At 34.9% G+C, this 125,763-nt stretch overlaps 5 protein-coding genes across 8 annotated transcripts; 2 read left to right on the forward strand and 3 right to left on the reverse strand.

The window, feature by feature from the left end:
• Positions 1-5,275: 5,275 nt before the first annotated feature.
• On the reverse strand, positions 5,276-61,205 carry LOC144437138 (dual specificity protein phosphatase 22-B-like). Its single transcript, XM_078126000.1, has 7 exons — positions 61,150-61,205; positions 58,999-59,032; positions 54,434-54,516; positions 52,218-52,267; positions 51,393-51,467; positions 16,764-16,935; positions 5,276-6,247 (listed from the first exon to the last, which is right to left on the reverse strand). The coding sequence occupies exons 1-7, from the start codon at positions 61,168-61,170 to the stop codon at positions 6,062-6,064; spliced, it is 621 nt and encodes a 206-aa protein (XP_077982126.1). The 5' UTR covers positions 61,171-61,205; the 3' UTR covers positions 5,276-6,061.
• A 388-nt stretch (positions 61,206-61,593) lies between these two features.
• LOC144437137 (putative tubulin polyglutamylase TTLL9) lies at positions 61,594-80,288 on the forward strand. 4 transcript variants are annotated; one of them, XM_078125996.1, is made up of 13 exons: positions 61,594-61,710; positions 62,502-62,542; positions 62,903-62,986; positions 64,363-64,474; positions 65,957-66,076; positions 66,528-66,671; positions 69,835-69,975; positions 72,958-73,045; positions 73,870-73,991; positions 76,254-76,387; positions 76,775-76,888; positions 77,943-78,067; positions 78,342-80,288. In XM_078125996.1, the coding sequence occupies exons 1-13, from the start codon at positions 61,690-61,692 to the stop codon at positions 78,410-78,412; spliced, it is 1,317 nt and encodes a 438-aa protein (XP_077982122.1). In that variant the 5' UTR covers positions 61,594-61,689; the 3' UTR covers positions 78,413-80,288. The 4 variants fall into 4 exon arrangements, with proteins under 4 accessions (XP_077982122.1, XP_077982123.1, XP_077982124.1 ...); XM_078125997.1 differs by having other exon boundaries at positions 66,528-66,662; XM_078125998.1 differs by lacking the exon at positions 66,528-66,671.
• A 548-nt stretch (positions 80,289-80,836) lies between these two features.
• On the reverse strand, positions 80,837-84,366 carry LOC144438227 (p53 and DNA damage-regulated protein 1-like). Its single transcript, XM_078127269.1, has 5 exons — positions 84,215-84,366; positions 83,664-83,745; positions 82,910-82,987; positions 82,222-82,302; positions 80,837-81,730 (listed from the first exon to the last, which is right to left on the reverse strand). The coding sequence occupies exons 1-5, from the start codon at positions 84,311-84,313 to the stop codon at positions 81,660-81,662; spliced, it is 411 nt and encodes a 136-aa protein (XP_077983395.1). The 5' UTR covers positions 84,314-84,366; the 3' UTR covers positions 80,837-81,659.
• A 75-nt stretch (positions 84,367-84,441) lies between these two features.
• On the forward strand, positions 84,442-105,862 carry LOC144438342 (FACT complex subunit SPT16-like). Its single transcript, XM_078127415.1, has 24 exons — positions 84,442-84,535; positions 86,127-86,222; positions 86,672-86,896; positions 87,652-87,744; positions 88,871-89,017; positions 90,163-90,314; positions 90,892-91,064; positions 91,703-91,793; positions 92,131-92,317; positions 93,001-93,066; positions 94,219-94,311; positions 94,868-94,983; positions 95,575-95,728; positions 96,404-96,528; positions 96,915-97,050; positions 97,830-97,956; positions 98,485-98,603; positions 99,171-99,296; positions 101,518-101,706; positions 102,083-102,252; positions 103,068-103,197; positions 103,484-103,616; positions 104,310-104,378; positions 105,291-105,862. The coding sequence occupies exons 1-24, from the start codon at positions 84,467-84,469 to the stop codon at positions 105,407-105,409; spliced, it is 3,105 nt and encodes a 1,034-aa protein (XP_077983541.1). The 5' UTR covers positions 84,442-84,466; the 3' UTR covers positions 105,410-105,862.
• A 4,701-nt stretch (positions 105,863-110,563) lies between these two features.
• LOC144437862 (uncharacterized) lies at positions 110,564-118,794 on the reverse strand. The gene is made up of 8 exons (XM_078126893.1): positions 118,630-118,794; positions 116,007-116,227; positions 115,271-115,502; positions 114,529-114,590; positions 114,161-114,261; positions 113,504-113,587; positions 112,949-113,063; positions 110,564-111,921 (listed from the first exon to the last, which is right to left on the reverse strand). The coding sequence occupies exons 1-8, from the start codon at positions 118,694-118,696 to the stop codon at positions 111,349-111,351; spliced, it is 1,455 nt and encodes a 484-aa protein (XP_077983019.1). The 5' UTR covers positions 118,697-118,794; the 3' UTR covers positions 110,564-111,348.
• Positions 118,795-125,763: the final 6,969 nt, after the last annotated feature.

Here is a 125,763-nt window from a genome sequence, read left to right on the forward strand (position 1 = left end):
TTTTGACAGAGGGTATGTGACACAAACATGTACATGGCCAATTCAACTTGACAGTTACATCACTGATAGGATCAAAAGGGAAGACTAATATGCATTTTCTGTCAAGTTTCGTGGCAACCTAATACTTGACATAGTCGTAACATGTCATATTTGACATGGTCAAATAGTGGGGTCAAGGGAAGTAGACACCATTCTCAATGAAACATTACTACATATACTGTCAATATTAGTAATATAAATGTTCCCACAACAGTAATTTGCAGAAAGGAGAAAACTTGACATGCTCTTAGGACAATGTGATAGGAATGATGTTTAATTTTGTCATTGGAAATTTTGAATTTCTATTTCTGTCTATCAGGTTGTAAAAAGAAATTTACAGTTGTAATATTATAACAAGTGGTCAGTTATTCTGATTTTTCAAAATTTAGGATTACCGATTACAATCTAGCCTTGAAATCTCAGAAAGTACTATTAATAGAACCTCCAGAGACGTACGTCATATTATACATCGTACTTCTCACTCCGATAATAACCAACTTTCCATTCCCAAAACACAAAATCAGGTGCTTCACAACTCTCCTGAAGAAATGGCAAGAAAACCCCAAAATTGCTTTGAATAAGACTGGCCATAGACACTAAAAGAAGGAAGAAGAACTCCATTCTATTGTCGATGGTTACATTTACTATCATTACCACCCACACTTTCTGGCTATGAATGCTCTCCAAAGCTTTTCCTCGCTGAGCTTCACTAAATTTCAATACTATTCTAACTTTTAACATTTTCAGAAAAATGTATGGAAAATGTACAGTAGCTTTTTAAAATCAAACATGTAATCTCTTCCCATAGTGAATGATACTACTTGAAATCCATGCCTAGTATAAATCTGGACCTTTATCAAAAGTTAAGATGAACTGTTTCCAGTGAAATATATACATACTGGTGCACAATCAGATATATCTTACCTATTGTAATAGATAAAGTTCAAAGTAGGCATTGGAAAGGTAAACTTTGACCTTTTGCAAATAGTGATATATATATTTTTTTTACATTACTCAAGTTATGTTTATCTTAAAAAGACACAGAAAAAGGCATATCAGTGAAGGCATCATAATGAAGTTCATAAAATTACAACTATATATACAGATACATGCATTATACATTGTGTAATTACTTCACAGAAAAAGAGTTTGTGAAAACTTGGCCAGTATGTAGAAAAACCCATATACATTAGCTGTGCAGACAGGCATAACCTGCGTGTGAGTCAGTACTGCTGTAATCATCAAGTGGCCTATATCATTAAGGAACGTTCATTATATACAAAAACACTACACAAAAATTTTGAAGAACACCCCCCCCCCCCCCCCCCCACGATCACAAGTACATGGTAATATTTCAAAATACACCATTGAGTTGCTAGTGTCTGTCAAAAGATGAAAAACATGAAAATAATTACAGTGTGCTGATTATGTTTATGAATGTTGGATTTGAAATCATAAAATCAAAATGAATTTTCATAACTAATATTTTGACTTGTAGTCCCTGGTATGAGCAATTTCACAGAACTACACACAGAAAAGGCAAATTAGAAAATAAACTTTAAACTTCAAACATGACAATTGTACACAATAAAATAAAAATACAATGCAGAAAAAACAAAATTCTCATCATACACACATTTCTGTACTATAGGAGTAATGTTGAAATATGTAAATATATATATCTAATGTATGCACACATACATAACCAATCATTGGGAAAGGAATGAATGCACTGATTTGTATTACTGAAAAATTAGGTCAAGGATAAACACAAACAAACAAACAAACAAACAAACAAACAAACAAACAAACAAAACAGACACTAGTAAACAGTAGTCCATATATATTGTATGGATGTACATAACCAAGCATAGGGAAGGAAGAAAATGAAGGGATTTGCAATACTGCTAAACCAGACCAAGGATAAGCTCAAACAAACAAAACTAAACAAATATTGACAACAGCATGAGTCAATATTCAAATTAAAATAATGGATTTTAGCTATTTCAATAACTCTACTTGGACAGTGTCTGCGTGTGAAAATACACGATCCCTTCTATGTTAGAACTCAAATCTGTTTCGTCTCTCATATTTCATATTTCTGTGTCCTGGACCCATAAAATATTGCTGAAATATCATTCACATAATTATAACACTTTTGGACATTTAAAAAACTTTTTCAGGAAAGGAACATTTTTGTCTTTACTAAAAATTCCAAAATACTGCTAGAGTCATGACAATTCAGTAACAATTGGTTGTGTGGTACTAACTTGCTTTGTTCAAATATTCAAAATACAAAATAACAGCATGAAGGTGACCGAACTATTGAAAAGAGACCGCCCTAATTTTGTGAATGAGTTGTACGTGCCATACAGATGACAACAATACACCTTCTTCTTGGAAATCTACACATTCTTGAGAATTAAACTTTGTTCGAGGTCAGAGGCGTGTTCGAGGAATGCCCTACTGGTGTCAGCTACGAAGCAGTATGTTTTGCTTTCTGTCTGTGGATTAGTTGACACCTGGTTCATAATATTATGCAGCTGTCTGTGGCTATATAGAGGCATGTATCAAGAAAGACATTTGGAGTGACAACATACGCATTTAGAGTGATAACACTTTGATAGTGATACACACTGTATATAGCTTGCAACAGTGAACAACAATATAATGTAATGTTGAATTACAGCTCTATTTTCTAACAAGACAGTTTAAAATTTGCTATTTCAACACTAATTCCATATTTTAAACTTTGCCCCTAAATATCCTAACAGATTAGAAAAGGTCATGAAAAGGCTAACTGAAAATATTCAAAAGTTGAAGGTTTGTTTGAATTTCTTTCTGTCTTTCTGCATTCTTGAATTAATTTTAAACCACTTGACTGATCAGTCATTTTAACAGGAATGAGTAAGATAATTATTAGAAAGTCAACAAACAAAAAATTAAACAAAAAAAGCGACTTGCATGTAAACCACACTAGAACCAAATTTTTAACGAGAGATTTGTCAAAACTATTTTATGGAGACATAAAACCTAAGATGGTGATTCAAAATAGAACACACTGACCAGATTGTGATGTTAAACCAGTTGTAATTATAGTGGGTGTACTTGTACTTTCTAAGAATTAACTTCCCCATATAAGCTTACAAAGTTATGAACCTGCTTAGAAGAAATATGCACATCACCCTAAATCTGAAGTCTCAAATAAGAGCGGTAGAGGGTCAAAGAACAGAACGGCAGTTAAGATGTTGGAAGAACAAATACATGGGGCAACAATGTGATATGTTGTTCGCTGAATATATATAAAGTACACGCACTTATATTTTTCTTTCAAGCAGACTTCCCCTAGTTGCCCTAGCTAAGATACAAACAACAACTGCTTTGTTATTGGAATTTTGATTGTGAATAACACAGTATTCAAACTTCCCTTTTTTTGTCAATAGTCCCTGAAGTAACCTGTGGAATTATAGTATAACTGTATATATCATGACCTTCCATGTACAAAAGTTTGGATGCAAAATTTCAATTTAAAATCGTATTAAGACGAAGACTTGATTGAAAGATTTTCATTTCATGATAAAAAAAGTAAAGCTTGTTATCTGAATGAAAAAACCCTTTAAGAATTCCTTGCACAGACATTCTCTTTTTCTTTGACTGATGGTAAACAATTTGAAGTGTGTCTAGAGTAAATGACCCTCGTTAGGGTGGCTCTCGTTAAATATTCAAGTATGGTATAACATTAACCACACTGATTGAAGAATTTAAAAAATCGAGGTCTCAGTGGTTAAAAAATAAAAATAGCTAAAATAAAGGAATTCCCCAGTAGCCTTAAAACCTAGTGCATTAGGACTGCATGAGATTCCTAGCTGGTACATTTGTGCACCAGTGTTAACTGACTGATATACTGACTTGACCTTTGAACTTCGACCTATGACATCTCGACATAGGAAAATTACAGAACTTTAAATAATTCAAAAGAACTAAGACCATTGCATCAAAATTGTACTGTTGGGTAGCAACAAGTGAATTCTTGCATTTTGTATTTTTTACCCCTCGCATTTTTATTCTACTATAGCTGATTATTAAAAGAAAATGACAATATGGACAAAATACCTTGTTTTGTTTGGGCATCAATAAATGCAAATAGTACCCTGTTGCAGATGAAAATAAAATGTTTGCGTATTCTTAAATTTAAAACTTGCAAATATATAAATGGAAAAAAACAGTAACTTCATATAAAATAGTTTACCTCTCATAAATCTAGCTATACATGTAAGGTTTGTAGAAATGATGATATTATCAAAAATTTAAAAAAAATGTTTGTTTCCGATAACATGACTTCAGAAAATAGGGTAGGTAGGTCAGGATTTTATTTCATTTTACATTTCATTTTTTTTAAAAATTACGTCGACCCAAAGACAAGATACTCGTTGGTCACAATACTTCCATAACAGTTGATGAGGTGTAGAAGTAAATGAAGACAATTATGTGATTCAGAAGTAGACAAACACAATATGGAGACTGTGCTGTTATAGGCTGAAATGACATCATTTCTCTCTGGAATGTGATTTTACAAAAAGTAACCAACGATACTTTGACAAGAAAATTTACAGGGAAATAGAAGTAAATTGTCATAATTTTACCTTTTTGCATGTAAAAAATGTTTAAGGTTGTTTAATTAAACTAGAGTTCGTCTGGTTATCGGAAACACACTATTTTTTTTTTATTTGGCCTAACTGATCGCAGTTTTGTGATTCAGTTTATCATTTCTACAGGCCTAAATTGCAAACAGCTAGGTTTGTTCTAGGTATACCCAACAACGTACTATACACCATGCAGGGAGTAAGCTAGCCAATATTCTGTTTCAAAATAAATAATTCAGTGGGCAAAAAAAGCTGAGAAATGTATTATTTTTTCAATTTTCATCTTTTCATAATTTCAATAATTAGTAAGCATTACTGAAATATGACAAAAATTCTATATTTATATATAAGCATCTTGGGTTTAACATTTTAAAAGAAATTTCAACGTGATTTTAAAAAGAATTATATTTAATTTATAATTATGTACAAGGAATTTGAAATCAATAAATCCAAACAATAAATTCATATAGTGATCAATATTCATCACATGATGAATTATCATGTTTTAGTGTCTAGAAAGACAAATTTAATTTAGATTTGAAACAAATGCACAATTTTCATTCATTTATGCCCAATGCTTGTTCGTAAAAAAAAAAAGTCTATTAAAGGTGCCTAAATGTATCATATACGACTACGGAAAGCAAGCTGTCAGCAAACTAAGATAGACACAAACTAAAACTTTTGTTATTGTATGTGGTAGATTACACAAATGGGTGATAGTATGATGCCGCTGTCTGGGTTATGTGTTTATAATCACCCTGTAATCAAGAAAGAGTTAATACTGAATGAGGTTGAATGTGCGACCACTTGAGAAAAACTTGCGATCAGTACCGCTGCCCTATTCAATTTGAGACTGTAATTACATCATTCAATGTCTATTGTCAACTTATATCAACATGTTCTTTCATAGTTTTTGTTTGTGTCTGTGTTTAATAGCCAGCTACTAGTGATAGTTTCATCATTTGTGTCTGTGTTAGTTAGCTACGAGCTCATAATTTCATAGTTTTAGTTTGTGTCTGATTTAGCTAGCTACTAGCTGATAGTTGACTTGTTGTCATCATGTGCATATAAATTACAATGTGATATTTCCTTGAATCAGACAATTTCCTTGTTCTCAGATTACCAAAATGACAATGCTATCACTTAAAAGTTTCAGGATAGATTATGAGTGTCAACTTAAGGACACCCCTATTCAATGTCCTCATCCTAGCTGTCATCTTCGCATATCTAATAACATCATCTGTATAAACAACACACATAAATAAAATACGATGACAGAAAATAGTCACAAAAAACCCCAAAAAAACTTACAGAATGTTATATTTCCCTCCTGAATGTGAAGATGCTTGACATGTGTAATGTTGGTTGATAACAGGACGCTATTGTTGTGACTCATCAGTTTTTGGTTGACTTTTTTGAAGTCTATCTCTGTAAGCATTGTGAGGCAGTGGATACAAATCTTTTTCAATGCCAGTTTTAGTTTGGTATATCTCAAGTAGTTCTTTTACCAATGCTACATCATCATAAGGACTGTTTGGATATTTCTCCCTCAGACGCTTCCTTTCCTGAAGTGAAAAAAAAACAAAACCCAACAACTGAGTTATGGCTGCAAGTTTATGAAAATTGCCAATTCAGACCATTTCATATTCATTCAACAATGAAGAAATACAGGCAAGGTATATTTATTAGCTAATTACATAGTTACAAATACTAACAATACATAGCTAGGAATCCACAGGTAAATTACAGGACATGCCTGTAACAGCTATGCCCGGGCCGTATAGATCTGTAATAGCATATGAGCAATAACTTATGTAAAGGGTCTGTAAATTTGGTAAGATTTCACAGCGGTATTCACAGACATGTAACAGGGCTGTTAGCACAGGCACATGTACAGATGTGTAATTTCTGACTGTATACATTGCTGAGATCACGACTGGGACATGCACACATGGATCATTGTATTCACAGATGTGTGTACAAGCTCTGTTACAGGGTTTGAATATTTGGTCAGATTACATTGTGATGAAATCAGACCTGTGAACATACCTGTGTATACATCCATACACATGTATACAGTAATGTATACAGTCAATGTACCTACATGTATTGTCACATGTAGAAAAGAAAGACAATGACATGCCTGTATACACATCACTGTATCAGCAGTGTACCTACAGCAATAATGTTGTATACAGTCAATGCATATACATGTATTGTCATATGTATGAAGACACCCTGTGACATGCCTGTACACACATCACTGTATCAGCAGTGTGTCTACAGCAATAATGTTGTATACAGTCAATGCATATATATGTATTGTCACATGTAGAAAAGACAGACACTGTGACATGCCTGTACACACATCACTGTATCAGCAGTGTGCCTACAGCAATAATGTTGTATACAGTCAATGCATATATATGTATTGTCACATGTAGAAAAGACAGACACTGTGACATGCCTGTACACACATCACTGTATCAGCAGTGTGCCTACAGCAATGTATACAGTCAATGTACATACAGGTACTGTCACATGTGCAAAAGACAGACACTGTGACATGCCTGTTATGTATACACATCACTGTATCAGCAGTGTGCCTAGCAATGTAAACAGAAATGAAGTCACATCGCTGTTGACTGGCCTGTGGCTACAAATCTGTTATGACCCTGTGCCACCTTTGCTATTACAGACCTGTACTACAGGAATGACACAGCGTGACAGCACAGGACCTGTTACAGGGGTGAATTTTATGTGGTATGTACCAACTGTGGTCAGGGTTGGAATCCTGGCCAGGGTGTAATTAAATTTCCCATGCTGTAGGCAAGAGGAGTATCATTCAGTTTGACTCTACTGTGTATTCCAGTTTCCTCTTGCATTAACACCTGAACCCATGAGGGTTGGTCCTCGCTGTCTTCTTGGGAGACAAGTTTCTAAAAACTTAAAGAACTATCCTATACATATAAAAGATAATTAACCAAGCAGCCACATCTGATATCTTGAGATATGTACATCAATTTTTCTTGTCAAGAAACTATGCATGATGAGGACTAGTTGAGTATTTGACAAACAATATATTATATATGCTACTCTTTGCAATTGAAATATGAGAACAAAGAACCCTACTTTCACTTTTAATTTTTAGAATCAGGTAACCTTCACTACAACATGCATTAGATGATAGTGTGTCCCCTATTTGATTTGCCAACCTTGGTCTACTTATTTGATGTGACTTCAGTCATAAAAGATGCTGTTTGAGTTTTGTTTGAATCAGTGCTGGTTCAATTGTGCCTACACACTGAGGTGATCAATATTTTCCAACAATACAGACAACGAAATGGGCACACCTCATTTCACTTCAGTGATTTTCAATTGATTTTTCAAAAAGGACAATGCTGACCAACAACTTTCATTCCATGATATAAAGGAGACACAAATAATGCAGAAATAATAATGATGATGAAGAAAAGATTTGGTGTTGCAATAATGATTAACTTTCGATCAATCCCGATCAGGTGTTTGAAAGCCAGTCTTAAAACTTGTAAACTTTAAACTTTATAACTTACAGTATAGTCTTTGTCTGTGGGGTACAGGTAGAGATTTATTGTGGGACAACAGTCATAGCTGCAGGTTGCCATGAATGGTATTTGTATGAGTAATACAAGGTATATCAGCATTCATATGTTCCCACTTATACTACTTAGAACTGTTAGATGCCAGCTAAGACATTTTTTCAATGAATTCTTGGTACCTGAAATAGAACTACCTGTAGGCATGTCATGGTATTTGATGTCTTCCCTTGGTACACCTACTGACTTTTGTTCTACACACTACACATAAATTATTTTAGACAGACGTGAGAATAAGTCAACCTTCCTATTTTGGCTCTCTAGCATGAGGTAAAATACTATTGCAGGTGAGCTAAAGAGTCTAAAATGGGGTCTACTCTACAGTAGTTTTGATTCTACTTGGTCTAAAATCCTATAGCAAATCATACCATTGCCATTTTAATTAATTGTTCCTAAAATGTTATCCCCGAAGGAAAAATACGGGTCTACAAAGTGCAAGATACATTTTGCAATCCTCTACATGTATTTCCTTAATATAGAATTACTGGAAATGTATTTTGGTCTGTAATGTGAGACCTGTACGGTATAAAATGGGTATTGACTTTTGGTCAAAACTGGTCTAAAAATGGTGCCTGGAGTTGGTAGTATTTCATGGCCACAGGTACCCCAGACGTCACTCACATTTTCCTCAACTGAATAAAGCAATATATTGGGTAATAATTAATATGTATATACTTTTTCAATTCATTCAAAAAGATCATAAAAAGTTGTAAATTCTACCCAACACGTGTCCTCTATTTTTATCATCAAACAGCAGACTGACTTGGAGGGGTGTCATAAATCTGTATTTTTTTACTTCGTCTCTGCCATATGAGATTGTACTTTCATTATCATCCTTACAGCTGTCGCCATAATATTAATAAGTGAGAAACCAAGCCAGAAGTATTGCACACAATACTGTGCAGAAACACCAATCTTGAACTCAAGTTTGCTAGGTAATTTGCTGATCAAATAATTTTGGTCTCCTATTGCCAAAATAGCGAGATACTCAGCTATCAGTACAGCGAGGCGGTATAACACTTGTTGCACTGTAAACTACTTTACATGGAGTTGTGTATGTCCTAGTAATGCAAACTTTATGCTACTTCATGGCAAAACTTTGAAAACAATTTAAAAGATCTGATGTGCATCTCTCAGTATGTAATGTACAATAACTACAATTGATGGTTTCAGATTGTCTGAAAGAAATTGTCCAAGTCTGTTTCTTAGGGATTACCACATCCTATCATATCATATGTACCTCTGTTGAACTCTCAAACATTTGATAAACATGGACACAGAGTGTGCCTAGACTTTGCTAGTCTGTGTCTAGACTCTGCTAGTCTGTCTCTAGACTCTGCTAGTCTGTGTCTAGACTCTGCTAGTCTGTGTCTAGACTTTGCTAGTCTGTCTCTAGACTTTGCTAGTCTGTGTCTAGACTTTGCTAGTCTCTCTCTAGACTTTGCTAGTCTGTGTCTAGACTTTGCTAGTCTGTCTGGACTTTGCTAGTCTGTCTAGACTGTGTCTAGACTTTGGTAGTCTGTGTATGGACTTTGCTAGTCTGTGTCTAGACTCTGCTAACTAGCTTGATAATGTCATTTACAGGCAAGTCTCTGCGTAAGTCAAAACGCAATCACTTGTCAAAACAGTCAGTCAAAACAGAATTTCAAAAATTCATTTGAATGAAACCACATACTTCAGATTCTTATAGTCATAAATCAACCACTTAATCAAAGAATAATTATGTTGCTATAAGTAGGAATGAAAATATGTAACAGTTAAAACAATATTATAGAAAGTCAACTCATTTTCATACATATCATCTCTTTAACAGTTTTATCTATACTTAATGGTTTTTATTTGGTGACAAATATACTTATGGGAGATGAAGGTCTCCTATATACAGCATCTGGTAAATGTATCATTATTAGCAATCAGGAAATCTTCATGGGAGTTACAGAGTTCTCTTTTAACAATTAACACATAAAAAGTATAAAAAAAGAAGAAGGACTTCTGTAATTTTTAAAGATACACACATGTGTGATTTTTAACTCTCATATCTAATTTGTATGACATATGCCTGGTAAAGATATTACTATTATTCTTTTCAAAGAAATCTTACCTTTGCAAGTAGGAATTTATTCAGTATTCATCCGAGTATGGATATCATAAATCATAGCCTTTTGCATTTCAGACACTTAACTTGTGGTCAAGATTCTTTGTTTTATACTGATAAGTTCATGTGACACACACACACGTGCCTCTATCATAATTATCGTAAATAACGTTCTGAGAAATGTTAGCTATCCACACTGAAATCTCTTTAGTTTTGACATATAAAAATGACAAATATGACAGACTTCTGCATTTCTTAAGATTTGTGATTAGAAATTTACTTGGGAAAGATTAAAGTGTGTCACATCTCTGACACGTGATATCTGACAATTCTCTTCTAAGAACTGTCCACGCAGACTGTTTTTTTACTTGTAGTGGCAATCAACATATAGAACACAACTCAAAGAATTGTCATTTTCTACACATTTCTGTTGATCACTGTAACAAGACCAGCCACAATGTGTCCTGGAATAACACCAAGGTTCTACCCAGAGAACGTGACGAGTTAAAATGTCACGTAAAGGAAGCCATCTACACCAGACAAAGGAAGTCATGAACAGGGACCTGAAGGACACCAACTATCATCAATTTACAGACATATCATTCCATCAGTTTCAGAGAAACATTAATCATAATTAAATCATTGTGTGATCAAGGTTCGAAGTAGACTGATCAAAACGTCGCATTCCAATTTTCCATTTCAAAATAACTATATTGTACTGTCCTATTGATTCTTGGAATCATGAACAACAACATATCCTCCACTGGGAAAAAACGTATACTTGGATGATTATTGAGTCTGATTTTGAAAGGCAAAATATTTGTATTACCGGAGGTATGTCATTATCACCAATGTTCCTTGTCACATCAATATACTCAAATCTTTTTTAGTTATGATTAATATATAAAAAGTGTAAAAAGCATAGTACATTCTTTAAAGCCTTAAGTTTGAATCCCACATTTCAGTATTAGCACAACCTTAAGTATGGAATTGAACTTTTGAATACCTCCATTAATGAGTTTTGTACTAATGCAAGTTCTTTCATGTCATGTAAACCATAGAATATTATGTGGTTTGAAAAGAGTCGATAAGGGTTCACTGGTCGATATATATACCTGGAAGGTGAAATTTGCATATATGTCATGAAAATAATGGGTAAGCGTGAGCGAGGTCATTATTTACAGCACATGTACAAATTACGGCAGAATGTTGCAGAGGTTTGCACATTAACCCATATTACAGGCCAGTGTGAGGGGATATGTTGTAAAAATATAGCATACTTTTTTAGCCGATCAAAACACATGTCTCATGTTACGCATATTATACAGAAATCTTCTTAGTAATCAAAAAAGTGCAAGATGTACGCACTTCTTAAATTTTAAGGATTTGCAATGAAAAAATCACTTTTGAAAGATAACTCTCAGATCTGTTTCTTTATGGTTCTACCACATGTGCCTGTTTTTAGAGGTATCACCGTAAATGTTTTCTACGAAATCTGAAACCCAAACTCTTTCACATACAACTCCCTTGGCAATCATGGCATAAAAAGTATCATAAATTATTATAACTACAATTTGGAACGTTTTCGTGATATCTATCAGGATGTCTCCACTTGGGACGATACCTATTTCTGCTTTTTTCAAAGTTTCTGTGTATCAAATACCAGCTACAATCCAAGTATCGTTCCTTGAAAATTTTCAGAAAATATGTACAGCTCAGACTGAAGTCTCTTTAGTATTCTTAGTACATAAAAAGTTCCAACGCATGTTATGTATATATGCATAGACTTCTGCATTTTTTCAGAAAATGAAAGTTGTCAAACTTTGGTCATGTTGAGTTAAATTCACTCTTAACTCAGGTCAATGGCTAAATATCTACATATGGTGCTTGTGCAGAAATAAAGCCTCGAAAGTGACAATTTATCACAGAGTTGTTGGTGAGGTGACAGTCTTAAGTGTGTTTATCTCTGTACTAAAACAGAAAGCATGCGGAAAGTAAACTTGAGTTTTATGTTTGTACTTAGAATTAAACTCAGACATTGCAGCTGTTTAAAGTAAGGTTAAATATATATATTATATACCAAATCACTGAAAAACTTACAGAACCGATACTTTCATTAAAATTTTACAACTCTAAAATTAATTGCGTTTCTGTGAAATTTGGACATGTCAGTGAATGAAAGGAAACAGAAGGATAGAAGAAATTCATAAAATCTACAGATAGTGTGCTTTACTGTTCTCTTAATTTTCTTTCCTTCCTGCTTTTCCCTATTACTCTCCACCTTCACCAGCGTATGTTTCTGTGATGGACGTTCAAGATAAATATCCCTACCAGTCTGTGTGTATAAATGTTTCATTTGATGATTACAATACATATGTAGTTAATATATATATATATGACTAAATAGCTGGAAACTTGTAGATTTGAGATTTTACTAAACTATAATACATGCAAAGTACTTATAAAAAAATGTACTTTTTTACTCAAAAGAAAATGTCATAGTTACGCAGGATATGAAAGCATATTCATAAACTTGGGGTTCTGGAGAGTCATTTCATGATTTTTAAATCATATATATTATATGTGACTGCCAAGATATATCACGATGTGGGACATATGCCTTATTCATTCATGTGTTCCTCATCCATGTTCAGTGGAGGTTCTTGCTATGGACATGAAATTGTCTAATGAAGTCACTTGTATGTGAAAATGCAACAAAAAACAAACAAAACGTACATACACAACACATACAGAGACATAGACACAGACATAGACACAAACTCAGACACACACCACACAGACAGACAGACAGACAGACAGACAGACACACAGACAGACAGACAGACAGACAGAAAGAGACAGACAGACAGACAGACATACAGACAGACAGACAGGCACACACACACACACACGTACCATCCTTGTTGATGTTGATGTTTGGTTAGTTGTAAATTAATCAGGCACATGATTCCTACATGCAAGCTCAGTTTTAAACGTAAGTGAAAAATCAAGATTTCAAAATCCTACATTAGGCCTGAAAAAAATAGTTTAGTTCGAGTTACCCGACCCCCACCTAGTTTTTCACTGCGTAAACTTTTTTTTATGTATTCCAGAAAAAAATAATAAATCGCAAAAACTGTATGAAGTCTCACTAGAAATAGTGGATGCAGAAACTGACATCAACTTAAAAAGACAATATAAAACTATTCTTCCAATCTGTAATGGCTGTACATCTGATAGGAAGAAATAAATAACAGAGACCATTTGGAAACAATGGAAAACCTGAACTAGACACTCACACATAAAAAAAAAAAATTACAAAATAAAATAAAAATCTACCTACCCCATCTATTTTAAAATTGAGCGTAATCAGAACCACACAATTTTTTTTTGTATTAGGCTTTATTAATGCATTTACTATTTTTAACATCAAACTTGTGAATGTTTACACAGTTTTAAGACTGACAAAGCAGCAAATTATTAAAACAGAATGTAAAAGTGATTTTGTTTCTGCCTTGAGTTTTTTCTAGTCTTTTAACCTAGACATTTATAATGTGCATTCACTTTCACTACAAATTTATAGTCTGAATTGTGCAATAAAACTTATTATTTACAGACGGGCTCAAACCTTTTTTTATTGGCATGGAAGGCTGGGACCACAAATCATGTTGTTTGTTTACCATTACTGTAAGTTATTACTGAACAGGAAACTTCAACAAGCAAATCATAAATTCATAAAAAAACACTGAAGATTCTGGCTGCAATTATGTGATAAGGAACCTATATTGAGGTAGAGCTACACTGTGAGAAACAGATAAATCACAAAGCTTTTTCTCAATTTTTTTTTTTGATTGATAACTAAATGAGATTATTTTAAGCGCAATAACATTTGGTGCATAATGAAAGTAATAAAATCATGGAAAAGGGGGTCAAAGTGCAACTTGCAGCACCTGAAACTTTATCGTTTAGAATTCGAAATAAAGTATTGTTCCATTCATTAATCAGTTAAGCCCCTATTTTTGTACTTTATTACTGTAACTTTAACTTTCTTGATGGTAATTTTCATCTGCGCTTTGCTGTCCTTTGTTTCAAGGGGAGTGCCACTCCAGGAAGTAAATAAAGGTATTTTTGTAAACTTTGGGTTCTGGAGAGCCATGATTTCATGATTTAACACCACATTAAATTTTACCTGATTGTCAAGAAACATCAAATTCAAACCTTTTCACCTTCACTGTTCAAACAGTTGTTCTATGTTGCCCCATGGGTGTCTCGCCAGACATGCATATGTATTAGATGAACATTGAATATTCATTACTCTTGAGTGCTTATTACCTTCAGATAAATAGCTATGAATATTTACATCTTATACATATGCCTGTATGTCTGCTAACTCCCATGAGGCAACACTGGATCACTGCTAGGACAATGAAGATGAAACAAGTTTTGATTTGGTTTTTCTTGGCAATCGTGTGAAATTTTTATGATATTATAAAATCGTGAAATGACTCTCCAGAATCTAGCATTTATGAAAATAGTTCTATTGCCTGGAGTCGTGTTCCCCTTTAATTCAATAGCTCAAATAATCCAATTTAGATAAAATATTACTCTTTGATAAGTTTTAACTGTTAAACTCATTGTCAAAAAGTTAAGTTAAAGCTGCCCCTCCCAACAATGAAAATGTGTACTCTCATCAATCTACAGTTTATGTAGATCAAAACTAAAACAAAGATAAATGCTAGGATTGGTTGGTAGGGGTTAGCGGCATGACATGGGACACACTTCTTACATCAATAGTTATCAAATGAAATCTGCAATGAGGAGGGTTAAATCCTGGTTGCAGCAGTATAAGGTATATGTGTGTGTCAACTACTCAGCCACCTATCGTTAAATTTCATGGCAATTTTATTTTCAACACATGTAACTTCATAAAATGATAAGGCTCAAATCCCCTCATTTGACAATCGTAATGATGTTCACCTACAACTTTATTGCAGTGTACAGCATGCACCCAAACTTGTCAGTGCCCCTTTGTGGCATAATATCTAATATCACCTCCTCATACACTAGAACCACTACAATGAGTAACACTGAAGTAAAGCACTTTCTCTATGTGCTACACTCATTTATAGCATTCATATCAAATGTAAAAGTATACTGTTTCAATTGGTTTAATTACAAGCCTAGCATGTGGCCTTTTCTAATGTGGTCAATTAGCAAATGAAACAGTACACGCTTACACTTGATATGGATGCTATAAACGATTGTGGTACATACAGAAAAATGCTTTACTTTGATGTTATGGGTTGTAAATTCCATTCTACAGAGTTCCACTACATGAAAGGGCTATACTGCATGGTTGTTATCACAATACTGTTGTACTACTGTCAGGACTTTCCAAGAATCATTCCAAGTCTATCCCAGTCATCCAGGAACGGCAGTGCAGAGCACCTGCAGGCTCTGTATAAATAATTGCTTGGGTTATTGCTTTAGGACTATCCCTAAAATCTGCACTTGTCTTGTGTGTCAGTACACTAGCAAAGACCACCTCCTTGCCTTCCATTCTTATAGCAATTATGAAGTCTATGCTAAACCTACTGTCAAGCTATTATTATGCCTATATTCAGAAATATTGGAAAACACTTCTTACTGGATTATGACATTAAAAGTACATTTCTAGGGAAATATATTACATCAGGTGAGGGGGATGAAAATGAAAACAAAAGTGTCAAGTGTGCCATAACATAACTGACAACTGGCATTACAAACATATCATTACTATGGAAATCAAGGTAAAGGCAAACTAAGACAGCTCACAAACTTAAACTACTGTGACAACATGTTGATATAAGCTATCAATAAACACTGATGTAATTACACTCACAGTAGGGTGGTGTCTCTGATAACACACTGCTGTCAAGTGGCTGCACATTTTAACCTCATTAAGTGTTTACACTATCTTGATTACAGGATGATTATATCTACATATAATATTATAAACCAAGCCACCACCACTACCATCAACTTGTGTATATACCATACGCAACAATAGTTCAACTTTTAGTTTGTGTTCATCTTAGTTTGCCTTTTATAGTTTGATTTCTGTAGTAGTATCACATATACCAGATACTACGGTCATTGTAATAATTAGTGGGCATTCTAGTAATACTCTCTGAATATTTATCTTCTAAACCATGTATAACCCCACCCCCCACCCACCCGTAAAACAGCAAAACTCATTTCTACAGCCAAAATAATAATTATGGAATATTCAATCTGTTGGACTATAAATTCAAAATTGAATTCTATAGTCAAAGTATGGTAGTCTTACAACCATGCAGTGTAAATACCTACCGCTTTCAGTATGGTGTGTTCATATTCTTGTAACTGCTTCTGAAACCCATAATTTGGTAAGGCCACTTGTCTTGCACATTTCACCGCTCTCAGGCCATCCTGCCAACATACATCACTGACAGTAATGATATATGCTACTGTTAATGTCACACTTCTTGACATTCCGGCCAGACTGGAAGAAAAAGAAAGCCAAAGAAAACCTTTGTGTTAAATTTCATTTTAAAAACTCTTTTGCAACTAACAAAAGCTGTAATTGGCCAGGGTTTCAAACCCAGTTTCTCTTAATGTTACACTTCTTGACATTCCGGCCAGACTGGAAGAAAGAAAGACAGAGGAAACCTTTGTGTTAAATTTCATTTTAAAAACTCTTTTGCAACAATAAACAAAAGTTGCAATTGACTTTAAAGGCCAGGGTTTCAAACCCAGGTTCTCACATTAGTGTTATCGTATCAATGTAACCATAAGGCTCGTTCGTTTGTTCTGAACCAAATTTTTCTGTAGCTCTGCTAAACAAGTGTTTTTCATACCCAGATTTTAATCCTACATGGATTTGGGCCTTTAAGTGGATGTCTGCATACATATCCTATATCCTTGCTGCTATAATTACATTATAGTCACTATATATGTTTAGTAGTATCTGTGACCACGAAAATAGAAGCTGATATTAAATGTTACTTCAAAATCTCTTTCACAACAGAAATTGTAGTGAACGCGAAATGTATGTTTACACGTATACATGCATTAATCATGTCCTGGTTGCTATAAGTTACAGTCACGGAAATTTTTTTTTTCCATAATGTTTGTGACCAGGACAATAAAAGTTGACTCGCTTGTTCATTAGCTGCGACATAAAATGTTACGAGATTGCTAATGGTTTAAATAAGTTGAAATTAGATACAGGACTGGAAGGTTCTAATATACACTGTACAGTCCAGATGTCAGTTGTAGACCGGCAACAGTACAGCTGTACATGTACAACAAACAGGAGGACACTCACTTCAACATTAATATGATAACGACCTATATACACACAGGCTAAACTAGTTTTATTACATCTTAAACAGACTCATTTTTAGATGGACTGCATTTGTATACATGATAGATCTTGGCACTTCCATCAAGGTCTATGTATCACATTGTTTCACTGTTTTTACACTTGATGTTTCAGGACTGAAGTGTAATACATATATTTATGAAATGAAAGAAGTGTTGACAATTGCTAGCCCAGACACTTTGTTTATTTTTAGTGTTTTTAGTTTTTGTTTGTTTGTTTGTTTGTTTGTTTGTTATTAACTTAGTAATGTTTTTTGGTTTTTTTTTTACATAATGATTGTTGTTTTTGTATGTTTCACATTGTAGTTTCTTCCTGTTCTTAAATTGAACGTGTATGAAATGGCACAAATATTAAAATAAAGGTTTTTTGATCATTCTCAGTGTCTCATATTATGACATTGTTTGACTGTTGTTACATTTAATATTTCAAGTGGAATGCAGTTCTATACATGATGTATGAAATGGCACAAACATTGAAATAACAGTTTTTTGATGATTCTCAGTGTCTCATGTGTGTATTGTTAAACTGTTTTTTAAATTGAACATTTCAGATGAACTCCACTCATAGATATACACATACGATATGCTGGAATATGCTGATGATTCTCAGTTTTTGATATTACATGTTTTTTTTTTTTACATTTGATATTATTTGATGTGAGACATAGTCATTTAAACATAGTAAATGGTAGACATACTGAAATACAGGTTTTTATGATTGATAAAGATAATTAAGGACAATGTTGGTTTTTATATAGCGCTTTCCCACTTTGTGTTTGAAGCGCTTTACAATTATTACCCCTGGTACAGACCAATAGCGACACAACAGCCCTTTATACTTCCTCAACTCCCTGGGGAGCATACAATTCATGGCGGCCTCTACAAATGCATATGATTAAAGCATTCACATTGCAACCTCTATCCTACCAGGTCCCCAGTTATACAGCTGGGTTGACTGAGGCACAATCATGGTTCAAATCTTGCCGAAGGACTTTAGCCATTCAGAAACAAATGGCAGCGATGGGGCCAAGTTGGCCACCCTAACCATTCACCCATCATGACTCCATGATTTTCTATCGGCCATTTGTAACATTATCTAACTGTATTCGGAGAATGTTGTAACAGTTGGACCAACTCTGTCACTGGATTGGATAATGTTTATTAGTTTTCCAAGTAGTATTCCAATGAGCATGTTATTCATTTTTTTTTTTTGAAAGCATATTATTAGCTATCCAGGACACCACACAATGTAAGTATCTCAAACTTGAAATAATCAACAAAGTGATTATAAAATCATGTGCACAATATACAGGGTATCACATTGAACTACTTTTAAAGTTTTGGCAAACCAACTCCACTTAGCTGTCCCCAATTTGTCCCAGGTCTTTTGATATTTGATCATTGTCTTGTTTGTTGACAGATTATTTCAAACATCATAAAATGATCAAAAATGACTTTTATGATTTTGTTATTTCAGCACCCACAGCCATACTGTACTGTAAGAAATGACGTCATGTGACAATCATGGGGTAATATATTGTCATGTGATTGCTAGTGACAAATCAGCACCAAGTACTGCCACATGGTTGCTAACAACAAATCAGCACCAAGTACTGCCACATGGTTGCTAACAACAAATCAGCACCAAGCAATATATTACACAAACTTTGTGATTAAGTAAATATTTGTTTTGCATGCTTTCAAGCTAACTCCAGGAAATAAGCTGACAACTGAGTCGAGGGTGACATTTTACATGCATCAAATTTTTGACCCAATATCCCGGAATTGAATCCACTTCCAAAAATACCACTTATAAAGTAAAATGAAGAAACAGTAGCATCCATACACACATTACCAAAGAAAAGTACCATCTAGAGTGAGAGTGAAATAAAGTTTGCATGAAATGTTTTTGAAAACTAATTAATGAGAACACTAGTATGAAATATTCCGGGTTTTTCTAGAGGATTTATTGTAGTTAGATGCGTGGGTTTACAACAACCCCAGTCTAGTACATTCATTGTATATCATAAAGTGAACATACTGGCATACAGTGTTTAATATTGGCAAAGTTCCAACAGGTCACCAAATATGGTGTCCAAAATATTGATTTCCAGAAAACACTTTTATGTCATCTTTATGGAACTATATACAACCTACTAATCTGGGGTGAAATGCAAACATGTCAAATTGTGTCCGTGTTCATTCTAGTCTAGTTCCTACATGGTATCGTTACGATTTACACATTGTGGATTAGTTAAAGACCGAGTTGGCATCCAGACTAAATTTGTTCATACAAATGCAAACTATATATTATAGTCATGTACCTATGCAGTCAGACAAACTTTAAAACTATTTTATATACCTTTGCAACACTACATGTGGGTGGTATCGATATTAATAATCTTTCTTCTTTTTTTTTCAATTTTGGAAATTGGAGTCACATCATTTCAATTTACGAATTTTTTTCTTAAAAAAGAAATTTCTGATTTTCAGTACACATTTTTTAGATTTCTCTTTTTCCGTATTTTTAAAATTTATTTGGTGGGGTGGGGGGTTCCCGGTTTAGGTGTGTGTATGTGTGTGTGTGTGTGGGGGGGGGGGTTCCCAGTTTAAATACATGTACTTATTCTGATTTCTGTGAATTTCAAATGTCAATCCTTAGAACATGAGAACATGACCACAGAATTATATACATGTAATTTTTGTGATCAAATTTGTGTGATTCTTTTCAATTATCTATCCTAAATTTTGGAACTGAACTAAGAGATGTCTCTATTCACAGTGTTTTTGAATATGGGAATGCTGGTACGGGGTGGGGGTGGGGGATTTGGAGGGGTGAGGGTATGGAGTGATCAGATAAAATTGTATATATTTCCATACAATGCACATGTATAATAATTCTAATTCTACTAAACTTTGATAGGGATTTCAATGAAATACCAGACGAGCTTAGGCATACTTCACCTACTTAGTTTGGAAAGAATTATATTACAAATAGTTTTCAAAATGTCAATATGCTACATTCTTGTCCACAATAAGACATTTCACTGAGTTTGGGAAAGAATTAAACTATTAATATTTTACAATTTTGTCTAAAATAAACACATTTCTCTGAATTTGTGTACAAATTATGCTATAAATAGTTTTCAAAAGTCTCTCTCTTAAGTCTGAGTACTTATGATAAGTACAGCATTCTTATAACACATGGAAGAGATTATAATTTCAATAGTTTTCAAATATTTTACATTTATTTTGGTGTGTATTCTGCTGGTTCATAGAATTTGGAAGGCTATGACAATGTGATGACGTGATAGGTTTTTACTTGTCAATAAAGATGGTTGCCTTTTATGGTTTTCTTTCTAAGAAAATTCTCTTGATCTCTCACATGTGAGATACACATAAATATTTGCACAAGTTATTTTTTCTAACTAGATGGTATGGAGCTTGTACGAATGGGATGGTGTCCAATATAAATTGATTGTTTTTTTTGTTGCTTTGGTGCTATACTATATTGAATAGGTATTTTTGCTAACACAGACAATATACATACACACAATCACACACAGACATAAATATATACAAACAAATACATATGTATGTACGTACGTACGTACACACATATGTACAAACACATGTATACACATGCATACACATACATATTTATATACATTCATCTATATTTCAATGTGTTTAATGTATGAAATCATGTCACAGTAATTTCTCTTACAATAGATAATAAAGTTTTATTGTATCTTGTATCTTGTAAATGCACCACAGACAAACTAAGACAAGACAGGTACACCTCAACACAACCTCCAACACAAAAAAACACACACCTCCACCTTCTTCCTCTCCCAACACACCCCCACACACATATACCCCCCTACACACACACACACAACGTGAGCAGATGATATGTAATTTTTAAAAGTACACATTATAGTCCTGATGAATTTTTTCTGCTTAGAAAAAGAGCAATGATAATTGATTGGCAGAAATCATAGTAAACTTTATATTTGCAGATTCCGTTATTACAAGTTTGACACACTTTTTTACGTTCACAGTACGAGTCTTCTCAGTGGTGAGTAATATTTGAACTCTATTATTGTTTATTATGGGATAAAGTTTGGGGTTTCCCTCAATATTACCATTTTGTTTGGAATGTGTCTCAACATGTGCAGTATATGCTAATTTCATTTATTTGTTTTAACAAACGTTAATAAATTAAACATATTTGAGATATTTTCTGAGTATTGTTTTCAAAATAAAGTGTTGTTTATTGTGTAATTTATCTTGGAACCAATATATCAGCTACTCATTAATGGAACGATGTTGTTTTAAGTATATGATTCATTACGATGGAACAATACACGCACATGGACTGATCAAGAGGGCAACATCATACATCTGTTTCCTCAAGGGACTGCAGGTCACCCCAACACAGCCGGTTTCCCCGAGGGCAAGGCCCAAGGGAAAAAGTCTGAGTTGGGGTGACACACACGCCAGAGGGAAACTGATATATAATGTTGCACGAGTACGATCAGTCAACATGTGTTTTGGAACACACCACATCATTTACGGCATTCTATGTCATGTCTAAAGAGTACATACAAGGTACATGTACATCGTAGTTTCCATATGACAACAGTGAATGTAGATCGAAAAGAAACGCAGTAATCTGAAAAAGTTTACTTCTTTAATAATTGCTAACTTTATTCATTCCAAATCTTTTCTGACAGTAAGATTGTCTTTAAAAAAACTGTAAAATCTGTGAAGTTTCTACTCTAGCATCTACGTCACCAGCAGGTGGTAACATAATCGCCTGCTGTGAAAACATGTACATGTGCAAATGATGCATCAGTCATCAGTTTTTAGTGATGTCGCCCATACAGGCATCATCACAAAAATTGTTGACTGGTAAACATTATTTGTGTTGAACAATACAAAAAGTCTACATACCACGTGATAAAGATTATAAATTAAACTTTTCTTCAAAGCTCTAATTATCAAAGATTATAAAAACAAACTTTGCTTCAAAGCTACCATTAAAATTTACATTCACATTTAATGACAGCAGTTTTAAAATCAAATTTCAATGTATTTTACATTCAAATTACAACAAATTCAAATTACATTTAGACAATTCCAAATTAAAATGTTTTGTTTTGATAATGATAACTATTTACTCATTTTTTTCTTTTCATCTTGGAAATATATGGAAAATTTAGTGATAGAAATCCACACTGTATCTGCCCTTTTATTAATTCATTCTCGCAAACCAGTGCTTTTATTTCTTCTACAACACTGCACGTTTTGGATGGTGCTGTAAAAGAGACTGTGGTTTACGCCGATTCTATTAATTCAACTGCTCTGCTACTGTAACCACCTGTTAGTTTGTTGCTCTTTCTTTGTAATAATATGTACTTGTACCCCGACCAAGAGTTCTTCTTAAGTAATGTTTCACCTGTTCAGGTCAACAGGCTTTGTCAAACTGTACATTTCCTGGCTTTACTACTAGGTGGCATAGTGGCAATGATGTGATCATAGTGGTAAAGTCACCAAACTGACAGTTTGACAAAGTCTGTCGACCTGACTTGGTGAAACGTTACTTGTAAGTAATCAGAACCATTGGTTGTGGTACAAGAGCGTATTATTAGTATGTTTACCAACCTGATGAACATGTTTAAGGATTTCTTACTTCATTTATGCAATTTCAATATAAAATGTATATTGTTGCAGACCTCAAGTTACTATGTTGTGTTTTGTATTAAGTTACGTTGTTATTGCTAAAACTTTATAAGGTGGACCAGTATGCAACTGAGCTTTTTTCCTCTGGCTAGGTCTGTGTAAAAGTATACATATGTGTTTACTTGAAATACATACTACTTGAAATACATATCCAGAAGCAAATCTGAGTAAACGTCCGTTGTAGAGTGGAGTTGAACGTGCATGAAGAGGTTTAGATTATTGAGACTGTTGTGTTCTTAAATGACTTGTATTGATGATTATTACATATGTACCAGAGATTACTTGCACTGGTGTATGCCCATACTACTAGTGGTATTTCCACTGCAGTGCAATACTGAAAACATTATTGCATACCTGCATGCAAATGATATGCAAATGAGGATGCAATCATTCGCTACACACGAAATCGCGTGATAGTGCTGTATGATTTTTATGACTTTTTAAAATGGAAATTTGCCATTTTAGATAAACACATGTAATAATAACAGAACCCCATGCCATGTGACTTGCGCTCACATGTCATGGGGTTCTGTCATATTAAAATTGGGTCATATTAAAATTGGGTCATGTAATCATTTTATATCATCTAGTGTTTTTTTTAAGGCATGCAAATGATATGCAAATGAGGATGCAATCATTCGCTACACACGAAATCGCGTGATAGTGCTGTATGATTTTTATGACTTTTTAAAATGGAAATTTGCCATTTTAGATAAACACATGTAATAATAACAGAACCCCATGCCATGTGACTTGCGCTCACATGTCATGGGGTTCTGTCATATTAAAATTGGGTCATGTAATCATTTTATATCATCTAGTGTTTTTTTTAAGGCTGATGAACTATGGTAACAAGATTTTGAGGGGGGGGGGGGGGAGGTTTGCTGGGGTGGTCCAAAGTATTGTATGTATGTATGTGTGTATGTATGTATGTATGTGTGTGTGTGTGTATGTGTGTATGTATGTATGTATGTATGTATGTATGTATGTGTGTATGTGTGTATGTATGTATGTATGTATGTATGTATGTGTGTATGTATGTATGTATGTATGTATGTATGTATGTATGTATGTATGTGTGTATGTGTATGTGTGTGTGTGTGTTTGTTTGTTTATATTAAATTCGTGTATGAAATGACCAAGTAATGATCAGAACACTTGCAATGAAACTGAAATATTGGTTATATTTGGTTTTGAGATGAAACAGATCATTGTAAATGGTGCACACTTTTGAATAAATCTTAACTATTAAAGCTCTTTTATCAAAGATGTAGTATTTCCAGTTATTGCAGTCGAATCAAGATAAATAGCCTTCAGTTATACAAAACATGGCACAATATATTCAGCTTTATACCGCCCTTAAAAAAACATTGTCATCTTAGAATTCCTAGCAAGTATGCTTCCATTTGCAAAAAAACACAATTAACATGTGTTTAACATACAAAAATGTAGTAGTTGGAACAAAGTATATATGATTCAGTATGAAACAAAAAGTAACCCCCTCCCACCATCGATAAAAACAAAAGAAATGGTGTCTTTTATATAGTTCTTTGGTATTATTTCATTTATTATATCCACTTTCAGGTGATAAAAAAATTCACTTGGTTTAGTATTTTCAGCCCCTCACTTACATGTACATGATTGTCCTTTTTACTCTGCTTATTCAGTTCTGTTATTCTTTAATACATCCACTGTATCCATGGGTATTTAAAACTATCAGTATCACACCATACAAGTATAGACAAATAGCTTCACAATAGTATACAATACTATATATCCCTTATCGGTCCCAACACATTGATTGTTATCATTGTGCATACAAAAACACACAAAAAATTTCCTTTACTTCAATGAACAATTATTTCCTACTTCCAATCAAGGACTGCTTCCTGACAAGTTCTGACAGCTTCTAATGTTCCTGCAAACTTGTGATAGCTTACAATATTCTGGCTAAATAGGAAGTTGTATGTGTTTTTAATTAAAGAAAAACTCCGGCCACACTTATTTCTGCCTTTAGTATTAGTACACTTGTATTGATTACTGCTATCAACTTACATACAAGTGTGGGTGATAAAATAGCATCTTTGTAACTTTATACTCAACTTTTGAAATCTTGGAATGAAGCCATAGTGCACTTGATATATTTTTGGCAACTTTGGACATTTCCAATCTGATGTTGTGAAATCGGCTAGATGTCTTTATTTACCTCTATTTCCATCATTTTGTGTTGTTTGTTTTTTTCTATGTGATTGCCACCTTCCCATATCTGACCCTGTGTAATGGGAAATCTCATTTGAATCTCAAGGATCTTGAAAGGTTTCTCCAACCAATCAGCATGCTTCTTTCAAAATCGCCACCACCAACGGGTCGTGTTGTCAACGCAATATTCTGTGTGTATGTTTTTTGTTGTTGTTTTTTTCAATTCCTCCAGTATGCACAGCTGCCAACCTAACTCAAAAGCGTGAGATTCAAACATGATTTTCTATTACACATGGTCAGATGTAGGAAGAATAGGAAGATCACCCGGAACAAAACAAACAACACAAAATGATGGAAATAGAGGTAAACAAGCCATTGAGAATGACATAGTCCCCGCTATGATTGGGTTTTAAGGAATTAGCACTACTCTGATCACGCAACAACACTTGTGAACCTAAATCAAACAGACTTAGATATGTTGTGTCTGCTTGTCGGACATGGAACATGCCTACAACAATAAAGGATTGGTCGGGTATGGGGGATCATATCAATATGAAAATGGATATGCAAATGTATGTCATAGAACACTGTCCTAATACCAACTCTGAATGAGATCTGTTCAAGCATGTCTGAGTTATGGCTTTGGACATGGAAAATTCACAAACAAAATGGCTGCCAGGCAGCCATATTGGATCGTATCATGACGAAAATGGATATGCACATGTATGTCATAGAACACTGTCCTAATACCAACTTTGAATGAGATCTGTTCAAGCATGTCTGAGTTATGGCTTTGGACATGGAAAATTTGCAAACAAAATGGCTGCCAGGCAGCCATATTGGATCGTATCACAATGAAAATGGATATGCACATGTATGTCATAGAACACTGTCCTAAAACCAACTTTGAATGAGATCTGTTCAAGCATGTCTGAGTTATGGCTTTGGACATGGAAAATTTGCAAACAAAATGGCTGCCAGGCAGCCATATTGGATCGTATCACAATGAAAATGGATATGCACATGTATGTCATAGAACACTGTCCTAAAACCAACTTTGAATGAGATCTGTTCAAGCATGTCTAAGTTATGGCTTTGGACATGAAAATTCACAAACAAAATGGCTACCAGGCGGCCATATTGGATCGTATCATGACAACAATGAATATGCACATATATGCCATAGAACACTGTCCTAATACCAACTCTGAATGAGATCTGTGTGAGCATGTCTGAGTTATGGCTTTAGACAGGGAAAATTCGCAAACAAAATGGCTGCTAGGCGGCCATATTGGATCGTATCATAAAACAAATTGACGTGCATATGTATGCCATAGCATGTTGCTCCTGTACCAAGTTTGAAAAAAATCGGTACAGGCATCTCCAAGAAACGGCTGCGGACGGACGGACGGACGGATGCACGGACGCACGGACGCACGGACGGACAGACGGAACCCAATCCATAAGTCCCCGTTCCGGACTTCGTCCGCGGGGACTAACAAAGACATCTAGCCACTTTCACCACATCAGATTTTAATCAGATTGGGGGCATTTCCTACAAAGGTTTATGGGAAAACTGCTGGTTATAACAACATTTTCCATAACACCAGCAGTTTTCCCATAAACCATTGTAGGAAATGCCCAAAATGGTAAAGATGCTATTTCAGAATAATATTTCATCCCCCAAAATTGTATGTTAATTGATAGCAGTATTCAATACAAGTGTGTTACAGGCAGAAATAAACATTATCGAACTTTTTCTTTCGTTTATTTTTAAATTTTATTAAATAGACTGAAACAACTTCCAATTTGTATAAAGGAACATTATTTTTGAAATGAAATCAAACTGTACATGATTTCATTTTATATTTGTAACTTTAACTGAAATGTCAACTCTGCTTTGCTTTGTTCTTGCATCATGATTGATAATAATAATGACTTCTGACAGATATCCAACTGTGGACATTGTATATGTACAAACAGGGTGGGATCTCTGTGTTGACATGATTTATCTCCACTATTTTTGAGTGAAATGACATTAATGTTCTTTAAGCACTTAATATGTGTCAGAACAAACTTGTGCTAACTACCATAATCTGTTTGGCCCTTAATCTGAATCAACCAGCACTCACATAATGGAAGCGTCAATAGGGCTGGAAAACACAATGTATCTTACAGTATGGCACTATGCAATCAACACATCAACCTGTGCTCGTCGGACTGGCAGATCAAAATATATACATATATATATATTTAGCAATAATCAGATATTGATTTCCTAAACTGAAATGCTTGATTTTATGGACAGACATGTTTTTGGTGGGGTAGGGTGTAAGGCTGGAATCGTGATAATCAAACAGTTAGAGTGGCCAGCTTGGAATCTGTATGGTGCTAATTTGCATCTCATGTTTATTTCTGACATCCTTTGGCGCAATTTTAATCATGATCGTGCCTCAGTCAACCAAGCTGTATAATGTTGGACCAGATAGGATAGAGGTGGTGAGTGAATGCACATACAATGGCTGCAATGGATTGTATTGCAGGCTGTTGTGTCACTATAGGTCCATGCCAGGAGTAATATTTGTAAAGTGTTTCAGTTGAGCAATGTGTGGGGATACCCTATTTAAAAGTATCATTTTTGCCATTACTGGCTACTCTCCTGTATCTTAATGGCTAGAGAGTTCTGAATTGGCCTGTTAACAATCCCATCACATATGCATATGCAAAAAAAGGGTAATTCACTCTTAGCCGTCTTTCATCTCAGACATTTTTGTACCCTCCTTGCATAGCATTACCATATTTAACCTTGCATAAATATCACTAAAAATAGTGCCATTGGCATTGTAACACAACTATACAGTTCTGATAAATTTTCAGTGATATCTATTACCATATAGCATAAAGGGGAGACAATGGTAAAATGTATATGACAAACTCAGGTGGGTAGATATCACCTACATGCACTATATGACAACTTGCCAAAGAAAATTATCAGTTTACACTATAAGTTATAACATTATGATTATTTCAATGCATTTTTTTGGATTGAGAACTCAGGTGGGTAGACCTATAAATACCTACATTACTTTTGTACATGTAACAAAACGGTAGCTTGCAAATGCTAACATTTAAAGGTTACGCTATGTTTCACAACACTTTGTTCAAATTCAAAACTCTGATAGGAAACTTTCCATATGACATCATTTGAAAACTTACATCAAGTTTGTACACAGCAACAGTATTCTAAATTTAGGAAAAAAAAAAGAGAGGAGAATTTTTGCAGAGGTGGATTAATACTAAGGTACTATGTACACAACAACTGAAATCACAGATCATAGATCATTCAGTGTTGTAAAATTTTGAGATAAAGTCACAAAGAAATACCTGGAAAATGAATTTGAAATTTAGATAACCTTTCTTCATATGATGAGTCACCATTTGGAACAGTTTCCTCAAAATTCCCCAAATTTGACATTTCTATGAATGGAGCTGTTGCTATCACAAGAATTATCCGAACTCAACCACAACTGACGACATTACTTGTAGATGCAGTTCTTTACATGTCAATAAATGATGATCAAATAAGTCAAACTTATACACCCCGAAAGCTTAAATTTAAAAAAATTCAAGGGAAATGGTACAGTTAAAGAGGGTCGTGAATTATCTATTACAAGTTGACAACAAAACATTGCACGATATCTTGGGTAAATATTAGTTAAAACTTAATAAAAACCACAACAGCAACAAAAACCATGTTAAGTATATATACTTCAAATGATTTTATCCGCCTACACAGTGTTTAATGTCAGCTATTTGTATAAAGGTTCACCACAAGTGTTAGGAGTTTAATTCTTGTCACCATTGATTGTTTAATGAGAATATCAAATCTTCCTACGCAACACATCCACCTTTTCTCTTAACTACTCTTCTTAAATACCAAACTCATTGACCCCAGTCTCCAGTTACACTCCCCTATCACTATAGTGACATTCCCCTAGGCCCTCTCTCTATTGTATAAAACTCATTCATCATACCCCTCTCATCTAGTTGCATTCCTCTAAGTTGAGTTGTACCATTCACATATTCCCCATTGCATTCCCCTATGTCGAGTTGTACCATTCACATATTCCCCAATCTCCAGTTACACTCCCCTATGATCACTTATATAGTTACATTCCCCTCTCTCCAATTGTATCAAGCCAATTCACACATACCCCTCTCATCTAGTTGCATTCCCCTAAGTCGAGTTGTACCATTCACATATTCCCTGTTGCATTCCCCTAAGTCGAGTTGTACCATTTACAATATATTCCCCAACCTCCAGTTACACAGCCCTATCACTTATTGTATGTAGTTACATGCCCCTCTCTCAAATTGTATCAAGCTCTTTCACACATTCCCCTCTCATCTAGTTGCATCCCCCATGTCCAGTTCTACCATTTACAATATATTCCCCAACCTCCAGTTACACAGCCCTATCACTTATCGTATGTAGTTACATGCCCCTTTCTCCAATTGTATTAAGCTCATTCACACATTCCCCTCTCATCTAGTTGCATTCCCCTATGTCGAGTTATACCACTCACACATTCCCTATCTCCAGTTACACTCCAGCCTTATATTTCCAGTTGTACCAAGCTTATCCATATATTCCCCAATTTCCACTTGCCTCTATCTCTGACAAACTCAAGTGGGTAGATATTATCTACATGCCCTGTATGACAACTTGCCAAAAACAAATGATCAATTTATGATTATTTCACCACATTTTGTCAAAATGGATTGAGAACTCGGTGGTGGGTAGATGGCCAAAAATGGCCAACACAGCATACTACATATAGACCTCAAGAATACCGCTTTCCTAAACCAAGGGGGGAGATGTCGAAGAAGTTGAAATAGATATGGCTTACAGTTCATGAACTTTAATTACCTTGTACAAGCTGTAATATAATATTTCCAGTATTCAATTTTAGGGGCCGATAATGGTCCATAGCATATGGACTACATTAGCCACTGTCAATGTAAGGTTTATTTTATATCACCATTTCCTCTCTATCAATTTTTTCTCTGAAGATAAATATCACTACTCAAATCATCATGATGATCATTGTCATTTTAAGGTCACATCCCCCCCCTCCCCCCAAGTCAACTTGAAACTATTGTGAGCTTTCCATCATTATATCACAGACAAAGATACAAGACAACACTTCCAATAAATGGGCTCTCTATTATAGTAACCAATGTTTTGACTATATGTAGACAGTCTTCATCAAGGTTAGGTAAAAAATGTAGTGATGCTAGCCGACGGGATCATCAAAACCAATACATACCACAGACCTTGAACACTTTTAATTCTGAACCATGAATCTACATTACCCATCAATAAAGTCACTGACCCACTGGTTAGTTTTAATATTGCTATTCCACCATTACTAATTTATTTACCCAGCAAAGTATTATCCAAATATATTTTACAAGAAAACGAGGCAAATTCTATCTATCAGGTTCTTGATAATGATGTAATACTACATCTAGTCTGGGACTTACGATATTTCATTTCTGACTTTGGTGTCTTCTAGCCGTTATGCTACATTCAGTCAGTATCATTATTTTATAGTACCAATACATATATTTCTGACAAGAATGTTAAATATTTGTAATTCCTCCCACATATAAAGTACCCATGTCAAACATTTTTACAACACTTTTCTGATTTGTTGGAACTTAAAGTCGTCAGGTCAGTAAACAGTAATAATTATTTTGTGTATCACAAGCAAGGGTTCTAATACGAGAAATGAGTTACTGTTTGGCAATATGAAGCCTTGTAGAATCCTCTCACTCATTTCATTCTCTCCCTTTTTTTGGTATATTTGTTTTTAATTTCCCAATATTAAATATCGCCGGAAAAAATCAAAGAAAATGTCTTTGGCTTTTGGGCAAATTTGTCAATGTTTTCCCTGAACTAAGTAACAACAGTGGCAGACCCTCTTGTAATTTCTGTGTGTCATTTTATGCAAATTCATCAAAATAAGGTAATTAAGAAGGGTGAATATATGAAATGTACATATGCTTTTATGTAAATATATTATCAGTATTCTCTGTGAACTGACAAGGTGCCACAATATCTTGTAAATTTTGAGCAACCTGTCTTGATACAATGGAAATCATATTCTGACAACGTATCCTCTTTCTACTTGGAGGGTATTTGTTTGTACATAAGTTAGAATAATTAGGATTAATGGTATCACAACAGACAATATAATAGCCAGTTAATGTTTTAAGTGCATTATAATGTAGAAGAATCCAGCAGGGAAAAGGTTATCGTATATTTATATATTTATCTTAACAGACACATGACCCCTCATACCTGTAACCTGTCTTGTATCCAAACAGTATACATGAGGGGGCAGTTGTTCCTCGTGTGAAAAATTCCAAGGAGAAAGTATTTAGCTCAAGCGGAATTTCACAAATAAGGGTGGAGTACATGCATGTAGGTGGACTAGGTACTTCAAACTTTGATGAGTGGGTTGGATTCAAGTTTAGCTTGCATTCCTCAGTCTCATACAGGTTTCTGTGGTCTTCACAATTTTTATGGTAAAACCAGTTAAGTTTTGAAAAGGATAGATACCTGTGTACTGATTACACAGAAACTGAGAAAAAACCCTATCTTTTGAGATTTTGGAATGCTTGTAGCTTTTTATTGAACTGCCAATATCAGAGTTTCATGAATCATTTCTCTATACTCACAACATCTTTCACATCCTTGGAAATTTTCCTTCATCATCATCATTATCATTATCATCATCAGCATTGATGTGAATGAGAGAATTGATACCTGCACCTGAGAAAATATTTGTGTCATGGGAATTTTTGTAGCTTGACGTCACATGGTATTTACCTGGATTGGAATGCAATAACTGGAAATACTACAGAAATTCTCAGTACCTGCAATAGCATTTTACCTCCTGCTAGAGGGTCAAAATAGAACAAGAAGGTCGACTTATTCTCACACATGCCTATAGTAATACATGTGAAGTGTGCAGAAATTATGGTGTTGACCAAGAAATTGAATGTTCATTATTTTTATGATGTGCCTAGACAGTAATATTCTATTTCAGGTACCAAGAATTGATTAAAATTGACTCGATTTGTACCATGACATAATATGACAGAACCCCAAGACTCAGGATGTATACTCAGTATATTTGCATGTATGCTTGCAGTGTTCTCCGCAGCCGTACTTTGATCGCTACACTCATGAATATGCAGCAGAAAACACTGCAAGCACAAGTACAAATATCCCTGAGTACCAACAACACTGGAACTCACATATATATTGTTTCCATGTGATTCTAACCAGAAAATGTCACAACTTTGGAATAATAACATCATCGCTAGTGTACTAACACACTTAAGTATGTTAATGTAAGGTTATAACGACAATATACTATTAGAGGTCATCTTAGGTAGACGATACCTCTTATTTATTAAAATGAAGTTCAGGAGTTATAGTTAAAACAAAGTGGGCAAATTCTTGCAGAATTCATGCAGTCTCCCATATGTTGAATGTTGAATCATAGCTTTTGAGGACAACCAAGTGATGTGACTACAGAACATAATAAGTAGGTTTAACTAATTTACCATCCTAAACTAAACCACTAGATTATCATAAACAGATTGAATAGATCAAATTCAGTTTTGCATTATATATACATGGTTATCTGACTCATATATTTGAGTGTACATCTATAAACAATAAATAGAGACTATATCTATCTCACAAGTCAAATACAACATGTAGAGTGATTGGCCCATCCTTACACAATGGGTGTTACCATAGCCCTATATGCTTTGTGGTCAGATCAAACTGTTTACATGAACAATTTGGATTTTAGTAATCTAATATTATTGCTCAGACACTTAACTGTTAACATGTGAATTTATATAAATATACGATAACCTTTTCCCTGCTGGATTCTTCTACATTTCTACATAATGCACTTAAAACATTAACTGGCTATTATATTGTGCTATCAGTATTTTATAACAATGTTATTGTTAGTTATTATTCAGCACTTTCCAACACTGTGCTCAGACCACTCTAAATAGTTTATAATTACTATCCTGGCATGGACCTAGAGTGGCACAATGTCAGTTACAATTGTATTCCTCAACTCCCAGAGGAGCATACAATACATCATAGCCTCTGTAAGGCACATAGGACTAAATCATTCACATCTATAACCTCAATCTTTTCCACGGTCCACAATTATACAACTGGGTTGACTGGGGGAAAAATGGAAATGCTGATCTTGTACAAGGACTTTAGCCACTCAGAAACAATGTCAGCCACAAGGTTACAGATTCAAAGATGGGTACTCCAACCCTTTGACCGTCACGACTCCACAACTATAAATGCGGAAGGGTTGGAAATTTTGGCAGTGAGTAGGTAATATCTAATCGAGTTCTCCCAATATTGGAATTTTGTACAGGGTTTCCCATCAAACTGATAGTATGACAATTCAGCATCTCATGAGTAGCCTCTTCAAATAAAAACTCATCGAATGTATGAGTACTGAAACTCAATTACCTTTACAATTAAACTGTATCTGATGGAAACCCCTGACTTTCTATTGGACTTTTTATTGAATTTTCTTGAACTTTTGAAAGAGAGAGATCACGACTGAAGTGTGTGGTCCATTCATACACTGTACCTTGTACTATCATTTGCTGATAATTACCTACTTTGTACAAACACTACATGAATCATTCAAAACTCCTCAACTCACTTCATAGATAACTGTTCATATATCAATTATGGGTATAACAAAATTCCAACATGTTACGATGGGAGAGTTATACATTGAAGCAAATAGTTGTAACAGTTATAGTATAGATTACTAGAATCGAATAACTGGCTTTTGAATGCTTTTGAATCTGGCAATCAGTCTTACGACTAGGAAAATCTGATTTTTAGCACGACTTTTTATGTTGAATTTTAAAGTAGGTCAAATAAAAAACCTGTCTGTTTATGATAACCTGACCACCCTAGTTTAAACCCCCCCTCCCCCCCCCCCCCCCCCCCAATCACCCCTAAACATTTTTTTAGCAGCAAAATGCTAAAAGTTACTTTTATTTCCATGTACACCTTCACATCATCTATGGTCACTTAAAAAAAAAATTGGATTCCAGAGAGAAACCAGGTCTTTTTAGACTATAACAGTACAGTCTGTATAACATGTTCGTCTACTTAACTTATAATTATCTTCATTTACTTCATCACACCTCATCAAACTCTCATGGAAGAGAGAGATTACGACTGAAGTGTGTGACCAACGAGTATCTTATCTTGGGGTCGAAGTAATTTTAAACAACTTAAAGTAAAATCAAATCAAATCCTGACCTACTATTTTCTGAAGTCATGTTCACAGAAACAAACATTTTATTTTTATTTTGGCTTACCACCAATAGCTGTATTTAAATGTATTTCATGCAATTCAAGCATTAATATATTGTACATGTAAACCTAGATATTTTCAATATGACACAAAATTTTTACAATTTTACAGTCTTCAGCTCGGTCTCAAACACTAATTTTCAGTAATTACCAGACTAGTACATTGTGTTCATGTACAAGAAGGCATTTTAGTCACGACTTACTTTTGTGTTTTTGTTTCCAGTGAAATAAGCGGAAATAAGTCTTTAGCGAAAATTTCCATGTTTACAGTACACATATGACATTATTGTACCCACACTTGGAAGATTTAGGTAGGACATAAACATAAATAGTGAGTGAATTATAAGCACTTATCAATGTCTGATGGATTACTATTGACATGTGCTGTTGTTAACTTCTCCGCATTATGTCTACCTACATTTGTATCTAAAAAAAAATTGGATTTCCCCGAGTAGTTGGAATGATTGCCAGATTTGAAAGCCCATGACTAGTTCTATAGTCCACAGCATCAATGATTATCAAAGTAGATTTTAATAGGGGAAAAAAAAAAAAAAAAAAAAAAAATTGTTTCTGGTCAGGACATGTTTATGGGAAGCCGTTCAGGCCAAAAGTATTTTTTTTATTTTTGCTATAGTATTTTATATTTTTCGTACTTACAAACTAATTTTAACAGTTTATGTACTTTTATTCCATGTTCACATTATTTTAATTGAAATAAGTTTGCATTTATTTGAGAATATTGTTTTATTTTTCGTCAAACCAGAATTATTTTAAGGATTATATATAATTGAAAGTCAAATTATATTTTTTGTTAAAGTTTTTTATTTTATTTTTTAATTTAAAAAAAAAATTTTCAACTTTTTTTTTTTTTCTTCCCAACTTTTTTTTTTGGCCGAGTCTGATGACCAGCGCCTGTCACGAGTACGTCGTGCTCGTGACAGGCATGTCCTTCGACATCCATTACGACGTGTTTCGGCGTCAAATACACCTTCTCATTACCTTCGAAATTGGTCGCTCAAACATTATATTAGATCTCAAAACTGTTAATTTACGTGTGATAGTATCTGTTTTTTCCAACAACCGCGACTTCAGCCGCGTACATACATGTGTACACCGTCACGTTAAGGTTATGACCGCATGTATGATGTATTACATGATGTAGTACGTAGGACACGACACGATCCATGTGCAAAGGGTAATGGTAGTTAATCTAAAACAACTAAAGTTTGTTGCATCAATAACAATTACATTCATTATTGTGAAACTGACCAGAATTGAAATAAGATGGTACACTATAATGTGAGCGTGAGCAAAACAGCTTTAGGAACAAAAACGCGAGGAAAACGAACGCGTATTTCCAATGGGTCAGTCAGGTACTACTTCTTGTGCGAGCTCGTGTGCACATGTTGACGTCGACCTACTGTATTACATATCAACCTAAACCAGCTTTTATCGCCTTGTTATCATCATCATCATCGTCGTCGTCGTCGTCGTCGTCGTCGTCGTCGTTGTCGTTGTTGTTGTTGTTGTTGTTGTTGTTGTTGTTGTAAAGATTCAGTTTACTTCATCGTACATTGTAGTATACATTCTCTCTGAGTACACATGCATATATCATGAAAAGTTGAGAACAACACGTCTACTACTAGACTGTCGACAGTCGCTCGCGCCTTTTTTCCCTCCGTTTTATCTAAACTCCGGTCCGGCGCAACACTAGTATAATTGCAAATTGATTTCGAGGGCCGAATTGCTCGATCACTCGGGCCTTCGGCCCTCGATATCAGTTTGCGATTAGACTAGTGTTGCGCCGGATCGGAGTTTAGATAAAACGTAGGGGGAAAAAAGCGCGAGCGACTGTCGACAGTCTACACGTCTACGTATGTAATACAGCAGGTCGACGTCAACATGTGCGCTCGTACTAGAAGTACCTGACTGACCGTTTGGAAATACCTTTACCCGTTGCACATGGATCGTACGCGGCTGAAGTCGCGGTTGTTGGAAAAAACAGATACTATCACACGTAAATTAAGAGTTTTGAGATCTGATATAATGTTTGAGCGATCAATTTCGAAGGTAATAAGAACGTGTACGTAATGCCATGGATGTCAAAGGTCACGCCTCGTACTCGTGACAGGCGCCGGGTACAAGCACGACGTGTTCTGCACCGGCGCCTGTCAGCAGACTCGGCCAAAAAAAAAAAAGTTGAGAGAAAAAAAAAAAGTTGAAATTTTTTTTTTTTAAATTAAAAGAATAAAATAAAATAACTTAACAAAAAATATATTTTGACTTTCAATTATATATAATCCTTTAAAAAATTCTGGTTTGACGAAAAATAAAACAACATTCTCAAATAAATGAAAACTTATTTCAATTAAAATAATGTAACCATGGAATAAAAGTACATAAACGGTTAAAATTAGTTTGTAAGTACGAAAAATATAAAATATTATAGCTAAAATAAAATAATACTTTTGGCCTGAACGGCTTCCCATACATGTTGCCTGAGGTGATGATGTTTTTTTTTTTTTTTTTTTCAACAAACCTGTCACTCAATCTACAATTTATGGCAGTTACCGTTCTTTCTATTTAATACCTTAGAGTAAGTGTGTATGTGGGCAGATTGTTCATAATTGGCTCTGTAGTTGTGTTCACTGAAGTAGGGAGCACGGAGGGTTATTTTTGTGTTTGCCCCCAGATCTGCAGACTACATGGGCTGGACAAACATGAAAAAAACCCAGACTGATGTGAGGATATTTAAGTGATGTCCACGCTGACCAGAAACAATCCTTTTTCTTCTTTTTTTCTGGCCATTTGTGACATTAAATTATGATAATGTAATTTCCTTAAAACAATTTGAAACCTGTTGAATGAAAAAAAAATACCAATTTTTTTTGTAGGCTGAGATTGATATATTAAATATTGAAGATGTGTTATAACATAAGTTGATTCTAATGTGACAATATAGGATTATGATTAATAGTCAGGAATTAAACACATCATCAGGCGACTGGTCACTGGTCGGGTTGCCCTACTGGATTTATACATTGAACATTGAACCAAACAGTCGTATCACCAGTTAAATATTATTATATTTTGTATACAGAGTGGGTTCAAACTTTGACATATGATAATTAAATACTTTGACATAAATATCACACGTGGTCTATTTAAAACCTGAAGTATAAATTATTGAAATGTTTTCCATTATTTCTGAAATCAGAGCGTAAATAATTTACTGAGTATCTTTTCCTCAGCCTTTGTTCAGAACTAACACAAAATATGATGAGAGTTAAAGGAAGCAATGTTTTTGGTTGCATATTTGTCAATGTTATCTGTTTCTGAGTGTGGGATTTACACATCAAGCAAACAGCGTCATTGACGGTTTTATAATGTTAAAATACTTTTATAGGGTTATCATTGTGTCAGTATTTTGACAAATTATCGGGTAACTTCAAAACCGGAAGTGTGTATTTATTATGGACAGTAGCCTACCTGTTGTCTTAACATTAACTACTATTTCAGTTTTCCTAAATGCCATTTTGATTTTGTAAATTTTTGCTTAGCCTACTTGTTGTCTTGAAGGACTATCACTACTACATATTTCAGCTATCCTAAGTGCCCCATTTTGATTTTGTGAATTTTTACTTAGCCTACCTGTAGTATTAAACCAACACCACTACACTATTTCAGCTATCCTAACTGACATTTTGATTTTGTGAATTTGTGAATTTTCGCTTAGCCTACCTGTAATCTTAAACTAATGATACTGCACTATTTCAGCTATCCCAACTGACTCATTCTACCAAGGCTTGGGGATGAGTGAGAAATTAAAAAAAATCAAACTGGGGCAGTTAGGATAGCTGAAATATGTAGTAGTGATAGTCCTTCAAGACTACAGCTAAGGGCTAAGCAAAAATTCACAAAATAAAAATGGCAGTTACCAATATATACTGATAACAAATTAATATTATGCATGTATAATTTGTATTTAGACAAATGTGACACCGAATTACAATAATGTCACATGTTTGAAAAATTATCTGGCCAATAACATATTAATGTAAGTTACAAGGTACAGATTTTCAAAATTTAAATTTCAAAAAAAAAAAAACATGTTTAGGGTCAGAACTGGACCTTAACATATATGGTGGTAACTATATCATCTTGTATTTATATTCAGAGTAGGGGCTCAAATCTAAAAAAATTTTATGTCATAATTTTGACAAATCATCCTTCAACTTTTCGAATACATAAAACTTGAGTGAAATCTATAACTTGTTATGTTTGTGATGTCAAGGGTTGATGGCAGACTTGGTCATTTCAATGAATTATTAACTTTTATCAGTTCAAAGTATAATTTAGGACAGGGAACCCCATTGAAAAGATTGGGGTCTCTAATAATAACTTATATTTGCGATGATACAGCATTTTTTCAGCATCAAATAAAGAGAACCCCATTCTAATTATTACAATTTCTAATTAACATCTTTTGTAAAATCTATGTAAAAACCCAAAAGGATTTAAAAGTCAGATTTACATTCATTGTTTATTGAGGCTGTTCACAAATTCTTAGTTAAAGCTAGGAATGGTGTACTGTGATGAGATACGGTACATGTACATGATGACAGAAATGTTCTACTCTAAAATCATATCAGAAGAAATAATGTTTTAAGAATATCGAGGCAAAAAAAATACCCTTTCCAGAGACACATCGAGACATACTGTTAACATTAACTATTATAAGCCATACCCCTGCTATATAAAGCATATATCTATTTCTTGGTCATTGTACAAGAACTTATTATTACTATGTTTTACCGACTTGATGAAAGTGTTTAAGGACATATTTCTATATAAATTTATCTTTCTAAATTAATTTCTATATGAAGCATATTTCCCTCCACAAACATATGCACACATACATGCATACACACACACCCTCCCTCCCCCACACACGTTCACATACATACCCTCCCCCACCCACCCACACCACACACACACACACACACACACACACACACACACACACACACACACACACACACACACAAAAAAAATATCAAACAGGTTGAACAAAAATGGCTTGATAATTCGACCCTTAAAATAACTGTTTTCTATGATCAACATATTAAATGGACTGGCCTACCACAAATCATTGCTGTTAACTGCTTATTGCATACATACTAGTTATCTGAAGTGGCTAGACTTGATTGGTTTATATATATTTTCTAGCATTTCTCCTACTCCATGTATTTTGAAATGTACATACTTGTCCAAAGCGAATTGGACATATGATTTGTTGTTCGGTAATCTGTAGGTATTGAATAAAGATTCATTCATTCATTCATTCATTCATTCATTCATTCATTCATTCATTCATTCATTTGTTATGATTGGTATCACTTTGGGTTTATTTAAGTGTGCCTGCTGGATGTAAAGAATGAAAATATTCTGAAATGTGGAAGCTACCTGTAGCTAACATTTTACGGACATTGTATCTGTTGGCTCTGTTGGCTGACACCACCTGCAAAGTATATCACATTGTCTATACATACTTGATAAGATAGTAGTTGCCATGGATTTAACATAATTCACTGATATACCAAGCAATTTGTTCCTTATTTATTGTCTATTAGATTTCAGAAATATGATTATAAATATATATTTGCAAGTACAAATGTGAGAAACGACAGGAGGGAAATTTAACTGTTGGATGAACATCATACTTTAGAACACTTGGGGCTTATACTCAAACAAAACAGCGGAGTGCCTGCATTCAAAAGTGGGTCAGATTTTATAGAGGGCATGGGGCTGTATTCTATCCATGTACTCCCACTTAGTAAGGAATCTACCCTAAAGGAATACATTTGGTGAAAGTACCACATGTCACACAATTCATGCACAGACATATATTTACAATATGTATGACTATATGTATGTATGACTGTATGTATGTATGTATGTATGTATGTATGTATGTATGTATGTACATGTATGTATGTATGTATGTATGTACATGTATGTATGTATGTATGTATGTATGTATGTATGTATGTATGTATGTATGTATGTATGTATGTATGTATGTATGTATGTATATATGCATGCATGCATGCATGTATGTATGCATGCGTATGTATTATGTATGTATGTATGTATGTATGTATGTATGTGTGCGTATGTATTATGTGTGTGTTGACACATATAGTGAGAGAGAGAGCAAGCAAAAGAGAGAGAAAGCACTCTTGCAGTTTCCTAAAATGTTAGATGCAGACACGTAAGGTAATATGTATGTTACAGAATGGATTTATTGAAATCATTTGAAAGTGAGTAGGAAATATAAAGTTCAATTTTAACTCGAAAAGGCTGAACAAAACTTGTACATGGCTGGTAGGAAGATCAAGTACCAATTTCCTCCTTTATGCTGCAATGTACTGTTTTGTATCACTCACAGTTACCACTCGCACCACAACCAAAGTTTAACAAGCATCTGCAATGACCTTTGACCTCAGGGAGGGGGATCTAAACAGTAGATGGGACTTTGAAAAGGTAGTAAATTGATGCGACATGGATGATATTTTGAAGCGCCCCCAGTGGTAGGGGTAATGGCAGCGGTTCAATAATCCCCGTTCCTGAGTTCTCATAGGGGTATACTGTCAGTAACTTGAATTCTACGTGTACAGGCAGACGCACAAATTCATTTAATTGGACTCCCTAACTGAATTGAACATTTCAATTCTCTTGATAGCAGACTGAATAATATTTGGTTTAACACCCTATTATCATAACTTACAAGTGAACACCCTCATCTATGTGCTGTTGCACAATTTTGAAAAACTTCATGAATCGTGATGTTCCAGTAGGCTTATCAAAGACAAAATTGTTCTTCCCATAGACTGTTAGGTGTGAAATTTATCATATGCAAGAAGATTTTTTTTAAAAATTGGCGATATATAGCAAAAATCAATATTAGGAGTATTTTTCAATCAAAATATATTAAGAATTAGTTACCTAAAGTTATATACTTGGAGCCTAACTATCAATATAGTTTTCATCCCAAATATTTATTATTTGAATGAATGAATGAATGAATGAATGAATGAATGAATGAATGAATGAATGAATGAATGAAAGGATAAATGAATGAAAGTTATTTCACCAGATAACTAAAATAAGCTACACTTTCAAAAAGCACAGACATGATTTTAAAAATATACAAAATGAATATAAAAGAAAATACACAATTGTTATCTGATGTGGACCATGGAAATAGTTCAGTGGAACTAGTCTTATCTTTATGTCTGTACAAGTTCATGTGCTTTCACACCCACTCCTATTCATGTGAAGAAAGTATGAAGTATATTGTTTAAACTTCTGCACAAGTTACAGTTGATAAGACTACAGTTTCCTTCAAGGCCTTAAAAAACCTGATGATTCTAGAAAAAAAACTTTCATATCTCCAAAAACAGTTAATTCCTGTTTTTTTTTTACTGAGTTTTCCTTTCATCTTGAAAACAAAACACTGACCTCGATTTATAAAACAAGATCCTAGTTAGTAAAAACTCAGAGAAAATGAAAGTTCTTTTGTTTTCCCAGAAAAATGAAGGAATAAGCATCCACTGCTCAAAGAAAGAACATGGTCCCAGTGCAGTAAAAAAAAAACCCTGACATATTCATGCAAGTAACTTCCCATTTTGTGATCTGCCAAACAAATTACATCTATCTCCTTCCTGGAAGTTTGTATATGACATGCATGTATTCAAGTGGTTAGGTGATGATGGATCGCGTGTAAGTTATACTTTAATTTACTGACTATGAAAACTTTGGTGAGATATTCTTTCACCAAAACTACTGACCATGTGGTGAGCTGGAACAATGTAGATTGGTGTAGAATTACAGTGCACACAGCAGGGCAAATAATCTGAGCCCAGGAATATAATAACTGGGGTATAGTATTATCAAATATGATGGATATGGAGTGTGTAGTCTACTCAAGGTTAATCAGCAATTTGTTGTTTAGATGCTATGTTTTCAAAACATACTCTAATTTGGAGTGTGTTAATTTTTTTCTAATCGTAGATAATTGAAGAAATTGGCTCTGTGTCAGACCTCGAGGCATTTCGTTGATTCGATACAGGACAACTATACATGCATCATATTTGTAATCAAGTTTGACGTCAAGTTGTTACAAAGTGGTGTTTTCGCAAAGGTTTTGAACCTGTAAATCGAGAGGGGGTACATTAGACAGATTATGGTCTGTATCTGTATTCACAGGTGGCATTGATCATGATCTCAAACACAAAATGTATGTTGACCCCAATGCCATTGAAAAGAATGCTTTACTAAACAATTCTCTCAAATTTCAGAAAAAATGACATAAAAAAAATAAAAGACTTTACTTCACACATTCACCATTTCTGAACCATCCACCTTTTTCTTTCTTTTTTGACATCAATTCACAGTAAATTTTTTCATTCATTCATTCATTCATCTATCTATGCATCGCAGACAGAATAAATTTGGAAACCCCAACCTAAGCAAAAATTTAAAAACATATAAAATTGCAGAAAATAAATCTCCTAGTCATCATTTCAGACAAATAGCTTTACCATCTGTTATATGATATTATGTATCTACTTCATCGTCTGTCCCGCACTACTATAAATGACCACCATGGAGTCTGAAGGATCCCAGATGCTTCCTTCGGTTTGATTCATACATCATGCATACTGTCACAAACCACTGACAAAACACATCATATGACAAGTACATGTGCTTCTCTTTTATCTTAAACAGCACAGCTCCTGGGTATAGATTTGATAGAAATTATACAGTGGACATTGTGCATGGCGGTGTTTTATTAACATTGTAACGTGTACACGGCCATGTGCTGATGATAGAAATATATACAGCGATGTTGATGACAGACAGTTTAATTTGAAAGCAGAGGTGATGAATCATTGATGATGATGATGATGATGATGATGATGATGATAATGATGAGGTGTAGACGTTTTCTACGTTTTTATGTGGAACCATTTCAATGCACCACTGAATACCCTATACTTTCACATGTGTCTGTCAGCAAGCTACCCATGTATGTAATTTTGTTTTAGTTTTTAATTGTAACAGGGTCTGAATATGAAGAAGTAATTAATTAAAAAGATGATGATGATGATGATGATGATGATGATGATGATGATGATGATGATCAGGAGTAGGAAGAGGAGGAGGAGGACGATGATGAAGACGAAGACGATGATGAGACTGAGTCTTCACTTGAAAGCAATAGAAAGTACTACTAGCACACTTTGACAAGAACAATGCTCTTTTTAGAGTTTGGCTAATGTCATCACTTTCAAAAAGGCAAAAAATATATATACGGTAACTATGGCAATAGCTGCTAGATTTAGTATTTACAGTGACAGAACTTGATTTCTTTTGACAAAACTGTAGACCCATCGATGAAGCGGTTTACTCTCTTTTGCAATATTGGGGTTAGAAATGTAGGGTTTGCATCGATATTATTCACGGTAATAATTCAATAAAGAATGAACTATACTATATTGTGAAATGGACATTGGATTTTTCAAAATATTTTATGTACACACTTGTACTTGAACTTAAAGATTACATTTCTATCATCATCATCACTATGATGCCAAACAACTCAAACTCCAAGACACAAACACAGACCATAAACCTGATACGTACCAGATGATCACTATTACAGATGTTTATAAAGGCACTTGTTGATTAAGATAACAGTTTTTAGAGTTCTGTTTCGAAACAACCAATTATTGTACAAGGTTTTAACTGCAAGGATTATCTACTTCAAATTTTACCCACAAATATACAATTTCATGTTTATATATTAATCATGGTTTATCGTATGAACGGAAAGATCACTAACATGCAAATCCTAAATCATTTCCACAGACAACTCCTATTCCTGACTTGCAAACTTTCTTTACTTAGTTTTCCCAAATATTTTCTCCATCCTGTCATTACAACAAGGAAAACACTTGTAAATGACAAAATCCTTATTATGTCATGATTGTTTCCCATCTTTATGAAGAAAATTTTTGGATTGTAAATATGATTCTACTTGTTCACGCTTGACTTAAGAAAAAAGGAAGATGATGGAAATAATAGTACTGCTGAATGTATTAACTCAGCATCATATTTTAGACTGCAGAAACATTGACATACAACAACCAGGGTATAAATCCATTATTTGTGTTTGAATGTGTACAACTTGGCCTATGCATGGTAGAAGAGATTTTGAATATGACGACTTCTGATTTCAAATGAAAGTGCCTCTCACAAATCAAAGCAATCTATTTGTACTACTTTGAGTATCTTATATCTGTAGACAAGTACCATTTCTGACAACTAAATTTAATATTGAGAATTATTTTAAATGAAAAGTCACAACATGAGTAACTGGTTTGCACCCCTTTGTGTATCTTATCTCCAGACACCTAATGATTCTGACGATTAAATTTATGGGCTGAGAATTATTTTAAAGGAAAGCTCACAACATCAGCAACCTGTTTGCACTCCTTTACACATCTGATATTATAATCTATAGACAACTACTAACGATTCTGATGAACAGATTTTGGAATTGTGGCTGAGTATTATTTCAAAGGAAATCTCACCTGTTTGTAGCCCTTTATGCATTAAGGGATATACATTTAACACACGTACTGTATTTCTGAGCTGTTAAACCATGGAGTATGTTCCTGTGGATAGTTGGTAACTTAAATTTCAAAGGAAAGGTCAATATGTACTAGTTATAAACTAGTACATACATAACAACCATGACAATCATACAACATGCCTTTGCAGAGTTTTACTGTGCAGACATTTCGCGCCTCTATCGGTGCAATAGTAAGGATTATTTGTTGGTGCACTTACCTCCAGTGGGGAGTTGTTACACCATTTGAAGAGGGCAACGGGTATTGTCGATGCATATATAACTCCAGTAGGGAGTTGTTCATCTATGTTACCTACAACTGGGCAGCAAAAAAAATGAAATCCTCCTCACAACAATTATAACCACCTCGTATGTGAAGAAGAACTGAACAAAATATCATATTTCTATTGAATAAGTACACAATTGTGAATATGAGTTATAGAAATTGAAAATGACATCATGCCATGATGCCAGTCAGACAAAGGGAAGTAGTGGAAAAACTGAGAAATCACAGCCACCAAACCTCTATACGGTCCCTAATAAACCTGATACTAAATAGTGATACGCAAAACCTAACCGTTATAGTAGCTAAAACGTATACCACAACATTTCCTTATTCAAAAAAACTTTCACTTCTTGAAGTCAGACAGACAACCAGAAGTATTGTGATGCTAAGGACTTCCAGCTGATAAAAAACAGTGGACCAAGCTACTATGTAGCTTTGTAGTTCCACTTTTTGGAGACGGGCAAGAAACTGACTCTAAAACCATGAGAGTGGGTGGATGATGTTATAATGGAGGAGATAAGGTTACACTTCTCAGTTGACTATGATCACAATATGACTTTAAAACTTAAAAACAAGCAGATATCCTTTCAAATTAGTCAATTTTTTTCTGAAAGCGTGAACAAACACACTAATAGTATAAGTGTGAGTATTGTATAGTCTGATAATGAAATGAATTGAAACCTTGGATTTTTTTGCGACCTTTCAGTTTTTTGACCATTATGCTCTCTTTTGAAAGTGTAATATAATTATGCAGATAAAAATGCACTTTTATTTCACAACTTCTCTGCATTTTACTGTAAAGAAGTACAGTTTGTGAATTTAAAATGAGGTACATGTAGAGTTTATAAGTTGACCAACATGGCTTCTCATATACAATATGCACGTATTGTGAGAAGAAATTTAATGGACCGAAGTATTTCAAGATCAGAGAATGTGGAGTCCTGTTGTTCTCAACAACTGGTCACGGAAAGAGTTCTTTTTGCATACTTCTAAAGTTTGATGTCCAACAGCCTTGGAAATCAAGTGAATTCACATACCTAATATCATATTTTCCACAAGAACACTTCGGAGTTGGCTGGGGAAAGAGCCCACCTATTGCGCTACCTGACTGATGTCTTCGAGCCTCTGTGCAAAATCTCACGGTATATTGTGACAGCAACATATTTAGTTTACTGCTTAAATTTCTAGTTTTCTTCTATCATTTCAGTGACTCCTGATATAACAAAATACCAGATTTCCTGAAGAGCAAACAACTCCTATGGCCAAATTACAAGCTTCTGAGTCAGCCCGTCTGAGCAGAAACTGTGTACATAATAGGAAATTTGCATAGTGGAACTCAGTGTAGACACCCAAAGTAGCAATTCTGAAACTAGCCCTTCTATGTATTCTGCAGGATCCAGCTCCTGTGATTTATCTTCAAACCAACGCAGTACACTCAAGTTTGAGAATTTTTATTGCATTTTGAACTTTCCTTCGATAAATTAATGATAATTAAAATGAAATCATGGATGATCTCAATGACAGGTTGAACTTGGATATGATGTGAGCTGTCAAATTTCCCTGGACATAAAAGTAATTTGGTTTCTTTTGGCATATTTCTACTTCTACTTATGATTAAAAATTAGGGGGGGGGGAGGGGGAGGGGGCAGTTGTGGTGAAGGGAAGAGTCTTTCAAAGCATATCGCTTCTAAATCAAGGAATATCTTCTGAGGTCACAGAAATATCCCTCAAAATGTTGCTCACAAAGTCATAGAAATCTCGTCTGTCTGTTCATGGCTCTTTTAAAGTTATACAACACATTGAAACTTGCAGAGAAACTCAACTCTACCCACAACCTTTGAAAGTCTCACTCTTAAATCCACCTGAGTTCACTATTATGCACCCAATCATTACATGCATTTCTCGCGACATGTAGACCTTTCCTTCTGGCCCTAAATTCTACTAAAATGTGACTGTTGATACAGTTACCCAATTTTGATTCTGTAATTCTGTCTGCTGCTGACTTGGGGCTATCTCCTGATGTTGCCTTCCCTTGAACTTTGCCTGTCACAGACAGATCAGACATAGAACCATACATATAGTGTATGGTGGTATCCAATTGAGCGAGGTCACTGTCCCCTACCAGCCCAAAACATATCAGATGGTATCTAAAATTGGCCATTTGATACATCTGTGTCCTTCTGAACTCATATACTTAATGCTTTTCATGAGCAATTTAAAAAAAAAATTGAATTGTCTTCATGTGTTTTCTTAATTGTCATGAATCTTTCTGAATGTGCTGAGTGTTAATTTTTATGTATGTCACGTCATTTCTGTGCCCTCACATGGGATGAATAAAATATCTGAATTAAACAGACAAGTAGGGTTTCGAGCTGTGTTATTATTTATGGATATATGAGTACTTGGGCTCTGTTAGGTTCGTGGTAATTTTACTCAATGTTCGAGGTACTTGTAACAGTATTGGTCCAAGCTCGTACATGTGTGTTGCACCTTATATGGTCGTATCATATTTAATTCATTTTAATATCTTTCTGTATATGGCATAAAGGTCATTGAACCAGACTCTAAATTCTAGATTTTTTTGTTGCACTTTTCAAAAATCTGGAATGTAATACCAAGGAGTCTTGTAGATATAAACACCGTGTGAACATACAGTGTGGGTTAGAAGACTAAATTATAAATTTGCTACCCCCTTTTTCAAAAATTTATAATATCACATGTAGTCACACCCAGGAGTCTTATAAAATGTAAACACAGTGTGAAAATACCATACAGTATGGTTTAGAATTCAAATTTAGAAGACAAAATTCTAGGTTTTCCCCCTATTTTTAAATGTGCAATATCAAAATCATATTCATATTAAGGGGTACTTATAAATGTACACACAGTGTGACTTTCAAGACTATTCAAAGTATAGATTTTTCCAACTTTTCAAAAATTTGCAATATAAGAGTCACACCAGGAGTACTTGGTAATATAATTCTGTAAACGCTATGTGAACATACCATAAAGTGTTATCTGAAGACTATATCATAACATTTGTATGACACTACAACATTTGTAATCACTCACTTGTTTAGTAATGTAATCAAAGCAGCTAAGTGTCAACACTGACAAATATTTTCAGTCTTCAGAGCTGTATAATACTAGAGTGATCTAATTTGTAGGTTCATTTTCAGCATTTCGATAATGCCAGTAATTATTGAAAATCAATCCATCAATCAATCAATCAATCAATCAATCAATCAACCAACCAACCACCTATCAATCAATCAATCAATCAATCAATCAATCACTCCAATCAATCAATCAATCATTCAATCAATCAATCAATCACTCCAATCAATCAATCAATCATTCATTCAATCAATCAATCAATCAATCACTCCAATCAATCAATCATTCAATCAATCAATTAACCAACCTAGCATTACAAAAGGACTAACAACAACTGTATTTGGGTAGTGATAACAGACAGCATTCCTCTCCTGTTTCACTTTAAAGGGGCATAAACCAGGTCTGAACATTTTTGTGATTTTTGTTTCATAACAACAATTGCAAATGTTATCATACTTCTGAAAAATGTCTAATCATCACTAGTAACCCTTAGATCAGTAGTATTGTGGTTAGGCAAACCAACTGAATGATTTAATGACATAGTTTTGGGGTATACCCAAATATTAAGGTTGACAACTGAATCAGAAGGAAAGTACACATTTGTAAACTTATCAACTTTACATGTAGATTTTATACTCATTTAAACTTAAAGACAGAAATTAACATCAGTTTGATTGACTGATTATTTATTTCCCAGGGTAGATAAAAACAGTGTCTCAAGTTGGCTGATGACTAGTCTAGAGGCTATCCGTGACTTCAAATCTTGTCACTGATCTTGAGATTCACAGCTATGGATAGCCACTGCAATATACTAGCTGATGGCAATCCCTTTGAAAGTTATCATACACAATGATATCGGATGATTGAACAGTAAGGGAAGTAAGAGTAGAAGGATACACCACGTCATCATGTTGTCATTCCAAGTAAATAAGTGCTTAATAGATGCAAAGGTAGTAAACATAAAACCACACTTCATTGTCTAGTAATGAACTTTAATGAGATATCTGTTTTCAAATAGGCTTCTAATTTGGACATTGTAACTTAATTCTTATGATGAAATAAAACACGAATAAGTACCAAACAATTGGTAATGTTTACACACGATAACACGCAGATGTCATTGTGGTTTGAGGAATATATTTGGAATGACTGTACATCTAATTCAAGTTATAAGCTGTACTTTTAAGGGGTCTGGAGTTTTGCCAGTTATTCATCACGTTTTTATGGTGAAGGACGTGATTTTTTTAGTGACGAGATAAGTACTTTGCCGCCGGGAGTTAGTCTTACGTTATAGTAAATAACAAGGATACAAAATTTTGGAAGTTTGCCAGTTATACATCATGTATGTTTCATCAGGAGGCTACAGATCACTTAATTAATTTTGTCTGCAAAGCTACAACAGTGTACTTGAGTACTGTGAAAGTGCTTAGTGCATGACCTAGCTGACTGTAAGTCAGGATTGCGTGTGGCATGAGTCATTAAGACCCCAGTCGAAAACAAATCACCATCTACATGGGTACACGTGTCTAGGTCAGACGTGTGACCCCATTTGACCAAGACACGCCCGAGAACGCCAAAGAATAGAGTCTATATTTGGCTTTGTTTAGATGCAGCCTAGAGGAGAATAATTGACTCAAGGCCATGACATCATCGCTTACTTTAGATCTCTTTAAGCTGGATTTTTTTTTATGATTTTCATATGTTTGTGTTTTGTACCACCCCTGGCCAAATTTTAAAGCCAGCGATGTACAGACTAGGTTAATGTACACAGCTAATGCTGGTAAGCTGTGAGTCTTAATACCACTATCAAAATCAACAAGTTAATACTTAGTTTCTGATTCATAAGGACATTGCAGAGATTTATTTCACAAAACCTGTTTCTGTTTTTCCAACTGGCACACAAGTGTGTGTATATATACATTGCAGAGTAACATTGCAAGTCAAAATAACTGTAAAACTGAACTTTGAAAGAAAATACATTACAGCTTAAAACAAAACTTTGGAATGCAACTGAAAACTTTATGTGTGCTGTTTAACAGGAAAGCTAACAATGAGTAAGCATAAACTTACCAGTGTACAAGGACAACACCACCATCAATTCTTGCTTCGTGTATAAACTCAATGCAACGCCGAAAATGCTGTGATCTGTCAAATACAGAAATGTTTATATCAATTCATCTATGTTGATAAAATATAGATTTTATCAAAGCAAACTTTTGTTCAAAATACACAATTGTTACTTGAAATGTTCAACTGCTCACGTAAATAGTAAATATGTTATTGCATCTACTGATGATTTACCATTTCTTTAAATGTCGTCACATAAACTCCAGGGACAGAGAATTCCTGTCTCTGTCTGTCTGTCTCTTTTTTTCTTTCTTTCAAGGATAACCAAAGGGACAAGTCCTAATTACAGGTTCCACAACAAATAGTAACACACACATACACATACACATATACATACATACAGTGACAAACACCCATGCATGCACACACACACACACACACACACACACACACACACACACACACACACACACACACACACACACACACACACACAAATACAACAATGGACAGAAAGCTATACAATTAACAAATAAATAAAGAATCAAGGCTGCAAGTGAAACATTGCAATTCATCATTTTACATCTCATGTACAATTTGTTACTGCTAGGAGGGCTGAACTGTAAATCTTTCCGCAGTGTCTAACATGTTAATTTGCAGATAAGCCACATGACATCATTGATTGCACAACTTTAAAACTAAATAACCCGAGAGTGAAATTTTTTTCATTTCTTTTTTTTTTGCGAGTAGAAGAAACATTTTATTTTATATTTGCAAACTTGAAAGTATAGCTAGTTTATACATATAAATCAACAGTTTTACACTTACAAATTTTGATGTGGATTGTCTGCAGCACTTATGCATAGGTATTTCAAATCCTGCAAGAAAATAATTAAAGTAACATCATAGCAACATAATATCCTTGTGAACACCCAACCCCTGTTTTTTAGACAAGTTAGCACATGACATTTCTGGGTATTTACGGCTACTGAATTAATTTAGGATTTTATAATGATAAATGCTGATTTTATAAATGATTTTACTCTGGTGAAAATACTTGCATAAAAGCTTGCATAAACTATTCTGGAGTGATGCATGCATAATTTATAGCACTGTACATGTCTTCTGGTGTTGTTAGCATACTTGACGGCATGATATGCAACGTTTTCACCCTATACTTGGAGGAACATATATAGCAGCTTATCAATTTCACAGTGGTAGAAATTAGTTCACTATTATATATTTCTCTCATAAATAATGTTCTACTTTTGTTGTTAATTTTCCTGGAAAAGGCTGAGGGCACTTTCACAAGTATTTCTTATTCCATTGCCACTTTTTTGCCATGTCAGTACTTGTCTCTTTCCAATGCACTTTTTTCTGAGTGAAATTGAACTTTCTCACAATCACACACCAATATGTTGTCTGACAAAGCAACCCTGGATGGAGCTGAACATTGCACTCTTCCAGCATATGAGGGCGCTATACATTATGCATTTTAGAAACTACCTTTGGGGGTGCCATTGACCTTACATGTCCAATATATAGAGGTCAATATATTTATATTTTCAAGAAGCCCTCTTGGCAGTGACACCACCATGCTATGTGAGTCATTTTTGTGAACTTTCTTTCCTGAGCTAGCACACATCATCAAACCAGTAAATTTACATCAAATGGCCAACGAAAAATCAGAATTACAAATTTATGCACAAATATAAGTGAAATTATGGTATGTGCAAAGGTACCAAAAGAGAACAGTTGCAATTGGTTATGATCATGCAGTGGATGAAAGATATTTGGCTGTGGCTGAGAACATTAGCTACGGGGTAAAAATAATATAATCCAAGGTTTTTAGGGCACCAGCCTCCTCTGATGGTAGGTTTGTTGTTCATATCAGGCATGTTATCAGTCTGCATAATCCGACATATCATGTCATGCCTATCAGCCAGAGCCCACAAAACAAAGAGAGGACCAGTTAGGACTGAACAACGCAGTGTATCTTACAAGTTACAGTCTAACATGTTATATCATGCTGATACAAATATCATTTTAATCCTTGGTGAAATAACAATATTCATAAGTAAGGAAATCCAGACTTCTAACTGATTTCTAGATATCGTATTACTTGTTGACTTAATCTAGATAGGCCCCTTATATGTGGTAGTTTTTATGTAGCTGGAAAGATCTAGTAGTTTTTGTGTAGCCCGAAAGATCTAGTCGTTGTTTCTGCTTTGGTATTATGCTCACTTATGGACCTTCCAGACTACTGGACTGTCACTTCACTTTTGGGCGATAAACCAAACTGACTTCGCTACGTCTTCAGGGTTACCCTATTAACTTCTACGTTTCTTATGGTAACACTTTAACATTCATGGATTGTCGGTCGGTTAGTTTAAATTCATAATTGTGTACACTGAACATTCTGCATGCTATAGAAATGACAATTTAAAGTCAGAAGGATACTTTTGAACCTTTGTTTTGTTAAAGGTCCTAAATTTCAGTGATAATAGATAATTTTCACACTTGTGGTTTCACCATTTTACCAGCACTGACTTTAAAATTGAACTGGCCATAGAGGACATAATTTTTAAATTATTTTGTTGGATCAAACTCTCGCTTATTGGATATATGTATATGTGTTGTTCTTTGGGGTGGGGTTTTTCAACCTTTGATCTAAAATGGATACTGTATTTTTAGAGATAACTGTTTGGTCTAAAATGAGGTCTTGGAAGGAACTACACAATAAATTCTTGACTAGTTTGAAATTTCTGGGAATTTCCATCGGAATTTCCTCCAGGTAATTCGCTGATTGACATTTTCATATCGGTGATTATGTATTTTTATCTACAATGGGGTCTTCTAAAACTTTGAATGGTTAAAATGGGGTATTGGTTTTTTGGTCAAAATGGGCCTAAAATGGGGTCTGGGGTTGACAGCATTGGCAACACACCCCTACCAGACCTGGCCAGTACCCCTTCCCCCCAGGAAGATGTGTCTATGAAATATCATTTCATGCACCTTCGTCTCATTTACCATAGTATACTTACTGGTATTAGGGGTTTGGCATGGTCATGAACGGATAAAACGTGGGTTATCTTGTTAGCTTCCAGTTGTTCTTTGTCTTTACTGTCTGCAATAGAGAAGAAGACAACAATAACTGACAACATAGTTAAGTGGAGTCATGATGATGACTGAATGATGTCATGATGGTCAGTTTACTAAAATGGCTGTCTTGAAATTAGCATATGTTGCAGGTTCCATCCTCATAGTCACCATGCCAATTGTTTCTGAATGGCTAAAGTCCTTAAAAAGCAAGAATTATGATTGTACAACTCAGGCTGGCTCCATGTCCACACTGAGCTAGCAAATCTGAAAGGCATTATTTGGCTGTACAGTATGATTACAAATGATTTTGCTTAAAAAAAAAAATTGTGTCTGGTCTAAAATGGTGTGATGACACATTTTTTTTTTAATTCTCAACAAACCTGTCACCCAGTCTACTATTTATGGCAGTTACTGTTCTTTTTTATTTAATACTTTAGAGCAAGTGTGTATGTGGGGCAGATGTCATTGCTTGTTCAGAATTGGCTCTGCAGTTGTCTTCACTGAAGTAGGGAGGGTTATTTTTGTGTTTCCCAACAGATCTGCAGACTGCATGGGCTGGACAAACACAAAACAAAAGACTAACGTGGGGGTATTGAAGTGATGCACATGCTGACCAGAAACAATTATCTTTTTTTTTTGGCCAAATAACATCAATTTTCTGTGCATATCTATTCCTTAGTTGTAATAACCAATTCAATTAACAGGTGCAATTTAGTGTTAACTGGAACTCTTTGCTGGCCAAGCTGAATAATGTGAGCATGCACTTATAAAAGAGCAGGCAAGTGTTGCCTTTGGAACTTGAGTTACCTCTCATATGTACGTATTACCTTGTTATAGGAATGTTTTTAATAACTGGCTTTTCACTCGAAGCAAAAATAAGATATACATTTGTAGTCCATTATAGGATATATTTAATTAAACAAATAATTTTCTGTATACTTTATTACTTTTGTTTACTACAGACCACTTGTTTGATCTGTTCATAGAAGTAGAATGGCATGATTCTACCTCCATGACCTTTTCAAATAATTAGGTGACAGTATTGTGGGTCAACAGACAAATAATTACATACAGGACTATAAATTATGTATGTACCATTATCAAATTGTTGAACTTTAACAAACATGTCATGCTTAGGCCTAACAAAAAAATTTGTGTTGTTCCGATTATGCTCAATTTTAGAATAGGTGGGGTACGTAGATTTTTTATTTGATATATTTTTCATATGTGAGTGTCCAGTTCAGGTAGTTAAGTTTTCCATTGTTTTCCATATGGTTTCTGTGTTATTGGTTTCTTCTTATCAGATGTACAGCCATTACAGATTGAAGGAACAGTTTTTTTATGTCAGTTTCTGCATCCACTATATCTTGCAAGACTTAACACAATATTCATGATTTCATTACTTTTTTTCTTGAATACGTAAAAAAAAGCTTAGGGTCGGGGCATGAAAAACTAGGTGGGGTTGGGTAACCGGACCCAAACAATTTTTTTTTAGGCCTTAGCTATATATATGCTGGTTAATACTAATAATAGCATGTACAAGACTGACAGTTTGCAGTTGAAAGCTCTAAGCTTATCAAATATGTTGTGTGTATTTGTCACAATTTCAGTACTAAATAACATAATCATTTTACAAAAATATCTAAAAAAAAAATAAGTTTAGAATACTAAATTGTTTGGAAAATAAATATGTTGATCTTTTTTACAAGTAATTAGAATTGGATGTCTTCAAATCTCGTCATAATGTCTGCCTGCAAATCATCCTTAAATCTGAAAATTTTGAAAATTTTAATCTTTTCATCTTGAAATCATTTTACTTTCATACATGTACCTCACACAAGCAAAGTTGAACACTTTCAAATAAAAAATAATTTGGAATTCAAACCCTGGTCATTCTACATCATGATGAGCATCTATGAGTCAAAATGTTCAAAACAACCATTCTTTTTCCCCTGGATTTTAATAATTATATGCTTGTAGAGGTATATAGTTTACATTATTCCCCACTATTCTTCTTCATTCAGCTGGAAAATACTTGTACCCTAAGGGTTTTGTCACTACTAGTCTATTGACTCATAGTGATAAAGCCCCTTAGGTCACTCAAGTTTTCCTTGGCTGAACAAAGACAAATTTTCACATCTATTAAAGAAAACTTTTTTTTTTAAATTTGATATATTTTTGAAAATATAAAAATACTAAAATTTTAATTGTTTTCAAAGTACTTACTTTGTAAAAAAGCTACCAGTACTTATTGATGAACATATTCAATTTTTATATGATTTTGTTAGTGTGGAATGGAATCTATGATTTTTTTCTAATAATTTCAAAGCTGACTTCTGACCCCAATTTTCCCTCTCATAAAAAGAAATGTAAAATAGTACAGGTATTTGGATCATATTTGCTACTGTGTACATTTACTATGTGATAATTTTGTGCATTGTTTACACACTGTTTGGATCATGGAATTATCAATATTGACTTAGTTATTCATGCTGATAACGTGAGTAAATACAGAGAAATTTAACAAACAGGAAAACACAAATCAAAACATGTTTATTTATTTTACACGTTTATTAGGATAAGCTGTTGTTAATTTTCAATGTCATTTTGTCAAGGCTACGTATTCCTTCACAATTTTCAAAAAAATTGCCTTCAATGTATTGATCGGTTGTTTGTCAGACAAAGGTATTCATAAGAAAAACAACAATGATAACTTGTAATTCTACATAAATTAAGAGAAATATCACTATGTTTTGTTTCATATTTCAAATTAGGATAGTCTTGTGTGTCATTAGTATTGTGAAAATTGATCCTCAAGAGTACAGAAATATTCAGATTGTTAATTACGTACTGATGGTCCAAGCAATTATGGTAATTTTACACTATAATTGGAACCAATAAAAGTGAATATTGATTGTTTTTCATTTAATCACAGACCACAAAGCACTGTCATGTGACTACCCTGAGATGGGGACACAGAGTGCAAAATGAATGGTAGTTCCACATCCATAAGTACCAAAAACTACCAATTCATGCCATGGGGCTACCATAATTTGCAGGCTACCACTGGTTGTGTGACAGTAATCTTTACAGCCTGGGGTATGAATTTTGCAGACCGAGGTTTTATGGTGAAAGGGCCTGATTTTAGAAGGTGTTATCATACATTCTTTGTAGTGGCAGAGAAGCCTAATGTAACCCCATGGGCCCTATAAATTGATAAATTGATAGCAAAACAATATTTTATGCTCAAAAACGTACATTGTGAAAAAATTATTTCCGAATCACTAAGCCAGTAGATATTGATGAGTGTGCAACTTACCATATTTGCGCAAAGTATGCAAGAGCATGATATGGAAAATTATTGCATGGGTTCGATATGCGTACTCCTAATTGAATTACACAGGAAGAGATAGTGGGTATACAATAATGCAGAAGACAAAAGCTTTACAGATATGAAAGTATTTTGATAACACACATATTTCAAATGGTGTTCAGTTTTCGGTTCAGGAATGTATGCGACTACTGGTCACAACCTTGGGCTTCCAAGTTCGGAAGTGGTAGGCTATGAATGAAACCATTAATTTCAAGTCCTGGGACAACACTTGTTCACAACAATATGATGTATTTGCTATGAAATAGGCTATAAATTTTATATTTGATTCTGTTGTATATTTTACATCAATAATGATCACCCTCATCTAGTGCAGAGATGTCACTTGGCTGGCTGGCTTGAAATTATCTGTCAAGAAGTGTTCCCTCTAAGTTTTCTGAGACTGAGCAACTTAAGGAGAAGGCAAAAAATGGAAAGGGGGACATGGCAGCCACACTTGTGCGACCACAATTTTTACCTGTTCTTGGACGCTGAATAAAGAGAAATAAAAAACTTTATGACATCATTTATTTTATTTTTTGTAAATATTTTCTGCAGGAAGCTGCATTCAGAAAGGTCAATATTTACAGATCACTGAATGATTTCAGTGATTTCAATTCAGATCTGCTTCTCAAAGACATAAGAAGTGCATCACCAAAAGTATCAAAATGTTTACAAACAAAAGTTTCACTTGCATCAAACTCAATACGGAAGTAAAATCAGTAGCGGAATCTTGCATTGATTATGTTTCATTCTTGATGCTTGGATATAAGGTTGCACAAAACATGAAATTTGACTTCGAGAGCAGACAGAGACCGTGCACAAGTAGCGTGTAAATAAGCCTTAGTGGGAACATTGCTGTCAAGCCAGTATTTCAAGTCAGTAGCAAGTCTGTGGGCTAACCCTAGTCTATCTACTGGCTGTGACTCAGAGATCCTTGTTCTTCTCTATAATAAGAAGAATGAGCATGGAATTTTGAAACATCACAGTGTCTACAACATATCTCATAGTCAAGATATACCTGTGTCAACATCAAAGTTTAATATGTTTACACAATCATAATTCAAATAAATAGATAAATAAATCAACATGTATTTTGTGAACATTAAATAAATGTTCTAAAGCAAAGGTGCTTACCTTTGAAATTTCCTACATACAGGCCTGGTAAAATCTGGGAAGAATAGAAAAATAAAGAGAGATTTGAGCGATTTTCTTCAATAATAAGCCAATCCCTGTTTTCCATAATTCTAAAAAAAAGAGTAGTTTAATTTCAGTTTTTTTATGAATATAATTATAGCTGACTAAACTCAACATTCAACTACAACATTTTAGTGATATGGCCTAACAAAAAAAAAGTGTTGTTCTGATTACGCTCAATTTTAGAATTGGTGGGGTAGGTAGATTTTTTATTTCATTTCTTAATATTTTTTTTCATATATGAGTGTCTAGTTCAGGTAGTTATGATTTCCGTTGTTTTCCATATGGTCTCTGCATTATTGGTTTCTTCTCATCAGATGTACAGCCATTACAGATTGGAAGAACAGTTTTATATTGTCTTTTTAAGTTTATGTCACTTTCCACATCCACTATTTCTTGCGAGACTTCACAATTTTTACAATTTTATTATTTTTTTCTCGAATACATGTACCTAAAAAAAGTTTAGGGTCAGCAGTAGAAAACTAGGTGGGGTCGGGTAACTGGAACCAGACAATTTTACTAGGTCTAATGTAAATATGCAAATAATTAAAATATCTATTTTTTTCTACAGGAATGCTGTAGTTGTTGGTTTAATTGTATCACAACACAAAAGTTTTTTTGTCAATGACCTATTCAATTATTTTTTAACTTGTCTATTATAAAAATTCTGAATATAAATAAAGCACAAATCCAGAGTCTATTGTTTCATTGTTTTAAAATGAGACATAAGAGTGCTTGACATATCACACAGAAAGAGACAACTTTCCCTTTTTTTAATTGTTAAATGCAGTATTAAACTGGAGCAATTTTCTGCTCCATGTTGATTTGGTGTTGGTGTTGTTGTTGTTGTTGTTTGTTTTTAGTTGTTTTTTTGTTTGTACACCTTGACAACAATTTAAAACTGAAAAGAAAAAATGTTCAGACACGAGTGACACAAAATAAACTGAAAAAAAGAGATAAAATTATGGCAAACAAAAACTGTGCTACAAATTACGGTTACCATAATTATCTTCAAATGTGGAACAGTTTGCTAATATTATTATTGTAATTATCTTTAAATATGGAACAGTTAGCTAAAATTACACAAACAAACAACAAACAAACATAAATCACACACGAAAAACTGTGTTGTCCCTGCCATGAAATACAGTACCAGTCATCAGTACCAGGCGATAGTAATACCAGTATGTCAGTTTGTTTGCTTAGCAATCATATTTCTCCAAACCTTATTTTATTAATATTATCAACACTAAATTTTAGTTATTGCACTGTTGGCGTTATATTTAAGTATATACACAGCCGCTCCGCCGTGACTGAGTGATGATTATAATTTTTCCAAAACAAATATCAAACAGGTGTGTATCGTTTGAAAAAAGAGATGCGTCGCATTGGGGTAGGACCAACTCGGCCCATTTCCAACTCGTCCCATCGCTAACTCGGCCCACGTGATTGCCAACTCGGCCCATTCACATGCCAACTCGGCCCATTTACATGCCAACTCGGCCCACGCACGTCATGACGTGTCATGAATGTTTGTGTCATTTAAAGCCAGGGTCTTGAGTCGATGACGTGATAATATCAAATACTAGTAATATTCATATAATCAGAGAAAAAATCCTTTGCTCCAAGCACCGACATCGGTATACTACTATACTACTTGTAAAGACACTATGGATTTACATACTAGTACATATACAATGTAGATCGCATGAATTTACTGAAGGACTAAATATCTATAGTCAAGTTGGCAGAGAGTGGGCCGAGTTGGCAGAGAGTGGGCCGAGTTGGTGGGCCGAGTTGGCAGACGGTGGGCCGAGTTGGTGGGCCGAGTTGGAAATGGGCCGAGTTGGACGTGCACCGTCGCATTTTGCACGTACCATGGATGTACTGCACGTACTACTATTACTAACTAGCATTGGCATAACAAGAAGAAAAATATTTTAAAAGCTTAACTCAAAAAGACATGTCATTACAGCATTTCCATAGACCATTGCATTGTAACAATTAATTTCTTCTAAAATTATGTATGTGTAGAAAAAAATCAAAATAACAGGTAGCCGTTACGTCGAAGACAAAAATATGACCTCTCACCTTGTTCATTCCCTGGCCCATGTTGCTGCAAAATCCTCTTCAAAAACTGACGAAAATATTAGAAAACGGGAACACTACAATGATGTAGATGGGATCACAGAAATAACAGTAACACACACACAAACTCTCAAAACTGACCAAAAAAACACTAATTCAAACTTTCACGCACGGAGCGCGGACGCGGAAACACTTGTTGTTGTTTTGTTGATCACTTCCGGCAGAGGGGTCAAAATTAATACAAACACGTTCGTTGTTCCTTATCTCCACCTGAACACAAACGTTTACTTTTATTTCGTACATCAAAAATTTAACATTTTAATCACAGATATACACGATTTCTGTAAAATCTGTAAAAACAAATTCGTGTATTTCATTCGAAAAAATCAAAACAGAAGAAAAACATACCAAATTACACATTGGAGTAAACATATCACAAACATGTCAGCGACCTTAGGCAAAGTGAAGTAAACAGTCGGTTTCCTTGGTTTCCTAGCTTTCCTAGACTCATGTGTACTCGTTTCTTGTATTTTTTGCAGCACAATGTCCAAGAATACTACAAGGGTAAGTATTTTATAGGAAGGATGTGTTGATGAAACACGAACAATGAGCAAACTGCTGGCTAATGTAATGTTGACGATGTAAATTTCGACCACCAAAGCTCCAGCCTCTTGTCGGATCATCACTTTTGTGTACATGTAGATTTGTGATTTACAGAAAAAAAAACAGTCAATGCGAGGCAACTTTTAGAAATCATAATTACCCATATTAGCAATAGTGATAGTTACCATGAGTTGAGAGTTTGTGAATGAAAATATTCTCAGATCAAATGTGCACAGTTTTACCAATGCTTCAAGTTACAACGTTTATTATAACATTATCAGTTGCAAAAAAAATTATTTTTACTTTTAGCTGGGAAATAATGGTTCCAGCTCACTGTAACACATGAATTATCTTTTATGATTATAGACAATATGGCCTCACTTTGATATAGTGAATTACTATACAACCAGTCTCCATTATTTTTTTGGCCTGAAATTAAAGATTTAAACTTTTTCATTAATATTTTAAAAAGTATTACCATTGAAACATGTAAATTATTTGTTATAAACTCCAGACAACCAGCAATAGAACGTTTTAGTTGTTTGAGTAGACTTATAGACATACCACTTGTGTCTAAATTCGACTTATAGACATACCACTTGTGTCTAAATACATCAAAATTTGTTAAATACAGAAGAATGAAATATAATCATATATTCAATATTTTAAAAAAAATAGAAAAGTTTTATAATTACCAGAAATCACTGACAAAATGACTGTTATTATTATAAGAATATATGTTTCTATTCTAGTATCCATCCTACAGAACCAATGAAAGAAAGAGGGGAATAGGGTAAGTGTTCTGTACCATTTTTTTGGTTGTTTAAAATGAATTCTGCTGACTTAATAATAGCCTGTTTACTGTGCTATACAAGATACATTCTAATCTTAGCTAGTTGTACCTCTAATATGAGGGCAAACAGTGTATCTCGGCAGTGTCGTAAACAGGCTAACTTGGTTATTTTAATTTCAAAACACTGTACAAAGAAGACTTCTAGAAAATCTTGTACAAAGACCACCTCTAGTACATATGGTCAGCAAATAATCATGTATCCAAACAAACAGATTGAATGTGAAAATTATACTGAACAAGTTGAAAGTAAGAGTTAGTGGATTTAAAAAATGTGTTTTCCTTTTCTAACTCTTTTAACAGAGATAGAGTTATACGGTACAAATGTGCACTTCAAAACACAATATCAGATGTTCTCCGAGCGAAAGGCTGGCAAGAAGTGAGAGAGTAAGTCTTGATATATATATGTTAGTTGTTCTCTTGTTACTTTTTAAGGTTAAATTCAAAACTTTTTAAATGTCTGGGGAGCACACTTTAAGCCTAATAAAAAAAATGTGTGGTTCTGATTATGCTCAATTTTTAGAATAGGTGGGGGTAGGTAGATTTTTTATTTTATTTTATTACACTGTATACATATTTTTTTCTGTGTGAGTGTCTAGTTCAGGTTTTCCATTGTTTTCCAAATGGTCTCTGTGTTATTTATTTCTTCCTATCAGATGTACAGCCATTACAGATTGGAAGAACACTTTTATTTTGTCTTTTTAAGTTGATGTCAGTGTCCACATCCACTATTTCTTGTGATACTTCACACAATTTTTGCGATTTTATTATCTTTTTCTTGAATACGTAAAAAAAAAGTTTAGTGTCGGCAGTGAAAAGCTAGGTGAGGTCGGGTAATCGGAACCAAACAATAAACTATTGTATCAAATCTAACTATTCTCATTACCTGGAATAAAATTTTACCAACTAGATGTGTCACTCATTTCTTGGTTAAAACCATGACTTCCACTCTATGTGCTGCTAATGTATTATTATAGACAACTTGAGTGTGAGAATAACTTCAATAAGTCAACCTTGCTTCTTATTCTACTTTACCCTCTAGTATGAGGTGAAATGCTGTACAGGTACCAAGATTTAGGTTTATGCTGTACTTTTTTGTTACAAATGTTAAAATGATATACAGAAAAGATTGCATTACTCAGTCAGTCAGTTTACTGTGTTACACTGTAGGCAGTCACTCAGTTTACTGTATTACGCTGTAGGCAGTCAGTCAGTTTACTGTATTACACTGTAGGCAGTCAGTCAGTTTACTGTGTTACACTGTACAAATGTAGGCAGTCAATCCTTCCTTACTGTTCACTACAATTACCAACTGCTGCTTCCTGGCTTCATTCAAATTCTTAATATCTTACCCCCAGTTTCAGTAGTGGGATGACTTGAAGGGTTAATCGTGAAACATCAACTATTTTCACCTTTTTTGAACTATTGACATTTTATCCTAAAGACCAGGATTTCAATCACATGTTCTCCCATTAGTGTTATCTTATCAGTGAAGCCATTTGAATTATGATGTAAATATGAGTATTCTTTAGTTCTGGATCAAATTTTTCTGTAGCTTTGTCTGACAACTTTCTCACACCTTAATTTTGATCCAAAGTCAGACATGGCCTTTTACAAGTGTTTTTACCACTTCATATCTGTTTACTTGGTAACACTAATATTTTAAGGATCACATACAGAAGTCTCTCTATCACAAGGTCACACTATGATTTTTTTCATCACACAGGATTTTAACACTGATTTTTCTCTTCCTCGTACAACAGAGATGGCGACTTTGACTTTTACTGGGCTGAAGTGGGTTGGATGAGGGAATACTTTGACCATTGTTATCTTGAAGAACATGTGAAAATAAATCACTTTAGAAACCATTATGAGGTAAAGTATCAATGCTAGAATTGAAAAATACAACATGTCAAGTTTAGTGATCATCCAATACACATGTCTGGGTGATGAGTTTTTGCTTGTTGACAAACACAGTGCCTCGTGTCATAATCACTGTGTTCATCTATCACTTTTCCATCCAAAGTTCTGTCCATCATGTTGAATTTGCCACATGACACCATAGTTTTCTTTCATAAATTACATAAATTTCAACTCATATGCAAAATTTTGTTTGAGCAGGCCATAGTTACTGGGTAGTATTTCGTAATTTTCGCAGCATCTGACCCAGCGATGTGCATGCATGAAAATTACGCAAGAGTTACATCAGACTCTACTAGTTCATATAATAGAACAAGATTCCATCAATGCTGACAAACCTCATACATTTCAGAATATCAAGTACCAATTCTAATTTTGAAGCCAGTAAGATTTGTGAAATACCATGATGGTTTTGTTTTTTTCAAAAATCCCTGCATTGTCATCTTTCCATTGATTGAGATGTCGATCAATCAGACAGACGAATAGTGGAACTTCAAACCATGTTTGTTCGAATTAAGACAGATTTTAAATCACCAGCAATTATTCATTGAAATGACTGTTATGATTATAAAGTGCCGTAGTATGCATGTAGTACTTTAATATTGACATAGAATCAACCCTTGAGGATTTTTTAAATATGTGACTTATTTGTTGGTAGGAAAATGCGTTGTAATTTTCATTTCATTGAAACAGTGTCGATTATTAATATTTGATTTCTTTGTTGTTCATTTCTGTCATGTTTGTCATTGTTGATATATTTGTTGTTGTTTGTTTGTTTGTTTGTTTATTGTAAACATACCACCAGTGATTAAAGCTGATAAGAAGTTGTCAAATTATACATTTGACAGAAGCTTAGCATTCCTCTCTTCAGATATATATGATAGATTTTTAATGGCCACCTTTCAATATTACCGGTAATTGAAATGATTTTTCCTTGTTGACAACATTAGCAACCTGGATAGTTCATAAATTATTTCCGGAAATGCCTTGTGTCGTTGGTATCTGCACTGTTCATATCCTTCCTTGTATCAAAAGTATAGACTGAGTTTTCCTGAGATAAGAGTTCTGACAAAATATGACTCTAGGGGAATCCCCTTATCAGTTTATGGAATGTGTAACTGTATTTACAAAATGCATTTCGAAATCCTCATCATACTAAAGTTGTCTGTATCTGTCAGTTAGTAATGTCCAAGGGAACAAGATTTTGTGAATTTGTTCATCATGGGCCTTGATACTGTAGTCTATGAAAACAATGCAATATTGTCTTCAATTTGTGAAAAATTCTAGGGAGGGGCAGGTGGGGATGGAGAAGGGGAGAGAAGAGGGGAAGGGATGGGGGGAGAGAAGAGAGAATGCTTCTACACAAAAGAAGAAAAAAGCAAATCAACTGTATTCTTCATTGAATGTTCTCTATTTCTTTTTGATTAAATTTTGTAGCTAACAAGGAAAAATTTAATGGTGAAAAATTTGAAGAGATACAGAAAACAGTTAGAAAGAGAAAATGGTAAATTAGAAGCTTCTAAATGTGATTTCTTTCCAACATCATTTGAACTGCCAGTAAGTATTTCTGATAATGTAAGGGTCTTTTAGTTTTCTAAATTTCCCCATCATGGATTTATTTCTCCTATATATTACATATGAGAACGAATATTCGGACACTCTTGAGATTTGTGGTTACAAATGAAAATTTCTACTCACAAACACACACATTTTTGGAAAAGAATCTCAAAATTTTCACTGATATCTCATAAGGATTGTGACTTTATGTGATTGTCAGGGGTGTATTATAATGGGCTATCATCACATTTGGGGATTTGCTTCCAAAAATTTTTGGACCCTGTGTGTACAAATTTTTATTTGTGTACATGAAATATGTGTTTGACAGTTCTCATAAAGGTAACTTCCTTGTTCTGAAATCATCAGACTGCATATATTTCTCGGATAATTCCTTCTTATTTTATGATGTATATATGAAACTTGTTGACACTTTTTCTGCTTTGACCTCCAGTCTGAGTATCATATATTTGTGGAGGAATTCAAGAGAATGCCAGGAACTATTTGGATTATGAAACCGGTAGCCAAATCACAAGGAAAAGGCATTTTCCTTTTCAGGAAACTTAAAGATATAACTGATTGGAAAAAGGTAGTGAAGGTGTGTTGTGTGGCAATGCAGTGCTGACTGAATTGAATTGCCCTATTAACTCTTGCTTTTTAACCACTTTTTGTATAACCTACCCATTTGTGTCTTTGTTTTTATTGTTTGCTGTTTATTTCATGCTGACCTGCGAAGGTTGCACAATGGCGGTAATGATTGTTGGTTTTGTTGCTTGATTTTGAGGTGGATTTATAAGTTAGGACTGTTGTGACAAGCTACAGAAGATTTCACTCATTCATTGAAATAATATGTGGTTAGATCAATCACCATCAACACAGAGACAAAGAGACACAGACAGACAGACAGACAGACAGACAGACAGACAGACAGACAGACAGACAGACAGACAGACAGACAGACACAAACACACACACACATGCATGCATGCATGTATGTATTAACAGGAAATTACCCACAACCATTACAGAATTTGTCTAGCATTTGCCCCTGTATCTTGACAACTGTTAACCGATTGTGAACATTGGTAATTTCTATGGTTATGCCAGCAAATAAACTGGTCATTGGTTCAAATTCACAGCAAAAAAAACCAACATCTCAATTTCTGTTAGCAATAGTACATTTTATTAGCCAACTGCCAACTGCCTGCATTGACAAATGACCAAGTGTGAATCAGTGTATGTATGATCAAAGTGACTCTTGGTACACATATAAAAAATATATACATATTGACACTGTCAAACATTATGCTCTTGTTAAACTATTGTCAAGATAGACACAAACATTCAATAAGTTCTGCAATGGTTATACCAGAGAAAATAGTCAAAGTACAGGAGAATCAAATTTTACTTTCATAGACTATGTGACATTAGCACTGAATAACAAATGGTTGGTTGCATGTTACAAGATTTATAGTAAAAGTCAATCAAATATTTGTTTACGAAGAGCAGGATTGAAAATCTGAAAACAATCATCAAAACAAATGACATTAAAATATCATACAATTCATTACTAGGATGAAATGTAACTGAAAGCACTGTAGTTTTACTTTGGTGAAGATATTTGTTGGGTTTGATAATTTGGTGTTGCATTAAATATGAGTGTGTTTGTGTATTTTCAATTAATTAATCCCAAACTAATATGCCTGGTTTAACATACTGATCTGGTGCATGCTTTGCATGGTGTGCTATGAAAGGGAAAACACGGTATATTAAAATGCAATGTGGTTATTCAGTTTGGGGTTGATGGTATGATGAAGGGGTTCAGGAAAGAATATAGGAAGGATACAACTTTATGATTATACAATTTAATAATTATGGAACTGTTGTTAAGGTTAAAGTCTTTTGAACTTTCTTGTCTTTTACTTTAACATGGTGGAATTTCTTGAAGTAAACATTCAAGACTAAAATCCATTCTCTCTTTTGACAAGTCTCATAGTAACATGGTGCTTCTATACCTAGATCTGGTTTGGACTATTTACGGTGCTAGCCAAGGCATGGGGTAATTCTAACTTAACAATAGGATGGTGATGACCCTAGTAGTCTGTAAGGTACGCCGTGGTGGGGCGCCCTCACTCATTGGTCAACCCCTCCCCCTGGTAGTTCTTGGATAATACTATCACTTGACTAGTATGTGACAAGAAAGTCAGTCACTGGGATAATGCTAGCATTAATAAGTATAAGGCCAGTCAATCTAGGAATTCGTAAAACATTAAACCTAGACTTACCAAGTTATATCATTGTAGTGGTACACAGACTATGGACAGAGAGGGAACTATTTGTGGAGTAGTACTAGCAAGTTACAAACCACTGAATGTGATAGAATCTCATACAAACAGTCTTTTCAACTAAGACTCTGTTAAATGTCTATACGTTTTTATCAGTATGGGATGGGATGTACAAGTGTCAGTGTAATCAATCTGTCCATTGTAAGGGCCTTCATCTTCATACAGGATGAAAATACAAAAAAAAACAACTTTGATTACACTATTACAGAAACAATACAGTATGATTTGGATCATGAATCAGAAAGACATTGACCTTATCAATGATCCAGTAGCCGAGATAGTAGTAATAGTATTACTTTAATTAGTTGATAGATACAACACTTCTAGTAGTACAGAAAGCAAGGTATCAGCAAACTAAGGTAGACACAGACTAAAATTAGCGTTAGTCAAGTAGTGCAGCTATAGATCACATGTACATGATGCAGGGTCTGCTCAGACAGAATGGTATATCTATATGCATATCTCAGACAAAAATAGCAAAAACAAGCAGTTGTGAAAGCCTAGTTTTGATTTTAATTGATTCATAGATGCATGAAAGGTATTTGGTACATGAATAAAAATTGTATTAATTGGTAATAAAATCATAGAGTTTATGAAAGTGAGGGTCATTAATTTTGATATTACGATGAATAAAAAATGAAAAGAATCTTAAAATGTCAGTGGAATAACATTTTTTAAAAGTTTGATTACTTGCAAAAGCGTTAATGTCGAGAAATGGGAAACTTTAACTATTTTTGTTTTTATCCAACTTGAGAAATTTAAGTGGATGCAATTTCACTGAAAAAAATGTTTGAATTAATTGCTTTGATCATATGTTTATTGGAGGAAGTTTTTTTTTATCTTCATTCATATTTTTTTTCTCTGTGAGTGTGTAGTTCAGGTTTTCTAATGTTTTCCAAATGGTCTCTGTGTTATTTATTTCTTCCTATCAGATGTACAGCCATTACAGATTGGAAGAACAGTTTTATATTGTCGTTTTAAGTAGATGTCAGTTTCCACAAACCACTATTTCTTGCGGGACTTCGCGATTTTCTCGATTTTATTATTATTTTTCTTGAATACATAAAAAAAAGTTTAGGGTTGGCATGAATAACTAGGTGGGGTTGAGTCACCGGAACCAAACAACTTTTTTTATTTGGCCTAAAGTGTATTTTAGACAATTGATATAGACAAACGTCAGCCTAGATAACCAGCACAAAACATGACAGAATTTGAATAAAAAAATGTATTGTATTGGAGAAGAAAAATAAATCTGAGGAAACATTGAACAAATCTATCTCATTGTAAAGTCTGTCTGGGGACAATTGATATAAATAAGATGAATGGCAGACTAAATGATAGATACAAAATGTGACAAAAAAATGTTAACTTCCTCTTTTGTTATCTTCATCTGAGTCTTTTTTCTCTTCTATTTAGAATGATACGTATACTAGACGAGATGACAAACAGGAAGAGAGGGAGGCACCGGAAACCTATATTGTCTCCAGATATGTAGATAATCCATATGTCATTGGTGGAAAGAAATTTGACATTCGTGTCTATGTCCTCGTCACATCTGTAAGTATTCAATAATTGATTTTTGATGTTTCATCTATTTATTGATAATATGTTGTCCCTTCTGTTGAAGTTAGAATAATTTTGTTATAAACAGTTTAATTTTATGTTTCCATTCTTCACTTTTATGATTGTTATGGTTTTTTATTTATTAGTTTGTTATATTTTACTTTATATTTAGAAGGTTATTGATATACTGTCCCATCTGGTAAAGTTAGGATAATTTTACTGCAAACCATTTAATTTATGTTTCGATTCTTGACTTTTATGATTGTTATGGTTTTTGTTAATTAATTAATTTTATTTTACTTTTTATTCATCATGATAAGTATTGGTTTCATTTATATTTTAAATAAACATCTCTTAAGACTTTCGATTTAATAATCTATATTTGTAATATTTATGGTTTCTGATGATGTAAGAACACATGTGGTGATTGGTTTTTCGTTCATTGCTCTTAATCAAGTTCATCTTTTTACTAAAATAAATATATAATAATTAAAAGAAAAATTAGTTCCATACTAGAGTTATTAATTAAATATTTTTATTTATATTTAGGTTTATAAAAAGCAATAAAAGGTAAAAGACGTGACATTATTTCGATTTAAAAATCTCGAAAAATGTTGGTGAAAAGATGATAACAAGAATGTTAAATTAAAGCAAGAAAAAAGGAAGTTATATATTGTTTAGTCACACTTGTGTAAGGTTACAGTTTAAGCAGTGATTTATCAAAGATTTAAAGTAACTTATAATTAACAAAAAGAACATTGAGAAAGAGATGTCAATTCTTGTTAAAATTGGAGGAGAAAAAAAGGGAAGTTAGAAAAGTTTAATCAATAAGAATTCTTAGTATAAGATAGTAGTTAGTAAAACGTAAACTTACTAAAGTTATTTAAAATGAACAAAAAGAGATATTTTAAAGTGAATGACAAACTCAGCTGTTTAATTTGTAGGAGAAAAACATTAGCAATACTTCAAAATATAAGTTTGCAGCTCAGGAAAAAATTAGTAAAAGTTATTTAAAACTTCAAAATAATCTACAAAATATGAAATAAAAAAGCTGATGACAAACTCTTGTTTAGTGTTGTAAAGTAGAAAAAAAGAGGAAGTTAGTATTGTTTTTTGATTTGCAGTACTTTGTAGTAAAGTTCTAGGGAAAGAACTTAATAAGTTATTATAACTTAAAATCTGCAAAAATGGTCAGTGAAAAAATCAGATGTCAAACTCTGTTGTTTAGCTGTTTAAAGTAGAGAAAAGGGGAAGTTAATATTATTTAATTGCCAGTACTTTGTTGTACAGCTCTACAGCTGTCACTAATTAGAGGTGAATGACACAAATCAAGAGAATGAAAGAATGACCTCCTGACCCTTGACCCTTGATGACCTTTAATCCTACTTCCAAGAAAGTAGGAAACAAAAGTTCTGCCTGTCTCTTGGCCTTATGCACCGGGGATTTTAATCCATGGCGTGAAAAAGAAAAGAAACTTCCTCTTTCTTCCTTCCCTTTTCTCCACACACACACCCTACTGTTTAAGGTGAATGCCTTTGAAAGAATAGACCTAATATAAACCAGGAAATAGACCCATTCTCTCAAACTTTCACAAAGCAGTTTGTAACTCGTAAGTTAGTACAAAAGGCTGGAATTTTCGACTAGTTTTGCACCTAAGGTCACTTTTTCAAGTTTGTAAAATTCTAATTCTTTACAACATCATACCAGATTATAATTTTTTTATATCATGAAAATTATCTGTAGTTTTTGTAGAAGTTTAGATGAAATGTGAATTTTTTTTAGTGTTTTGTATTCACTTTACTCAGGAGATGCACATGAACAGCACAGTATAGAAATGAACAGCACAGTATAGAAATGAACAGCACAGTATAGAAATGAACAGCACAGTATAGATCTGTTTTAATTAAATATGGAATAAAATAGATTGATAAAGATAACTATCTTGGTATGGAAATAAATGTACAAATGATATTTATGGCAAGAGTGTTTGAAAATTTGTGAAAGTATTTCTATTCATAGTTAATCAAAGTGATATTTAGTGTTTGGATAAATCCCCCATTATAAAACTAAAATTGGCCAATAACTGAAGAAAAGGGATTTCTCAGATTTCTCTAGATTTCTAGAAGTTCTGAATAGCTTTAGTTTTAACAACGTGATTTGTAATTTGAGATTGACTTTCAAAGATACACTGAAAGGTCCGAGTTGTATAACACAATGTTAGCATTATTAATTGCAATCTTGTTCAGCTGTTTTCAGTTTTTGATATGCCATATTGATTGTCACTTGTATATGTGAATATTCAACCATCTATACAGTTCTCAGCTATGCTAACACTGTCGTCTATGATATGCTGCCTACCTACCTTAAACATGATCTAAACCGTCCTAGGAACATATGTGCAGAAAATTAGTTGATAATGGAATCTGCGAACTACCTGATAACTCCTTATTGTATAAAGACAAAGCGGTTAAGACTGCTACAAAGCTTCAACACATCCACTACAAACAGAATATGAATATCTACCAAGTGGCCGTTGCCTCAGTGTACCACATGCATGCACAAACAGATTTAAGTTTAATTTGGTGCCAAGATCAATTCTACTCATTAATAACATGTAATTGCTGGTAAATGTATTTATTTGTATGTATTTTAATCTTTACTTTTCATGGATTATTATTTGAGTAAATGTAATCTCTGTGGCTATGTAGCCCCTGTCAATGCAAAGGAAATTTCATGTTTTTCATGACGAATAAAGTAATTATTAGTATTGTTATTACTATATGTAACATTTCTAGAAGGTATAACTGTAAAGTAAGTTTTTTCTCAGCAGAAATGAACTATATTTCACAAATGCTGTAGGCGTGATAATTTGTGTGTGTGTGTGTATGTGTGTGTGTGTGTCACTGTGTGAACGACTTAAAGTAAAAAACTGCCTAAATTTTTAATCACTACATTACTTACTTGTGTGTGTTTCAGTATGTTCCACTAAAAGCATGGCTATACAGGAGTGGCTTTGCCAGGTTCTCCAACACAAGATTTTCCCTGGATTCTATCGATGATACATGTATCCTTTTCAGTTATCCATGGAATTTAACATTTTGTAAATAATTCTCTGCGAAAGCATTGCATTCCGTTACCGCTCATTTTCACATGTGGTATGGTATGCGTATTTCATCGTTATGGGCTGTGAGACTCTGTGGTGAAAACTTTCAATCGGGAAATGATTACAATTACAAACAATGTAAAAGTTTTCATCATCATATGATCAAAACTGAGAATTAATAACCAAAAGAGAGATTACTTTTTATTCTGACTGTTCATTTCCTGTACGTTTTGAATTTGTGATTTTCATTTTCAGTCAGTTTTGAATAATGAAATGTACAAGTGTATATTTCAAACAATAAACAGTACAGTTTATACATGAAAGAACAAGTTTGCATTGCCAAGTTTTTACTTTCTCTTTGCGTGAAACTATACATACTTAAAAAAGAAAAGTGATTTATTGGTTAATGATTTCGACAACGGATGAGTGAAATTGATACCTTTGGTATCCTAAATTGCATTGCATTGTTTGAAATTCTGCATTTCTGGTTAAACTTTTTGAGGAAGGAAGGTGAATTTTTTAAGACAGAGTCAAATTAGCAGTTTTATAAATATCATAGAAATTCATTGTGTCATCTACCAGATGTGGCACATTGCTAGTTTCAAAAGTGTCACAGAATACATGTTTATCTTTTCAATCCACGTGAAATTCCATCTATTTTAAGGTATCCCAAAACACGATGATTGTGTTACCTCTCCGCACACGGAAAAGGAAAAAGGAAAAATTGAGGGTCACACCTGGGAAAAGTGTGTCATGTTGAGTAATTTCCTTATTGTTGTAAATAGATGTCCATTTAACAAACGTTGCCATCCAGAAGACTGCCCCAGATTACGACCCAGAGAGAGGCTGTAAGTGGTCTATGCAGCAACTTAGGCAGTACCTCATAGCCAAACATGGTATTGATAATGTAAGTGTATTTATTTAAAGGGGGACAGCTGTATGTAACTTCCAAGAAAGAAATGTTGTTTTTGGGGACATATGGAGAACAGTAGTCAGAAATAAACTTGTGATTAATTAGAAATTGACACATCTTTAGAAATTGACAAAGCATGCAGCATTTATGGAGAAACATTAAAAATGAGCAAATCATTACTTCGACAAATAGACAGACCCAGCACTCTGCATGGATTTCAGAATTTTTGTCTGACTTCTTCATCATCAAAATTTGTACCAGGTGTACCTTTGTACCTTTGTTGCCCAGTGGATGCATGTTATCCCTAGAAGTATTTTATGTGTTTTGGATTTACATGTACTTAGAAATCCATTAGTGAAAATGTAAACTACTGGTAATCGGAATGAGAACATTTGCTGTGTCAGTCCGTGAGGTGGTTTTTTTGAATGGAAACTCCAAATGATTCATTGAAATTACTATTTGGTCACTGAATGAAAATACATTGAAGTTTCTAAAGTTAATGGAAAAACCTTTTCTGAAGTATTTCATTGAAATTTATTTTTTCTTCCGTATTTTGCTTATTTTTTTGAGACTTGAAAATGTAATTTTACTTTGACCTCTTGACCTCTATGGGACTAAGGATAGAGCGTTGTTTACTAAATATTTTTGAAACAGAGAACGAGTTGACCATGTAAACTTAAAAAGTAAAGTAAAGAGAGAAAATGAGCACTGAGCATTAAAGTATTTCAGTTTTACAGGAGTGATTGTAAAAAAAGATATGAATTACAAAATGTAAACTGTTTATTTCTAAAAGTTTTTATAACCGTTCTGTGTCCTTCTTTCCTACCACGCAATATGAATGACAATAGTTTGAACTCCCAGTACTTGTCAGTCTGTATTCTTATACTAATTACTCTACCATAAATTTGTTTGAAGTAAAACTGACATTAATGGAATAATCAAAGAGAGTTTCTATAGAAATGATACATACTGGCCTCAAATTGGCAATAAAAAGTACAAGAGAAACAGAGAAACTGACATTAAGTACCAAAATAGACACTTGTTACTGAGGGATGTGTTTGTTTGTCCCTTGTGATGACAAAAACAGATAGTTTCAATATATTATGTGTTATAATATATTCGGGTATTGTAAGGATATACTTGTGGAAATTTTTTTCTGAATATGGTTTACTCATTCACTTTTTTCTTTTTTAAAATCCCTACAACATAGTGTTTTGCATTATTCTTTATCATTGATGGATATTGATGTCTATTCAATGTTCTACTAAAACAGCTGTTACAACCAACAGTTTTTACCCCCGAAACGCGGTTTGCTTTTTATTTATTATCATGTACTTATTCTTTCACATCTGTGTTCCATCCTTGCAAAGACGTTTAAGCCTCAAGCAACTACAGAATGTGTTTTTCATAAGCCCTGTGTGATTGTATCTTGTATTTCTTTGTTATTGCTTTTTGACCCAGACAAAAATGACGCTGACCTTTTACTGATCATGTGCCAACAGACAGGACAGTTCCCAGTGTCTGTGTAGTATCTAACCACGATGTGTTTATGTTTTATGTTTCTCTAAACACCAGACAGGACTCCTTATGAGTCATCTTGGTACCATGGTGAAATCACTGGGAGTTTATTATGGTTAGAAAGGGTGTGCTTGATATTAAATTAGCAATGACTCATCTGGCTCACCAGTGTCTTGAACATATAAGTTTATTTAGACTTATATCTGTGGTAATTTTATTTATATAAATGCAACTCGGGAAATTATTGTAAAAATGGATATTATACTTTTGTTAAGATTGGCCTTCTGATTAATTTATGGGTCATTGTGTGTGTGTGTGTGTGTGTATGTATGTGTGTGCATGTGTGTTTATGTCTTCCTATAGGTACAAGGATGTATGTTAACATGGGCTGTGTATGCATGTGTATATTCATGTGTCTGTCTGTCTGTGGGTATATACATATATGTCCATATGTGCTGTGTATGTATGCATGTGTGTGAGCTTGTGCATGTGCATGTGTCTTCTCGACTTCTGCCCTTGACTATTGGTATGTACAGGTATGTTACCATGTGTTGTGTATGCATATGTGTTTTTTGCGTATATTTGTCTGTGAGCATACTAGGTATATGCATACATGTCTTGTGTGTGTATGTATGAATGGGGAACATATGAATGCTTACGAATACAATATTTGAGATGTTGGTCTGGTATCTAAATTATTATGTGAAATATTGATAATTTTTCGTTTATTTCTTGTAGGTAGAGAACATGTTCAGACTGATGGATGATATTTTTATAAGGAGTTTACAGAGTGTTCAGAAAGTCATGATTAATGACAAACATTGCTTTGAGTTGTATGGTTATGATATACTCATTGATGAAGAATTAAAACCGTAAGTAGAACTATGAAAAAAAATTCTTAGGAGAAAGTCAGCATGAAAACTTGTTATTACATCATTGATACTATACCAAAGAACTGTGACACATCTATACTATAGTAGTGTGTACAACTATTTAAGTTGTAGTGTGTTCTTCTTTTGAATTATGGTGTCGCGTCACCAAAGTAAAAACAAAGTAATTTCACTCTATACCACAAGAGGGGGCTATGTATAATAACAGTATCAGACATGCTACCCCGTGATTAAGACCTGTTTTTTCAGCTTTTTTAGCACTTGGTCAATTTCATCGTATTTCATGATTTTTGTGTTTTGTAGTTATGCATAATTTATCATGAATGAATTATTAGTAGAATAATGGGATTTCTTTTTTAATTTTCATAGATGGTTGATTGAAGTAAACGCATCTCCCTCTCTGACTGCCAGTAATGATGAAGATTACCATCTGAAATTTGGATTACTAGAAGATGTGATTCATGTTTTAGATTTAGAAAATAAGTAAGTACAACATTTCTATATTTCATGTCATCCATTTAAAGCCCAATGTGTGACTCCCCTGGTCTTGGATTCTAACTATCTTATCGTTACACAGGATCAGTCTTTTGTATCAGGATCAAATTTTCTACAGCTCTGCCAGACAACTGTCTTTCTCACTCAAATTTTGAAAATTGGCCTTTTATGAAAGCTCAATGTTTGAAACCCACAGTCTTTGATATAAAATATGTTATCATTCAAGCCATAAACATTAGCATTATTCTTTTGTTGTGGACCAACTTTTTCTATAGCTCTGCCAGACAACTAGCTTTTTCACACTTAATTAAACTTTAATCCTAATCTGATATTATCTGGATTACAATAATCCTATCATTCAAGCCGTAAGGATGAAATAGGATAATTCTTTTAGCACAGGACCACATTCACTATATAGCTCTGTTCTTTTCTCTGCTAATTTTAATCCACACGACATGTGTTTTTAACATTAGAGAGGTTTAGATATATGTTAGAACGCGTACGCAAATGGGAGCATTATCGAGCAGGCGTATGTGTAATGACGCATGCAAAGTTGTGTTTAGTTATCATGTTTCAGAACACAAACGTGGAAAACATTTTAATGTGAATGCGCACGCACGTTGGCACCTTCTGTCCAGGAGGCCGTGCACATGACTTTGTTTTCTAAACGTGTTGGTATTTTTTGCCATTTTTCCAGCAAACTACACAACCGAAAAACCAAACAAATAGTTTACAGTTATGCTTCTGAATTTTGATATAAAAAATACATTTAATAGAAGAAAAATGACAAAAACTTAACATGTATTTACAGTTACGTGTAGACCACCATTTTGACGTAGCATCATCTGATACTGAATGTGTGGATTGCTTCAAATCGCGTGACTATGACACTACGTGTATAGAACACACGTAAATGCGTGTATAGAACACACGTAAATACGTGTATAGAACACACGTAAATACGTGTATAGAACACTCGTAAATACGTGTATAGAACACTCGTAAATACGTGCATCTAAACCTCTCTATTGTGTATTGACAGACTTACTGGTAAAGAGAAGAGAATAGGAGGTTTTGATATGATGTGGAATGATGGACCAGTAACAGTAGATGAGGGTGGTGTAGACTGTATCACTGCACCCACATATTCCACCAATACATTCCTTGGTGAGTAGAAGATAATACCTAAAATTCTGTGTCTGTTCAGCTCAAAGAAGACAAAGTTTTCCTGAATTTTAAAACTTAGTCTGATGTGGATGTATAACTTTTCTCCATTCTTGTGTTAATCTTAAGATACTGTGTCTTTTTAGCTCCAATTGGACAAATTTTTTTTAATCAGAAATTTTAATCATAGTCCTACTGGGACCTTTAAGTTTAACTTTTGTTCATTTTCTTGTCAGTCTTTCCTGATAATACTGTTGTTCTTCTCTTCCTTTGACAGGTTGTGATAATGACAGAAAGAGACAACTTAAACAGTTAATGAAACAAGTCCAGGCTACAAGAAAACAATGAAGTGTCATGTGAAGACCACATACCTAACGTTGGTTCCGTCCTGCTCCACAGTCTACTATTGTTTACACAGTTATAGTATTTCTACTGTGTTTACCATTGCATCAAGTACCCAGCTGTGTGCCGTCCAAACCAATGTGACATGCCACTAATGCACAGTAATTTCATGTGACACACCAAACTTTGGTGTACCTCTATCCCATAGTATGCAGTGACACACAAAAAATCTAAGTTTTTGTCACAGTGACCCACAACAAAATATTTTGAATTTCATTGCAGGGCACAATGGTACCCAATTATTTAACTGTTATTGTGCTGCCACTGCAACATTCACCCAGTCACCAGTCTGTGATGTAAACAAGCAATTTTCAGTACTCATTGCTATCAGTTCTTTTATTCTTCTTCATCTGCAATACTTGTTGGTTGAAGTATACCATCCTAATATTATACTGAAAGATTAGTCTTTGTAGATGCCCCACATTGCCGTCAATTACAACAATATAAGTCTATCCTGGTATGTATAAAGATAAAACAATAACATTCACTTCAAAGCCCCCCCCATTGTCACAACTGATTAATCACATACTTGATTTGTATATGATGCATATATCCATGACATGCTACAGATCATATTTTTACATTCCTACTTTATATTTTATATCAAAGAAAATTTTTCAATTTTTTCCCAGTGTGAAAACACTGAAAGATCCGATGCAACTGTACATTTTTTTTATGTGTTAAATCGATGCTGCTAAGGGGGTCAAGGGTAAAGTTAGTATAGTTATAATAAAAACATTACAGTGGTACATACAAGCCATGAAGCAGATGGCCAGAAAAGTGGATATAGTCAGCTGGGCAGAGAGAGAGTATGAAGGGGGGAGAAATATTTGGGGGGTGTTTCTGTTTATATTGTTTTGTAATAGTGCCAGCATTTCACCAGGTTTTACATGATGTTGAAATTTTTGTTACACTTGTTCACAACAGAGTGTAACTTGGCGTTTTGTCATTCTGCCCTCATCATCCATGCCTGCATCCTCATTGGTCATTTCTTCACAGGCAGCACACTACATCTTATTTACAGACAAGTGTTCACAAAAGCATTCTTTCAAGTACATGTACAACTTTATTATATATTTGAAATGTAAAAGTAAAATGTATAAGTCTTTTTTGTGTTGTGTATAGTTACAGGATTTGTATTACATTGTGTATTGTATGTATAAAAAATCAACAAGATGTATTTTGAGATTAGTAATCCAGAAAGCCGTCCACTGAGTTTGTGAAAGGTTCATTCACAGAGTTTGTCAGTATACTTACAGTCAATAATGAAATCATTTTCTTATTAAAAACAATTTGGTGACACTGAACAGAATAATCACCATTAATTTACAATAGATATGTAAAATACAGATATTGTATAGTAAAAAACAACACATTCACAGAGGTTGAAATGTGGCTTTATACAAGCTTTGCTTACTCAGATTTATGTTACACATTTTGAGGCATATATACTTCATTTCCAAAGATACACTTGATGACATTACTGAATATTGAAATGACACTTTCTGCTGGCAAATGCTGAGAGGAATACTAAAGCAGTGGTAGTCCAGTTTTGATGTTTCAATTCCAAAGTCATCTCTTTGGAAATGAATGAATTATTTTCTGACATTGACAGGTTTTCTCACATTTCTTTTTTATTGTTACCAATCTGTTTGACACATTCAGAAAATGTGTAAGTAATGATAGAATCTCAAAAATAGTTGTCTGTATACCTAGGAAAAAATTGACAGAGAGAAAAAAACAAATCCTGGTTGTTTTGGTCTGTTTCCATTGTTTTACTTTGTGTATATAATTATGTGTATATGTATGAAAAAGGTACTCACAAATATTTTGTGAATTTTTTGAATAAAATAACTTTTATTTGATGAGAGCTGCTGTCTTGTTTTGAGTACTACTGGTAGTATCTGATTCCTCTGTGTGTGTGTATCAGTGTATCTATTTACCCATCCTTAATTCATCCATGAACACAATACAGTAGTGGATAAACCTGTGTACAGTTAGTGTATATCATTCTGTTACAAAGGGATCAACTTAAGGTATTATTTTACCTCTTAAATACAAAAAAAAACAATTTTTATTTTATTTTACACACACACACACACACACACAGATAGAGATAGACAGCGAAATGATATAACTAATTTTGAAAGCAAACGTAATGAGAGATTGGAATGTATTCCAATTTTGATACTGTAATCAGATTAGTTAGATAAACATTTTACAGGAAGTCTAGTCTAAATTATTCTGTCTATTTAATTTAATTTAACTGACACCGGATATGTTAACAACAAAAACATGTTTATTTTCCAAATATTTGTGTTGCTAATATTTTGAAAAATGTCTATAAATAAATGACCTGTGTTTACACATCAAACTTAACTGTCAGCAAGAATGTTGCAGTTTGTCATGTCACTGACCTTTATACAAAGATCATCAGTACTTAGTTCATGTGTCACATTACCAATATTAATAGGACTGTCCATCACAATATTGCAAATGTTCAATAACTCTTGGACAAAAAGAAATTGCTGGAATTGAAATCTATATTAAAATATTATGACTGACTGATGTAATTTTACTGTTGCCATGGTGATGGGGATGGCGGTAATAATAGTCATGTTGTTGCTTTACACGCATAACTGATTATCGTAATGCAGTTATTTGGTATTCAAAGCACTATCATATGGATACCATGGTACAGTCATGTGGTATTCATACAGCACTGTCATGTGGATGACATGGTATAGTCATGTTGTATTCATGTGAATGCCATGATAAAGTATGTGGTATTCATGTGGATGCCATGGTACAGTCATGTGGTATTCATAGAACTATCATGTGGATGCCATGTACAGTCACATGGTCTTCACCACATGTGATTGCCGGCCATGGTATAGTCATGTGAGCTTTGCAGTACGATCATATGACTGCCATGCTATAATCATTTGGTCTTTATACCATTAAAATGCAATTTCCATAGTATAGTCATGTGGCCTTCATGGTAAGATCATGGGGTCTAAATATATGGTACAAACATACAATTACTATGCATTCCTTTGTTGTTTCCATGACATAAACATGTGATTGCCACGGTCCAATCGTCTGGACTTCCTGGCCCAGATGTGTCCGATACATAGTGATTCTTCATGGCATTCCTTGGCATCAAGTCACATCAGCATCACTTTCATCATCATCAGTAATTGAAAGTATTCAGTTCTTCTTTTGACAAAGCTTGAAGATCAAACCCTTTAAGGTCAGGATGACCTTGATAATAAAAACAAAACAAAAAAAGTTAAAGATGTATGAGAGATGTATCAATCCCCAAAATATCAGAGACATTAACACCTGAGGGATGACTACAAGTAAATCTTGTTTGTGGATCAACTAGTAATCTCCAGTCACAAATGATCATACATACGTGAACAACTTTTTGTTACACTGAATAATTCAATCAATGCTAAGGCTGTAGTTTCCAACCAGTAACATGACAAACTCACTTGGTAAATTGCTAAATTATAAATAATTATAATAATGATAATAATATGTTCTCTGTATTCTTTACAGCACAATGTTGCTATGACATCGATGCATGAAAGCTAAATCTATTCTGATTACAAGGTCTGCCACAAATGCTCTGCATACATAGGTCTATACAAGAATGTAGATGGCAATAATGCAACACCAGAGGGTGCTATTCACAATATTTGAAGAAAAAAAAGTCATCCATGCATTGGCAATTCTAAAATTATACATACCTTCCATGTCCCTTAGTTTGTTCACTTTGGGTTTCAAATTTTTCCTGAGATCATTTATTTCCTTATCAAGTTCAGTTTGATCTGTAAAACAATTGAAGAACTCTTTGAATGAAACTCTTACATTCTAAGACTGTTTGTGGATGCTTCAAGGCAAGCAACAGTGTTTGTAGCCTTCATCACTTTGATCATGTCATTGGATGTTTTATATTACACACTCCAAGGGTTTGCAAATTGAATCCACTGCCCAGCAAATCTGACAGGATATCACTACCAAACAAATCACATATATTATCGATAACTTTGCCTACATACAGTTACGTTTTATTCATGTTGACTTTAGCTGATGTTCCAAACGCTTCCATACTTACAAGTTTCTTTTTATGTCATCTCAAAATCCAGGAGATTTATAATTTCGACTTTGACCCTTGACCCCTTTTCATATTGACATGACCAGAGGATAGAGCATAACAAGTCAACCTAAGTAGCTATCTAAAGTAAAGTTAATCTCTTAAAAGGCCAGGGACTCAATCCCAGGTTCTCATATTAGTCTAATCTTGTAAGTGAAGACATTAGGCTTAGGCAGGATCATTCATTTGTTCTGGACCATTTCTTTTTCTATAGCTCTGCCAAACTTGTTTTTTTTTCAAACTTAAATTGTATCTGTACTACTAATCCCAACTAGACTCACCTTTCTCAATAAGAACCTTTGCATCAGTCCTTGGTAGTTTTATGAACATATTACCAAAACAGAGCCATGCCTTGTCAGCTGTTGGAAATACAAAATATATTTACACATAAAGATAATGCAAATATACTTATTTTTCATCATGTCAAAATAATAACAGTGTGAGTAGTTTTTCATGTAGACTGTGAGATATGTTATGTCATTCTGTCTAATTGGCCTCTCTATCACATGAACAATTGTACCTTCACCCAACAAAATTTGATGTTCCAACATTTCTCACTGTACAGTGACTCAAGAAAATCCTGTCTCTATCATTTTGACCAAGAACAAGTAATTTTGTTTTCCTTGTCTAGTAAGTATGTGTGGTTGTTCTCTCTCTCTCTCTCTCTCTCTCTCTCTCTCTCTCTCTCTCTCTCTCTCTCTCTCTCTCTCTCTCTCTCTCTCTCTCTCTCTCTCTCTCTCTCTCTCTCTCTCTCTCTCTCTCTCTCTCTCTCTCTCTCTCTCTCTCTCTCTCTCTCTCTCTCTCTCTCGCCCATCTGCCCTTCCCCCTCCCTCCCCATCTGTCTGTCTGTCTTTCTCCCCCCTCTGTCTGTCTGTCTGTCTGTCTGTCTGTCTCTCTGATCAAAGAGATGAGTCGATACCAAGGGTGGACTAGACTAGATATTATAAAAGATAAAAAAGAATACTTAATATTTTTATTTATTTGAGTGACTGAATTGTGGAGTATGTAAAATTGATGCTATTTCACCATACTTACCTTTTCCAGGTGTTGGTTGCATCTTTGAAAGGGCTCTGATGCCTTCCCTATTTTTGTTTCTTTTCCGATCAAGATCTACAATCTGATATCAAAATAAAAATAAGAATTTCAAGTTTAACCCCTTGAAATCTGATACCCTATTTTTGGGTGTAACAACAGTACATTTATGAGAAACCAAATACTGGAGTCAATGACATTACAAATCAGCAATGAATACATTTTCTTTCTCTGCTAAATTCCGACATTTTTACATTTATACATGCACAAATATGTCAGGACAGGAATGTGTGCCAGTCAGTGGGCACAAAAGTCAAAACAGTTAAAACAGTCCCTTTGTGATAGAGACTGGAAACACACACAGCAACAACAAAATCACTCGTGTCTTTAGTCTACCTACTTCAACGTTGTCAGGGGTTCCTCAATTTCAAGATGTAACTTGTATTTAAAGGGAAGACAGACACCAAGGTGAGGGTTTCTGAATCGAAGTTGAAAATGTTTGTGAACATTTTACACTTTCAGATAAGATAATTTGTAATGACAGATATGATTACCTGTTGTTTATCCGTTAATATTTCTTCTGCTAGTCCTTCAACTTCTTCTAAATAATTAAAAACAAATTGTGGTGAATCTCGTGCAACTTGTTCAGTCATTTTCGACGTCTATATTTTTCAGAACACTTCACATTTCATGCTTGCATTTGAAGCTTATACATGACCTCCGACCTAAACAGCGCCCTCTTTCGACGATATGACGTCACTTGTCTCCCGCCATTTTGCGTCTTGAAAAGCAGAGGTGACTGCATCATGGCGAGTATTTCCGTGGATAAAGGTGCCTTTACCAGGCGAATGAGGAAGCTTTATGACTCCTGGAAGGTAACGAGACTATATAGTCCATTGCAAAACCAGCTTATGGCAAAATATCTGCTATATTTGCATTACTTCGTACGGCGTACGAACACGTTTTCGTCACACAACAATAACAGTGTGTCAAAAATGGCTACTAGTGCAGTGCTGGGTTATGGATGTTGGTGTGATTGACACCCGACCAATACGTTGCTGAAATGAAAAGTTTACTTTCATTTTCACGATTTTGATTGCGTTTTCATTTGTTTGTCAGATATCAAAGAAAGAGACCTTATTTACGTATTTCATTATTTGCACCAAGAGAACGTTTGTTCTTCAATTTTAAATTATTAAAGGCACTGGGTATCGTAATCTTTTTTTTTTCAATATTTCAATACTGTCAGCGATTTTTGTAAATCAAATTAACATAATTTGAGTAATTTGCATACTACCTTGGCAACTTTGGATAAAAAGGTCTGTCAGCAATTATATTTGTACTCGTATAGCAGAGACATTTTCACATCTAACATTTATAATTTTTTAAGATTTTTATTGAACAAATGTGTGATTTAGATGAAAGATTGAAAATCAGACAAAGGGAATATATATCTAATATATATTTGTAATTTTAATTTTGAAGTGAAAAACAATTATGCAAATAAGTTGTAAATATGCAAATTTATATGAAAGTAATGCTATTAATATGCAAAATACCATGTGAGAGACATTTATAATTAGCTAGCACTGAGGATAATGCTGATGCGATGCAATTTTGTTTATAATTGTTAAACTGACAACATACTTAGCTCCAGTTGTATTCTTTTTTCTCATCAAGTGTTTTAGTGTATAAATTCATGCAATATGAGTGTGACAGTATGTTCAGTATTTTTGAAATTAAATCACCCCTTCTTTATGTACTTGACTTTTCCATATTTAGGGTTAAAATACCAAATGTTACAATGGTTTCTTACAAGGCCTAATTAAAAAAAATTGTGTGGTTCCAATTACGCTCAATTTTAGAATAGATGGGGTAGTAGATTTTTTATTTTATTTTATTATATCTTTTTTTCATGTGTGAGTGTCTAGTTCAGGTTTTCCATAGTTTTCCAAATTTTCTCTGTGTTATTGATTTCTTCCTATCAGATGTACAGCCATTACAGATTGGAAGGAACAGTTTTATTTTGTCTTTTTAAATTGATGTCAGTTTCCGCATCCACTATTTCTCATGAGACTTCACAATTTGTGCAATTTTTTCTTGAATACATAAAAAAAAAAAAGAGTTTAGTGGCGACAAACTGTCATCAACTTAAAAAAGGCGCTCTCCAATCTGTAATGGCTGTACATTTGATAGGAAGAAATAAACAACACAGAGATCATTTGGAAAACAATGGAAATCTGAAGTAGACACTCACACAGAAAAAAATATACGTACCCCACCTATTCTAAAACTGAGCGTAACCGGAACCACGCAATATTTTTTATTAGGCTTAATAATGAAAAACTGGCCTGATTGTTCCATGTAGTTAAGACAGACAGTGTAATTGCAATTGTCACAAGTAAAATGTGCCTCTGTAGGAAGTTCAGCACCATATAACTCTTACAATTTTTTTTTTCATGACAGGAACCATCAGAGGCATCATTAGGAAAATGTGATGCAATAGTGGTTGCTGTAGGTGTTGATGAAGAGATAGTGTATGCCAAGTCAACAGCTTTGCAGGTAATAAAGTTTGTGTTTGTGTGTGTGTGTGTGTGTGTGTGTGTGTGTGTGTGTGTGTGCGTGCATGCATGTGTGTCAATGTGGACTCTTTTTTGTGATTAAAGACTAACTACATTTTTCCTTTTTTATGCGAAGAGAATAGGATTCTATGTTACAAATCAACACAAGGAGTAGATTACTAGAAGCGACATTGTCTACTATAATGTGTATTCTAATATGAGAATAGACAGTGCAACTAGGGCGATATATGTGCAGACTGTCTTTACTTAACAACAGGGAATATCTTGACAAATGGCATGTTAATATTGTGTCTGCTACAAGTAACTAAAAGGCTTTCTGAACCAGCAAAGAAACACAACACTATATCCCATATTGTATATGAAACAAATGTGTCAAAGAATAATTCTGTTTTAATTAATTATTTTTTATTATTTTGTTTATGCTTTCAGACATGGTTATTTGGCTATGAGTTAACCGACACCGTAATGGTATTATGCGAGTCACAGATTTATTTCCTGGCATCTAAGAAGAAAATAGAATTTCTGAAACAGGTGGCATCAGATAAAGAAAATGTGAATGGCATACCACCAATTACTTTGTTGACAAGAGAAAAGGGCAGTGACAACAAAGCGAATTTCTCAAAACTGACTAGTGCAGTCAAAGACAGCAAAAAGGTAAGACTTGGCGATCTTGTGTGAGAAACTACTAACAGTATAACAGAACCCGTTGACGTGTTAGTACCAAGGTGTCGTACATGGGTATTTGCATGATTGTTTGGGGTGTTCTTAGCGTTATGGCTCAACTTCTACGAGTGGAGCAAGTGAAAGTCTAGCAGAAAACACTTCAAACACAAATGCAAATACCCTGAGTGTCCACACTGGCCCTCATGTGTTGTTAGGTTCTGTTAGAAATAGACAGATTTCTCCAAGACACCAGAGTATTGTAAAGATATAACTACATTCACATTGCTTCCTCCCTGCACATGGAGCAGTCACACTATCCTTTGCATACACTGATACAGGTATGCAATAATGTTCTCAGTATTGCACTGCAGTGCAGTACCAATAGTAAGTTCCACACCATTTGCAAGTAATCACTCGTATGCATACATGACAGCCGTAGTTACAGCAGAAATCTCGAAGGGTCGCCGAAAGACTGCTTATCATTCACATTTTATGTTCCCCAAGAACAATTTAGATAGATAGTGTAAGTCTGACATATTTCCAAAGTCCTATGAGGGCCAGACTCAGGATAAAATCACAATACAATAGTCAAGAGTGTCAGAAAACGTATGTTGATCAGTTCAACACTTCTTGCTTACAATTGTGGTGAACTGAATTAAACCTAGCCGGTATTTGATGGACCTATACTTGCTAAGAATGACTACAGAATTACATGATTGCTGATGTTGGATGCATTTTTCTCATAGGGTAAATGTATTGGCATATTTTCCAAAGACAACTTCCCTGGTGACTTCATGGAATCTTGGCGTAAAGCCTTAGAGCAAGAAGGTTATGAAAAGGTAGGTTCAGATTCTAAATACAGCGTTCTGAACAATTTCTTGAGGAAACAGATGTGATGTCTGATTTTGGGTGAAAAATGGGATTGTTTTCAGTGACATGACTAAACAATCGTAATGACAAGTAAAAGACAAGAAATTATATGGGTAAAAATGATTGAAGATAAGTTTTCTTCTCTTAGCGACCGGGACTACTCTCAAGCTTGGCAGAACCCTGCGATAGGGAAAGACAAAATTTTGTAGGACTCACTCTGTGTGTCATTGACACATCAAATGGCGTAGAGGGCAGTGTGATGGGTCAACCAACTGTCACCCGAGGAAATAGACAAGTGATGTTTCCCTTGTGACAACCAACATCTGTAGACTGTGTGCCTGCATAAGCCAAAGCTTTTGTCTGATTTGAGTTCAGATAATTGGCTGTTATCTGTGAAATAACAAAAATAAAGATATGCAGAGGCAGAATATGGTAACATGGTTATGATTTTAGCCTTCGGACTGATATTTTGGAAGCCATTTCATAGATGACTCACACTTGCAATCACACATGTAAGGACACACGCACACACACACACACACACACACACACACACACACACACATACACACACTAGAAAGTGTAATATCATATTTATATTTGTTGCCTACAGACCGATATTTCGGCAGCTATCGCCTACATCATGTCAGACACACACACACACACACACACACACACACACACACACACACACACACACCAGAAACTGTAATATCATATTTATATTTGTTGCCTTCAGACTGATATTTCGGCAGCTATCGCCTACATCATGTCACACACACACACACACACACACACACACACACACACACACACACACACACACACACACACACACACACACACACACCAGAAACTGTAATATCATATTTATATTTGTTGCCTTCAGACCGATATTTCGGCAGCTATCGCCTACATCATGTCAGACACACACACACACACACACACACACACACCAGAAACTGTAATATCATATTTATATTTGTTGCCTTCAGACCGATATTTCGGCAGCTATCGCCTACATCATGTCAGACACACACACACACACACACCCCCCAGAAACTGTAATATCATATTTATATTTGTTGCCTTCAGACCGATATTTCGGCAGCTATCGCCTACATCATGTCAGTCAAAGAAGACAGTGAAGTCAGTATGGTGAAGAGAGCAAGTGCTATATCATGTGATGTGTTCAACAAATATCTGAGAGAACAAATCATGGAAGCTGTTGATATGGATAAGGTAACACATGCAGTTTCACAGACCACTTTTGTGAAAGCTAACTGTAATCATGCTAAGATACACACAGCTGAAACCACTCTGAAGTATTTTTTTTTCAGGCATTTGACACTGGATCAGCTCATATGCTCTTAACCTCACATCTTTAATGTAATATGATATATGATAAGAAACATGTAATTACCTAACAACAGATATGTACCATGACACTTCAAGCAGGGTGCAAGGCATTAATTGATAATAATGGATGTTTTGTTGCTGTTGACTTCCAGTACCTTCTGTATAAAATCTTAAGTAAACAGATACAGATAGACCTTTTATACAATATTCTGCATGTTTCATAGACAGTTGTATAGTATATGTCTATCATAGCAGGCTTGCAGTAAATACTCCACAGTGGTATGGAAGTAACAACAAAAACAATCATCAGAGCCTTCAATGTTTTTGTTAAGGGCAGTAAGCAGGTAAAATGTACCTGAGTTCCCCAGGCATTTTACTGGGGTTCTCAAAATGAGTTTTTTAGAGAAATATTAATAATTTGATGTGAACAATTTGTTTGTGGAAGTTGTCAGATTTTATACCAGATCCCATAAAACATAGTCTGAAAGGTCCAGGTGTTGGTCCGCTTACGTAACCACTCTCAACCCACGGTGTTGTTGACTTATTAAGTGGAAACAACAACATGATCTTTCAGGCGACATACGACTGCCAGCATCAGACCGTGGACAAACAGAAGCTGTTACAAACAAGGAAAGTAAACAAATGAATTGGATTAATAACACTTGGCACAGCAGGTTGGAACAGCAGAGGCTTGTATTACATTTCATGGTTTGATAAGAACAGTTTTATGGTCTCTTTATGCGTACATGAAATGCTAGGGAAACTTCAAATTTATTTGTGAATGTGAAAATATATTTGTGAATGTGAACTATTATGTAATGAGGCCATAAAAGTGTTCTTATGGAATGATGAAATGGAATATAAGTCTCTACTTCCAATACTGTGCCAAGTGTTATTACGTAATCCATTTCAGTTGTTTACTTTCCCTGTTTGTCACAGGTTCCGTTCATCCACAGCTGATCTCTGGCAGTTGTAAAACATTGTCTCTACATTTTGAATGTAATGATTTACCTTACTTATTTGTGCAGAGAGTGAGACATTCCAAGCTAGCTGATGGAGTAGAAAAGTCACTGGAAGACAAGAAAGTAGTTGGTAACATTGATGTCTCTACACTTGAAGTATGTTACCCAGCTATAATACAGAGTGGAGGAAACTACAATCTCAAATTCAGTGTCGTCAGGTGAGAGAAGTCACTTTGTCAAATGTCAACTCAAAAAAACATTTGTACATAGTGCCAAACAGGGATATACATGGGATAGTTTGATGGCCATGTATTTTGACTATATTCTGCAACCAACAGTTTAATGGCCATGTACTTTGACTGTTCTTCCACCAAACTGACTCAGCACACTGATAGAAGGTCTTTCAGTAACATGCTGGAAAGTGTACAGCTCCTAAAAGTCAGCAAAAATCTGATATCAGTGTATTGACTAGAGTAAAGTTATGTAACACTATGATGAGATATTAGAGCTATATTAATATGCAGGGAGGGGGGGGGGGGTTAAATGATTATAAGACAATTTTGGAAGGGAACAGTGGAAAGTATTAGGCATGATTGGCTAGGTATGGACTACCATCCTACCTACTACCTACCTACCTACCTATGTTTGTCTAGAGACAGCCCTTCTGTGTATGACAAATTTGGTTGATATTGAAGTCTGTGTCTATATCTTTAATGTAATGATGTACAGGTTTGATTGCTGAACCAGTTTGATGTAGAATATTTCCATGATTTAGTTTGTATACTTTCCCTACAGTGATGACAACAAGCTTCATTTCGGAGCAGTGACTTGTGCTTTGGGAATCCGATACAAATCCTACTGTTCCAATGTAGTACGTACATTGCTGGTAGACCCCACACAAGAACAGCAAAACAACTATAATATTCTCCTTGAACTTGAAGAAGTAGTGTCTCAAAAGCTACAGCATGGTAAGTGTTGTACTGTTGTCATGAAGGTCACAATCAGGTTTTGAAATGTACTTACTAAAAGAGTACCTCATGATTTGTAAGTTTCAGTGTGGCATGCATGAATCATTGTGGTGTTCTCGTGGGCTGTAATGTTACTTGCTTCGCTTGTGACCATACTACAGGAAACCCAGCAAGCATACCCCAAGCACCCATGCTTGTGTTGACATCTCATGGGGTTTTGTTGTCATTGGCCCTCTTCAGGTCAAGTTCTTGTGAAAGATAATGGCTGTGGCAGGACTAGGGTATATGTTTGTCTGAAATAGCTAGTTTTGTGAGAATATAAGGATGTCTTCACTTGATTTCATATCTTGTGTGTAAGGAATGATTGTGCACCCATGTACATACAACTATGCAAAAATGTTTCCAGTATTAGACTGCAGTGCAAATACCACTACCCGGTAGTATGTATGCATGCATGCATACTGATGCAAGTAGTCACTGGTACATATGTAATAATGCATTTTATGTCAAAGAGTTTAATGTTGAAATTGTACATAGAAGTTTGATCCCAAACACATGGTTGTAAAGAAAGCCTATATACAACCCTAGATTAGACACATGTTTACCGCTGTGAAATGATGGTATTTTTTTCTCTACAGGTGTCAAACTGAATGAGGTATATCAAGCTGTGGTGAGTGCTGTCAAGAGTAAAAAGCCACAGCTGGTTGAAAAACTGACAAAAAATGTTGGGTAAGTATAATGGTGCAGTTGTTCCTCTCCTGCTTCCTAATCCACAACATTTATTGTATAAATAACTTACATTTTATGACCTTCCAACTCTAAAGTTATGTAAACATACCTGTATGGGGTCGAAAGATATATAGTTTTAGGGGTTTTTCTTAATATTTCACATTTTAAAACTATTTCAAGATATTTTTTTCGCAAACCACAATTTAAAGTGTAGAGTCAATGGGCAGATCGACACTTTTCAACTGCTGAGGACATCATATTAACAAACTTTTTTGAGAATCAAGTGTCCATTTATTGCATATTTTCCCTGATGAATTCATGTTTTACTGACCTACAGTTTTGTTACTGGGATTGAGTTCCGTGAGGGCTCCCTTGTCATCAACGCTAAGACTGACGCCAAGGCCAAGAAAGGAATGGTATTTAACATCAACATTGGATTTTCAAATCTAGAAAATAAAGATTATAAAGACAGTGGAGGAAAGAAATATGCCTTGTTTGTTGGTGATACATTCCTTGTAAATGAGGTAAGAATGTTTTTATTTGAAAATTGTTTTCAGTTCTGTTTTGCTCAACTTGTAGTTTGTGTACAAACAAATAAAATACCCCCTGGTAGAGAGAGAGGATTAACTGATGACTGGCCTTCGTTGTCCATTGAAGTGCCTAACCTCATATAATCACATGCAAGCTTTCTTGTAAGAAAGTGACCTTTGACCTTGACTTGACCTGGGTCAATTATAAAAATAAACTTGCATATTGCAGACCATCTGTAGCGTTTATGTAAGGCCAATTTCCTTCAACTTGATGTTTAAAGGTAATTAGAACAAGAGAAGAAGAGAAATATAGAAAACATACATTATTTTTGGTGCTCACAAAACTTAACTGAATTGTGGCCATATTGTAGTAAACAATCATGAGTTACTGCATAACTCAAATACATGGAAACTCCATTCAAGTGTCTATCCCTATATTATTAGGTGTAAACATTCTTTTGAGACTTTGACCTTCAGGGTCAATTATCAAAATCTGGCCATTTCCTGCATATCACAGACACTTTTTAATATTTATTTATTTGTCACTAATTTCTTTTAAGATCATGTCACCTTTCAGTCACATAGACACCTTTCAGTCATATAGAAGTAAAAGTATTTGAGGGTGGGGGATGTGTCTTCTATGAAGACCTGTTAACCATTATTCATTTCTTTTGTAGGGTTCAAATGCTACTGTTCTGACAACATCTAAAAAGAAGATTAAACACATTGGAATATTCCTAAGGGTAAGAAATATGTGTATAGCAATATGAGGCAATGGTCTGTCCTCTAAGACAACTTGAACCATTGAATCACTGATGCAGTTGTGGTCTTTAAGCCAATTTGATGTGTCACTGACATAACACAGCAATTTCTTGTGATGTACCAAAATGTGAAGAAGAAGAAGTAGTAGTAGTAGTAGTAGTAGTAGTAGTAGTAGTATGTAGTAGTAGTAGTAGTAGTAGTAGTAGTAGTAGTAGTAGTAGTAGTAGAAGTAGTAGTAGTAGTAGTAGTAGTAGAAGTAGTAGTAGTAGTAGTAGTAGTAGTAGTAGTAGCAGCAGCAGCAGTAGTAGTAGTAGCAGCATTAGTAGTAGTAGTAGCAGCAGCAGTTAGTAGTAGTAGTAGCAGCAGCAGTTAGTAGTAGTAGCAGCAGTTAGTAGTAGTAGTAGTGGTGGTGGTAGTAGTAGTAGTAGCAGTAGTGGCAGTAGTAGTAGTAGTAGTAGTAGCAGTAGTAGTAGTAGTAGCAGCAGCAGTTAGTAGTAGTAGTAGCTGCAGCAGTTAGTAGTAGTAGTAGCAGCAGTTAGTAGTAGTAGTAGTAGCAGCAGCAGTTAGTAGTAGTAGTAGCTGCAGCAGTTAGTAGTAGTAGTAGTAGCAGCAGTTAGTAGTAGTAGTAGTAGCAGCAGCAGTTAGTAGTAGTAGTAGCTGCAGCAGTTAGTAGTAGTAGTAGTAGTAGTAGCAGCAGCAGCAGTTAGTAGTAGTAGTAGTAGCAGCAGCAGTTAGTAGTAGTAGTAGCTGCTGCAGCAGCAGCAGTGACAACTTGTGACATTTTACAATAGGAATACATAAACAGAAGCATTTTTCACCCAGTTCTTTCAGGCTTTTATAAGTCACTGTGAATCAAAATTTGACAGTACACCAAATACATTGTAAGTAGTACTGTTGTTGACAGTTTAAATAGCTATTCATTGTTTTGACTACAACATCAGAACCTGGTAACAAAACGAGGAAAGATATAGCAAAACTCTTCTACTATACTCTGTACCATAGTTCTGATTCAGAAATTGTAAAATATTAGCTTAGGAACTTTTGTTGACCCTACTGACGGACCTTTTTTGACATAACATAATGCTAATGTTGTTGTTGTTGTTGTTGATTTTAATTCCCGGTGTGTATTTTAGGAGGATGACTCTGATGATAATGACAGTAAAGAAGAGGCGGAAGAAATCCTTGGTAGAGGGATGAGACGAGCTGTCTTAGAAAGTAAACTTAGAGTAAGTTTCACATATTAAGAAGCAAGGTTCATGAAAGTCATGATATATCCTTGTATTCAGACTGAGATTCAGATTTTGATTCTCTCGAAAACAAATTCTTTGTATTATGTTTTATTCCTTTTATGCAGACCAAGACAGTTGATTTTCTTTTTTCAGACTCAGGTTCAGATTTAAATTCTGACTTGGACAAATTCCCTCCATTGTGTATTATTCCTTGTATTCAGACTGAGATTCAGATTTAGATTGACAGACTGAAGTTCTTTCCATTATGTATTGTTCCTTGTATTCAGACTGAGATTCAGATTTAGATTCTAAGACTGAAGTTCTTTCCATTATGTATTATTCCTTGTATTCAGAGTGACATTCAGATTTAGATTCTCACTTAAGACTTAAGTTCTTCGTTCCATTATGTATTATTCCTTGTATTCAGAATGAGATTCAGATTTAGATTCTAAGACTTAAATTCTTCTTTCCATTATGTATTATTCCTTTTATTCAGCGTGAGATTTACATTCAGACTTGAATCTTACCAAATCATATCATTTTCTTTTTTCAGACTGAGATTTCTGCAGAAGACAAACGAAAGGCACATCAAGGTGAACTAACAAAACAGTTGAATGATGAAGCCAAAAGAAGACTGGCAATGGCCAAGGGAGAACAACCAAAGCCAAAGTAAGGCGTAGAAACAGATTAGAAGTAGAATCACACAAATATAAAAACTAGCAATAGTTTTGGTATCTTCCAAAGTAAATATCTTAAACTCCAAAATACTTATAATTTGTAATGTTGCAGTAATGTTTTAGTAACCCGGTTTCCATTCATATTTGAAATTAGAAAAACAACTAATAACACTAAATTAAATAGCACTTTCTGTATGTGTTACACTCATTTATAACATATATAGAATTCATATTAAGTGTAAAAGTGTACTCTTTCAAATGGTTTATTTACAAGCCTAGCATGTGACTTTTCTAGTGTGGTCAATTAGCAAATGGAACAGGATACTTTTACACTTGGTATGGCTTATAAGCGATTGTGGTATATCCAAAAAATGCTTTACTTTGGTGTTATGGGTTGTAAGAACTTATTTCATGAATTGTTTAAAACGGAGTAAAGTTACCAGCAGATCAGTTTGCAAGTATAATATTGACATGTTGTTGGCTAAATTTGGTTGATTTTCAATATCCATATTTCTTTTCTCGTTTCACTAGACTTATCTGTCAACATCAGCTAAGCAGTTCTTTTACCTGTTTGATTTCACAGACCGAGAAAGTCCAATGTTTCCTATAAGCACTCCTCTCTAATGCCAAGGGAACCAGAAGTGAGAGAACTGAAGATCTACGTAGATAAGAAATATGAGACCATCATACTGCCAGTGTTTGGGATTGCCACACCATTCCATATCTCTACAATAAAGGTAAGCTGTGCACTGGTTCTACTTCTCTCTCTTGTGTAGATGAATTACAAAGGTTATAACACGCAAATAGTTCAACTTTTTAGCATTGAGCTTTCAGTCTATCATGGTCTACTAAATCTTCATCAGAATCACAGAATCCATAGTTACAGCTGACTCTAGGTGGTGGTATGATCAGTTGATTGTAGATGTTTAGTTAGTTCGATGCATCAGTCTCTGTTGATCTTGGGATTGTAGCAACTGATGTTAATAGCCTCTCTGATCTTTCTAGGAAGTCATGTAGGGCTTTGTCAATAATGGCAACAGAGCCTCAGTCGATGTAATGATTGTGTTTACTTAAGTATTCAGTAGATACATGTAGTTGGATACTATAGAGAGAATAAAGGTAGAGTCATAATTGGACTGTAAGATACATGTCGTGTCACCCCCACCAGTTTTGATTGATGTGTTAGGGCGTCCCATCACGGCATACCTTACAGACTAAGCCATAATTTGATGTGATAGACCAGAGAAAAGCAACCATATCAATGCTAGTTTTTAAGCCAAACATTTGACAATTTCACTAAGGGAACTTAGTCACATTTTCTTTGTAGTGTTACATAGGTATCCAACACTGTTATGGTTAGTTATATACAGTTCATATTTATCTTGTGTTCTTCTCTCTCTTTTTATTGACAGAACATAAGTCAAAGTGTAGAGGGTGATTACACTTATTTGAGAATCAACTTCTACCATCCTGGTAGTACTATCGGAAAGACAGACAGTCAGTTTGCACAACCAGTTTCTACATTTGTCAAGGAATTGTAAGTTGAAATCAAAGTATTCAATAGTTGTAATTTATTGAAGTATAAAATGTTACAGGTGAACACCACTGCAGGGAATAAAGACATTTCCATTAATTGTTCGGTCTGGAAAGTCATTTCATGATTTTACATCACCTACAATCATGCATGATTTCATAGAAACACCAAGTTTGAAGTCGTGTCTCGTGGTGATTTCTATTGTGTATATGCTAGTATTGTACCATATCTACGCAATAAAGAGCAACACTTTCACATTTTTGCCAGGTTCCTCTACACCACCTTGCCCAGGAATAATCTAAAGGTCTTGAAGTAAGTTTGATTTTTTAGATCATGTGTATTCAGCAAACTTTAATAACCTTGGTAACTGTTTTTTTTTTGTGTTACAGGACTTACAGAAGTTCCAATGTGAAAGCACCAGGAGAACCATCAGCTCCTTCTTCAAATCTCAACACGGCATTTAGGTTAATCAAAGACGTACAAAAGAAATTCAAAACCAGAGAAGCAGAAGAAAGAGAAAAAGAGGTATGGTAATAAAGTTGATAACAGATTTATTTTAGAAGTGCATATATTACTGCAGAAGGACAGTTTTAAGCTAACTATGATTAACGCAAACTGTTTTTTGAAGTGGGTGATGGTTTGTGGATATCATAGTAAGATTAAAGCTGGCTTACCACGGTAGTAAATAAGGCTCTGCATGGGTCTTCCTGTAGACTGAACCATTCTTTCACAACTGATAGCCCTAGAAATTTTGCAGGTCTAAATACATGTGATGAGTTATCAGAGATGCTGCCCCACTGTGAATGTAATCACATCCATGTCAACATGTTACAACTGACAACATCAAAGCATCGAGGAATGGAACCTGGGAAAGTAAACAACTAAATTGGATTAATAGCACTTGGCACAGCATGTTGAAAGCACACAGACTTATATTACATTTCATGGTTTGATAAGAACAGCTTTATGGCCACTTTATGCAATAGTTCACGTTTACAAACAAATTTCAAGTTCCCCTGGCACTTCATGTACACATAAAGAGACCATAAAACTGTTCTTATCAACCCATGAAATATAATACAAGCCTCTGTACTTCCAATATGTTGTGCCAAGAATTATTAATCCAATTCATTTGTTTACTTTCCCTGTCTGTTGCAGGTTCTGTTCGTCAATGCTTCAATGTCAGCAGTTGTACAATAAAGATAGTTCTAAATTGTTTCTATCTTATCTTCTTGAAGCTTATCCTGCCACTGTTACATTCTTGTCATGTTACGTGACTAAAATTATCATTTTTATCTTACCAGGGTATCGTGAAACAAGACACATTGTTAATCAACCCTAACAGAGGTAACCCAAAACTGAAAGACCTCTACATCAGACCAAACATTGCACAGAAACGAATACAGGGTGCTATAGAAGCCCACGTCAATGGTGAGTATAGGAATCCAGCACCAATAAATACCTTTATACAAGCATGTCCTTCCATAGTACGGTACTGCCTGGTATTTTAAGTAATTTGAGAGATAATTTTGACCAGTTTTCAAAACGATGTTTAATACTCAATACATACCAAGTAAAAGTTAACTATTGAAATATATTTTTGAAAACTCTAAGAGAGTTGTGAAATCAGGTAAAACTTACATAAATTTCCGTACCTAGTACCTAGAAGTTTGGTTGGGAACCTTGAAAAAAAAAACTCAACTGCATTTCACCTGCTTACCACTACCACCAGCCACTTACCAGTATATAGCTATATTTAAGATTGTGGCTTATTTCTATACTCCAGTAGCTGAATATTTTATATGTTTACATTATACTGTCTATTAATAGAGTTGAACTGAGGCTTAGTAGTACTATAGGCATGGCAAAATGTTGTGCATGCGTGTCCGTATCCGTGTACCTGTCCATGTGTGTAGAGTAAGTAAAGAATAATTGCCATGTGTTTCATCTCAACACCAGGTTTCAGGTTTACATCAGTACGAGGTGACAAGGTTGATATTTTGTACAATAATATCAAACACGCCGTATTCCAGCCGTGTGACAGTGAAATGATCATACTTATACACTTCCATCTTAAGGTATGTACCTATGACTACCATGTTGTGAAATAGTTGACATAGGTTTATCTATAGAGGTTACTATAAGGTATAGCATCTATTGTGCAAATACAACATGGTATAAGATGAATTATAACATATACATTTTGTGATCAAAGCTGATCATTCATTCAGTTCCGTTCAATTCAATTCAATTCAACATAACTTTTTTATCTGCATCAGAAATTTTCTCTTTAGCTTCACTCCAAAGAGAGAAGCATACAATTTACTTGCAAAAAAATGAGCACAATGTAAAGAGAGTAAAATTCAGCACTTTAATACATTATATATAATATAGATAAATGGGTTTCTCATCCTGAATTTAGAAAGCTTATTGCGCTTGGTAAAAACGACTTCTTAAAAATGTTCTCGTAGGCAAGTGGCATTCTGTAGCACCTGTCTGAAGGCAGTAATTCAAATTAAGCAAGTTGATGTTGTTTTACGTGATAGATAACAATATTGAAATCATATGTTTGTAAATTCTAACTTTTCAGGCAGCAGCCTCTGACTAATATTTGTTCTGCGCTGTTGTTTTTTTCTCACCAATAGAATGCTATATTATTCAGTAATAAGAAACACGTAGACGTCCAGTTTTACACAGAAGTTGGTGAAATCACCACTGATTTACATAAACATCACAATATCCATGATAGAGATGATCTTGCAGCTGAACAGGTGAGTTCTTTCACTCCAATGCTATAAAAGGAATTAGTGTCACTGTCAGTAAGAGTAAGAAACTGTGGCTGTGCTAATCCGGAGTACCATTACATGTAATGAGTAGCACGCTAGGTTACCGGTAACTTGTTTATGAAAATGAATAAGCTTTTGTAAGTCATCTTCCTCAAATGTAAAGTGGGAATGACTAGGTGGAGTTGGGAGAGAAAACATAACTGACTAGAGGTCTTAGTAAGAACAGTTGGAGGAATTTGAATTGAAACATTGTACTTTTCAACTCCCAGTGAAACTGTAACATCTTTATTTATGTGTGATCAATAAATGGAAAATTGTAAATTTCAGTGGCTTGACTGTGCATCAAATCTTTAGTGTAACCATAGAGGGCGCCAGTTATTTGACATGCCTATTTGCCCATGAAGACATCATACTTGCCCTTTTTAGCACAACTGAACTTGTTCAGTAGTGCTATAGGGATCGCCCGGCGTCTGTCTGTCTGTGTGTGTGTGTGTGTGGATGTGTGTGTGTGTGTGTGTGTGTAAACAACTTAAAGTCAAAAACCGCTGAACCAATTGCCACGATATTTGGTGGGTCCATTACTTTGGGTGTCTAGTTGGGAAATTGTTCAAATCAAAATGATCGCATCACAGGTGTGTGATTTGGGTCAAAAAATGTGATTTTTGGTCAAAAAACTTAAACTCAGAAACTACTGGGCAGATTGGTGCGAAATTTGGTGGGAACATGCTTAAGGGGGTGTAAAGTAAGATTTGTTCATGACGGGATGATTCCATCAGTGATATGCAAATTAGGGCTAAAAATGTGTCTTTTTGGTTAAAAATCTATAATTCTAAAACTACTGAGCAGATTGGGCTGAAATTTAATGGGAATGTATCTAGGGATGTATGGACGAAGAAATATTAAGCATACCATGATTCCATGAGTGATATGCAAATTAGGTGTAAAAATGTTCATTTTTGGTCAAAAACTTATATCTCAAAAAGTACTTGGTCAATTAGTCTGAAACTTGGCAAGATGTTTCTGAAACTGTTATTCTGCAGATTTTCTTAAAAACATTTTGACAAAATTGGCCCTAGCGACCATGACCACACCCTTTAGCAACAACCAAATGGCAGTATATTTTGGTCAAATAACATCATCTGGTAAGCAAGTGAGTAAACATTCAAAAAATGTATGCAAATACCCTAGCAACCATGACCACGCCCATAGCAACAGCCAAACGGTGGTGTATTTCACAAAGATAACAATAGGGTTTAATAGATAATTGAATAAACATCCAAAAAAATGTATGTAAATTTGCATAGCAACAAGACCACGCCCATAACAACAGCCAAATAATCACGTATATTGCAAAGATAACAACAGGAATAGAAAGACAGATGAATAAACATTCAAAAAATGTATGCAAATACCCTAGTAACCATGACCACGCCCATAGCAACAGCCAAACAGTGGTGTATTTCACAAAGATAACAACAGGGTTTAATAGACAATTGAATAAACATTCAAAAAATGTATGTAAATTTTCCAAGCAACAAGACCACGCCCATAGCAACAGCCAAATGATCACGTATATTGCAAAGACAATATCAGGAATTCATACACAAGTGAACAAAAACATGCACAAATGTATGCAAATATATCTAACAACATGACCACGCCCAAAGCAACAGCCAAATGATAGCATTTATCGTAAAGATAGCAACATGGTTGGATAGGCAACTGGATAGTTATTCAGCAAATAAACACCTATTGTTAGCATAGACTAGCATATGGATAAACATTTTTAAAAACTACAGTTGTGCTACAACGCCATTGGCGGTATTTTTGATAGTCACATTTAGACCTCCATGTCAAATAGATCAATTGTTAGTCTTAGTATTGTCTGGATACTGTAAACCTTCACTATTTTCACCACTAGAAAATTTGGTGTTTTTGCAGTCGCCAGCTAGTTCTCAAAGACTATTAATTGTGAGACTTGTATGTTGTGTACAAGAAGGCATTTTTAAGTCACCGCCGATTTTTGTGATTTTTGTTCTCCTACGATATAAGCGAAAATCAGTCTTTTCAGTTTACTGAAAATTTCCAGGTTTACAGTATAGTTTTGCAGTATACAGTCCATACATGGTTGATGTGAGAATTTGTGTTCCTCCCCTGGTGATTATAGATATAACAAAGTCGTAATTTCTGTTGATCACTTCACTAGGCTGAACGAGAGCTCCGTCACAGGCTGAAGTCAGCGTTCAAGAACTTCATCGACAAAGTAGAAAATATTACTAAAGGAGAGGTAGAGTTTGAAGTACCATTCCGGGAATTAGGATTCCATGGAGCTCCACACCGGAGTAACGCTTTGCTTCAACCTACCAGTAGCTGCCTTGTCAACGTCACAGAATGGGTAAAATGTCACAAATCAGTATTCACTTTGATTGTAGTGATGATGTGGAGAATAGATTGGTTATCAATTAAGAAATGTCCTCAAAGGGGAATGTCGCTTCAGGAGATTAAGACGTTATTTGTAAATTTGAATTCTGGAGAGCCATTTTATTATATTACATTATGATTGATTGCTGAGAAACACAGAGTTGTAACTTATTCATTGTTCACTTGAGATCCTTGCCAGGGACGTGTATCGTCTCAATTTGAAACAGTAGATATACGTATACAATGACAGAATAGAAATATTTAGGTTTCTTACATTTGAAAGTCAATGCATAAGGTTGCAATGTATGAAAAACATCAAAAAATGTAAAAACATTTTCCTTTGCCTACAGCCACCATTCCTGATCACATTGGATGCTGTAGAACTGGTGCACTTTGAGCGTGTCCAGTTTCACATAAGGAACTTTGATATGGTATTCGTATTCAAAGACTACACTAAGAAGATATCTATGGTGAATGCAGTACCTATGAGTTCATTGGATCAAGTCAAAGACTGGCTTAAGTAAGTATTTGGAAACTAGTCTTTCACTAGCGCTGAATACTTAGAAACCAAGAAATCAATGTCGGCTACAACTCATTTAACGTAATGATAATGACTGTCAAAACTGTCCTGATTGAAGACCTAACTGTACTTTTACATTCGCCTATGGAGACTATGGTACAACTGTCGACATTGAAGTATTGGCAAATGGAACTTGTTACAAACAGGGAAAGTAAACAACTGAATTGGGTTAATAACACTTGGCGCACCATGTTGAAAGTACAGAGTGAAAGTAGCCCTCACTCGACTGGACTGCGCACACTGGCAACAAACACCTGTCTGGGCCAGATGGACATTAGTGTACACATAAAGCGGCCATAAAACTGTTCTTATCAAACCGTGAAATGTAATGCAAGTCTCTGTACTTCCAACGTGATATGCCAATAATGCAATTAATTTGTTTACTTTCCCTGTTTGCTACAGGTTTCGTTCATCAATGCTTTGATGTTGCCAGTTGTACAAGTGATCTTAAAGTCCAACATACATTTTATGTTTGGTACCACATACTGTAAATTATTACAATGCAACGTAATCTTTAATATTTACTGCCATAATTGTACTGAAGGTTTTATAATATATATACCATTGGATACTTGTTTATGTAACATTTTCATTTCACACATGAAAAAAACCCAGTTGTTTTAACTGTGTCAATACCATAGTAGGGTTTCTTTTGTTAGTTACGGCGATGGTATATACTGTACAAGTGTTGCCATGGCGATTTACTCTTTTGAAGATAAAAGTATGATTTTTTTTGTGTCTCTCTTTTGTTACAGTTCATGTGATATCAAATACACAGAGGGAGTACAATCACTGAACTGGACCAAAATTATGAAAACCATTTTGGAGGACACTGAAGGTTTCTTTGAGCAAGGTGGCTGGAATTTCCTGGAACCCCAGAGTGAGGTAAGTACTCTAACATGCAGGGTGTTGCAGAGAAGAAAAGAAGGGAGGGGGAGGGGGGGGGGGCAAGAGGGGAGGTTGAAGGAGAGCGTGTTTAGCAACAAGGATAAGTTTGGTTTAGCACTGTGTAAGCAAACTGTAAGGGAGCTACCTATCAACTTCAATAAAGTGTCAGTCATGTCTTGAATTTTGAATTGAACAACTTTAGTGTAAGGTATTTTATGTCAAAGGAGTTATACCTCCCTGATAGCCATATTTGGTTCATATCCATATTTGTTTATTAATATAGGCGGAAGATGATGATGATGACGATGATGAAGATGAGGCATATCAGCCATCAGATGCGGACAGTGAAGAAGCAGGAGGGTCAGAGAGTGAATACTCGGAGGAAATGGAATCTGAAGATGAGTCAGATTGGTCAGGTTAGTTGTCATAGTGATTCCTTCTTTCATTCTGTCTTTTATTAGTGTAATATTGAATTCAGTTAAGACTGATAGTATAGTAAAAGTAGTTGGTAATGTGAGAGTCTTCTTCAGTATAATTCTTTCTCTCTTGAATATCTCTATGGTATGTATTGATAGTGACAATACAAGACAAATTCAAAATACTCATTTGGTGACAGATCACTTGAAATCGACCTTTCTTACAAAAGCACTTCCTTCTAGAGGCAACACGAAAAAAAAAAACTGTCTCCCACAAGTAACACTAATCACTGGTGCGAGTCAAGACCAAATGGAATGACTGCCCTCTGGAGGCAAAAACGATAGAAAACCTTCCCTCAAGATTCACTGCCACAAATGTCACTGCCTTGTATACCAATAAGGGAGAATTTCTGATTTTAGTTAGAGAATGGTTTTAGAATTGAATCTGTAGACGAGTTACTAATCAATCAATCTCTAGAGTGCCTGTATCTAATATGAAGTCAAGTTCAGAGGCACTCTACAGTTATATATTGAATGCTTTCATGAATGAGTATGTTTTTAGTTTCATCCTGAAATATTAACTGGGTTTCGGTCATAGCTCCAGTGGTACTTTGTTCCAAAGGCATGGCCACCAAAGAAATTAAGTCTATAATTGGGGTTCAAGCAATTATAAGTTATTGTGTTGTTTTACAGGTGAAGAATTAGATTCTGATGAATCTAGTGGGAAAGACTGGGATGAGTTAGAAGCTGAAGCTGCCCAAGGTAAGATTTGTAATTGTTTTGTCATAATCTCTAGCACAAATTAAGTTTTAAATTTACAAATATGTGTGTGAGGATGATGCTTGGCATGAAAACAGTTACTAACTCTATCACAAATTAAGTTTCAAATATACAAATATGTGTGTGAGGGTGATACTTGACTAAAAACAGTTACTAACTCTATCACAAATCAAGTTTCAATATTTACAAATATGTGTGTGAGGGTGATACTTGACTTGAAAACAGTTACTACACTTTACGCTGACTGTATTATAAAGTGTGTTTGGTATTTCCAAGTGTGCCATTTTGTACATTTTGATATAAACCTGAATATGATTCAGAAAATGGTGGATCATCTATAACATTGTTTCTCTTCAAAATATTACCATGGAAAGCATCATTAAGCATGTGATCAGCATGATAGGCACAACTAAATTATTGTTGTTGCATGTGGTAGATTACACACATGGGTAATTATAATAGTGGTGCCTTGGTTATGTGGATACTAGTATGATCACCCTGTACTCAAGACAAATGTAAGCACTGAATGAGGTTGAATGCGTGGTTATTTGAGAAAAAGTCAGTATCAGAGGTGCAAACCTACTGATCATGATGGTGTAATCACATCAATGTCCATGGTGGCTTATAGTGAATGAACAGTAGTCGAAGTTAGTGTCTGTGTAAGCTGGTCAATAGATGATCAGCCCTTGTCATAGTTTTACACAGGTGTACAACTGTAGGTGATTAGAAGTGTAGAAGTGATAAAGAGCCGTGTGAGATTGGCAGAAGGGGACGTTTTTTGGGACCTGATCGTGTAGTGATAAGGAGTTGACTTGGAAGTGGTCTGTATCATTTTCTGACATTTTAATAAGTTGTTGTTTGAACTCATACAATTTTATTTGCTTTTCATTACAGCTGATCGTGAGAATGAGTTGGAGACTATGGAAGAACAGAGAAGACCGACAAACCGTAAAAGGAAAGCCAGTGCTCCTCAGAGTCGAAAGAACGATACTAAGAAACGGAGAAAACGTTGAAGGCATGATAAGATAGCATTTATACACAAGATGGCCACTCATAGACAACATGATGAGTTGGAACTCTCTCCTGTCAGTGCAGTTTTCAGAGTCTGAAATATTGCACACAATTACAATACTTCAAATTGAAGTGTCAAACCAACCAATCATTTTATCATTTTTCGGTCATGTGACACTATTAGAATTGAAATGTTAACAATCATTGGCAGCGTTTGGAGTCATGTGATTGGCTTTGAAGTTTCAACCAATCATTGGTGGTGTTTAGAGTCATGTGATTGGATTTGAAGTGTCAACCAATCAGCTGTGTGTGGTGAAGTCATGTGAATATTCAAATGAAGCATGAACTAAATTTCTGCAGTCGTTATGGTTGGATATTCAAATTGAACTTTTCAGTCGATTTTGTACCAGTTTTTTAGTCGTGTGTCCATTATTCCCAATAAATTGTAAAGCCAGCCACACCCCATCATTGGTCAGTTTTGTATTCATGTGGAGTAGTAAGCCACCAAGTCATTGGTAGGTTAGTGGTCATGTGATCATGTGACAACCAATTACAGCTTGTGTTGTATGCTTGACATCTATTGTACTCGATACAAAAAGCACTTCACTTATTTTTCCAGTTTTAGTAACCCCTCACTGTAGCTCAAAACAGTGAAGTAGTTTCAAATTTATATAAAAAAAAAAAAAATTAGTAGATGTAGGCATAAACAATCATAACATTATCACAATTATTCTTTGCACAAATAACACAGCTATGGCTCTTGTGGGCAGAATACCTGCAAATGGTCTGTTTGTGATGTCAGTTTACCAGAACTAGACGTATGTACAGAAAAGGACAACTTCCATCATATATGTAGTACATCATTTTTGCTTTGTATATGCATACCATCTTGAATTTCACAGCCATGTTTTGAAGATCCACTCTCAACAATTGAGGACAAGTTAGTTCTCAAATTTATACAAACATCGCAATATACAACAATTTTGTGTCTTTTTTTTTTCAAGTCATGTGTAACTTCAGTATGATAGAATGTCATTTAGATACAGTTTGATCAATAGCTGATAGCATATGTATTATACCGTGTTAGAATTTCTGTGTTTTGTTTACTGCAATTAAATTTGACCTTTGACCTTGAAATGGTAGTCTCCTAACATCCCAAAGTAGAATATTCTTAGTGTTTTTAGATTGTGTTAGCCATAACCAGGACAACTGCCATTAAAATACAACATATTCTGTCTTGTTTGTTTCTGTACGTTCTTTCTACTTAATATTTGTTTATGTAGTCTAGTAAAGATAAAGCAAACAGAATACAGATCAGTGTTTTGTGTCAAAACAATTATTTTGGCCTGCAGTTTGTATCATGTTGTTCAACAGCAGAGGTTTCCAAACAAATATGTTGATTTAAGTTCACCTTTGACCTTGTCCACAAAACCAAGATTAGCTAATGCCATACAAAAAAAATACAGATTTATTTTCCGTTTCACCTGACTCAAACCCCATTTCAATATACATACAATGGGAGCCAGTTAACCTGAAACACAGGTTACTGGAAATTTTTACTAACATTGCTACATTTTATCGTGTGACAGTACAATTTATTATATTTCAATCCTTGTAAGGGTGTGGATCGCTTGAAACTAGCTCAATCACAGAAAATGTAGCAATGTTGGCAATGTATTTGTTGAGCCAGACGATAAAATGTAGCAATGTTGGTAAGGTGCTTGTGCAAGGCGATACAATGTAGCAGTATTAGTAATATTTTTGTTGTGCCAGACGATAAAATGTAGCAGTATTAGTAATATTTTTGTTGTGCCAGACAGTGAAATGTAGCAATGTTTGCACGATTTTTGTTGAGTATGCCACTACACTGTTTCACTTTAAACTGGCCCCTATCGTTGTTAAGATACTTTTCTGTCTGTAATATTTGTAGTTTCTGTTGTCCAAGCAAATGTACTAACTTGTTGATCAACTCAACTTTTCTAACAGTTTTTTTTTCATTGCATAATGTGAGAAGTATGACATGGTAGGTCAAGGTGAGTTGAAATTTGCAATTTTTGTTGATAAAAAGGGAGGAAGGACAGTATTTGTTATGAATAGAGATAGAAGTTTTGGAGTCAAAATATAAGAAATTATGGCTGTTGTTGAGATTTGATGGTGGTGTTATTAAATGAGATTTCCCAAGAATTGACAGTATTCAAAAAAAAAATTGTATATCTCTGTCATACCAGTGTAGAATAAATTTCTAATTGTATATAATATTGGTGGTCTTGTCAGTTTATGGAGATAGTGCCAGGTGTGTGTGTGTGTGTGTGTGTGTGTGTGTGTGTGTGTGTGTGGAGATAGTGAAATTAGTGAAGTGCCAAGTTTGTGTGTGTGTGTGTGTTGAGATAGTGTAGTGCCAGTTTTGTGTGTGCATGGTGATAGACAGTGAAGTGAAGTTGAGATGTAGACTGAAACATCCGTTGCTGTGGTTGCTCCGCCTCCGTAGACCTATACATAGCAAGTGAGTGCCTGTATGCCCACAACGATGAATCTCTCAAGTCTAGGTGAGACATGGTCTGTTCATTTCAGGGGAATGTTGCATTCCAAGGGTTTGATAAAGTACACTTGAGATGATTTACAGCCCATAACACCAAAGTAAAGCAATTTCTGTATGTATCACAATCGTTTATATCATCCACATCAAGTATAAAAGTATACTGTTTCATTTGCTAATTAACCACATTAGAAAGGCCACATGCGCTAGTTTGTAAATAAACCAATTGCAACAGTATACTTTTATTCTTGATATGAATGCTATAAACGAATGTAATACATAGATGAAGTGTTTTACTCCAGTGTTACTCGTTGCATATTTCATCGAAACTACCAGTATTGTCACCTAGAAAAAGATTGTCACCAGAAGAAAATATTTTCCAAACTCGAGTATTTCGCAGTTTGTGAGTGTATGGTATTCCCTTTAGATCTTTTCCCGATTAGATGTCGGGAAACAATGAATATCAGAAACATTTGGATACAAATATACTTGAATATTTATTCGGTCTCTGAAAAACTAAATAAAGGAAAGAAACATGGTCTTGTTTAAATTGCAAGGTATAATTATAAAAACTTTTTTGTAACAATTCTGAATATTGCGTCGTGTCAAATACATGTATAGTACAGTACTGTACATCGAAAGAAGTAAAAGTTCATGTTTTGTCATGTTCACGATGGAACTTTTGGCCAACCGAAAACAATGTAGGAGAAATTCCCCTTGTCTGTATTTTGTCACTGTGGTTGGTTGAGGCCCTTTATAAAGTTTCAGTTGATCAGAAGCGGTGAATGTGACTGCTTCCCGTTTTCTCATTTCACGTGTGTGAGACACCACACAGTATATTATGGATTAGATTTGAGTTCCTTTCTGACGTCATGAAGGTGTGACCATGATGGTGAAAAAGTGTTGGATCAACATAATTATATGCACAGACACGTGACATGTACGTTCTAGATAAATAATTTTATACAGCCCGCGATATTACCAATGTGAACCTTATAGCAATAATTCTTAAATTGTCAGAACTATTTTGGGGGGATTTTTAAAAGACCTTTTTAAAATTTCAAACCACTGTCGATTGCTGTTAGATGAAGTGGTTAGAATTAATGCACATAGTCTCAAACATTTGAGAGACGGTACAGGCCTTGCTCACACGTTCATTCTCTTCCTCCATAATTATGATAATAAAAGAATTGTCATCAATTATCTACTTATGAATATCAAAAAGTTTAGTCTGTAATCTGGCTTGACAGTATATTGCCCAGAGACTTGGCTATCTGACTTGGCATACTGACTTGACAGTATAGCCCACAGACTTAGCTATCTGACTTGACATACTGGCTTGACAGTATAGCCCACAGACTTGGCTATCTGACTTGACATACTGGCTTGACAGTATAGCCCACAGACTTGGCTATCTGACTTGGCATACTGGTTTGACAGTATATAGCCAACAGACTTGGCTATCTGACTTGGCATACTGGTTTGACAGTATAGCCCACAGACTATTGCCCACAGATTTGGCTATCTAACTTGGCATACTGGTTTGACAGTATATAGCCAACAGACTTGGCTATCTGACTTGGCATACTGACTTGACAGTATAGCCCACAGACTTAGCTATCTGACTTGACAAACTGACTTGACAGTATAGCCCACAGACATCGCTATCTGACTTGACATACTGGCTTGACAGTATAGCCCACAGACTTGGCTATCTGACTTGACATACTGGCTTGACAGTATAGCCCACAGACTTGGCTATCTGACTTGACATACTGGTTTGACAGTATATAGCCAACAGACTTGGCTATCTGACTTGGCATACTGGTTTGACAGTATAGCCCACAGACTATTGCCCTCAGATTTGGCTATCTAACTTGGCATACTGGTTTGACAGTATATAGCCAACAGACTTGGCTATCTGACTTGACAGTATAGCCCACAGACTTAGCTATCTGACTTGACAAACTGACTTGACAGTATAGCCCACAGACATCGCTATCTGACTTGACATACTGGCTTGACAGTATAGCCCACAGACTTGGCTATCTGACTTGACATACTGGCTTGACAGTATAGCCCACAGACTTGGCTATCTGACTTGACATACTGGTTTGACAGTATAGCCCACAGACTATTGCCCACAGATTTGGCTATCTAACTTGGCATACTGGTTTGACAGTATAGCCTGAAGACTTGGCTATCTGACTTGACATACTGGTTTGACAGTATATAGCCAATATACTTGGCTATCTGACTTGGCATACTGACTTGACAGTATAGCCCACAGACTTAGCTATCTGACTTGACATACTGGCTTGACAGTATAGCCCACAGACTTGGCTATCTGACTTGGCATACTGACTTGACAGTATAGCCCACAGACTTAGCTATCTGACTTGACATACTGGCTTGACAGTATAGCCCACAGACTTGGCTATCTGACTTGGCATACTGGTTTGACAGTATATAGCCAACAGACTTGGCTATCTGACTTGGCATACTGACTTGACAGTATAGCCCACAGACTTAGCTATCTGACTTGACATACTGGCTTGACAGTATAGCCCACAGACCTGGCTATCTGACTTGGCATACTGACTTGACAGTATAGCCCACAGACTTAGCTATCTGACTTGACATACTGGCTTGACAGTATATAATCTAGCCCACAGACTTGGCCATCTGACTTGGCATACTGACTTGACAGTATAGCCCACAGACTTAGCTATCTGACTTGACATACTGGCTTGACAGTATATATCTAGCCCACAGACTTGGTTATCTGCGACATACTAGCTTGACAACTTGACTTTTCTGGCAAACGCCATATTTTTTTCAAGTGAAATAGCCAATTCTCTGTGCTACTGAGATGCGACGTGTTAAGCTGCCTCATCACAGCCATCACTGTACTGTAGAAAGGCAAAACGTCAGAATGCATCTTTCTACAAAAAAAGTTACATCGGTTGCTTTTATTAAATATAATAGTTTCTGAAATGAGAATTAAAATTGCGTCGATCAAATGAGATTCTACATCTCGTGGACGACCAATGGTCAGCAGTAGTTTATTAGTTGTGTTTTTCCAATTATGGACATTAATGGAGGGGTCATTACATATATATTCATTAATTATTATTGTAATCCGTATACCTCAAACATTCAATATTTGATACATAAACTGGTATCTTGATTATATGTTGAAAGGTTGTTGTTGATATGTTGATAGGAGGGTCTTGAATACTTGGAATTATAAGTAGTTGGTGATGCATGATGCAATATTTTATTGCAAAATGTATAGCACTGCTATTGTAGGCGACAAGTCACAAAAGTCATCGGAATCCACATCTTTCGAATTCTGGTCACTCGGCCCTCCGCTCTACTCGAAAATTTGGGGTTTAAAATATCTCAAAACAGATTTTGTAGTTCTATTTGAGTGTCACTTTCGATGTCTGCTACTGGACCTCCAGAGTTTCTATCTCGTCTGTTGTCATAAACGGGAATGTCTTCGTCGTGTTTTACAGCCTGGTTTACGCTATCATTTGCCGCGTTGGTTTCTACTGTATCGATTAGGCCACTGGAGGCGGTAACAACTGGACCTCTTTGGCCGCTGGGGGCGGTGACAACCTGATCACTTTGTCTCCTGGGGACGGTGCCAATATCGTCACTTTCTCCGTTGGGGGCGGTCACAACAGGGTCACTTTGTTCGTAGGGGACTGGGAAAACATTACTTCGCCCGCTCTTTTTCTCTTTGCGTTCTTCGTAGATTGGAACCTCCACAAAGGGTTCTTTATCCCTCCACGGTATTGCGAGACACAATAAGGTTCCCAAGCCAACGATTCCGAATAAGATAATCGTAACAGTGATCCCAATCTGCCATCCATTCAAAAGTAATTCTTTCATTTTTGTTACGGGCATTGTGTCATCCTCTTCTTCTTCTCCTTCTTCATCACCAACTCGAACTTCTTTCACTGTTAAGGTCTGCTGGAATAAATGTGTTCAAAACAACATCATTTAATTTATATGATCATATAATCATTCTTTTGTTCTGAACCAACTTTTTTTCTAAAACTCTGCCAAACAAGTGGTTTTCACTCCGAGATTTTAATCCTAATCCAAAGTGGGCTTTTCATTCGTCAACCTTTGTTTATGTTGTCATTAACTTTAGATTTATCACTAGATGATTTGACGAGAGAGGCCCCTTGTTAGACAGTGACATGTAAATAAGGCCATTCCAGACCACAGGGACACGTATTATTGCTTAGATTGCCGCCCTGGATTGCCGTTTTCTTAGGAAAATATCGTATGAATCCTGCTGCTACAAATGTATCAATCTCTATACTACAAAGAAATATAAGTAGGAATATATAGTCAAAAGGTTGTTATATTTAGTCTGTAGACCCGGAAAACAACAATCTAAGAAATATTACACGCCCCTATGTTCCAGACTGCAAACAGGAAATTGAGAAGACAGCGCCCTCACTCAAAATGTCTGTATCATCACCTCATAGCTTTGTCCCTACGTATTCTGTAGAAGTGTAAATCGGGGATGTTTTTCGTATTGTTCAGACCACAGGGGCGTGTAATATTTCATAGATTGTTGTTTTCTTATTGCTTAGAATGTCGTTTTCTTAGGAAAATATCGTACGAATCTTGCTGCTACAAATGTCTCTTCCCCTTACATGTATATGTAGGAATATATATATTAATCAAAAGGTTGTTATATTTAGTCTATTGACCTAGAAAACAACAATCTGTGAAATATTACACGCCCCTGTGGTTCAGACATTGAGGAAAGCAGCAGTGCTCTAAAATTAACTGAGTAACCGATACCATATATACCCCCAAGGTAAGCACCGACAGGAAGTAGAGCGCCACCATAGCAAATTTTGGAGAGGCATATGAGTAATGCTTAACAAACTCCTTCTCCGACGATATCAATTTTTGCAGCCACTAAAATATTTTAATGTAAAAATGTATATTTTTCCTATAAGATTTTGATACTTACAAAACTGTTTTGGCCTTCTTGAAGAGCTGCAAGGAGAGCATCTTGAGGTAGGATAAAATCGGACGAAACAGAGCAAAATGTGTTTCCGCCCTCTACGTCCACGAAGGTGAGGACACTGTAGGGAAAATTTGTAACAAGAAAAAAAAGAGTGAACTATAGTATAATACAAAGATAAAGTACCATATGAAATGCAACAATAAATACAAAATATTAAAATACATGAACTGAAAACTTACAATGAAGTATGAGCAGTCATCAATGTTCAATTTCATTGCGTCAAAAGACAAAGTCACATCTATGATAATTTCGGTCAAGGTGCTACCGGAAACACCCGAAAATACTCGAAGTAAATCCGACGGGAACTGACTGAAAAACTTGTCATTTTAAGGTGTTTTCAGACGCTTTTTTTAAAAAAAAGTTTTCAGATTACGTTTCACGAACATGTCGTCTAGCAAAATAGCAATAGTAAATGTGAGCATTTTGAATCACCTGTAACCTTCCAATAGTTCGTACCGGTGATCATAATATAAAAGTACAAAAAGAAGTAACCATTACCTTAATGAGTTGCCTGTACGTCGACGAGGATATCCACCAGCAACGAATACGTTCTTTGCATCTACAATATCTGCCGTATTATCTCTATGTTAGAAATAATTAAAAAAGAAGAGTTTGGTCTCTATTGGGACGTTTGTCTGTCAATCACTTCTACATAGTTTTAACATAATTAGCCAACCCCTTCTTAAAGGCCAAGGATTCAATCCCAGGTTCTCACATAAGTGTTATCTTATCAGTGGAACTATAAGGATTACATAGGATTATTCTTTTGTTCAAGACCAAATTTTTCTATATAGGGCTCTTCCGGACAACTTTTTTTGATTACCTTAATTTTAAACCTATTAGGGTTAATAGGAACTTCGGCTTTAATTACAAAAATTGTGGTCTCATTTATCTTTATTCAACTGTTTACTTCGGTTCACTTCTGTTGTCCTATTTTATCTTTTTGTACTTTAATTCCCAGAGTAAAGTGATTACTATTACATTAAGTTGTCAATTGAATATATGTAAGTTAAATACTAGAGGAAAAACTCAAGGAAATATAACTACGTTCAATAACTATTAGTACACATTGTCATGATTAAATTTCAATGACTTAAATTTCCAACCGCTGGACTGTACTACGTTTGTTCGCCAACATATATGTGGCGTTCTTACCCGATGTCGTTATTTCCGCAGCATTCGGCATCATGTAATTTACAGTACCCATTTACGGCATTAGCGACGTCTGTCCGATACTGCCCTGCATTTGATGGCCACTGGAAAGGCAATTAAATATTTCATGGAACATATTATCGACAACAAATTTAAAATACATGTAGGTGTATTAAACTGATAATAGGGTGTGATCATAAACGTATGCAGTGATGAGACCACGCTCGACTAGACTGTGAGCTGGGGGGACATGACAAAGAAAATGGAAAATCCGATTCATACACTCGCACTTCGGGGTCCCACGCTACGAAAACAAAGCCTCGCTAAAAAAAACTATAAAGTGTATGTGTTGGAAAATAATGATAACTCACCAGTGTCATTGAAAAGCTTGATAAAACCACGACAACGCCATTGTCCACTTGTGATTGCATCGCTAGAATCGAAAAAAACAACAACAATAACTATATACGGTAGAACTGAAACAAATCAACCACGTACACATGCAGTTTAATTCAGTAAATATCGAACTGTTGCAATTGGTCTGTCCAGTAAAAAATATTAATTATTTAAGCTTTTTACTGTCTTTGTTGTTGTTGTTACGATGTTGTATCTCACGTGGTTAAAGGAGGTCACGACTGCTTTTATCGTAATACACGATGAACATTAATCAAACTGCGAAAATGCACACAGGAGTGTCCATACAAACATTCCCATCCTCGGATTCATTTAATGTGCCAATTTCAAAATCAAAATGATAAGATCGTTGTTTTGGATACACTCACAGTAGATGTAGGGATTACGTAATGTTTCCTAAGTTCCAACCATGTTTCATATTCCTAACCGTTCAACCCATTCACCTTTGTAGTTCAATTAATTTTCATTGTAATATACTTTTATTATCCTAGTAAAATGTAACCACAGATGTTATCATATTTGTCGTCCAGTGATAAATAAAAATAATCAAGGAAGGACACTCGTGTTTGAGATCACCATAATACCAACATGCGTATCTTAATATATTATTCTGTGCTTTCGAAAAATAATTTGTATGATATAATTAATCGATTAACTTAGTCATAATTTAACATTGTACACTCTCTCGCGAGAACTTACGTGATTCAACACATGGCGATTCTCCCGCCATGCCCTGTAGCCTGGGACCAAACTTGATGCATTTGTCGTTATTTGTCAAGTCAGAGTCGTTGACTGGACTGCCCTCAACGTCAATCACCACACATAGATAATTGAACAAAGGACAATGTTTGACTGGTACGTTGACAGTAGACGTCAGACCAGATAGTGTAATGCTGTCACCTGCACTGATTGCCTGGGACAAATCTGCAGACTGCAAATTAAAATCATTCAGTAAATATTTCATATACTTCAATTAATGTCTATACTTTTTTTTCAATCGCTTCTCAACACAAGCATGTTGGCAGAAAGTTGTTGTTGACTATATATATATATATATATATATATATATATATATATATATATATATATATATATATACATGTATGTATATATATATATATATATATATATACATGTATATATATATATATATGACACTTAACAAACAACGTGGCGAACGGACATGTAAGTTGACGATTTTTTTCAATTTCACTACTGTCCTCTCATCATGTACCATGTGATCAAAGTGTAGCCATCCTGTCTATGATGATCTCATCACGTGACCACTACCTATCCCATTCCACTCCATCACACAAGTTCATATATAATATATAACGAAATAAATTGACAAGAAAAAATATACCCAATAACACAACTCAGTCTATATAGATATATACAAACAGTTGTCATGGATACACATTATACTTATGCTTACATTAACTGTTATATCATTGATTTCCATTGAATCTACAGCATTCTCTTGTTGCACGTTGTCGCTAAAGAAAAGCTGTACTTGGATGTTGTCAGTGGCACTGTCTACCACGTCACCCGGTCCATTATTTCTCACTGTTACGTCAAATGTGGTAGGGACATCAGTACCAGCCGTAAAACTGTCTGGATCTGATGACGTCACCACGAACACTGTAGGCTCTAAATCTGTAAGGGAGAACGTGAGACGTCAAGGTTCAGAAAAATACATGTACGAGTAAAAAGCTGTTAGAAAACAAACCTATACTTTGAAACTATGCAACACTAACCGACTTTTAGTGTCCATTTACTGTGACACTATCGTTTGTTGAAACAATTGAATTATATACAAAGAAGTGAAGTTGATATTAGCAAAAGATTTCGGGAAGGTGGGTATACTGTGAGATGGTGGAAGTCATCTGAAACGCTACACTGCTACTGTGACCAATGTCCATTGTCAAAGGTATACGTATTCACGCCCACTATTTTATTTACACAGTTATTAGTATTATTGTTGTTATCATGGTTGCTGTCCCATTTGATTTCATATTAGACCAGTCATCGGTTTTCATCTTGTACTTGTATATTTTACAGCATAATTTTACCAGTTTTTTTGGACCTTTTTTATTCAGTTGTTGTTCTTGTTTTCCTGTTCTTTTTAGTATTCAGATAGATAGTGGTTTCAGTGTGAAGCTGAAATGTTGAAATAAAGATCTTAACAGTAGAAGTCGTGTCGTGTTTTAATTTAAACAGACCCAGACCTATTTACGTGTCGAAATTTAAATTTATTTTAGTCTTAAATAATTTTCACATACAATGAATGTAGTTTTATGAAGTTTTATGAAAGATTTGGTGTTTTGGAAAATCAGTGCCTATTCTTCGTTTATTTCAAATTCAAACTAGCAACCACCTGTTGCATTAAATTATTTCTGAGAAGGCGGTATGTAAGTTATTTGGGGGATAGTATTTAGCACACACTATGATATATATTGGTGTGATATATAGAGCGCCACCACCCTTCAATAAAAGTCTTGGTAGGTATTCACTTTTACAAGAAGCCGTAAATTGAGGGCCCAAATGTTAAACCTCGCTGAGTTTGATACAATTATAACCAACACAACTCTACTACTACTTTACTAGTTTCTGGACCGTGTCGAAGGAATGTGCCATGGGTTTCTGCGACTTCGATTCCTCTTTCTGTACATAGAATTATTGAACAGGTCTCAGTGAAAGTATAAGAGAGACAATCGGGATGTCGGTTTCCTAAGATATATACATAATGAAACTAATTATTGCTATACGCAGATGTAGTGGACGTTGGTCACAGTAACAGGGTATAGCGTTTCTGATGACTTCCACCATCTCACCGCCGGTGTACATTGTTAGGACTTCCAATATTTACATAATCTTAGGGTGGCTACCTCCGCACAGAACATGAATGCAGAAGGCATGCTAGCACTCGCTTGTGCAATCTACCACATCGGACAACAACAGTTTTAGTTTGTGTCTATTTTAACAAACCGAAACCTTGATTGCCACTGTATCATCTTATGGTATGAGATACAGCAAGGAAATAGTGGCCTACCAACTGCCGACTTCATACACTTTGAAAACTTTTGACAAGTATTTGTCATAGGCGACAGTAAAAGAACAAACACATTCTCCAATGCCTAGGTTACAGATGACCTCCGAACCAGGAACTATCAATACAATATATACATAATGGACACCCTGTCTCTATCGGTTCTGTGGGATACTGTGTAAAGTGATCACTACAGCTGTTCCGCCATATCTAGTATTAACTACCTTTGTCACCACTGTGATTTCTTTTCTCATGGGATGGTAAACAATGATTGTAACCTCTTTGTTGTTTAATAATTCAAACAGAATTAAAGTCTGATGGACGTGTGTTTTGGTTATACAAGTAGTTATGGTGAAATTGAAATGCTTCTGAGAATCGATTCACTCACGGATATGCTCTGCTGTATGGAATTATACGTTGTTGTTTTTCTTTACAATTTTATCATTGAAACTCATCATATTTGCGTAAAGCGGGTCCGATATTATGTATACACGGCACCCGCTGTTGGATACTTAATGAATACTAAATTACGTGATTAATTTATGTATAAACATAGTTTTTAATTTCAACTCATTTTTTTCCACATACGCATTATTGATGCACAAATACGGTGCCAGTAGATTATTCAACGTTAGAATAACACCCAAAGCAGTCAAAATCCAACAAATGTGTTATGGCATCCATATTTTTTAATTTGAAAAAAAACAACAAATCCGTATGGTAGGGGTCATTTGTCAATATGTTGCAGGTGCTTGTGACTTGCCACCCTTCGAAAACAGACCACGATATTCAGAACACACCAATACGATAATCTCTTTACTTTAAATTTACATTCACAGCTTTTTTGCAGACTGATACCAATACCATCGTTCATGGACGTTTTTACTGTGAAACCAGTTGAAAAGATAGCTTGTATACTCTACACAAATTAATGAGTAAATATGTCCGAACTCTTACTTCTAACAGTGCATGGTAGCTATAAATAACTATACTCTGTCGTTTCACTCACCTTGACTCACCACACAAACTGCTGAAAATAACAGTATCGGTGTGACGTAACTTGTCAGTATATCCATATTTGGAAGATGTGCGATTTTAAAAAAGTGATTTTTGCAGTTAACTTGACGAAAGCCTCATGACATGACAAGTCAGGTCGTATACTTATCCTCGTATTGTACAATCAACCACTGAAAGCGACAACATTGAGGTCATGAACCCGGACCCTTTCACATCAGAATTTGCATAATTGTTCATTTGCAAGTATAATAAAGTAACAACTGTGTCAAATTATTGTGCGGAGGCATAATTACTCGGGCATGGCGTATGGAGTTCTCAATTGCACGTAATGAGGTCAGAGAACAAATTCCAGGCCCCAACAACTAAAGACAGCTATCGTGTCCTGGTGTGGAAACATTTGACGCCATATTTCCATATTTCAGGAAACCTATACAATTACATGTAACAAAGACTACAACATACATACATACGACATGTATGGTTATGTTTGTACAAATGGACGTTGTGTCATCTTTAGGTAATCTGATTGGATATACTTTTCAAAAAAAGGATATTTCCATTTTTTGTCAATGAATCATACATATATATTCGATGACCGTACACAGTGTACCGATATGCTACATGTATTTTAATTACCCCAGAATTTGATTTGACTATTGGCTTGTTGTAAACATCAACGTAATATGAACGGAGATTACTAATTAACATTTTAGCCACGTAATAAAATGTGATATTGCTCTCCCATACTGCAAAATACCCAGGGCTGAAAATACCAGTACGTGCTTTACAACATCCGGGTATTTTGCTCGAAGGGACGCTGTCACAGTTTAGGGACTTGAAACCACCTGTTGATTAACTTGACCACTCGGTACATCAAATTTGTATTTCTGTTTTCGACAAAGGAACGCAACAGGTTTTCGTACTTCAAAATGATTTTAATACAAAAATCACAAAAAAATCAATCAGCATTTAATACTTATTATTCTTTTGTAAACGCTATTAAGATATCATAATCATATACATCGTCGTAAACTAAACCCTCTTTTACGGCACCGTCCATCGTCGTTAACTACAGCCTCTTTTACGGCACCGTCCAAGACTCACAATCAGGGTTTGTAAGACTTCATCCGGACTAAGTACGAAGGTGCCAATACACACACAAATGTTGCGAGTGAAAGGAGTAACTTCAACAGAGCCTTTTAAAGCGTATGTACGTACGTATCCATGCGCACACTTCAAATTTAAATGTTACCTTTGCTTTCCATACAATTCATAACACCAAAGTAAAGCATTTTCTTTATGTACCACAATCATTTATAGCATCTATGTCAAGTGTAAAAGTATACTGTTTCATTTGCTAATTGACCACATTAGAAAGGTCACATGCTAGGCTTGTAATTAAACCAATACTTTTGCATTTGATATGAATGCTATCAATGCGTGTTACTCGTTGTATCAACCTGTACCTACTAGTGGTTCTCTACACATGAACAATATTTGTGTATACTAGGGAATAACGAGGAATCATTTCTGATGCAACTCTCGTATCATCTATTTCAGTTTTGGTTGCACCATTCATATGTAATTGATCATTATCAATGAAGAGAAATCGAAATTTTGGTATAAAAGAAAATGTTTTCTATAGTCTTTTTGTAGTGAAGTTATACATATTACATTTGTGTGTTTCTGAGTTCACGTTATCTTCCACGCTTTACAGTGTATGTTAAATGACAAGAAATTAATACACGACTTGACATGACAAGATGCACCCTTGCAAGATAGATTATTTAGTCAGTTTATATATCATGAGATCAGATTCATTACAATTCTTCAGTTCTTCGATGTTGACAGTTTCCCGGATGTTAATGGTACACAAACACGAATGGGTCTCTAAAACGAGAAGACAAAAAATCACAATAAATCAAATAAATGGTAACGCAGAATGAATAAATACACACTGACTATATAAATGAATGGATGGATGGATAGATGGATAGATGCATGCATGCATACATGAATGAATGAATGAATGAATGAATGAATGAATGAATGAATGAATGAATGAATGAATGAATGGATGGATGAATGAATGAATGAATGAATGAATGAATGAATGAATGAATGAATATCGAACAAACAAAACGAGAAAGTACATGACAAACAAGCAAACAAACCAAACCACCTAAAAAACAAACCACAACACAACACAACACAACACAACACAACACAACACAACAGCACACAACACAACACAACACAACACAACACAACACAACACAACACAACACAACACAACACAACACAACACAAAACTAAACTAAACTAAGCTAAACTAAACTAAACTAAACTAAACTAAATTAAACAAAACAAAACAAAACAAAAACAGACAATTCCTTCAACACTTACTTTTTTCGAATGGGTAAAGCAAGAAATATAAGGGCCGCTACGACACCAATGATAATTATACAACAGATGATAATTACTACAAGAAGCCAGACAGGTAGGACTACGTCATCTTGACCAAGGTGTGTGGTTGGTGTTATCGATCTTACATCAAAACCAACCATCTGATAAAAGATGTAGAGTAAAGTGGGTGGAGGGTCTATGAGTAAAGTAATACGTTACAATCTACAATGTCTAATTAAAATTTGATCACGAAAAAGGATCGATTTGTTTCACCTTTTAAGTATTTGTCAGATCGAGATATTATGTGAGATCACCGGTGTGAGATTATGGGTGAACGTGATCACCAGACTGGTAAACAACGAACGCAAAGGACCCAGACACTGGACAGACACAGTAGATGTGAAACACGGTAAATCAAGCAAATCGAGACGTTTAGCCCCACTGTGCACTGCCTATACTGGCATATCGATTGGTATTGGTGTACATTGTGAATATAATTTGGGTCAAGCTAAGCGACGTTCTACGTCTGGTGATACAATGGTTTCCGTTGTATCAACTTTTTCATTTACAAGATTTACAACTTCCAATATAAAAATTCTGCTCTCAACAGCATTTGTATTAATTGAGATATTTGATTAAACTATTATTATACGATAAACGCAGTGCCAGATTTGACATTATTTGTCATAAAGACGCATTCATGCACACTTACACTGAAGAAATCGTCGTCTCTTTCTGTTAGTGCCGCCTGTAGGACATTCTGTGATAAATAGAATGTGTCTGTTTGCCGTCGTATTCGATTAAGAAAGACTTGGTTTGTACTGATAGCGTCCCTTCGTCTTCTTGTTTTGCTGCCAAGCTCACACAATTCATTATCTTCTTTGGGGGTCACAAGCGTCATAACGCTGTTACAATAGAATATAGTGTTACAAAATAGAGATTAAAAAAATTTTAAAAAGAAAAGAAAACAAACAAGGATACGGACGGTGCAATAAGGGGATGGAACGTAATAACTTTGGGTCACACATACATATACCGGAGTTCAGTCATTCACATCGTTTAACCCTCTATAAGCCTTCATCTACTTGTCTCTATGTAGTTTTCAGATGTGGTATACTATGTTCAACTAATGTATGTATATTTGTAATATGTCCATTTCAGTGTCTGTGAGTAGATTTCTGTATGTACCGTATACTCAAACTTTGTGAGATGAAATGTGAATATACGCATCAAGTAAAGACCCAAAGAAAGTAACATACAACTTCATTTATAAAGTATAGTTCTCTTACCTTAGGTGTTTACCAGATTGTGTTGGATACCCCATGCCTACACTAACATCTTCAGCCGATACGATATCTACCGTCAGTGTACCTCTCCTGAAAGAAAAAAAGTATAGTAAGTGATAGCTACAGGTATGTATTTACATATCTTTCTGTCAAATAGTAGCCTGGAATCCATGCGGATGGAGAATTTAAATATTGCTGGTTTGGGAAAGCAAAAGTTAGAATCTCTGTCCGCATGGATTGCAGGCTAGTCAAATAGTGTATTTATCAAGATTTAGTCAGTTTTCTATTAAATGTTAAATACATGACTTGTGCTTAAAGTATAATAGCAAGAATGAATGCAAGCTAAAGATGAGTTCAAGTGTAGCTGGACTAGTAGTAGTACTAGTGGAACGATGGCGCTTAATTTGCATATTTTACGTCATACACACACCTAAGACTACAGATCTTGGAATATGATATAATGGGAATGGAAAGTACCCCGTAGAAGAAAGACAATGTTGCAAAAATGTAATTGTTTCCACATCTTACTTTTTCTTGTGTTTTTCATCTAACAAAATTGTCATTAGATTATATTACATCATGTACTCCATACTCACTTTGATCCGTAACCCGGGCAACAACTTTGAAAGTTGGAATTATAATTGCAATAGGAGTTGACCATATTTGCCACTGTGGTTCGATACTTTGTGACTATCGGTGGCCACTGCGAAAAAACAATGACAGAGAAAGACACACTAATAAAACATAACTATCCCAAACATATAAAGGCTCAGAAAGCTGATAAGAGACCAAAATTCTAACCACAATGTACATGTAGATCTAACAATAACAACAACTGTCAGAGTGGCAAACAAAAAAATCCAATGAAATGAACAGAGTACGATTTAGGTCATTGACGGTACCGGTATGTTTGAATGATTCTAACCCCTCAAGACATTCCCATGGGCATATACTCTCTTGTTTACAGGATAGAGTTTATACATTCCAAGCTTTCACACTAGATTCTATACATTCGAGTAATTGAATGCCTCAGACACGTTGTACCGGTAGTGATCAGACACTAAACACGTGGGTTTTTTTGTGGACAATGATATTGCAATTCTTGGTACAGAGGGAAGATTATGACGTTGTTGGAATAATACATACAAACACTATATATCGGAAAAAGTTTTGTTTTTGTCCAATATCTCTTTCGATGAATGCCCCCACTCCTAACTCTAGAAAAATGTTTTGTACGATAAGAAGATACATCCTACTGTTGAAGTCGAACTTTATATGTTGTCATTACGATGTGTAAGTAAACCAGGTCACATTGATCGGTTGTCATGGGCAACGTGGTATTAGTGTGCATACCTACCTGGTTTTCCTTTGATATATAACCCAGTGTAACGATAACACCATACCTTGATTCTTCTTCGTCCACTAGGTCAAAAGAAGTGACAAAACGTAGTCATACACCTGAACAGATTTAACACTCAAGGGCAGGCAGGTAGGTAGAAAGGGAGGCAGACAGGCAGACAGACAGACGGACAGACAGACAGACAGACAGACAGACAGACAGACAGACAGACAGACAGACAGACAGACAGACAGACAGACAGACAGACAGGCAGACAGGCAGGAAGGCAAGCACACACACATACATACATACACACATACATACATACATACATACATACATACATACATACATACATACATACATACATACATACATACATACATACATACATACATACATACATACATACATACATACATACATAACGGCATGAATAAAACAGTTCGTCATTCATAGTCTATCATTGAGTCTCCTACTACTACTATTCTACTTCCTCAAATGCAAAGCGTTCAACATGAAACGTCAAAAAGATACCTTGCGAGAAAGAAAATTGTGTTTGCCCTTTAAATTTATAAATTAATACCTACTGTCAGTTTGGCACGCTTTTTCGCCGACTTTACCGTCACTTTGTAGTCCAAACATAATACATAGATCGTTGTTGTCAAGGTTACTATCAATAAACGCATCGTTGATTGGCTCAGCTCTCAAACATAGATAGTTGTGAGTTGCACACCAGATGGCTGGTATGTACACCTGTGCACGGATACCGGTATTGGATTCGTAGAATGAACCTGCATCAATGGACACACCGATATTACCATCCTAAAAGAACAAAACAGCAAAATGTGTATATCATACTGGCTCATACTTTCCTTGGTAAAATGCCTCTGTATAGCCTCCATAGTAGGATGGATTGTCGAACTGGAGAGAACTCTCGCCAGGTCCACCATCTTTTAGGGGTTAACGTCTGTTCTGAAAAGTAAGACTTCGGATAACATGTGACACAGCATATAGCTAGCTTAGCATTGTGATACTTGAATCAGATCATGTCAGGCATTTCATTGTACATTAAGGATAAAGTGTTGTTGGGATAACTGGGGCTCACTGCATGCAAACAGAGAAAGACCACTACATTGTGAACAACGGGTGAACAACACATCATTCAATGTTCTATGTATTATACATGTCATATAATCTCTACTTGCCTTGGAGTCTGGTGTACGTTGACCAGACACTGACACTTTCGTCTTACATGGTTATAATGCAGCATTAGAGAACAATTACATTTAATATTAGAATCAATACCGTTTTCAAAATTATACTACACTTTTCGTGTATGGCAGTATATATGAATTTCATGACACGATGCACAGTAATAGTATACTGCCCCACCACAGGGACATGTAACCTTGCGTTGATGCACGATAAAATAGGTTGTGCTTACAGTATCGATAAATATTATTTCATTCTCACCAACCTCATTATGAAAACAATGAATACTTTTATGTTTAAAGATTTCACAAGCCTCCCTCCCCCATGCTTACTTTTTTATTTAAATATTATAACCCTGAAGACATGTTTTTTTCCATAACTGAAGATTTGTGTTAGTTATTCAGTGTTATTGCGCATGCGCTATATTATGTACGCTTTGATGATCTCGCTCTCTGTCAAGACTTTAAAAAAATTGACACATAGAAAGTACATAGATATGTGCCTCTGACTTACCGTGACCATGACCCCTTGCTGCATCAAATCAGAAGTGGCGTTTTCAAACTGTTCATTATCAGACAGGTACACTTTGAGGGCGATGTTGTCACTATTAGTAGACCCTCGTACAAGATCACCACCTGTTGCAGCCAGATTTGCTATCTTAGCTTTAAAAATCATAGCTGTGCCAGCATTCTGCCGATATATCAAATTAGAAGGTCCTAATATTTTGAAAGTCGTCACTGAGATATCTATCGAAATAAACAAAATGAAAAAGTAAACTAAGCTGAAGAGCAACAACAAACTGATACGACACAACGGTACCCCCAAAAAACCAAACAAACAAACAAACAAACAAACAAACAAACAAACAAAAAACAAACAA

This window comes from Glandiceps talaboti, chromosome 7, assembly GCF_964340395.1.
Source record: "Glandiceps talaboti chromosome 7, keGlaTala1.1, whole genome shotgun sequence".
Taxonomy (NCBI): domain Eukaryota; kingdom Metazoa; phylum Hemichordata; class Enteropneusta; family Spengelidae; genus Glandiceps; species Glandiceps talaboti.

Coding starts and splice junctions, on each gene's coding strand:
- LOC144437138 (XM_078126000.1), bottom strand. CDS start 61,170: ATGGGCCAGGGAATGAACAAG. Junction 54,517..58,998: donor GTATGTAGGAAATTTCAAAG/GTAAGCACCTTT, acceptor TCTCTATTGCAG/ACAGTAAAGACAAAGAACAA. Junction 16,936..51,392: donor GGTGTTGTCCTTGTACACTG/GTAAGTTTATGC, acceptor TTTTTCTTCCAG/TCTGGCCGGAATGTCAAGAA.
- LOC144437137 (XM_078125996.1), top strand. CDS start 61,690: ATGTCCAAGAATACTACAAGG. Junction 61,711..62,501: donor TGTCCAAGAATACTACAAGG/GTAAGTATTTTA, acceptor TTTCTATTCTAG/TATCCATCCTACAGAACCAA. Junction 66,672..69,834: donor ATTGGAAAAAGGTAGTGAAG/GTGTGTTGTGTG, acceptor TCTTCTATTTAG/AATGATACGTATACTAGACG.
- LOC144438227 (XM_078127269.1), bottom strand. CDS start 84,313: ATGACTGAACAAGTTGCACGAGATTCACCACAATTTGTTTTTAATTAT. Junction 83,746..84,214: donor TATTAACGGATAAACAACAG/GTAATCATATCT, acceptor TTTTGATATCAG/ATTGTAGATCTTGATCGGAA. Junction 81,731..82,221: donor CAAACTAAGGGACATGGAAG/GTATGTATAATT, acceptor TTTATTATCAAG/GTCATCCTGACCTTAAAGGG.
- LOC144438342 (XM_078127415.1), top strand. CDS start 84,467: ATGGCGAGTATTTCCGTGGATAAAGGTGCCTTTACCAGGCGAATGAGG. Junction 87,745..88,870: donor AGCAAGAAGGTTATGAAAAG/GTAGGTTCAGAT, acceptor TGTTGCCTTCAG/ACCGATATTTCGGCAGCTAT. Junction 91,065..91,702: donor GTCTCAAAAGCTACAGCATG/GTAAGTGTTGTA, acceptor TTTTCTCTACAG/GTGTCAAACTGAATGAGGTA.
- LOC144437862 (XM_078126893.1), bottom strand. CDS start 118,696: ATGGATATACTGACAAGTTACGTCACACCGATACTGTTATTTTCAGCA. Junction 115,503..116,006: donor TCAATGATATAACAGTTAAT/GTAAGCATAAGT, acceptor TTTAATTTGCAG/TCTGCAGATTTGTCCCAGGC. Junction 114,591..115,270: donor ATCGCCATGTGTTGAATCAC/GTAAGTTCTCGC, acceptor TTTCGATTCTAG/CGATGCAATCACAAGTGGAC.